The sequence below is a fragment of the Anticarsia gemmatalis genome, chromosome 6, assembly GCF_050436995.1.
Source record: "Anticarsia gemmatalis isolate Benzon Research Colony breed Stoneville strain chromosome 6, ilAntGemm2 primary, whole genome shotgun sequence".
Classification (NCBI taxonomy): Eukaryota; Metazoa; Arthropoda; class Insecta; order Lepidoptera; family Erebidae; genus Anticarsia; species Anticarsia gemmatalis.
The window spans coordinates 10,826,457-10,951,775 of record NC_134750.1 but is presented as its reverse complement, the minus strand read 5'-3'; the positions used below and the strand labels follow the sequence as shown (position 1 = coordinate 10,951,775).

The following is a 125,319-nucleotide window of genomic DNA, read 5'->3' as shown; positions in this document are numbered from 1 at the left end:
TGGTAACACCGATCTTATAAATTATTCACTGAAGTTTATTTTCTCTGCCTAACTCTATGAGAAAAAGGCGTGATTTTATATATAAATACATATATATGTACGTTCATTTTTGAATAGAATACAATACAATTTCACATTCAAATCAAATACTACATAAACGCGCATTTTATGCACGTCTCTTCTAAAATTTTATTAAAATTCCCAATTTTAACGTGCGATCCAATATACCAAAATAGCGATATGCTTTTAAATCTGCCCTCAACATAACCTACAAATTGTATCAACAATTTGACCCAAGTGAAAAATTCAATTAAAATTTTGTAGTGTCATACAGTCAGTATGTAAAGGCTTTACGTTAAACATATATGCGCGTCTGACGTTCGACAGTAGCACGATTCTCTACAATTGAAATTATCGAGTCTCGAGAGCTTGACATTTAAAATGTACTGCAAAAAGAGTTTCTACGACGTCCGCTAGAGGCGCTGAACTGATTGTCATACAATTTTTATTCGGTAGCTAGCCGTTTGTCGGCAATCGATATTGGTAGAGAATCGAGCTACTGCAGCCAATATCGATTGCCGCCAACCGAACTGTGATCGAGAAATTTTGTAGGAAAATCTGATCATCGCCTCTGACGGGTGTCGTAGGAAACATTTTGGCAGTACATTCTAAAAGCCAAAATTTCGATAGCTAGCCGGTTGTCGGTAGTCGATAGTGGTAGAGAATCGAGGTACAGGTATATTCATACTATGAAAACTTTAAATGTCACGTATTAAATTCGAAAGTTAAAAGATTGTATACAAATTAATTGTTTACTATTGAGGAACATACTGATTGTCGCTAATTATCTACAATATAATATTTTTTATTTGTGAATTTTTGTATCTATTTTGATTCTATTTGGCTAACACTATTAAAAAACTAATAAACAAAGTATTTGACTAGTTTCTGAGAGAATGGCTTTTAGCCTTTTACTACACTGGGTTAATATAATTCGATTCATCTACAAACATAAATTCTAGTGAGATCCTTTAAACACATTTTATTCTAGAAGTAACATAATACTCTTAAAATATTTGAGATATGACCTAAAAATAAACCACTTTGGTACACTGACTGTAGTAAATAGAAAAATAGTACTAATACTGTAGTAATATAAAAAATTGAACCTAATACATAAATATATATACATATAATAATATCTTTTCACATAAGTAATCCTAAAAGGTTTACATTTAAATACACTTCGATGTCAAACACTGAATGTGTTTGAATATTCGTTGAGATTATTTTTATAGTCTTCAAAATTTCGTAATAAATATATTTCTATCTAATATGTAGACACATTTACAGATCTAAGTATAAAAAAGGTTTTGAAATAATATTTGGTGACCGCTTACTGGCTGAGACAAACTTGTGAAATGTCCAGTACATTATGATTTAAATCTATACTAATATTATAAAGCTGAAGAGTTTGTTTGTTTGTTTGTTTGTTTGAACGCGCTAATCTCAGGAACTACTGGTCCGATTTGAAATATTCTTTCAGTGTTAGATAGTCCATTTATCGAGGAAGGTTATAGGCTATATTTCATCACGCTACGACCAATAGGAGCTGAGTAGCAACGAAAAATGTTACAAAAACCCATTCTCTCTGTGACGCAAGCGAAGTTGCGCGGGTCAGCTAGTAACCAATAAAAGTTGTAGACATAAAGTTCAAAATGGGACCTTGGCTACTTATATTACTAGTTATCTACTTTAAGTCAATATTATTTTTGAGGGTTCAAATTAACTATTCCGTATTTTTCCTAGTGATGAATTAAAAATGTATTAATGCAATTTGATGAACAAATAGTTTATAACCTAGATTAACACAGGATTATATTTACCACGAGAAAATTTCATTTCATTGGAAGCTAGTGTATACATATTGAACAGATCCTTTATAATAAACAACTGTCAGCAATATCATTATTATTTCATAACATATTTATTCAAAGACATTTAAAGTTGACGTAATTGCCGAATAGTGTATACATTATTTTAACATCACTATAACTCTCGTTCTATGCCAGTTATAATTATCAGCGCGAGGATTTTTACCGCGTCATTTTGCGACTGACGTCCCTATTTCAATTTACGAAACCGATAACAGTTTTCCTCCGCAGTGTATTCGCCTTGTTCGGTTTCGCTAGCGGAAAAAAAAACTGTAGCGCTGGCTCAGTCTTCATCACTGTTCTTGTCATATAAATAAGGTATTGATTCCGACCTTTCCAAGTCACCCTTTTCACCTTTATTTATAAGAATGTTGATAAACTTCGGTCCAGTAAAGATTTATTCAAACCCTTCTCTAAGCTTTTCCATTCATAGCGTCTGTAGGGAAATATAGTGGCTGCTGAGTTAATATACGACATAGGCCGCAGTGAGTCATCAAAATATGCCCGATACTATAGACTTCAGAATTTGAAAAATGTTTTCTTTTATCTTGAGTTTGCAACAAAACAATTTAAGCTTCTCGAAACTTGTGCAATGTGCATACATGTTAACATTAGCTGTCTGTAGCTCAATTCTCTATTACTATCGACTACCGACAACCGACCTGTCATCGATTTTTGTATGAAAATCTGATCAGCGCCTCTGACGGGCGTCGTAGAAACTTTTTTGGCAGTACATTCTAAATGTCAAAATGTCGATAGCTAGCCGGTTATCGGTAGTCGATAGTGGTAGAGAATCGAGATACTGAAGTAGTCCATCTAGAGCACCCGTTCGAGTAGCTCCTAGCCTAGTTCACGAAGAGAACCTGTCAAATATATGTAAGGCTAGGTGCTATTCGAACTTGTGCTCTAGGTGAACTACCTCGCTGACTTACTAATAACCATCGCTGTGTTGTAAGTTTCAATAAATTTGAAACCTGAATGGACTGGAGTATGAGTGTAAATGGCATTATATTGTGGAAGTACTCAGAGCTTGCACGATATGATTCAATAGTAGAATAATGACGTAAAAACAAAAGAGCCTAAGTGACGTAACTTGTGAAGCTATATAATGATAAATTAATTATAAACATCATAGTATACATAAATATGATGTTTTAAAAATAGATATTCAAAGGTCATTTTAAAGGTAGTTTATTACAAGGTAGTAAAATATTACAGAATCTTACAAAATTATCTTCGAATAATTCTTATATAATATCGCTCGAAGCGTACCTAATTCTCTTAGCAACAATTTATTATAAGATTAACTTTGGTTCAAAGGTTACATACCTGAAAGCTAATTAAGTAAAATAATTAAGTTGTACAGTAATTACTCAATGTATTTACATTGCTTGTAAAATATATAATAAGGAGCAAATAATAGTGAATTTTACGACAATTTGAACGAATTTTAGATGTGTGCATATGTGTTTCATAATATTTTGAACATTTGAGGCGATTTTCTCATAACATACTAGAATAAAAGCCAGTTTAAAGTTTCTAGATAAGTATTGGATAGTCTAACAGAAAGATAAAGTGGCTAATATTATATTAAAGCAAGTATCGAAACAACACGCGGTTATCTGTCTTAATATGTGTTGAATGGGTGAATTTATTTGTACCAGTCAAAATAATTTTTAAATGTTAACTTAACACGTAAAAATTATGCTTCTTTTACTAAAGCCAAGGTCCCACTAAAATAAATAAATTCAATACTTATATTGTGATTACAAAAATTATGAAAATAAAATAACATTATTACCTGAAGTTATAAATCATCACTTGCCCGGATGGGTCCAAATTTATTCCAATCTTGGGTAAAAAATACCCATTTTAAGACATCAATATTAAGAATTATACTTTTATTAATACCACATAGCTAGAAATACAAATCCTTTACTTACCTATTAGATATTTATTATACACTGAACGTTGACTTACACTCATAATTAAAATATATTTTACACTGATATTATAAAATACTTCACCAGAAGTCATAGCGAGCACTGTTTTGTTCAAATTTACACTTTCCACCCGTGAATGTGTGCTGTAACAAAGAAAACACAATATTAACAATATTATTCTATGACAGGTTAAAGTAGTAACGATCCTCTGAGCTACCACTGCGTTAAGAGGTCGTATGTGCTTTACCCGAATAGAACAAATAATATTTTGTGCAATTTACAAATAGTTCAGGTCTAAGTATGTTGTGACCGATCTTTGTATGTTTGTTAAGTTGTCTCCGCGATATATGATGAGCATGTCTTAAAACGGGAGTTGTCTTTGCGATAAAAAATACATTTTATCATTATTTGAACACTGTTTGGTATACAAAATAGGTGCCACAAACGATCTAAAATATAGTTCATATTTTCAAGAAAGTGGACTACGTAGTAGGTACTCATAGTACATTTAATTTTATATTATCTCATTTGTTACAACTACTTTTTGATATAATATTTATAAATATTACTACGACCGTGTGCCTACTTAAGAAAATTAATTAAGCCCATTTTTTAAACTATACCATACGAAATAAATAGCCCAAATCATCTAACAAGGTTAATCTAAAAACAAACTTTTTCTTTTCCCTTTTTTAGAATCGTAAGATGTATAATTATACACACAGTACAATGATACTGTATTGTTCGTAGAAACTAATTAATAGGTACATAATAATGTCAATTGGCTGTTATTAGCTGTTAATTACAGGTCGCTCGGTAACTGTGATTAATTCAGGGAAGCATCATTACAATAATTAGCTAGAAATTAATAAAATTATGAAGACATACATTTTATTACGTACAGCATGTTTATACTTTCAAAATTTCTTAATAAGGTGATCCAATAATTTGTCGTTTGATGGTAGAGCGGAAAACTATTCGACAAAGACCGATAGTATCTGCACGGTCGGGCCAATCAAGGATCGATCAGAACCATTCAATGGTATTGATCAGTAGATTTGCACTAATAAGATTATATTCTTTCGATTTAAGGAAATACGATTATATTCCTCTTGTACTATGTCGCGACTAACGTAACTGTCGAAGATGCAGCTATAAAAGACTACTTAGCTTTTCATCCTTTACTTTTGTAACTTTATAAACAAAATTCTACTTACAAGCAGACTTATTGCTTGAGGCATTTTCAACGAATCAACCTAAACATACTCACAAGATTTTTTTATATATATATATTTTTTTATTGTAAATATTTTGTTTTTTGTTAGTTACTCACAGTTTAGTCAAGTATACCTAATACCATATTATTATAAATATAAAGTTGTGTAGTCTACTGAATAAATCATTTACATAACTTACAAGATTTACTACGACTTCAACATTAAACCAAATTAATGCACGTGCCTTCAGCACGTGCCGTTACGTGTACTTTCTCTTGTCATCAAAAATGCATTAGTGCTAAACTGCTACTGCTGTATTTTATTTATATTATGAAGAAAGTCTCAATTTAAAACGTTCATGTTACGTGACCAAAGTGAAAAAGGCGACCATATATGTATGTATAGACATGACCCTTTAGGATGTGTTTTGAAATATATTTTGACTTTCAATCACAGGTACTGGAATATTGTATGATATTTTATTTGAGGTCAAAATGTTTGCAACATAATTATTTTGTGTGTTAGTGTTCTTTCACAAATTAATAATATACTGACTCCCTACTACATATTGAAAATATAATTTTCGTCCTCTAAAAACGCAACCCTGAACGTAAGTTCTTTATAATGGACTAATAACCAAATATGAGTAAACATAATATTATGATTCAGTCATATGAAGAACTCGATATCGTATTGCAAACTTAGTTGTATATTCTGTTTCAAGATTCTTGTTTCACATGCATCGGAACTTCTATTTGCAATAAATCAACATGACAGCTGTTTGCGTCAAACTTGTTTACAGTTTGTTTCATAAATAGAGAGTAGCAAGGTAGCAAGAGTTTCTGCAAACTTGTTGTCTTACTAATAAACGTTGTATTAGCCCTGATTATTTATACTGCATTTTGACAATGTCAATCAGTGAAATATACAAAACACTGTTGTTGTAGTTATAATCAGAGCTTAAATTTTAAGCCATTGCTGTACCACTGCTGGGCACGGGTGGGTATCCTCGCGTAATGAGGGACAGGTTAGGACTTTGCATACCTTCAAGAACTGGAGCAAAGAACTGTCACGATGTTTTCCTCCACCTTTGAAACTAGTGATAATTATTTTAATTAATACACATAACTCCTAAAAGTAATTTATGTAATGCGTCAAATTTTAAACCATCGACCACTTCGGTGGGAGGTGCATTTGTAGGACAGTAAGGATAATCAACGGTAAAAATCTTTCAAACATTTTTCTATTAAAAAAGCAGCACAATATGAATGCATATAATATATGCGAATGTATGTATGCACAATAAAGCACAAATATTTTTTGTGCAGTTACATCAAAGTAATTTACGCCACCCAACACACATTTTAGCAAATTGCAGATTGCTTTTATAATTTAAAAAATTGTAGCTGAGTTTTATTTCTATAGTTAAGACAGATACATTAGTTCTCAACTTTAATATTACACAGCAGACATTTATCTAACTACTAATCGCACAAAAAACATAATCGTAAGCTCTTATGTTTAATAGAGATTCATTTTAACTAAAAAAAATTTGCATAAATTCTAAAGAAAACCTATTTTTTCTTCTCTCCAGCAAATAGCATATTACTTTCGTTATTCAATTTGCATACACGTTTTTCATTCAAAAATTAAATGACATGTCGCAAGAATAGTAGGTACAGTATATTGCAAATACCTAGATACCCACATATTTCGTGAAGTTCAGTCTATCAGAAACACACACATTCAGACAGCTTACTGAAGCGTAGTCTAAAGCCTTCTAGCCATTTTGTGACAATACTCTTGCATACGCTACGTCTATAGATGAGATGCAAATCTAATAAACATCGGGATCGTAGCAGATAAACTACAGTTCGTAGGCTAGAGCTACGGCGTAGCATTGTAAAAGTGGGTTCAGGGAAAAGCCAGTATGATGGAATCAGTAAATGCGATCGTGACGTCACGGTTTTTTTACAAACAAAACTTATACGTAAAAAGTTATAAGAAACTATGTGTGCTACTCGTGATATAGATCGTAGCAAAACGGTCATAGCTCGTAGCGACTAGCTACGGCGTAGATAGATTGCTCTACGTAACAGAATAACGATGCAATATTGGTTAACAAATTACTGTACAGTTGAACAGATTGACAGTGATATCTGAATCTATACTAATATTATAAAGCTGAAGAGTTTGTTTGTTTGTTTGTTTGAACGCGCTAATCTTAGGAACTACTGGTCCGATTTGAAAAATTCTTTCAGTATTAGATAGTCCACTTTTTGAGAAAGGCTATAGGCTATATATCATCACGCTACGACTAATAGGAGCAGAGTAGTAATAAAAAATGTGACAAAACGGGGAAAATTTTGACCCGTTCTATCTTATGCGACGCAAGCGAAGTTGCGCGGGTCAGCTAGTGTAACATAAAGTACCTATTTGTGTTAAATTTAAAATCTTACGAATATTATCGATAATATTATTATGGTAGTCTAGTGATTAAAATTTTTGTTGCGTTTTGTTATTGAATAATCTATTTTACGTTTTTTTTAAATACTATAAAGTACTACAAAAATATTGCAATATTTATATTAGAATGTTGTTTATAATAATGTTCTACCTCTTACTCAAGAATACTTATAATCTGGCCAAAAATTATAACATGAAAAAAATACGAAGCACTTTAATACTTCACAACGAAATACTAAGGTACTACTATAAAAGTGACTCAAGACCTGAATACTAAAGGCCAAAAAATATAATTTCAGGTTCAAACAATATTTAACAAAGTGTCCAAAGTGTTATACAATTATCTTACTTTCTAAATGCCGAGAGACCTAGTACCTTAAATGGTTAGGCTCTAGAGTTTTACTCGAAGAAAATGTTAAATGTCTTTGCCTGATAAGAAGTCTTACGTGAACATTTATGATGAAATATTTTTGTTTAAACTTTTATTATGATATTTAGCTGTAAGTATAAAATTGGTACTTCTCGGTTTCCAAAATATGTAACACTTAGGTACTATATTTACGGCTGAGCATAATAGTGGGCAAAAGTAGCTTTTTACAATATCTGTTACTTTTTTGCACGTAATAAAATTTTGTATTCAAAGTTATGTAATAATAATTTGACTCATTTGTCAAGAACTAGCCCTAAATGTACAGTAAGCACAAATTATTTTTTTAATTAAAGTCTGCGTACAATAATAAAAAAAAGTTATTATTCTTTACGACAAGGTACGTCTTACTTAAGCTCTGCTGTCCCGCAGGTCGACAACCTCAATGAGTAGGCTTTACAGAGTATTACGATACTCTACTCGCGCACACAATTTACGAGAGAAAGTATTTTACTTGTCAGAATTTTACACCTTTACTAAGACGAGCCGGCGAACAGCGAAATTTCTTCATAACAAGCCTTAAAACACTTCGTTACTAAGTTTTGACCGCTAAAATATGATCATTCTTAAATTAATTTATTACGCTCTTTACTAAACTGCTTTTTGGAAATTTTCTGCTACAAATAGTTGTTTTTTGCATGAAAAATGAGCTCATTTCCGTATGACCTTTTCAGTTGAAATTACTCGTGGGAAAAATCTTTTTAAAAGTTGAGTGTGTTTATTAATGGAATGATACTATTTTTATTTAGGACTCTTGATAATAGATCCCGTTTATATCATAGTTTTTTCGTTCATTTCATTAATGTATGTTTTGACTAGGCCCTGGAATACTTGAACAAAATTCTAGAATAATTAAGAATATGTCATGAACATCTGATTGTTTTTACATTTTTAAAGTTGAAAGAAAAAGATTTTTTTTGTGACACTTACTTATTTCAGAAAACGGGTATGACATTTATGTATTAACTGGAGTATTTTATTCAAAGAAAGCACAAACTACAGGATTTGACTCTTTTTTCCTAAGAATCTTCAAAGTTCTGCGTACTGCAAAGTTTGTAAACTTGTCTTAGGTCAAACTCAGCAACAAGTTGTTAATTATTCATTTGCTAAGTTCTCAGCGACTGAATTTTTAGTAAAAACATTCTGTTTTATTAGCAGAATTCGTTCTTTAAGACCTGACTAAAAATACTTTGTGCTACCAAGAATTAGCTGAATATGGCTGATTTACTGACTGTAACACTGTAACATAAATAACACAGAATTTGATGATTATATTCTCAGAAAACCTACTTTTAGTTACGTTGATTGAAGTGAATTGAAGTGTTGGTGTAAGCGTGCAAGTAAAATACTTTTCGATTTGGCTGATATGAACAAAATGTTATTTCATCATCATCATCTCAGCCGGGAATCGTCCACTGCTGGACAAAGGCCTCCCCCATCGTGCGCCAATAGGATTAAATGTTATTTAATTATATTATAATCAACCTTTGTCGGGAGTGTAAAAATATGAAACATCTCATTTTAAAATATTTTTGAATTAAAATAACTTTGAAAACCTCCATTAAAACTACACTCTTTGAAGACATTTCGTAGAAAGTTATCTTAGCGAGCGGAATCTGCGATCTCAGCATATAAACGCAAAAATAATACCTACTTGCATTATATTATTATGCTATGCACATGCATTAATTTGCATGAGATAAAGATGGTAAAATATAATTTAAATAATATTCAAATTGGAACGAGATTTTACTAATAGAAATAGTAATTGAAATTCTTTACCGTCTTTTCTCTCTACTACAATGTAAGATTTAATTAAGACTTTCATTACTGATAGCACTTAGCTGGCAAGGCATAATAAGGCAAGGAATTTAGCAAATATCGGATTTATAAATGACACAATTATACTAATTAGCATTTTAGTTTTGCTTTCTTAGCTAAAGTAAAAAAAATTAAACTTTTAGATAAATCGGAAATCTTTGAGAGTCAAAGATTGTCAAAGTTTGATAATTTTTATTTGTTTTGATATTATTTTATCACATATTCAAATCATCATCCACAATGCGATTACGTTACTTTTATTAAGTTCGTAAGCTATTATTAAGTTAGTTAAGCGTTGAGAAAGATCGACTCTTTATCAAGACAATCTAATTCATTCAAATCAACCTAAAAATTTTACTCTACTTATATAAACATGTAATACCGGTATTACCCTTAAGTTATCAATGTGAACTTAAATCACCGGACAATATCGTACTTAAGCCAAAATACTTCATCAACATGATTTATTACAAACCGATGCATCATACGGAGTAATTTACTTGAAAATATTTATCGATGAAATGGTGATTTGTACACAACACTGCCATTGGAATTTCAACAGTCTTACTTGAAAATAAGGTGTATTTTCGCATGGTACTGTTTTATCACCAATTCCATTACTTTGATGACTATACGATGACAAACGACTCTTGTAAGTTCAGATGTCAAAGGTTACAGTTTTATTTCTTTTATTATGTTCTTCGGTTCTCTTTGTGTTATTTTTGGTATTCAATAAGGGTTATTTCTTTTGGCGAGTGAGGTTTACATTGGTGTAACTTTGGTTTAATGGAATGTACTTTGATAATAAATACAAGAAGATAGGTAATTATGAAACTACTGCTATAATAACTGATTTATCGCTAGAGACTTTACAAACATACAAACATTTGTTTGATAGAAAATCCTAGAAAAATCACCGTATAGTCACCTTGCCATCAGGCTACACCTTTGCAAAACGGTCATGGCAAGGTTGGATACCTTGCCATGACCGCTTTGTCACCTAAGTCACCCAAAGAAAATACACATTGAAAATAAAAAATATATCCATTTTCAACACGATAAAATTACATATACAAAAAATCACAATTACGTTTAATGGAAACATACCTTCTGCCTGCTTGTCGTTTCGATCAGATTGACAGATGCAGTCAGCCTGTGAACACGGCCGGTGTAACCTGGTTAAACAAAAATGTATGAACACGTGAATAATTTAATTACTTTTACGATTTCACCGAGTGAGTTGCGGAGCGCAGTTATTTAACTATAAAACTAATACATAGAAGCCAGATTTTTTAAAATTATAATGGTTTGAGCTGAGACCTTAGAGAGCCTGTTTTACCAACGAATCCAAAATGCACCAAGACTCAAGAAAAGCCTTTTTCTCGAAGATATATTATGCTATTATTGTTCTTGTAAGAAGATAAGAAGAAGAATTGTTTTTGTGGCTGGTTTTTTTGTATGTCAACAAGTGTACTTGTACCGCTTAGCCATTATATAAACATTCCAATAAATATTTTCAACAAAGGATTTATGATGACATATAACATATAATGGTATAAGTTGACACCTCCCACGCAAGTGGTCGCAGGTTCGAACCCGAGGCAACACACCAATGACTTTTCGAATTTATATGTGTATTAGAAATAATTATCACATGCTCCAACGGTGAAGGAAAACATCGTGAGGAAACCTTGCATGCCTAAAATTTGTTTAGAGCATTTATTGAGGGCATGCAAAGTCCCCAACCCGCACTTGGCCAGCGTGGTGGACTCAAGGCCTAATCCCTCCCTCATTACGGGAGGAGACCCTTGCCCAGCAGTGGGACATTAATGGGTTAAATTTATTTTATTATTATTATTATAACCTGTTTGCGTTATGTCTAAACAATATTAAGACAATATCGGCAAAATATGAGAAAATGTGGTTCAAAACTTAAACAACCTTATCAAAAACAATATTAAGACAATACAGCTACAAAGCATATTTTAATTAATATGCAAACAAACTGGAAAGACTTGAAAGCTGACCAAGTGTATGCAATCTCGGTTTGCAAGTTCGTTATCGGTTTAAACAAATGTTGTTTAGAAACTTTTGTTTATTCAAGACTTGTTGCGAATTCAAAAGGTTTCGATGCTGATATCATCATGTTATTTTGAAAGTTTCAAACAGTAATATATTGTATTTTATGAATGCCTAGTCATGAAGTGAAATCTACTGAATAATGATGTTAGTATTATAAATAATAATAAATTTAACCCATTTATGTCCCACTGCTGGGCAAGGGTCTCCTCCCGTAATGAGGGAGGGGTTAGGCCTTGAGTCCACCACGCTGACCAAGTGCGGGTTGGGGACTTTGCATGCCCTCAATAAATGTATTAAACAAGTTTTAGGCATGCAAGGTTTCCTCACGATGTTTTCCTTCACCGTTGGAGCATGTGATAATTATTTCTAATACACACATAACTTCGAAAAGTCATTGGTGTGTTGCCTCGGCTTCGAACCTCCGACCACTTGTGTGGGAGGTGTCAATTGAAACCACTCGGCTATCACTGCTCTTGTTGTTGTAAATTTCAATAAATAAATATCACCTCTCAGCCTAAATGTTTTGGTCAACACTACTCTTCTAACAGTCTTTTTCTATACAGCAAACTGATTATACAGGTGGAACGATTCAATAACGAGGATCAAATCGACTTTTTATTGGTCTGTATAAACGGCACTAGACCGAGGGTGGAAGCCATGCCTATACTAAAATATATATAGGAGAAATAAAATGGCATGTTGAGGTACCAGTAGGTAAGCTAATTAACACCAGATGTACAACTAAGATTTTAAATCCCACGCATTAATTAACTTACCTATATTTAGCGCAAACCTTTGAGTTCAGAGTTAAGCGCCTCTAAACCGCTAGCTTTATACAGGGCACAATACATATTAATATTGAAAACAAACGATTTTAATGTTCTTTGACTTCTGTCTACCTCTACAGAAACGTTCTATTTTATATATGTATGTATGTATGTATGAGAGCAGTGCTAGTCGAGTAGTTTAAGTTGTGGCTTCCATGCAAGTGGTCGAGAATTAGTACCCTAGGCAACTCATCAATCACTTTTCAAAGTTATGTGTGTATTAGGAATAATTATAATTATCACTGGTTCTAACGATGAAGGAAAACATCGTGGTGCAACCATGCATGCCTGATCATGTTCTTTATAACATTTTTTGAAGGTTTGCAAAGCCCCAACCCAGCTTGGCCAGCGTGGAGGACTCAATGCCTAACCCCTCCCTCATGACGGGAGGAGACTGGGTGGTCCTATACTACTCCACAAATGGTAGTCCATAATAGTCTCCTCCATACTATCCTACAATGGGAAAAATATTTATTTATTTATGTGTATGATGTAGATTTGGAAATACGATCTTACCATCATAATATGTCCGTTGCGGACATCTAGGGCAGCTAGCAAGCGAAAGCGGTCTCTGCGACAGGTTGTCGGTGTGCGTCCGACACGACGAGCGCTGCCATTCTACTACTGCACTTCCTCTTGAATTTCTGAGTTCCTCGATACCTGTAGAGACGTATACTTCGCGGGGATTATTTTGATAGTTCTTTTACAAAAAAAATTACTACAGAACATCATGGCAAGTCGGTTTTTACACAGTAAAATTTTTGTTTCCGAAAAGAGGTATTTTCATGTCGCCCTTTGAGGACACCCACTCTTACTCCTAAAAAAATCTCGAAATAACGGTATTTTTATTCAATAGAACCTTAAATTGCGTCCAACCTAATATTAGGGCTTAGGTCATAGGCACGATTGCTATCAGACTAGAAATAGTAGGTATTTTCGCGGATATCACACAATGCTGCCGTGATTGATTACGACCGAGTCCTGCGTTGAGTGCAAGTGTTGTGAAAACAATATTTTAGTTGAATGGCAGGCACAGATATTTTTTTATTTTTAGAGCTCAATATTATAGTAACTTCGATAGGGAATATAATAAGGATAGCTTATTGGTTTGCTACAGATCACACTGTTAAAATTGTGTTTAGCTGAATCCTAATTAATTCACTGTCCTCAACAAAAAGAGGAGGTTCTCAATTCGACTGTATTTTTTCATGTATAAAAAAATAGAAGGAAATAAAGTAATAAAATCGATTTTTAAGTATTATATAGATATTAACATTCTGTAACAAACTACCTGAGTATAAATAAATAAAGTAACTATTCAGTTCATCAGCTAATCAGTTTAACATCCGTGTACATAGTAGTGTTGGTACTTTGTATGCAGTGACAACTCTCGTAAGCGTTGTGAGTGGAATCGCAAATGGTCGGTAGCATGAGGTGCGTTAGTAATTAATAAAAGTGATTATTGAGTACATATAATAGCTAAAACTTGGTTCAAAAGAGTGTTATACATTTTTTTATAAAAAGAATATCGTACGGTCATTTTCATGCATTTTCAGTTGCATAAAATTTGATATCGTACAGACCTCAATTTATGGCTATTTTGCTCATAAATACTGTAAGTTCTGAACATATATTATTGAAAGGATATTGTAGCATGCATTGTTAAAAGCGCGACGCGGGTGTATTTTATATACTTTTAGCTATACCTTTGGATATAATAGGCGTGATATTATGAATTAAGATAATATAAAAAATATTTTTGCTCATCGAAAAACCATGATATCGTAAATATAAAAAGTATCAAAATATAGATCTAGAAAATTCAAGCGCCCAGATTTAAATTTTAGATTAAGGTAAACAAACTCATTTTAAATTTTACAGACAGTCACTAGAAATGATATTTACCATCTGCGTTCCTTTTTAGGCTAAAATTTAAATAAGTAACGCTATTTTAATCTAAAGAAAATGTTCTAAGCTACGATCTATTTCAACTTTGTGACATCTCATCGGAAATAGAGTGTAATAAATAGACCTTATCTAAAAACCTGGCGTTTTTGTCTCAAAAATATCGTAAGATACCTATTTAATAGATAAATTATGTTTGGAATTAATAATATATTATGTATATTGCTCTTAAAAGTCATTTTAAAAGCTGAAGTTCAATAATGTAATTTTTAATACTCTAACTTTTGTTTCATTATGGTTCCTTAACAGTCGAAGTAATGTGACCTAAAATATTTTATTATTACTGTGTTATTGGCGGAATAAAACTTAAAAGTAGGATCGCCATAGAACAATAACATAACAGTGATAGCCTACAACTCTAATTTTAATAATAATAGTCAGGCGAGCACAAAATTATATTAACAAAAAACATAAAGGAAAATTATCACGTAAATCTTTGATCCCACCTATAAATTAGATTCAGAAATAACCACTCAAATATCAAGGGACATGAAAGGTGCGTATCATATTTAAGCTCAAAAATAAATCAACTGGACTACCCGAACAAATCCTTAAGGGTTTAACCTTTTTTTATTAAAAGATTATAAGTAAACCGGATCGTAAAACTGTTGTGAAGTTATTTTTAGAACTATATTTTTTATTGATCCGATTTTTCAGAAGGGCAAGAAATTGTGTTTCATTTTTAGATCTAAAGGAAATATGGTGTCGTAAAAAATAACAAGATTTTCTGACAGCAAGTTGAGTTTAAACAAAATATGTTGTCGTCTGAAGATGAACTTATTAATTTATATGCAAATAATATTCGTACAACTTAAAAATATGTTTTTTTCACCTACAAGAATAAAAAAAATATTAATAATATTCGTACAACTTAAAAATATGTTTCTTTCACCTTCGAGAGTATAAAAAATATGAAATTAATTTGAGTACTGTTAATTTGGCTTTTCCAAGGTCGAGCTCTAAAATTACATATTGGTTTTAAATTAATTGATTGCAGTATGAAATACTGATGAATAAGAAGGAACTTAAATAAATCAATAATTTATTCTCAACACTTTTTCTTCCGAATTCTTTATAGATATAAAACCTATATTTCACCGGCACGGAGATAAGATTGGTGTAAAAAAATACTTGAAGGAAAGTAACTCATAACCCCGTAGTATATGAGCGCGATACTTTACTGAAAGGGAAAAGCAATTTGCTGAGTTTTACGTGATACGATGTAATACGTCAAAATGTATGCCGTTTTAGTAACGAGTTTAAGAAATAAGAATTTGAATGATTCTGTGTGGACTGCCGTGACTTTGGAAGCCAATCTTTTCAATTGTGCTTTTGGGCGTTCGAAAACTACAAAAAATCTAGATTGTATTTGTTTTTTGTTATGTGATACTTACTGATTATATTATTTACATTCGGGCAAAAGCGTAATTGTTTACCTATTTTTCATTTACATGAGTTGATTTGAATATAATGTGGTTATTCTAGGAAAGAACACGCTATTTTCGGTCTTTATAAAATGCTTACATGGAACCGGAGCCATTGACAAAGTACTTGAATATTTTATGTTGTCCCCAGTTCATAAAGAAAGCAAGTCACATCAAAAGTTTCAATTTCTTGTAACAGTATCTAAGCCGTTATTATTCTGAAACGTTATGAAATAACTTTTTATGTTTCAAGACGTGATACACGTGGCTACAATTAGACCTTGGCCAGAAGATTTTTTTCATTTATTGCGATTTTTTTTCGTTGTATATCTATCTGTTTATAACAGATTCATTTTTTTAATTTATTGTAACGTGAAAACTTAATGATGTTAATACTAATTTATTATTTAAATTGTACTAAAGCCAAGTAATCCTAATCAAACTTTATAGGAAAGAACAGTAATAAAACTAACTGTGATTTAAAACAATTATTTTCAAAAGCTTTTTTTCGTGCTAACGCCATTTGTCATATAAAAGAAACTCAGCTTTGTTTTAGGTTTCAGTCAAAGGTTTTTTTTTTTATAATGATGACCTCTTTTAGCTAAGTCACAGGTCAGTAAATAAAAACATTAGCACGTTTATTCCTTTTTATTTTATGAGTATATTTTGACTCGTCCGAGCCCTGTGTTATTCAAGAACAGATTACTTTTTTGACGGGTCAGGTGGTCTGATTATGTCCGGAAAAGTATCAGACTGGTTTTAAGTAAAAACGTATATATTTTCATGCGATAAAGTTATGTAAATTGGCTATAGACTTAATTTTTGGAATTTTTTGTGTATCCGTTGTTCTCAACAACATAAAAGATATCTGTTATTGTAAAGCATAGATTTTTCATATTTAAGTATTCGTAAGCAATATTACAGTTTATGAAATAGAAACCTAATTCAGTTTGTACATAGTTTTATAGCCCGCATTTGTTTCGAGTTAACTGTCTTTAAAATGCCAATAAAGTTTTATTCAAATTATCCTTAATGAGACGTGATGAATCTACTCCACAATTATTCGTAAATAATTAAAGCAAAAGGTTTATCAAAGATTTTAAATAAACACGTTTAAATAAGAAATTAGAATAAGATATACAATGAGGAACTTTAAATGCTTAAGTTTCAACTTTAATTGAACTAATAATGAGTGCGTTTGTACAAACGTGTGTAAATGGCGAATGCAATTTAATAAAAAAACTATGAGACTGTTTGTTTTAAATTTGTAAGCACAAGCATCGTGTAAGGGGGTGTTCGAAGCTCAACTATTCAAAACTTTGCCGTTTTCTGTTTATGTTTTTCTTGTTGTTAGAACACTCTGTATACAGACATGTTGTGCGGCAACACTCTGTATATACGTGCGTTTATATACAGTGAGGTAGAAGATAATAGTTGGTAAATTATAGTTCGAAAGCCTAGTCGTGATAGTTAGAATGCGGTTGCCAAAATGTTTCCCAAACAGTGAGGCAACATAAATAGATAACTTTGCCTTTATAGTGCTTATAATATAGTCCTCTATAAAGAAGCTGCACCGTTGCTTCATTCAACAGCCTTGAAACTCATAGCCATGGATGACCGATAGCGGTGATTGCTAATATGATACCAAAGATCACTTTTAATAATTACGTTAACGAGTAAAAACCTGATCGGGATCGACTGCCCGACTGCGAGACGCAGTCAGGCGGTGATTCGGGCAGCGGCCTCTTGCGCCTGCGCAGAGCGTCTCGCCAGCGGCACAGGATTGCTGTGCGGAAGTATGTCCTGAACCTGTTAAAAGAAAAATAACTTGTTAGACACTATAAAAATGTTGTGTTAATAGCGCAGTACTGTAAAGTCGGTACTTTTGAGAATCGAGAGTTTGACATTTAAAATGTACTGCAAAAATAAGCTTTGCGACGCCCGCTAGTGACGCTGAACCGATTGTCATACAACATTTTTCGATGACTAGCCGGTTGTTGATGAGCAGCAGAGGTAGAGAATTGTGCTTCAGGCCTCAAGAGATAATATTATACCGGTACCAACTTTTTACGTGCCCTCCGAAGCACAGAGCGCCCAGTTCAAATTCCACTATACGGTCACCCATCTATGGAAAGACCGCGCCAAGATTTGCTTAACCTACAGATCGTTCATTCACCGGTGAACACAACTAGCTCTATTATAGAGGTAATATTTGCTACTTAATTACTAAAGAACCTCTGATAATACTAGATTTGATAAAAGTTCAAAATTAAGCGTGGGATTGTACAAACAAGCCCTAGTAAGTCAAAGTCAATTACTAATACCTACATATTCGTAATACATTCGTTTGATGTTTGAAACATATGAAACTTTAACAGGTATACAGGTAAAACCCACACAGAATTAAATATTTATACCCAAGTTTACATGACAACATACCCTCAGTACGCCTACAGTCAGCTTGTTTTGTTAGGTCATGATAAAAGCCAATTAGAGTTATATACATATTAACTTCGTAGTAAATGAATGTTAATTACTTCATATACATTAAACTTTACATGTGTTTTGATCTCTACCTACACCTGTGGGAAAAAGGCGTGATAATAAGTATGTATTTATGTTTATCAGTTATTTGGTAAGCTCAGCTTACTTGATGTCAAATGACCGTTGTGAGTTGTCCAATTATTTTTATTTATTTTCAAACAATGAATTTTGAAAGAAAATGAAGCAATTTTATGTAATTATGACATAAAAAAGAATAGAAAATAAACGTCAGTGTCATTTATTTACGGAAAGACGTATGATTAATAAATATTTCCGTTTAGAATATTTTAATGTCTATCAGCTGACAAATGTAAGGAAATTGCTTTGTCATTAAAGATAACGTGGTGTCGTCAATAAGTTTCGGAAACGTTAACAACACTAAAAATACCAAGTCATTCTTGTAACTTTTAGTATATCTAACTAATTAATGTATACAATGTAATAATGTATAAAAAATATGTTAACTCATACCAGATTTTTTTCTAATTTCTGATACCAATAAGAAGAAAATGCTAAAAAATATTATAAGCAAAAATATGATACCAAAATTGACGTTCAAACTTCCTATATAAAGCCTTTATTGTAATTAAAGGACATATTTCCCTAAAGATTTGACCCTTCACCGGGAATTTTTAATGCTCATAATTTGTGAAAACGCCACTTAATGGTACACTCAACATAAAATGGTATTTGATAAAGGATCGCGGACGGTAAAATAACGCAAGGTACGAGTAATTATGTACTCCTACTCATGCTATAAGGAAAAATGGTCGTCTTACAATGGATTCTTATTCCATAGAGAGAAAAAAACAAAAAAGACAACCGATTTACAATATATTTCATGACGTATTTAATTTGATTAAAAATAAACTTTCATCCCCAAACCAGCTCGGTATAGGATCTGAGACTATTACCAGTTCTACTTTGATTTTAATTTATCTTACATGTATAGTTGACTGTTAGATACTGTTTGCTGTTGTTTAAATAACTAAATAAAATAATTTGAAAGATCTTTCTGTACGAATTTGAGATTTGTAGTTTTATTTTATTCCATTTGTATGGTGTTACTCACTAATATAATATTATGGCTTTGACATTATGCCAACGCGAGTGTATCGCAACGCTAGGCACGTTGATCGTAATTTTGTAAATACTTAAATATGCAATAATTATAATGTAACAAGGCACGGAAACTTATTGCAAATGTGTATCCTAACAAATAAACAAACAGAAGGATTTTCTTATAATTATAAACGTCGACTCTCATGGTTGATAACGAATACAACTGAGGATATGCTCTTCTGATATCTTGAAACGTAACTAATCAAATAGAAACGATACATGAACAAAACAAACAAGACTTCGAGAGACAAATAACCAAATGAGACCAACTTCACATCTATTATGTAAATTCATCGTTCATTCCTTTATCTTTCCACGCTAATTGTTTTCAAAACAAAACCATTAATATTCTACACAGACCCAATCAACTACTCGTATTCAATTTCCTACAATACATTTGCTAATACATATCTAAATTCCGCTTCAGTTATTTTAATTATAATTAAATACATTGTAATATAATATTTCAAAATAGATATTATATGTTTTGAAAACGAATAAACCTGGTAATTACAAAATAACCTATTTTGAAGATTTTTATCAATTTATTGAAAAGAAGTCCTATCAAAAACTCATGACAGCGAAACTTCAAACGACGGGCCTGAATATCAGGTAGATAATATGTATATTTACCACAACTAGATTACTCAGGTTATATTAAAGCCTATAGTTTGACAAGACTTAGTGACGATTTTAGAATGATAGTATCTAAATAACCGTTTGATATAGAAATGGACATGTTAGTCTTGCAAGTTTTTAACTGCATGTTTGGCGCAGTGGCTTAAGTGGTCACCTCGCCGCATTAACCGTAGCGCCGCGTGTGGCGGGTTCGAATCCCACCCGGGACAAATATTTGTGTGAAGAGCACGTGTATTTGTTCTGAGCCTGGATGTTAATTTATCTATATAAGTATGTATTTATAAATATATAAGTATGTTTATCAGTTGTCTGGTTACCATAGTACAAGCTCTGCTTAGTTTGGAATCAGAATAAAGATGACAGTGTGTGAGTTGTCCAAAAATATTAGAAATATTAGAATTATAAGTCTCAATAGCAAATGTAATGTGAAATGTTGAGTTAAAAAAGGGTAAAAAATGGTTTCATACTCGTAAATACAGAGTGTGAGTACTACGCTATAACAAGATTGATATAAAGCAGCCCGATCGACAGTTTTAACTTAAAAAAACATTTTTTCAATAGCAAAAGGTGTTTAGAGAAAACAAAGGTACTATTGAATAAATTTCCAATAAACCTCGGTCTTTACTTACATTGAGGAGTAAAACTAGTTTCAATTCAATTAAAACTAGCAATGAATAGCTTAAAGGCATTAAAATCTAGTTTCAATACTTTAAACTGAACTGTTGAGGTAAAGTAAAAGTCTAGTAACTTTATTAATCGTTTCTACGAATAGTTAGAAACAATTATATACAACAAAACCAGGAAACGATAAACTAGCTCGGCGACAAAACACGTAATTTTGAAATACATAGACTAAAAACCATTGACCATTGGATTCAATAACTATTTATTAAAACCAGACAACAATTTCAACCCAATCCTGACTGAAAATATATTTTTCCACGAAAACTGATTTAGAGTACTTTTTCCACTAAACCTTTTAAACGTTTGATTGGTAGAAATGGTTTGATAGAGTCAATAAAACGCTTGTCGCTTCAAAAGTAAACGTTATCGGAAAAGCTATTTTATTATTTTAGTTTGTTTCAGTTGTTCATGTATTCAGTTTCGATAATTACGTAGCAATTGTCCGCATTTTTATTGCTGCATAAAAATGTTCTTTACTTTATATAGTGGCTTATTTTTAAGCTGAATTATCAAAATATTTTGTTTTGTATTGCATTACTTTTAACTAAAGATTACTTGTACTATCTTAATAATAAACGTTGTGAATTCTGAATACTTGCTGTAGGACTTTATAGTTCTTGTATGAGATTGTTACACTGTGTAATATATTATTATAATTATATATCACATCCTGCTATTGTTGTTCTCATTGTTACTATAGACTAAAAGCCGTTCTCAGAAGCAATTAGTAAACTTACTTGGCGTTCATCCAGTAGTAGATAATAGGGTTGACCATTGCATTCGCCATGGCTAACCAATAGAAGCCGAGGTACATGTGTTGTACATACTTCATGTACAGTATCGACGGGTTGAAATGTGTGTAAATGAAGTAAGAGTGATATGGAAGCCAGCAGATGCCGAATATCACGATCACTAAGATGAACATTTTCACAACCTGCGGAAGAAAAATATTGGTTAGCTGTTTAAAAAACTTGATTGTATGAGATGGCGTATTAAAAGAGAGGTATAAATCGTAGTTAAAATTGTAAACTGGCATGATTCTTTAACACTATCTCTCTGTCTGGTTGTCCCTCTCAACATCAGAGCTATTCTGAGTGCGGTAGTTGTATTTAAAAATAAAAATTAAAAACAACAACAACAAGAAACTGGTTAGCTATCGAGAAACTGTGTGAAAATTTGATCAGTGTCTCTAGCGGCCGCCGTAGAAGCTATTTTTCCAGTCAGTCAGACTCATTCATTTAATTCATTATTTTTTAAAAAATACTTGAGTAGAAATAGAAAAAGGCAATACAAAAGCTTTTACGTTACCGCATTAAATATTTTGTATATTGCGCTCTAAATATTATGTAATATACATAATGTTTAATGCACTAAATAATACGGTTAATCCGATTTTAATAATCCCGATTTTGACGTAGTAATTGTATTTGACAACGCAAAATAACTGAAAAGCGTATAACATTTTAGTAACGAGATGCGTTACGATAATCCGTTCAATCTAAATGGATTATAATAAATATTCAATACAAAGTATTCAAGCCTTTAAGCTTTATTATATACGTTTGGATTTAAAATAATATCATTGTATTTTATTATTGTACAGTTGGCATCAGAAATACCTATGTTCTCACTATCACATTTTAAGAAACATTTTTATTAATGAAATTCCTACTAAATACAGGGTTGAATGTAAACACCCAAAATCCCGTATCACTAAATAGTCACTTTTATTTTACGACTTTTCAAAATTTTATTTAATTCAAAAAATAAATAGTGCCGGAGTATAGCATGAAGCAATTTTATGTTAACCATTATATGTTGACATTTACATTATACATTATTACATTATACGTTGATATTTTCATACAAAAAGTACCATTCAGAATATAATATTGTATACATATTTCTGACGCTGACTATATGATTATAGGACCTACATATTCAAAATAACTCGCTTATTTTGAAAAGTATCTTTCAACAGCAAGATATTCTAGTCTATCAAAAACTAGTGTCTCATAATATAGCCATTTGGCACTACGTGTTCCGAATTTCAAAATCTTGGCTGCATTCCAAGTCTAACCTCCATTGTCTTCGAAGACCAAGCGAAGTATACAAACAACCGGAGCGACCGATATTGAATAGAACTTTGTATTTCAAGTATATTTCTCTTAGACCGACTATTGAATTGAAATATAACTGTAACATGCAAAGTATCAAGAAATATTACCTAATCTGAGAGTTATTTTACATTCTACCAATTTTGTAGGGCTAAAACTACTTGATATATATTTTTTTATTAGTTAATCATTGAAGTAAAAGTCTGGCTTCGAAGATTGAGCTCTGTTTTTTTAATCTATTACGTTCAAAGGTGTTCGTAAACGGTGACATAATTGAAATAGCGGATTTATGTTTCAAAAGAACACACAACTTATTTGATGAAATACCAAATAGCACTTTACAAAGCCGGTATTTTCACTTATAAGGGTCTTTTGTCTACACGTGGCAAGGAATAGTTTAATTTGTTTTGGTATGAGTTTTATGTAACGCTTATTTAAGCCCTTACGTAAAACCTCTTTTGAGGTTTATGTCGACAAAATGATTATAGTAGTTTAGGTTTTGTACGGAAATTGAGCTTTAACGGAACACGTGATAAAATTTTCTTACTGTACGTCGAGTCGTACAAGAGGTGAAAATCTAAATAAAGTGTGGTTCTAAATGTTACGTGAATGCAATGCTTTAGAAAGGAAAAGAATTGATCTTTTGGGATACAACCTAAAGTAGAAAATTATGGACTGCTAACGATGGGCACTAATGGGCAGCATAGCAAAACTTATAAGTTTTGCGCTGCCCAGCTTTTGAAGAAGCAAAGGATGGAGTGACACAAAAAATCAACAGTAATCATCAAGTGTCAGCGGTCTACTATCATAAAACGAGATAAGATGGTTCGTAAACTTAACAGTTGGAAACAAAAGCCATATAAATTATCTACTCCGACGCTGAACTCCGAAAATAATCATCAAATAGACTCACAAATTTGTTTTGTTGTAATTACAGTAATAAAATTAAATTATACAAACCTTTCGTTTCGATCTTATCGAGTCCACCTGTCGTTGAGTCATTTCTCCTATTGATCTTGAGCCCCACAACACCTTGCCCATCGCTGAGTAGAAGAATGTCATGCCTAGCATCGGCACTGCATATGTTACTACGAAGAAAAGCACTTGATACCTGTAGAAGAAATGTTCTATTAGATCAAAATATATGAAAAGATTGATGTATGAGATCGAAGTAACAATAGAAATTAGGTCCCACGGCTCCCACTAGAGGCGCTGATTCAATTTTAATATTTTTTTGCAATAGCTGCTCTTTGTCGATAGTAGAAATTCGCCCTTCTGCAGCCAAGATCCATGTACTAATAAATCACAAACATTTTGTAAAATGTATAAGCTCAAGAATATTGGCACAAAAATATAAAAAAACCGTTGGTACACTTTCGTCTCAGGATTTTTTCTTTTGGCATGGCTGTATAAAAGTCAGTCAAGTGAAAAATCTGCTACATTGAGAGACGCTAAACGAAATATTATCAGCGTTTTACTTCAAACACCAGCCGTGCTTGATATCAGATTAATATAAAATTCATTCAGTGTGCCAATGAGAAATTATACAGAATATTAAATCCGTTGGCTACGTTTTTTGCACAATCTACTTACTTAATTTAATGAATTGGAATAAGACAAAAACATTTTCATTCGTGATTTCAAACGCCTTCATTATCGCTTATATTAAAGTCATTATTCATTCTTTCAACAACTGCTTATTCTATTCGGGAATTAATTTAATTAAAAAGAGAAACTTAGAAGTATTGAAAAGGAAAATGTAAACATTTTTCCTCAATTATTTTGCTAACTCCTTAACTTCTTTTTTTATTATTATTAGATGGCTTGTGGCCTATCTAGTACCAGCCATTCAAGCCACCCATAACCATTGCCATGACTTCTCTTCAGTTCAGGTAGATTTTTAACCGCCTTCGAAAGAAGGAGGTTTTCTTTTTGACCGTTTTTTTTGGTTGAAAGTCAAGTCAATAGGTTCCATGTCGTAAAGCCACCTAATGGTCACTGACATAGACTACCTTTGTTTTACATTGTTTAAGTAAATTGATCATTTAAAATGTATGTTGTAACTCAGCAACAGTATGGTAGCTGTATCACTAATTCATTAAGAAAAGATCCCGCACAGAATTATCTTAGAAAACACAACTAAAGTTTCGTTCTGTATATTTGTACACGGACTCTAGGAAACTTTTCTCGGTTCATTGGCTTTGGCGAAATATCAGGCGATGAATTATGGAGTAACGTCGCCTCCACCTCTTTGCTTTGCTTTTATAAGTTTGCTAAAAATAAGTTAAAATACTGTTTCTTTTAAAGACGAAGTTGAAAAATTTTAGTTTTATCAACATAATACTATCTATTTCCAAATGGCCCTTTAATGGAATGACTTTAAATTTTTGACAGAATATGCATTAATTACATAGGTTGGGTATAAAAATATTATTGGAATGAAATATAAATTATAAACTTTCGCGTTGCCTATTAATTACTGTCTGCGTCCACGGTGAGTGTTACCTGCGTCGAAACCTTAGGCATTCTATTCTCTTTACAAATCATTTGTTAGTACCAATATCATTCTGACCAAATACAACTGAGGGATACATTAATAAAATGCTATACAGTCAAACTAAGATTTTATTCGCAGACATAAAACATATCAACTACCAAATTTTCACCAAAAGTATTCCCACAGAAAATAAAACTACAATTTTCACCTGTGTTTAACACATTTGAAACACCACAACCAAAATGCCTTAAAATATAACACGAAAATAGTTTCCAGTTCACGTCTGCAACGATTCAGTATATAAATTCAATTTTACACGGCACAAAATAGATCTATGCATGTCCTCTAGTATAACTTGGCCAATATTTTTAGGTGACCTAACGTGAAAACTGCGGTCAGTCACGAATTTTAGTCTATAAATATTTCACCTGTGCATTTAGAATGTTTTTGTATTAAAATATTCAGGCTATTGTTGTTTGAAATTTCAGACGGTTTTAGAATAGAATAGAATTTTATTTTTAGAGCTCCACGAATGATCGTATTCACTACTTTTTTTTTGATTGCATATACAGATTTATTCTAATTCCGATGCTACGAAAGCATATTGATAGAAAAAAGCCCGAGAAAATTAAGTCAGAAAACGTATTTTATTACCCAAGGGAGCAATGGTTTACATAAGCCTGGGTCGCGAGTGGACTCAAGTCACCGGGTGGGCGAATATTACCAGGCCGGAACATCACAAAAGTTTCAAACAAACAAAATATGATTCAATATAAACAGTGATAATATAGCAATTACACATTAATACACATAATACTCTTCAGAAACGCTTATTCATACTAAAACACAAACATTATACTGTCTCAGCAAATGCTTTAACTTAACAGGCGTGTAAAGTAAATTAGAGATAGCGGCAACGCGTTAATAGGTACAAAGACATACGTTGCCATGGTAACGCCACTAATAGGGCTTGTAACACATTACCACCTATTACGTTGTAGGAAATCCGAGTAAGCTACTTTAGAATATAGTTCGACTGCCTGTGTGGCATGGACGGTAGTGTATATGAATGCTGCAAAGAGGTCTCAAACTCAATTCCAGGCTCGGGTCAAAAATTTTCAGTGGTAGCCCGGAATTTAAGAATTTAAAATCGTATACCTCTGCAACATCTGTCGTATCAGTTATTCCATCTTACGGGCTATTACGAGAGTGACAGAATAGTGTACCTATGTATTGTCCTCAAACTTCAATACTATAAAAATAGTATAAAATCCTGTGCAGATGGCTTGTTTTAATGAAACTGACCGCTATGGCCGAATATCAGTTAAGAAGACCAGGTTAGTATAGCGAAGAACTTAAGTGAGACGTAAAATAAATTGCAAAGACGATCTAGAATTCTAGGTAGAACATTTCAAGTGAGTTTATGAATATCTTCGCGTTTATTACTACCGTTTTGGTACAGTTTCTTGTAAGTGCAAGATTTTCGTGGCGTAAATGTTAGTACTGGTTGTAAAATACTTAACGCTGCACCGAAAGATCTTGCACTTTTCTACTTGAAATCTAATTAGAGCAGTGCCTCGATTCTCTACTACTATCGACTACCGACAACCGAACTGTCATCGAGAAATTTTGTATGAAAATCTGATCAGCGCCTCTGACGGGTGTCGTAGGAAACATTTTGGCAGTACATTCTAAATGTCAAAATTCGATAGCTAGCCGGTTGTCGGTAGTCGATAGTGGTAGAGAATCGAGGTACTGAACACTTATATTTTCCTTAGCCGAGGTAAACGCTACACGATTGTAAGAGCATTGTCTACAAAAAAACTTTTTACATAAGAGTATACAAAATACTACGGCGACAAAAAATGTGTAGAAACTTGGAGTTAAAGATTTGTATGTTTACAATCAAGTCCAAAAATGTATTTTCTTTTCTTGTTCTCAAATGATTCCGCACTCTATAAACACACTTTAATCGCCAAAATATATGCCTAAATAGACGAATATTATTATCAACTACAACTTAACAAGAAATATTTATTTGTTTAATGAACCGAACAGATTACATAACAATAAACAACCCGCACGAATTGTTGATAAAATTTATTACAAAAGCCATCATCAGACTCCAATACATTATAATATATTGTTAGTTTCAAAGATTATTACACGAATAGGATTACATAATTTTGATAAAGGTAGGGACTATTGACAGTTTTATCAGAAATAAGTCAAGTATGAAAGCTTTGTATACGCAAAGGATAGGAAACAATAGGAATTTAAGATAGGTTTCCTAGAAATTCATTAGTTATACTATCCTTTATATTGACAAGGGTAAAACTAAATCTTTGTTTGTAGGAAAATGATACTGTGATTACATATTTGAGTAATGAATTGAAATCTGAGAGGTGATAACACACTACTAGACAGCTGAAAATGTATAGTTATATTTTACCAGTAATCCAATTAATGAAAAGACATCATATATTATTGTCTACCGCAAGCTTATAACGGATCTATCATTTTTTTTCTATTAGCCCGGTTGTTTGAAGACTGCTGGAGAAGGGAGGAATGAAGAGTCTTTGGTTTCCATCTTAGAACATTTTCTGGAAGCTTTTTCGTTTTTTCCGATATCGAGCACAAATATTATAAACCCAACACAATTATAACTTAAGGAACTTGTACGTAGATTTTTTTCCCATTTATACTCACTGTAGAGATACAAGAAAAAGTGCAGGCAAAACATTTAAATATTCAATGATATTGAAATGCCAATGGCTCTTCTCTTAACTGCTGTTTGTTACGTGATCCTCATATTTTAAACAAGAACTCAACGTGATCGAATTCACTACTTGAATTTCAAACGACATTTTATTAAATGCATTTCAGCAAAGGATTCTTACAACTATTCAAGTTTCTGCATTTGCATTTTAATGTTGAGAAGGTATCAAATTTTTATAATATTGAAATACCTTTGAAATCTGGTAAAGAATATTGGAAACGACAAAGCTCTCGTCTGCGCTTCAAATCGCAACCCATCGATATAATTTAATAGTTGATGACATTTAGAATTTTCATATTGCTATTTTATGCTTCAAATCCGCTAAAATGCAGCATATGTTTCAGATTCTACAGCAATACACAAAACTTAAATAGAAGATAGAAAGCAAGGGGAGATGCTAACATCTCAGCGAAGTAGTATTACAGTAAATAAGAAATATTTAAAACTAATACTTACACAAAATCCATGTAGGAGACATCTGGTAATCCATCAGGCCAGGACAGAAGGCATGCAGTTTTCAAAGTTCCTTTAGACCTGATAAAGAGAAAATCCACGTGAAATTAATTAAAATGTCTATCCACAAAGCTTAGCTTGACACCAAACTTTCAAAACTTTTACGTTCTATTGAACGCTCATAAAGGCGAAATTTGAACGACGCCACAGAGAGAACGCAATGAACTGTAAAACGGGATTTTGAACAGAATTTCACTGCAACGTGGTAAAAGCGAATCTCATTCCGGTTTGCTTGCGGTTTAATGTTGAAGATTAAGCTTTTGATCAAAGGAAATGAACTGGCTGGTCAAAAATGAAAAATTATTGCATAAATTGTATGGAGCTGCAGCGTAAAATTGCATTTTAAAATATTTTGTATAAAGTTATGCAGTATGTAGAACACAGATTATTTAATAGTAGCAACATTTTATATTCCTATTGAAGTCTATACAAGTATTTATATTTGTACCATAATTTTGTTCAAAACTCTAATAAAAGTTGAAAGACACTATCGCAGTTATATTTGACTTGTAAACTCACAGATTTATCATTCTGAGCTAATCTAGTTGGAACTTTGGCAATTCTGTAAACTATTCACGAGAATAGTTTGATGCCATCAAAAACATTCTGTAAAAACCTCAAGTCTCGCCGTAAAAAGTTGTGAGATCGATATAATACCAAGTCGATTAATCTATTTAGTCTCTACTTAAAGGACCTTCTGTCTTAAGTTATTACGTATGTTATTATCATGCCTATTTAAAAAAAAATACCTTTAAAACAAATAGACCGACCTGGCCATCGCATGATTTAATTATTAGTATGTATCACACTACACAGCACGACGAGAAATTAATGCTCCTGAAATGTTAATGGCGAATTTGTGTTTTCTTGCGATGACCAAGTCGATCTAATTGTTTTAAAGGTATTTTTTTTAAATTGGCATGATAATAACATACGTAATAACTTAAGACAGAAGGTCCTTTAAGTAGAGACTAAATAGATTAATCGACTTGGTATTATATCGATCTCACAACTTTTTACGGCGAGACTTGAGGTTTTTACAGAATGTTTTTGATGGCATCTCACTTCTTTTTGTAGAGCGAACATAAGTCCAATTTGTATGGAAAGACGTTTTTTTTCATAATTCAACATATTTTCCTATGGGAATGTTGTTCAGTTTCATGGGCTAAACACCCTTATCCACCCTATACCCCCTCCCCCGTTATGTCTCATATAGTAGGTACCTATTTACACCTATTTATTTTATTTTCTACTGTAATAATAATTCATTAACTGCAAATGTAACCTTGTAATCTTATACATTTATATGGGATTACAAAGTTATTGTTGCAGTTGGTGTATTTAGAAAACTGGACTGAAATTAGAAAATATTAAATTTTTCCCATGATTAAGACACTAAACCCTATTTGTATTCTAAATTTTAAGCTTCTAAGTCTGCTAGAAGTACCTTAGACTTTTGATGATCGGTGAGTCAGTGAGTCAGTGAGTCAGTGAATCAGTGAATCAGTGAATCAGTGAGTGACAAAATTCAAAATTTTAACAAGTTGTCATTCCTAAACTACTGGTTCAAATTGACTGAAATTTTAAATATACCGTGTTTATACAATGACTAATTAGTTGGCCTACTTAATCCAGGCTTCTTGTTTCATCCACAACGAAATTATAGGGGTGTCAAAAATAGCCCGAATTGCTTCGAGAAAAGGATGTTACGGCCGTGCCGCTTTTTTTTGCTCGACTTGCGGGGGCACTTCCGTGCCCCCAGATTACTTTGAAGTTTTGACCTAAAGTATTTATGGCATCTAATATTGGATGTGCATGTGCAAATTTGTGGAAGATATTATTAATGGCCTGGCTAATAGTCAAATGGTCCGTAATTCGCGATCTGAGATCGTGAATCATGGATCGTGGATAGCTCTTGTTTTAACATTGCTCTTTGGATGTCAGCAGGTGTCCTGTTGCGTGTGATACAGAGCGATCAACCGCGTCTAAGAGTAATTCAGCTCCTACCTACTTATATAATGTTTTGGTGAAATTTATATATTATACATAGGCTTTGAACCATCTGTCACTTTTATCAATGATTAATGATAACTTTTTCACTTTAATGTTTTAAATTCAGTTTTTAGTAAGACCTTTTACACTTTTAGGTGAAGTATAAAATATTTCTGAAGTTTCAGCAAGTCAAATTGAAAATCTTAATTTCGGTTTTTGGTTACTATAAAATACGATTCTACAATAAAAATCGTATAAAAATAAATTCTGCAAGATTTAACACATTGGGCACTGCGATGCGTATCAAGATTTATGTAGCTTTGTAAAGGTGAGATTCACCTTTTATCACCTTTTGGGTTCAACTGCACTCGATTTTGCATGCACTCAGAAGCTTAGCGCTTCGAAAAGGTTTGGTATTTTTAAGTCCGTCCAACGAAATGGATAAAAATAGAAGTACCAAGTATCGAACAGATATAAAAACTGATGCATAGTTAAGAATATCATAAACAACTTTGTCTGTTCGTCTGTCTGTTTGTCTGTTTGTATGTATGTTATTCTTTAATGGCTAAACAGCTGTATCCAATAACATGAAATTTGACTACACTCTAGGAATTATTACATTATACTTAGTTTCGTACATTCCTTTTCAAATGATTGTGTGAGTGTGAATAGTCGCTTGAAAGAAATAGAATTCTATGAGTGAATCCTTTGAAATTATCGTTGAATAAATTAATTTGATGTAGTAGGTACAAACTGCGTCGTTGTCTTAAAGCAAACTTGCAGAGGTAAAGACAATCTAAGTTAGTCCTTTAGTTCTGTTATGCCAGTGATCTAAACTTCAACAAAGCAACGACGACAAACAGTTTAACTCGTAATTCCTGGGCTATTTTAAGTAAAATTGCAGTTCTGGAACTAGAGACCATGTAAAACTGAGTACAAAATGAGGGCAGCTAACAATTAAGTAGCGCATTGTAAAAGAAAAAACAACTTTTCTAAATTTTTCAATAAAATCTCCTGTGAGGAAGTTCACTGAGTGATAAACTTTCTGAAACTTAAATTATAGCACATAAAAATAATGAAAACTATTTAAATAGTAGTCATTATTTTTATGTGCTATAATTTCTTTACATAATATTTTACTTACATTTTTTTTATGTTTTCCTGTACACTTTCAGCCTAAATGCAAACTTAACTCATTTATCAGGGATAAATGGGCATTTTATTTTGTACTTTGCGTTTACATACATATATTAAATCACGACTTGTATAATTTACTATTCCTATCGCTTGTTTTAAAGCAGCATACACCACTTTTGTTATTCAAAACATTCTTTAAATGTATACAAACGTTAAACCCTATTTCTTTAGTACTTTAGGTCTCACAAAACATTTTGCGAGGTCTAGGTCAGCTCAGTGTTTATTCATGACCTATGTTTCGAAATCTATCTTATTACTTTGAAACTAGGATTTGGGTTCTAGGGTCAATAAACCTTTTAGGTCAGGATTTTGGTGGATTATGTTAAGTGTTTGAATATGGTCTGAATTTTAAAGTAAATTTAATTATTGCGTATTTTGCTTACAAAAGATTAATTTTATGTATTGTAAACATTGTGAATAAAATAAAATAAAGTAGAGAGCTAAAAGAACAACGAACTGCATTATTCTCAAGTTAAGGAAAGCATCGTATTTGTTTAGTTTGGAAATATATTTTGAAAAGCTCTTTTAAAATACATGGATATTTGATTTGAACTGTCGTAACACACGGCCAGGAAAAAGACGAGGTCACATGAACTTTCACGCCATAGTTTAAATTAACAACCTAATTATTATATGTAAGCGACATAGGTATTCATTTATTCCTATATTCATTTCTTAGTTCCTTGAAAAGACAAAAACAAATGAATCTAGTAATTATACACTTAAGACATTGCAGTACCGCTTTGATTATAATCTTTATTAATGATTGTAATTAAGCGTCTCCATTCAAAATATCATTGTCATTCAAAACAACGGTATTTATAAAGATTTATTGTTGAGTTATTACCTACTTTTGTGTTGATATTTTATTGAATGAACACGAAAAGATACTTATCGATATTGTGTTTAATTGGTTATCGCTTTAATTAATTGTATTATCGTGAAACTGAAGTTTAGGGTACGTATTTCTATTTGAAATACAGAATTTCCTTTTAAAATACTTGGGTTGATACTTATATATATTTTACTCACTTTATATTTAGAGGACCAGTAAAGTGAGTAAAACAATTTTATCCGTACGGAAAATAGAAGTTGCGTGGAATGGTACGGTAAGGTCTAACACCTACTCTACCTTTCATGAGTTCTTATACCATATAGTAAGTTTGACAGACATTGTAAGACAAAGATTTTTGTTTCGATATGATATCGTCTTCAATTCCTTCTAATGCTTACTACTTACAAATATTCACCTATAAAAACAAAATTGTTTTTTCTACTTACCTATATTCCTTAGTAGTAGAATACAACAGGCAAGGTATAGCCAGCAGCATCCCGCTGACCCAGATGCAAGCGATCATGATTAACGAGCAAGTCTTTGACATCCGCGGTCGCATCGGACGCACAATGGCTTGGTACCTGCGGATGAATAAAAAATATAGCTACCGTCGTTAGTGGTCTAAAGTATAAATGATAAAATGGAGCAAAATTTTCCACAAGCCACGTTTATTTGTGACTAAAAAAATAATATTCCTTGAACTGACTAAAGACTGCTACGTTCCGGATTAAAATAGCATGTTACATAATAATAGCTAAGTACTTTTATAAAAACTTCTGCACTCGCGTCGAAACTAACCCTAAATACAGATTTTGAAGCTAGTTTCTGTTTTAATTTTGGCCAATTTCCATATTTTCATATGTATGTTTTCAGCACTAGAAATTTTAAAAACTAGAACCTACTGTTTTACTGTTGGACAAGAAACTTTTCCGGAATGCCAAAAAGATACGCCTTAATACTACTTCACTGGCCAAGTAAGTACCAAAGGATAGAACGTCTTGAGATATATTCATTCAAAAAATAAGGATTGGAAACGTCTTAAGATAATAATATTATATTCATAAAGTAAATTAAGGGCATATTATATTCCCACAACAAGTGTTAACAAAAATAAGTAGATTACGTCAGTTAGCAACAGGTCAACGTCAATATAATGACGTCATTGTAATATAATTGGTACTTAACCCTCGTACGTGCTATTCATAAACCTCTTCGATTAGAAAGGGCTTTATTTATATAACAGCCTTTTATATCATCTTAGTATTTTGTGTACAAGAATATTTTTACTACGACGATAGCTAAATTTAAGTGGAGTAAGGCACGAAAATGCGCCGATTTTAGAAGCTTCAGGTAGAATTTTATGCAAAATTTGGTATTAGGTCTTGTATAATTCCAGTCTATTTTTATCTGCAACTTTATAATACTAATAATAGGTTTGTGTGTTATTGAAGAGCTCTTCGGAAGTTACAAAGGCTTATATGTACAGCGATTCTTTCAATCAAATTACAATTATTTTATTAGGTCTACGGAATACGTATGATAAATTTTATAATATTTATGTACAAACATTAATGACACAAAATCGAGATTAGTGTCTTTCTGTTAGTAATCAGTCGCTAAAGTTTACTATATATTTAGCAACAATTAATCAACAATTGGATTGTAGCAAGTAGCTTTCTTTGGTCTTTGCCTACTCCCTTGGGAAATAGGTGTGATTTTTTATGTGCAATAAACGAAACAAATTACATTCTGATTTTAATAACGCCTTTCAAATCTAACGAAAGTCTAAATGCGGAACACACTCTCGTATATTGTGTGTCAGTCAAAATGAAGACTTGACTTTGTTACTAACAAGTAACATGACAAGGCCCGACACGCATCTTTTTATGCATGAAATAATCTTTTGAAGTGAATAAAGCTGATTTTTTACGTATTTTAGTATCAAAATTCACAACAGTCAGAAATGTACTGCAATATTTTTCATCGTCGTATCATATTGCGAGACTATTATTTGAATTGACATACTAATTTACAAAATGCGCTCCGTTTGATAAAAAATATCGTCGCATTTTTTTCAACTGGTATAAAACTTAGTAATTTACTCAAAATTATACCAATTTCACAGACATAATTTTGTGTACACAAAATATGGTTATAAAATCACGCGAAGACACGATATTCACATGAATTGCGTGCTGTCTAGTCTTATTACCGTTTACTTAAAGTATGACTTACTAACTAACTTTGATAAAACAATGATTATCTTATGCGAAATTCCTTGATTTTCGTAACTTTGTGACTCCAATTTACCGAATTTTGAACTCTCCGCGGTCACTAGAATTTCATCACCAAACGTTTCCACGCGAAACTTTCTTTCTATTCCTATAATAAGCTAACTTTCGACACGTTTCACGCATATAAAAACAGTTACCAACTCAACCGAGATACAAGAAGGAATAACCAAAGAAATCTACAGAATCCTTAATAAAGCCCAGCTGACGATTTAATACATTTTCCGTATCGTTTCGCTAGAATAAACCTCAATAAAATAAGGGTAATTCTTTGGATTTGGCACAGAAATGTCGATAAACTGTGTTTCATAGATAAAGTTTTTATACTTATCTGGTATTCGGAGGAAAAATTCATGTTCCTAACATCTGTTGGGTAACTTTTGAGCATTATTTTTGGTATTTCACAGAAACCAATATTACATATTTATTGCCTCTTCGTACCATTTTCTGGCAATTTTCTGATACTATAAACTTTTGAATATTTCAATAGTGAGTGGTTGGAAATAAGATCGTAGTGAAAAGCAAATTATTTTCAGGAAACCTAAAGTATCTGGCTTCCTAAGAATTTTCTATTTTTGCTAGCAACTCGGTTTTTTCCATTAAACTAATCCACTATCTTATTCAAAGATAACGATCACTAACGGTGAAATATTTTGTAGATTGACTTTATATTAACACTGAACAAGAAACAATAAACTACAATTTTCTTTTTTTTCTTTTAGCTTCCTCTTTTTGATATTCCACTACCGCTTGATTGTCTAATCAAGCCGAGTAATTCCCAGTTTGGTAAATATTTGACGAATACTAATGAACGTTTCGAATATTAAATAACACTCGATTACTTTGCCAGTGTCATAAGAATGAAGGAAAGGCGTGGGCAAACTTTATACGAGAAGAATTTTGATTCGTATGGGGACGTCACAACTATTTATTTCTGGACCAAAGTTAGGGTTGGTGACGTCATTTGATATGTATCTCCTTTTATTATTCATGAACTCAGGCCCGATTTAATCATGTTTGATTCTGTGCTAGAGTAAATATGTACGTTGACTGTTGCAAAGAAGTGAAATAGTATCAATAACTACGTATTTATATTTGATTATAAATATATTTGGCTTTGGTGATTAGAGCAAATGTGTTCTCACTTTGGAATGACCGCGGAAAGTATCACTACAAATATAAAGATTCCTTTCCCTTCAAACTACTATAATTTTAAATACTATAAATTAAGTTTCACATTTTGATTTTATCAAAGACGTACTTAAATTTTATGATGCAAATAAAAACAATGCACAGTACCGTTACAATGTCTCAAAATACCATTTTAAAAGATAAAACATCTAGTTAAACTGTTACTTTTATCTTTTACAAAACGACAGTATTCGCTGTAAAATAGAGTAATTTTAGTTGCAGTGCTATTAAAAGTATGATAATATCAACTGCTGTTGCGTTTTCTTTTTGATGTCTCGCTTCACTACAAATTAAGTGCATTTTATGATTAAACTGTGTTGTTAAATAAAAAGTAGACACAGAGAAGTGTATCTTTAACTCTTTTAGGGGCCAGTTACACAATTTCTAAATAAGTGTTGGATAACTTATCTACAAAATTAAGTAACAGCAAAAATGTACGAAAAGTACCATAAAATTGTATCTGATATATAACCAGTAGCGCTATTCTCTACAGTCATTACAGTCGTGAAATAAAAGTTTGAGATTTGAAATGTTATGGAAATGTAGTGCCTACGGCGTAAAGTAGAGGCGCTGATCCGATTTTCCTAAATAGTTTCGCGATAGCTAGACGGTTGTCGATAGTCGGCAGTAGTAGGAAATCTTTTCTCTGATAGATATCCAAACGTATCTAGCCCGTACTAAATCTTTAAGACTGCATTGAAATATTCAAAAGAACAAATTATGGGATAGTTACAAAACAAAGGGCTATCTCTTAAAATGAACATAAACGATCAAAGTCCACTGCGCTAAGTGCTTGTAAAATAAAAGCTTGTGAAAAGGTCTCAGAGAAAAGTAAAATAAATTATCCTCTCAAATCTCTGCTATAATATTATAGTTGTAATAAAAGGCATAAACGTAACTTTCCCAATTTGCTAGTCCAGAAAAAAGCCTAAAGGCTTAGGGCGCACTAGTTCTTTACTAGGCATATTTTATTACGTGAATGTTTTCTGTACAACACATATGTTTTCTTTCAATAACCTACTTTTATCATTCTTTTAGATATATTGAAATGGAAAGGTATTTTGTCACTCAATTACAGGGAAACGGCTGAACTGCCAATAAGATTTGTCTCTTATTATGTCTCAATAAGTAGGTAAATTAATAGGATAGCAATTTTATAAGGGTAATTAAGTGAACTAACAAACCTTCGTATGACGAGGTAAATAAAAAATAAGATTATAATAAAAACTATGTTTCAATCATTACTAGACAGGGCCTTGTCCTAAAATCGGAAGAGGTTAGACCTAAAACCACCAGACTAAGAAAATGGAGGTATATAATGGAGGATACAAAAGTATCTCTAGTGAGTATAAAACCTAACCAATCCCAGCTGTTGAGTCGAAAGATAAATGACAGCATTAATACAAATGCGGCCGTTTCAACATAACATTACTCTGGATTTATGTCAAGCCTAGTTCACCGGACTGTACTGAAGCAAACATAAAACAACGTGAATGTTGTTGGTTATTCAAAGCTTAATACTAGAATAGCCTTTCGTTATAGCTACAAATGCATTCAACTAAAGCCGATCCGACAATATTCTGAAGCGCGATTTTCACTATTGACTGTTGACAATCGGCTAAGTATCGATAAATTTTGAATGATAATCAGCGCCTTTGGCGGGGTCTATGTCAAACATTCGATACTCGATAGTACAGACAGTGGAAAATCACGGTTATATAATATGCAGTGACTAATTTATTCATACACAGATAAAATCAGACCTCTTCCCCATAGGATTAGATACAGTCAGAAAAATCACTTGCTACGAAACTTACCAACTCGTCGGTCCATTTATTCAATATAAAGTGATTTTATGGCTTTTCTTTTATCAAAATATGTAAAGAATTAATACAAGAATAGCACTTTAAGCTGTTATAATATATCATTACTTTAGACAAAAATATATACGTATCCGATTTTTTACACATGTTAAATATTTTTTTATTATTTTACTTTTGTTTGACACGTGTTACAGACCCAATAAACTTCTTATGACAATAACTATTAAGCTTAAATATTGTTGGTGGAAGCTTTCCTCAATATATCGAAGCCAAAAAATAGCAAAATAGAGAAGCTCTCAGCAACCAAACAGCCACGTGTAACGGATTTCGCAAGTTACTTAGGAACAGGAAATAGAATATTTTTACTTATTTTTTTGTGGTTAATGGTCAAACTTATGGTTAAGTTGCTACAATTACATGTCAGATCCTATAAAAACGTATACTTAAGTGTATATAAAATTTTAAACGATTTTATTATACGTATTAATAATCACCAAGTTAAATATTATTATGTAAGAATTACATGCTAATATTAGTCGCCTTGGCACATGCAAGGGACGTCGATAAAAATGTAGAATATTTCAATAAATTCTCAATAGTACGACGTAAGCGCCTTTATACCGAATAAAATTGTAACTTAGACATGTGTAAATAAAATTTCGATTTAAAGTTCGTATTACCTAAAGCCCTTCAGGCTTTTAAGTCCAGTTGTATGAGTTATTTACCTGTCAAACGATATACCGGTGAGTGTGAACACGCTGGCGGCGACGGTCACGTTCGCAATAAAGTTGCTGAGCTGGCAGTATCGCACGCCGAACACCCAGTCACTGGAACAAACATAAGTATTAGGACCTACTGGGAGTTATATTTTATTAGCTGATTTATACTACGAGTTAGATACCTTAGTATATGATATGAAGTACATTTGGGATTTAAAAAATATAAGCCTCAAAAAGCCAAATTATCATTTCGCATTCGTTTATGCATAGCATATTAGTAAATGAATGGAGTATTTTTTTTATTATATCGAATGGCGAGCGTAACTGGCTATGAGCGCCATTTCTTGGAACACCAATATGGCCAAATGGCAAGATGAATGGAGATTATGGACAGAGGCTATCGACAAGACCAAGCAGCAATAAAAACAGTATAGTTTTCGTTATTTCATTCTTTTTTGTTTGAATGTTCTATCTTAGCTACAGCCCAAATAAACTTTATAAAGACTGTTAACATTAAACTTAAACAAACAACAACGAAAGTAAACCACGCAAATTCGTCACAAAGTAATTTAGTCGTACAATCATGACAAAACACTACATCAGGGAATAATGAAACAGAAATAAACCGTCAAACATTCCTTATTTACATGATTTACACAAATGTTTAAATGTCAACATAGTCCGACAGCTTAGTGAAGAACCATTGTGGTGGGAGGGTTAGTCAGCCTAGGTTTTGTGTTACCGAACCTAGTTGCTTCCACATTGGTACTCTCAAACATTAGGCAATATCCAGCCCTACCTCAAGATACCAATGACTCATCACAGTAAAGAGCCTTGGCATGTATAATTTATTTAGAACTACGAGTAGCTATTACCTGCGACTTCGTCCGCCACCTAAATTTTCCCATGGAAATGGGTCATTTTCCCGGGGTAAAAAATAGCCTATGTCGCTTCCCGGGTATCAAAATATGTCCATACCAAATTTCATGCAAATTGGTTCAGTAGTTTAGGCGTGATAGAGTATCAGACAGACAGATAGACAGAGTTGCTTTCGCATTTATAATATTAGTAAGTAAGTAAGTAAGTATGGATATAAATTCCTACTTTTGTATAATATATGTATGACCGAAAAAAGTAGCCGTAGCAAATAGAAAATCGTCTGAAGCTTATGTGATTAACTTAAGTGATTAACGTTATAATCGATGAATTTTGTATACCTCAGCCATTCGCGTACCTTGCATTTAAGATTCTATCCTAAGGTTGACCTTACCTAAGGCATGCGCGTTGGGGAGGCCTAAGTTGTCGGACTATATGTAATTTGTACCATTAAAATAATCTAGAATTCTAGTTCCACGTGTTGCAAACTAGTTTAGTAACAATATTGAGACCTAAAACAATAGCCGCAGCTGTGCCTAGAATTAATTTAATTTAAAATTAGTATTCTAGTCTGTTCTGCATTTAATTTCTTTTGAAATTGCTTGGGAAATGAAGGTAGTTTATTAGAATGGATACTAGTGTAAAACTGTTTTAGTTTTATGAGATAGCTAAATGAAGATCTACTTTATAGAAATTATGTTTTATTCGTAATTGCAAGAAACAGACATCTATACATGACTTCGTCTGTCTAAATGGTAGTAAAAGACTGCTAAACCGAGGTTCCGGGTTTGAATCCAAAATTTAAATAAGTGCTATTAGTTTAGTCAAATAATTTATATTTACATATTTATTTACGAGTATGGTAACGTGCTCGGTATAATAATATGGCAATAGGCTCGCTCCCTATTAGCGGGACTAAGGTTGTACACGGCGACACGTGAATGTAACTACTTCATACTCTTCCTCTGTCAACCTAAACAAATTTAGAGCTAACCAAGTTTACAATTAAGCATTTTTGAACCCATGCACAAATTGTTCAGTCTGTAATTGCCTGGGCACTTAGCATAAAATGTTTTAAACTTCTTTTATTCTTAGCTATTTGATAAAGTGTTGCACCAGTATTAAAGTCTTAAGTGGGACGTTAATCTTTTCTTACATAGAGACTCTCGTTTACTCCTTTATGGTTCTCTCAGTATCTAAGTTCCGTAAAGAAATCAATATCGTGACGCTCAGGTGCACTTTATTGTTGAAAGATGTCCACTTAAACTGCGCCACATGCAGCCATCAGTAATATTTTATTATTTTCCGACGAAGCTCATTACTTTATTTTATGACTAAAAGTATGCTATCTTCAAAGTATAACAAAGTAAGACAAGATTGTTTATACAGATTGCGAGATCACCTCAGGGATACTATCACGTATTTTAGTTAACTTACTCGAATGCCTCTATGCTCTACATTGCTTTTTCCCTTTGATTAAAATGATTATTAAGTTATGTCAAAGTAGCAATGTACTGAATAGTGACCATGAATTTGACGCACACTAGTTGTCAACTCAGATACGTGATAAGCCCGCAGATTTGATTCCCGAGCCGGGAGAAGTGCTATTGTTTTTTTTTACATTAGAACTTTCTCAATAGTAGCCGGGAGTTTGGTATCATTTTTAGTGCTAATATATATGCAATTTTGTTTTTTTTTATAAACATTTGCAAGACAATTTTATGTCAGTTAAGAGACTCTCGGTTCCAAATGCATAGGTATGTGAGATGCTGTAAAAAATAAGTTGTTAAAAACTTATGTATGTTGAGATGGTGGATGCCATAAAAAAAATCACATATACAAATTGTATATAGATTTGCAGACAAATAAGTAGACATCTTTATATTCGTACGTAAGCAAAGATTATTTACATCTAGGCTTTACGCCTGTCTAGCTTTTGACGGATCAACAAACAAGATCTAACGGATACATTTCTGTGAATCGTCTGTAAACAAATTGAGATAAAAAGAAACATGTATGAATTATATTAAATCTCTATAAAATATTTACCCACGTATTTTTGACACGTGCGTAAACAAAATAATCTGATTGATAGCGGTCCTGTATGAGAAGATGTGGATGGATGAATAGATGTGAATGAAGCAAAGGAAGTTTGTAATATCAAGTGGCGTTCTCTGGTCTCTTCGACTAGTTAAGTTAATCAGTTAGTCTAAGACTCGTTCAATTGTACTTTTTAATCAAACTATCCAAAATATGAAAAGACATGTAAACGTATTAATGTCTATATTTGCAGGCTATCAAATATGCGAAGAGTTTTCATAAACTTTACAGTTGGGCTGAATTTTTTTGATCAATCAGGCGACCGTAAATTAATAGTATAATATACTTATAAATATAAACGTATTCTATTTCATTTAATCAATAAATAGGTACAATTACAAACATAAAACTAACCCAGTCTCTTTGACACTTCATAGTGTGGCGTGCACCATTCCCAGAATTGGATACAGGCTACCTTTTTTCCAAAAAATATTTCACACTAGCGAGGTTTCAGGCGAAAGGTAAAACTATACTAAGGTGAAAGTATATTCGTGGAAAACATTTGTAAACCTAAAAACAGATTCACAGAAAAACCAATGAATTTAATAGAAAACCACTATATGAAGAACAGCCATAATCTTTTTATCTTGCAAGCATTGTAGTGCCAATCCGATTCTATCAAATCTTTAAGCTGGTTCGGTCGAAATGGCTAGAACCTTTCATTATTCCTAGAACTCCCAGGACTACGTCAACCTACGCACTACAAACAGCAAGCATTAAGTAATACTTACTAATACCACAATTGATTTTAGACCTAATTTCTAAGGCCTCAAGGTTGAAAATAATATTAGAAGTTTTAGTTGTAAAAAATATCACTTCAGCTCAAGCATTTATCATAACGTACACGGTACTCTGCTTGCAAATGTTTGTTTTCGATAAGTTATACTTAAATGTAAATTGATAGTTTTGTATTTTCACTGAAAGAACGAAAAGAGTGAAGATTGGAGATTAAGAGGGAAACTGACGCGTCAGAATTATTTCCAATGGAAAAAAATATTTGAATTTAAATGTCAAACGACAGATTTGACATGATATAAGAAAGTTCAAAATTGCACTACCTGTCACGTCTGGATGGATATTAGCTATCCAAAATGTTCATGATCCTTCGAAATTTTTATCTACGTGCAATTGTTGATGTTAAAAAATATTCAAAAATGGTCAATATATCAAGGAATTTATAAAAGTCAATATACTAAAGTATTAAAAAAAAAAAGTAATGTTTTTTCTTGATACTCTCCTTTTCGTATACTTTGAAAGCATTTTGATTTCGCCTGAGACTGAGTCGTACTGAATAAATCTAAAAATAAAGTCTCAACTCTTCATCTTTGGGGATTTACGACCTATTCCACTAACTAAGTTTCATAGCTATCTTAATACTAAACTAGAAATATTCCAAACTGACCTTTAAGTAAATTCTATTTTTGCTGAAGAAATGGTTACCTCTGCATAAATTTTAATCTTTTTCGTTGCAAGTTTATTATACATGCCAAATGATCTGCTCACAAATAATATAAGAACCAGTTTAATCAGAAAAATGCTTATTGAATTAGGCTGTTCATCATTTTATTACGTAAAGGAAGATCTGCAACTTGTATAAAAATAAGATACGTTTAATGATTTTATTTTTTTTGAATTGTTTGCCCTTCAAAAACGGCGTTTTATTACTAGGAGCGGAAAGTTTGGTATATTGCCGCCATTTAACACAAGACGTATATTATATATTTATTTACATAACTACATATGTATATCGATATGTATATCTAAGGTTCACTTCGTCAGATTAATGTTCACGGAATCAGAAACTTCCCTTTGTTCTCACCTTCACGACGCTATTCAATTCAAATGATGTGTAACACAATACATCGGGTGCAATGGTGCAATAATGGAACGTTACCCGTAAAAGGGTTTTGTTCCAATCCACAAAACCACTGTAATGGTCCAGCATTCCAGGCGATTGACTGTTTTGTGATAACAAAAAATATACAAAATATGTATTTCGAAAAAAGGATACAAAAATACTGATAGATGAGAAGTAAATAAACTATACTATAGTGTTAGCATATTTATTTTTTTGTTCTCATTAATTCAATTAAAAACAATTCTGTATGTTTGTTAAGGAGTTTTCTCTTTTAATTTGGTATAATATGTGTTAGATATTAATATCCGCCGAAAATATAATATACACTTATTTTAGCACCCGTAAATATACCACGTAACACCATTTTCTATTTCAATGTCTTATCTAATAAAATTCATACGTAAGAACTATTGATAGATTACACAAGAGATGTAAAAATACCCAACTATCACCCGATCAAAGCATCAAAAAACTAAAAGTATTATTCAATACTACTTCAATAAAAGATTCCTCAGACCGAATATAATCTAATGTACTTAAAACCTTCTAAAACGTAGGCTTCATGAAGCCCAATGACATTGTACACGATATCAAAAGGGTACTAAAATAATACCTTTATGAAACTTGCGAACATTTGCAAAATTCTTTATGAAACTATTTTCGTAATATTTGCGTGTTTGTAATTCATCTGACTTTGTTTCTTGAGTTACAATAGGTTATTGTTCTGTTTAAAGTTAGGTAACGTTTTGGTCGCGACAGGGTTACGCAAGGTTGTATATTGGCACCACATTTCGCAATTTTTTTATGTTCTTTATGATACATCTCATATATTTACAATGCGAAGTTCAAATTGTGTAAGTATTTTTTTTATATTTCTCATCCTTATCCCGTATTATGTGGGGTCTGATATAACAAGTTTCAAGTCAAAAACATGTTGTCAAGGTAATTTGGTTGATGTTTTACAACCGGCCGCCTGCCTGACATCAACCCTCCGTGAGAAATGTACCTAATCTACTCAAAAAAATTACAAATATGGTGGTATGGTAAAGTAAGATCGATAGGACAAAGGTTAGGTAGATGAGAACCAAAGCTAGTTCGATAATCATCACGCAATCCAAAACTTAAAATATTTATCACTGCTAACGATATTTATTCTCTACGACGCGGCAACTACCACCATTTTATTTATTTAACCTTTAGAAAAGTGTTAATTTACAAAAGAATAAAACTTTCAACGAGTTTATTTTGAAACGGTGAATTTCTGTAACTTCTCTCACTAGGTCACTTCTAATTGAGGACTTGTTGTTTATTCAGCTACTCCGACGCGAACTTTATCTTCAGAACAAAAAATCTTGGAGTGACAGGCGCCTGAAGTAGACGTTGTGAAATTTCCACTAACGTTTCTTTTTTACTCTAGGTATTGTGACAGTTTTATCTAGTTCACACTTTGAGCCTTTCAATTTCATTGTTTTTAAATGAAATAAAATATTTTCCTCGTATTAAATATTAATTTTACCGGTTAAAGAAAAACGCCATGATGACAGCCCCCGTGGCGCAATGGGTTAGATATTCACTACGACAGTACTATTGCGTTGTGAGGTCTTAGGTTCGTTTTTCACACGGAACAAATATTTGTGCCATCCGCAAATACTTTGTGCTCGTTGTTTGTATGTTTATAAAAGTCCGCGCGATGTAAGAGCAATTCTTAGTAGGAGTAGGAGTTGTATTTATAAAAATAAAATATTTTATGCAAACTCCCCAACCCGCATTTGGGCAGAGTAATAGGCATCCCGAGTAGACTCAGAGTTGAGACAGCAATGGGGTAAATTTTAATTTTTAATATCTAAAGAATAGTAATAGCTAGACGGCACGACCATAGTTCTCCCTCGAGGGAGGTTTTAAATTCAAGGCACATACTCAGCCTATTCTAAGCACGTGTGCTTGAAAAATTAATAGTCACCTGCCGTAATTGAAAACGCTGTGAGATTTGAATTGAAAAACGAAACTGAAAAAAAAATTCTTAACGGATTTTCTGATTAAAAAATCCTTTTACCATTATAAGCTCGAACCTAAAATTTTGACCTAAATAAATAAACGATTTGACTTTAAGATTTGCGTTAGTTGTTTTAAGCAGATCACTTAGCTTACACCAACGACTAGACTTTAAAGTGGTGTCTTAATTACACCATTTACTCGTTATTAGATTCGTCAAGGCTGCTTACCTACTCATGTATCAACCAATTGTAGCTAGCGAATGTTTGTATCATGTAGTGTGATCTAATTACCTATGTGCCTAATTGACGACACAAAATAACATCAAACTTTATAAACCAACTGCGTTTTAAAACATTTATGACCAACATTTCAATAAATATCGGTAGCCCTTCTCTATAGTCGTAAGTCAGGTATAGGATTCTGACATTTCAAATGTATTGCTAAAATAGTTCTTACGGAGCCCAGTAGAGGCGCTAAAAAAGATTTTCGAATATAATTTTCGATAGCTAGCCGGTTGCCATTGTATTAGAGAATCGAGCTACAGAACTTAGCATATAATAAATACGCAGATCCTCACTCCAATGTTTTAATACTATTGCAATTCTAAATCCCGTCTCTAAACTGACCTTATATTTAATACCAAAGAGACACAGCTGTCTAGATTAGGGCACGAGCTTCTGCTTCGTACTACTTACTTATTTCAATACTAAATCGGTTTTCTTAATCCTTTGAATACTATCCAGACTGAATTTAGTACCTAGTTGTGGATTTAGAATGTATGTGTAACGTAAAAATATATTATAATGAATTCTGTGGACTTATGGAAAGTTAATACTAGAATCCGTGCTAGATTTATTTGATAAAACGGAAATGGTTCCTTCAAAGTCTTAATTGAATTGATTCTTCATAATGTATGTAATGTAGTTAAAGGTTTTTTTTAGTAAGTTAGGCCTGTATGTGTGCGTTAGTACAAATAAATTGTATTGGTAGTTCTTAAAATTTATTGGGTTAGAACAATGCAAGCCGAAATAATCTAAAAAACCAGTTGTTATAAAAATCATGATAGATGATTTTAAATTTTAACTTGATTTGTTAATTTATCTTTTAATACAACTAAGTCATTAATCAAGTATTATAGCTTTTTTAAATTTATTAAATGATTATCGCACGCACCCAAAAAATAACATTTTTACTCGACCCCAAACCAATTTCGCAACAAACTTTAACCTTTTCCAATCTTTCAAAAAGTCAGCTGGTACGACTAAAATCGCATCCATTAAAAACCTGTCATTATATTTCTATGACATATTTCGTGACTCACGAATACGAAACAATAATGATGCATGCATTAATCATTGTTTTAGCAAAGTCGAAAGGTCATTGAACTCTAATTTGCGTTATGCAAAACGGGGCTTTAGCGTGATATCACTTTCTAATGACTACAATTAAATAAAGAAAGCTTGTGCAACAAATGAATGGTGTAATTTACACTAATGACGAGGTTTTTGTTTTCTTCTGTTTGACTTTTATTTGGACAGGTCAATGACACGGATTTATTGTTCTTATATTGTTTTGGTGTGCGATTCCGACATTTTAATACTTACTATCTGTAGCGGGATTCTGTACAGGCGGTACTGTCGAGTACCTATCGGAACTTTGATACAAAATATATTATTTTTATTAAATATATTATTTTCATACAACATTTTGCAGGTCGGTTGTCAGTAGTCGATAGTTGTAGAGAATCGAGCTACTGGACACTTTCATATCAAGCGTTTGTCTGTAACTTTACTTGACAGATTGAGTTGTACCACTATAAACTATTAAACTATATAATACATAAACTATTGATAGCTAGTCATCTAATCCACAATAGAAATCGTGTCAATTTGTATTAAAGAATTGTCGCGTGTGCGAGAAGGTTTTTGAAAAAACTACGAGGAAATGCTGAGTCTATATTCATTACAATTTTTGGTGCTTGTTTAAGAAACTAATAATACACATCTATTAACATTAACATTATTAACACAATATTAGATATAATTATTTAGATAAGATTAATTCTGCGTATCGAAAGTTCACGATCACATTAACTATCATCAAGGCAAAGTTTGCACCACATTAACACTTCCTAACGATCAAACATGAACTTGAATAACTACATGGAACCGAACTATATGGCAAGTTATCAATGCCTTGAGGCAAGGGTTGACATACTACGAGTAGTACTGAACCCTAAAATACGTGTATTGTGGTATTATTAGGTAATGTTATATCCTCTTAAAACTTCAGATTTGCAGTTCATCAACCCTATAGTTTCGAGTTTGAGGTTTCTCAAGTCATACTTGTAAATCATAATTATATACATATGTAACGTAACGTTTGTTATACCTATAGGGGTATAAAATACCCAAGCGTTTCGCCATTAACAATGTCTATATATTCTGTTATAAATTGTAAAAGACCAATATTACTTTACCCGACTCGGAAATCGAATCCGTTCCTATGATCAGCAATATGACACACTGCTGACCGCGCCACAGAGGCATTCGGCTACTTATCATGAAATGTCAAAAACGGTTTTTTTATAAACATACTGGCAAGTGTCGTCATGCTTGCTACATACTTATTCAGTTCGGCATCAATCCTAAGGCTTAGCCGGGCGGCAAAACTGAATATGTGTAGTTGAACCCGATCGGCAAAAGCCGAAAGTCGAGTCGGTTTTGTTGTACGATAAATATTGGCGAAACGAACGGGCCGAACTGTATAATTATATATATGTGTATAGCAAGACTCACGAACATCATATTTCGGTCAATGTCTGTATAAATTCAGAATAATATTAAATCCTTAAGCATTCTGAATGTATATTTTTTCGGTATAAGTTTTTAATTTTAGTTAATCCAGCTGCGATAAACTAAAGCCACTCTTTTGTCTCGCAAAGTAGCTTTATATTGCCTTCACAGACTGCCGCGTCGTTAATTAAGTAGCTGTAAAGTAGTAATTAAGTTTATGGTCTCCAGGCTTTAAAGTGCACGTAAAAATATGTTTTTATTCCGAATTATTTTAAAAACTTTATGTTTATTATGCACAGCGCAGTCTACAACGCTCGTAGAACTATAATGCTGGTTTGTATACAACCAAGTGCATAAATAACTAAAAATAAAAATACATAAATACTTATTAATATCCCACGGGGCAATAGCCCGCAAGAAAAGGGTAATAGGCTAATGACTGCGAGTTGGCCATAATTTCAAGAACATTGGCAATAATCTCGTGCAAAAAGTTTCGTCACGAATTCACGATACTTTCCTATACCGTAAGATAGAGTGATAAAACATAATATTTCTAATACACATACCTATAACTTTGTAAAATTGTTATCACCGTGTTTTCTTAAGTTCTAACCACATACTGAACTACGTAGTTTCGACTAACACTATGCTATGTAAAACAAAACGATGAACTCAAAACTAGAATTCATTTCTTTTATTACATGCAGTAAATTGTCTCCCTTCACTGCCCAATAAAGAAATACACTTCATAAAAGCTATTTCACAAATATTTCATTTCGTCCAGAAGTTTTCAACTACAAAATTGGATGCGGGAGGCTAACTCGGTTTTTCGCTCGTTTCATACAAAAAGTAAACTGCACTTGGCATTCGTTCATATTTCGAGTTCTAAGTAATTGCATATTTGTAGAGCGATGCAGCATCGTTAGATTTTGTTGCAATTTGTAAATATTTTAACATATAATTGCCAGTTCCAAATTGTATTTCATTTTGCGAATGCATTGCTTTATATACAGAGCATTTTATTTTGCAGTAAATATGACTGGAACAAATTGACAACAAAATCTTTTATTTGCAATTGTAATCAAAGGAGATCATTCACGCTCAATACATTTTTAGGCCGCATTTTAAAGGGCCGGCCAACAAAAAAAAAAGGCATATATCGATAGAGCCATGTGAAGCAATAGTTTGTATGGCACAAAACCTGTAGGATCGCTTTGAAGCGAGCCATAAAGTTTGAAGAATCATCATTTTCAAACATTTTCTGTATCAAAAACTATGAAATTATTAATTGGTATACTCCCAGTAGTTTCTTTTAACACTGTCCCTGAGGTGACAACTGGAAATTTACCTATTAATAGCTCATGTAAAAACAAATATAAACTTAATAACTACGTTACCTCTCCATTGTGCAATCGGATATAAATTATGTGGTGATGAAAGTAGCAACCTTATTTATTATTAGCTAAATCTATATGGTAATTAAATTATTATTTACTAATTAGATATGTCAAGGACTATGTAAGCAAACATGCAGAAAATTACCTATTTCCAAGAACTCCAAATTTGCAATCGTAAATTACAACAAAACACGATTTTGTAAACAAGTTCCGCGTATTCCCATTACCGAGTTGAATCGGTATTTGGGTTATTAATTTGATTTATTAATAACCGCAATGCTGTAATGATCTTACATTTAAAATTAAAACGGCCGGTTCTAATACTAAAGGGTAGATATATAAGCATAAGCTTTGTGCTAAGTGTACATATAAGTTCTGGGGGCACGGAAGTGCCCCCGCAAGTCGAGCAAAAAAAAAGCGGCACGGCCGTAACATCCTTTTCTCGAAGCAATTCGGGCTATTTTTGACACCCCTATAATTTCGTTGTGGATAAAACAAGAAGCCTGGATTTTCAGCAACTAATCAGTCATTGTATAAACACGGTATATTTAAAATTTCAGTCAATTTGAACCAGTAGTTTAAGAATGACAACTTGTTAAAATTTTGAATTTTGTCACTCACTGATTCACTGACTCACTGACTCACTGACTCACCGATCATCAAAAGTCTAAGGTACTTCTAGCAGACTTAGAAGCTTAAAATTTAGAATACAAATAGGGTTTAGTGTCTTAATCATGGGAAAATTTTAATATTTTCTAATTTCGGTCCAGTTTTCTAAATACACCGACTGCAACAATAACTTTGTAATCCCATATAAATGTATAAGATTACAAGGTTACATTTGCAGTTAATGAATTGTTATTACTGTAGAAAATACAATAATAAATAGGTGTAAATAGGTACCTACTATATGAGGCATAACGGGAGGGGGTAAAGGGTGGGTAAGGGTGTTTAGCCCATGAAACTGAACAACATTCCCATAAGAAAATATGTTGAATTATGAAAAAAAAAACGTCTTTCCATACAAATTGGACTTATGTTCGCTCTACAAAAAGAAGTGAGATGCCATCAAAAACATTCTGTAAAAACCTCAAGTCTCGCCGTTAAAAGTTGTGAGATCTATATGTCGGCGTTGCGGGTTCATAATTGATATGATAAGACGGAGGTGTGTGGGTTCTCTGGGTTTTCTTCCTCCATCATCATAGGTACTCATTGTGATAAACCTATTCATCGACTGTGGGCGTCGTGGGGTAGTGTCAGATAGATAATAAGTCACACTCGTACAATTGAACACGTTATATTTACAAGTAGGTACAGTAAACAATAGTTATCACGTTATTATTCGTAATACAGAATGCGCGATGGTTCAGTGTCGCCCACGCGCCATTCCCGTCCAAACAGAAGAAAGTCATATCTGTCAAATTCGAACAACGCGCGTCACTAACTCCATCGAACGCCATTAGATGACGTTGGCTTCCTGCATACGACCTCATTCCGACCAAAGAGTCGTAATACTCTTTCAATATTCCGACACGGCCATCCTGCGTGCACACGTCCTCGTGTGATGGTCACTCTGTGAACAAAATATCTCACGACAGAACAATGTCACACTCGCTCGGTCACTCCTGACCAAACTCTACCAATTACTGGGTCCATCTCAATAACTCTACTGAGACCTTTACTTAGATTTTAATTAAATCTCTCAGATTTTTAATTAAATTCTTGCAACAAACATTGGGAAACTGAATTTAAAATAGTTTCACTAACAACAATCACTCTGAGTCATGTACCAAAGCCGTTCGAATCAACTTTTACAGCTACTGTACAAATACTTAGTTGACAGTTATCTCCGAGTAAAGTTTCTAACACCACAGCTCTCCAGCCGACGAGCAATCACATTGCTCACACGTGCATCACTCTTGGATTACACTACGGTCTCCATAGACCACGACTTTCTCCAAAGTCGAACCACTCAATACGGTCTCTCAAGACCACGACTTTCTCCCAAGTCGAACCACTCAATACAGTCTCTCTAGACCACGACCTCCGTCAGTTTTAAACGCTCACCGCGCACCCACGGACTACTTGAGTTGCCTCAAGAGATACCGATTTCCACCGGGCTACGAATACGTATTAACAACTGATACGGTCGAACACAATACGGCCGAAAGAAACCTTCACTCGTTTGAATACCTTCACCACAAATTCATCAATCTCATTATCATCAAAATCTATATCGACTGGTACATGACCTCTGACCACTCAAGTGGAATAAATGTCTAGTGTATCATTTCAATAATTTTATTTCAAACCCTAATTTTACTATGCCATTTAAGAAATTACACAAACAAACAACTGACGCTGCCATAACTCATTTCTGGACTATAATGTACACCGTAACTAAGTCATTTCTGTGACCATAAAATGCGTCACATTCGCAAGCACATTCAAGTCAACTTTGTGACCACAAGTGCCTTGTAGCAGTCATCCCTGTGACTTAGAAATCAACAGACAGTCATCCCTGTGACTTAGAAATCAATAGCTAGTCATCCCTGTGACTGAAGCGCACCACATACGCACACATACATCAACCATGTGTTTCACAAATTTACAGTCATCCCTGTGACTATAAAATCTACTGACAGTCATCCCTGTGACCATGAAATTACAGTGATACAGTCATCCCTGTGACTGAAGCGCACCACATACGCACACATACATCAACCATGTGTTTCACAAATTTACAGTCATCCCTGTGACTATAAAATCTACTGACAGTCATCCCTGTGACCATGAAATTACAGTGATACAGTCATCCCTGTGACCATGAAATTACAGTTATACAGTCATCCCTGTGACCATGAAATAAGAAAGATACAGTCATCCCTGTGACCATGAAATAACACAATAATACAGTCATCCCTGTGACTATCAGATAACACAATGATACAGTCATCCCTGTGACCATGAAATAACACAATGATAGTCATCCCTGTGACTATGAAAATACACAATGATACAGTCATCCCTGTGACTGAGACTTAACACAATGATACAGTCATCCCTGTGACTGAGACTTAACCAAAAATAAACATTGATCGATCCAGAACACTCACGGCAGTGTCAACTGATGGCTCTAAAGCTTTTTCAGTGTTACCGGTAGGTAAATCACAATTCTCCTTTACTTTAGCTTCTGCCATTTTTCTAACCCCATCATGCGGAGACTTTAAAACTTTCAGTAAGTAACAATATTCATCCAAAATCTCAATAATTTCAAAAAGGCTCTTTGAATTTGTTGTCTAATACTTTTCTAATATTACCGCGCATAATTCTATATTCAACTTAATCAACATAATCTTTAGTTCATCTGTGGTCAAACATGTCGTTAACCCGTAACGAAAAACACAAAATGCTGAGCGCATTTGTTAAAGTCTAGTCCTGTACTTTCCACTACTTTTCAGTTATATCAGTCACAATAGAAGTTAAATTAAAGTGAACTCATTGAAGTGCATCACTACAAACTATGTCTGACCGAAAAACACGTCATAAGACTTTTGTTTAATTACTACACAGTTCACGACATAAAATCTGTTCTGTACTGAACACTCGTCTAACGTCTTTGACCAATACCAGTCATTGCAACAACATTATTAGAACGTTTACCACTAAACGTAGGAAAACTTTATATTACCAACAAGCGTTCAGCACAAGAATCTTAAGCAAAGCGTAACGATTCACCTTTATGATCATATATACTCGATGGTGGTTGCACGACTCATACATCGATGCAGTGCTCGCTCGGCTCCCAGTCGTCACCTGGCCTGCCACCGCCGCTACAGCCGCTACCACCGCCGCTCGTTCCGCCTCCCGTCGTCACCCGACCACCACCTTCGCCGTCGCCACCGCTACCACCGCTGGCGTTGCTACCGCCGTCGCCGTTGCCGTCACCAAAGTTGCCACCGCAGCCCCCATCACACCGCTAGCGCAGCCGCCACCGCAGCCGCCAGCGCAGCCGCCAGCGCAGCCGCCACCGCAGCCGCCAGCGCAGCCGCCAGCGCAGCCGCCACTGTAGCTGCCAGCGCAGCCGCCAGCGCTGCCGACACCGCATCCGCAGCCACCGCCGACGCCACTGCCACCATGCACCGGACAGCTATGTGGCCAGCACATTTGTAGCACACCATGGCCGCTGGTTGTTGCGGTGCTTGCTCCAACGATGATGTACATCGTCTCACTCGCTGTTAGTTCATAGGTTTACTTGATCAAGCGTCTGTTTCTTGCTTCTCCAAGTCAATCGTAGGCAGATCTTCATTTGTTTTTGAGGTTATTGTTGTTTTTCGTCATAATTTGCAGCTCAAACATAGCTCACCAGACGTCCGTTTCTTTTCTCTTACTATCTGACACTGAATCCCACTTCTGATGTCGGCGTTGCGGGTTCATAATTGATATGATAAGACGGAGGTGTGTGGGTTCTCTGGGTTTTCTTCCTCCATCATCATAGGTACTCATTGTGATAAACCTATTCATCGACTGTGGGCGTCGTGGGGTAGTGTCAGATAGATAATAAGTCACACTCGTACAATTGAACACGTTATATTTACAAGTAGGTACAGTAAACAATAGTTATCACGTTATTATTCGTAATACAGAATGCGCGATGGTTCAGTGTCGCCCACGCGCCATTCCCGTCCAAACAGAAGAAAGTCATATCTGTCAAATTCGAACAACGCGCGTCACTAACTCCATCGAACGCCATTAGATGACGTTGGCTTCCTGCATACGACCTCATTCCGACCAAAGAGTCGTAGGTAATACTCTTTCAATATTCCGACATATATAATACCAAGTCGATTAATCTATTTAGTCTCTACTTAAAGGACCTTCTGTCTTAAGTTAATTCGGTTGTTATTATCATGCCAATTTAAAAAAAAATACCTTTAAAACAAATAGATCGACTTGGTCATCGCAAGAAAACACAAATTCGTCAATATTAACATTTCAGGAGCATTAACTTCTTGTCGTGCTGTGTAGTGTGATATATACTAATAATCAAATCATGCGATGGCCAGGTCGATCTATTTGTTTTAGAGGTATTTTTTTAAAATTAGCATGATAATAACATACGAATTAACTTAAGACAGAAGGTCCTTTAAGTAGAGACTAAATAGATTAATCGACTTGGTATTATATAGATCTCACAACTTTTAACGGCGAGACTTGAGGTTTTTACAGAATGTTTTTGATGGCATTATCTTTTTAGCAACATCTTTATGGGCCATCCGCAGTTTTGATTTATAAGTAACTATTTGTACTTTGAAATATTTTTACATTGCAGTTAATTATAGTATCATTATTCTTTGGTTTCTGCCAACCCTTATGGAAAAAAAACGTGATTTTATCTATGTATGTACACACATAAAATCACACTGTAAATACACATTTACAGTTTAATAATAAGATTGTTTGCTAAATGTTAAAATTACTAATTAGATACAAAAATGTTGGAGTCGGCTTCCATTCTCACCGGAAATTAGTCAATACCAATATTTCACATAAAGCGACTCCTTGTCGAACCACAAAATATAATTTGAAACATAGAGGAACTCTATGTGTAGATTAGTAAAAGGTCAAGTCGTAATCCACCAAATTAACAACTATAGATAGATTTAAGATCTATCCTAAGTTTCTTAATAGGTCCGATTAAGTCGTATCGAAGCTAAATCTACGTAACTAAGTGAATGTGGTTTATAGCCTACAATTAATGGAGGATTTAATAATAAAGCCGTACTTAGACACGTCTGTTAGCCTAACGAGATATAAATACGGATAGAGCCGTAAAACTGATCTAGATAGACCGAAATTAGTGGGAATGGAATAGTCGATACGATTTGGTCAGGTGTTGTTTTATAACTTCGTAAAAGATAATGTTTATTTAAATGATTTTGTGAATGCGTCTATACTAATATCATAAAGCTGAAGAGTTTGTTTGTTTGTTTGTTTGAACACGCTAATCTCAGGAACTACTGGTCCGATTTCAAAAATTCTTTCACTGTTACGCTACGACCATTAGGAGCGGAGTAGTAACGAAAAATGTTACAAAAACGGGGAAAATTATGACCCATTCTCTCTTACGTGACGCAAGCGAAGTTGCGCGAGTCAGCTAGTTATGGATAAATGCCCACCGATGATAAATTTCTTTTGAGTCTTATTTATTATAGTAAAACTTGGCGATTTTCGTGTTTTGTTGATCAATGTAACCAAAAACAAACAAACCCATAAGTTTTAAAAAGTGCTTAAGTTTTCTTCAGAGTTTAATCATAATTATGCACAGTGTTCATAAAGCTTATTTAATTTACAACTGATAACGAGGCTCAGTATAACTATTAAATTTACTATAAAAAGATTCACAGAAAATAAGAAATAATAATGAGTTAACTTTCATTAGTGATAGAAGAAAATTGGGGTGATTCCAAGCCTATCAACTAATAAACTGTTTTTGAACGTGATCGGAGTAAGTCGGAGTAATGAACACGTTTAAAAAACAATAGTTCATCAAATTTGAAAGAAAATAATACTTATTTGAGTCATTTATAGCCTTTAGTAATAGAGTTTACACGCTTCGTTACTTATTCAGTCGAATGTAAATCACTTAGTTAACTTAATTAGTTGTAGTTATTTTAGTAACTCGAATTTTGTAAATTGTTAGTATTTTTGTGTAAACAATTAATATACTCCAAGTATATTGATAAAAATAATAAAAACATAACCTACATTCTAGTCGTCTCTTCAAATGAACTGATTAAGTTTTAAATTATTGTATACCCAATCCCATGACTTCCACGTACATTCCTACTTGCCTGATTTAGCTCAAAGTAAACCAAAGACTTGAGTAAAAATAAAGGAATGTTCAATTGTATATGAAACAAATGTAGTTAACGGTTCGCCGAATTCGCATTGTCTTTAAAAAGCGAGTTTGGTTATTTATAAATGTTACGTGCTGACCTAATTCTTAAAGTGTTTGAAATGCAAATGAAGACTTATTTGATTCTATTTATAGTATAATTGGTTTATAAAGCTATTTTTAGGAGAAGTAAGTATATTTATTGCTTTCTGTCTTCCAATTTACTTTTAATTTAATTAAGTTACGACAAAGACAACGAAAATGCGAGAGTAAATTAAGGCTTTCCTTTGCTTTCGCTAAGCATCGTGGGTCAAAATTTTAGCATATCATTGTCTAACTGTCTTGTAGCCGGTGTAGATATGATGGTTGAGTTTTGCAAAGAATATTTGCATAACATACTACTGGGAAAGAACTACTGGTTAAGGCGGTCGGCTTCGTGAAACCGAATAATGATTGAAGCAGTAGAGGACAGCTGAGTTCTAACGTTTGTTTATTGTATGGTTATTGCGTGAACTGTTGCTGCAATTAATAAGCTAGCATGTTCTTTTACATATCAGGAAACAAATGAACATCGAGTAAATCACTTTAAAGATATTGACTGACGCATAACTCCCTTCATACTAATATGCACGGGTCAAACAGTCTGTAACTACTCTAATAATCATTCAAACTATTGTAATATCGATTTGACCTTTCAAAACTACTCTAACCACTTTAACTAGACGTATAACTATTGGTCTCCCACGACTGAAACCACTGACATTATGAAGTTACGCTCCGTTCATATACATATTATACATGTAAGCTTTACCCAAGCATGGTATAGTAAGAAAAATAAAGAATTTTATTTCACTGCTACTCTTTGAAAAGTTGCAACAAATGATTGTACTTGTTATTTGTCTCAGTAATATGATGTTTGAATAACATCCAACAAGTGACAACAAGTGGTTGCAAAAGAACTTGGTCGTTGTTGAAATATTTATGCCAACGATGATGCACAGTAACATACGATTTTGTATACCTTTTATAAACATGCTAGGTTATTTTTTGGGAGCCCGATACTCTAAAGTCGTTATTATCGCGAATCTAAAGAATAACATTTATACCTCAAAAATAGTTACGACGGTGCCCGCTAGAGGCGCTAATCCAAATTTCATCAAAAATTTTTCGACAGCTATACTGTTGCCCATAATGGTAAAGAATCGAGCAAAATACGTGTTATAAAATATGAACAGGGCCTTATACATTCAGTGACTAGCATTAACTCTTAGTATCAAACTCTCAGCTCAATATATTCCTATACCAAGTGAAATACCACATATCTCCCTTATTGAAGTAAACACACAGTAATTACATTTTATCATACAAAATCTCAGCAGTAGTAGAACCAACTTGAATACACGTGTTTCTAAATTATGAACATTTCGAAAGTATGCCTTCGGATTAAGGAACGTAATGATATTAATGAGGATCAAGTTAATTAAGAGAAAATATCATTATAAAGTATTAAATGTACGTATAATTTAAATTAAAGTCCTTTGGTTGTGCGAATGGTTTAAAGTGTGTTTTAACATGTGGTCTGGTAAATATTTAATGTTTTATGTCCGGTAAATAAAACCCAGGTTTTTAAATTATTTTAATGTAAGATTTTTTCTTTCTTAAAGAAATTTCTTAATCCTCTCTTCATCTTTGTCCTATCGTCCTGTTTCTCTCTCATTCATATTTCTCATTTATTCTTCTTCAATCCTCCATCCGATCATTCTGATACTCTGCTTTCTCATCCCACAAACACTTTGTACCATCTTTCTTTAAAATTTTAATAAAAATACGTACTCGTAATAGCAAAATTGTTTTAAGCTTGCAATGGTTAATATTATTTTACACAATAACTACTAAAACTATTTTGATTAACCTTAGCTTAAACGTAGCTTAGAATAAAAAATTACAAGTAAATTACTTGTGTCCCAGAAAAAGTTTCAATGCGGAGGAAGTCAATCGCAAAAGTAAAAAAAACTGTTTTGGTAGACATCATTGTTATTCCCGTTTTGACGTACCAATTTGTTTTTCATGAACGTTAAGTATAATATTAAGCGTTAATGGTATGTAGTTTGGATATTATTGGTCTATTTTCTTGAACAACAGGTCGATAATTTTAATTTCCTGGTAATATTTTATTCATCACATAATGTTTACGTTTATTGTGTTCAACAATTTCCGTGGATACTATATTCATGATAACATTTGTTGGGTCAACGACTAGAAAAATACCTTTGTAAAAACACAAACAAGGGCAAGTATTAACTTTCTTTAAATTCTTTAAAGCAGTAGTTGTGAAAACTACAAATGAAAAACACAATGGTTCAATATATCATGACAATTTTATCCCATCTACTCTCAAAGTCATAAAAATACTTTATAGATAAACTTTTGTAATAATAATAAATAAACACTAACGGCAACTACAGACATTCACAATCAATTTCTGTGACGTCCGCCATGACAATTACGCAAAGAACATTTTTGACGCAGCTCTTTAGTAATTATAACTATCACTTGACAGTCAACTGCATAAATTGTTACATTTATTTTTAAGGCGTAAACTATGTTTATATTTACTTACCTGTGCAGCATGTAGATGAAGTTGAAAAGACAGTTGAGAGAAGCCATCATGAGGTCAGCAAATGACAGGTTCACTAAGAAGTAGTTCGTCACTGTCCTCATACGCCTGTGAGCTGTGGACAAGGAAATTATTAAGTAACTTCTATTATATAACTATATAATATATATGTATATTATTATTATACATAATATTAAGTTAGTTACAGATAATAGCATGATCGAACATACTTATAACTGTTATATAAAAGTATGATTTATGTTGTTAACAGAGACAGACAAAGATATATAAACTATAACCCCGTTTTGCCTTTTACTCTGTTAGTCCCGTATAACAGCGTGTAAACATCGTCAAGAGCATTCATACCCTGCCACTGACACCACATATACTAGACTTATAACTAATATTACACGTGGAGCATCGTTACAAAATTTCGGCGCTAGTTACATTAGCTGTGGGTGTCAGATCATTTAATTTGCGACCACGGTCAGTGCAACCTACGCCTGAATTATCAAGGTAATAATGTAAAACGTAACTTTAATGTATAGTATTAAGAGTAATCATCATTCAAAGAAGTTTCTCAACAGCTCGCAACAAGCTGTGTAGCTTGGCGAGGAGAATACATGCAAAACAAAATTTTGTATTTTATATGAATAAATGACTTAAAAAAAAAAAAAAAAACCAAATATAAAGCCCAAATTAATAAAAGTACTTAAAATACAGTTCAGATAAGATGTTTTAGATAACAGATCATCTGATTTGCAAACAATAACTGTTTCAGCATTTATAAAACACTAGCTGACCCGTGCAACTTAACTTGCGTCACATAAGAAAGAATGGGTCAAGATTTTCCCCGTTTTTTAAACTTTTTTTATTGCTACTCTGCTCCTATTGGTCGTAGCGTGATGATATATAGTCTATAACCTTCCTCGATAAATTGACTATCTAACACTGAAATTTTTTTTCAAATCGGCTCAGTAGTTCCAGAGATTAGCGTGTTTAAACAAACAAACAAACAAACTCTTCAGCTTTATAATATTAGTATAGATTCAGAGATGAATTTTAAACAGAATTCTATATCAAAAGCTTTTAAAATGAATCAACAATCGTCAATCCTAATAGTCCATTCCAAGAATTTTGTCTGTTGCAATTTACCAGTATATTTTTGCAAATATTGAATTACAACGAAACCTTCAACCCACGGTACAAACATAAAGAGAATCAAAAGTGTTCGTAGAAATATGGAAAGAGATTGACACCCGATCAAAATTTACTTATTCCATGAATCACCCAAGGGCATTTTGACGTGTTATTCAATCATCATTTTAAATATTTTATCCTTTTGCAATGAAAATGGTAGCGGATTAAGGTAAAATCTGGAATGAACGTTACGCCGAGTCAATATTTTTATTGGTTTAAAAAGTACCGATAAGACTGTGCCGTGTTACAGGTGATGATGTTAATTTGTCAGAACACATTATAAACTAAAGTCACCTTGCCGCGTATGTATTTCTGTCTGTTCGCGATAAAATTGAAACGGAATAAACAGATTTTATGCGATTATTTATTTTTTACCACCACATAGAGCGATTCCATAGAACGTTTTAAGTTAAGTCACAGCATCTAAGTGCGTCATGAAAATATGGGACACTTACGACGTTTACTACTTTATAAAATGAAGCATTAAAACATTTACGGCTGTTGTTTAATGTCTTTAAAACATTAATAACAAGACTCAGCATCGGTTATTCTTTTTTAATATCGCATTTTATTTTATATATTTATTTATTATACTCATACTTTTAAATAGAGGAATTATTATTATGTTTGATTCTTAGTTTTAACTAACTACGTGATAAATTTAATTTTAAATCGATTCAGCTGATAAGCTCTGACTATAAGAATTCAGTCTAACATACAGACTTTCGAATTTATAATATAAGTTTCGATTTAAGCAAATTCAAGCTATCCAATATAAACCTTTTACACAAATTAACTTAAGCATAGGCTAATAAATTCTAATATCGCCAAATTCAGTAACCTGAAATCATCTCATTTCACCCTCCACAATCTAATATTCAAGATCATAGCTTTACCACTCAAGTCAATAGCCCGTGACAGCTGATACGACGCCGCTACGACAAGAGCTGATATTCCACGGTAGCCCTCTTTACTACTGCGTAGCATTCGTAGACGCCTACGAGTTGTAGAGCATCTACGGTGGCGTAGCATTCACACAACTATCACTTTTAACAATTTCAAGCATTTATTATTTATCTGATCTGATTATATATCTGACCCATTGAAATCATATGTTTAATAAGAAGATACGAACTATCTTTTGTAATTGAGAATATCTCCAACATTGTAAAGTGCGTGGAAGTTAAAGATCACTGTCGGTGGGCTTCGAATTCATGATACTAAAATAGATTTAAACAATAAAAGTAATATCAAAATCATTTCATTGCACTCTCCATAATCTGTTATTCAAGATCTTAGCCTTAACATTCAAGTCAATAGCCTGTAACGGCTGATACGACGCCACAGCGACTAGAGCTGATATTCCACCATTACTCTCAATTATCCTTGCATCACTAGTCAAATGATTGTTATTTATTTGAATTGACCTTGCTGTCTATTGCAAATAATATAAAAGGATTTAGTATTGATGGTGGTACATTTGAAATATAAATTGTAAATATCTTTGTAGCATTTGGAATATAAAAATAAATATATATAAATATAATGAATATAATAATGTTTATAATCGAATACTAGCATTGACCCACGCACTAGGTCACTTTCTGGTCTTGCGGGGGCCATTTAAATTTCATTTTCTGAAAATATGAAATTTGCTGAATATTTTTTTTCTATTTTTAAATACTGGCACCTCTCGCCCTCGGGTCTCATTGAAATAATTTATGATATTTTTCTTAAATTAATTAAAATGTAAAGAAGAAACATTTCAACGGTGTCGGCTTCATAGTACGTTCTACTCATAAATAAAATCTCCCCGTTTAACCAAAGGCATACGAACTATCTTGAAGGAGCCGCAGCATTAATTAATTCATTTGTAAACCACTCACGACGGCTTTCAGTTACACGTGCCAGCATTAGTAATATGCTACTGCGTAGCATTCGTAGACGCCTACGAGCCGTAGAGCCTCTACGACGGCGTAGCAATGTTGTTGATAACCGACTGACACTAACAATTTTAGGTATTGGAATGTCTTTGACTTACTATTAACGAACATTTAACATGTCCGTGGCAAATATATAATTTATTATTTACTATATTAAAAGCAATAAGTGAAATAATTTTGCGGTCAAGTGTTCAGCTATTTCATACAGTACAGCTATTTGGATAAAGACGTGACACCCATTACTCGTCTATAGAAGTAAGTCTTGAAGGTTGCAATGTCACCTATTGCAATATTGACACTAACACACGGCTGACGTAAGCCTTTGAGCTTAAGGTTAAGCCCGTTAAGCTACTAATATAGCGTGATACTTAACGCGGCACAATTTTCTTAATAGAAGACTGCGTTTGAGGTTTCAGGGAAAGATGATACGATTTTAGAAGCTTTCTTTTTTCCAAGTTTTACTGGTAATAAGACAAACAGTGCACTAATTCTACTTAATCTACATGAACAAATTAGACCAATGACTAATAAATAATAATATAAGTCAATGACCTGATGTTAAAATACAAATGTGACACACATATTGATACAAAGGGTTATTGCAAGTTAACACCTTTAAGCTATATTAAGCTTCAATATGATACGGGGTGAAATTCTAATAGGTATAATTTATGAAACCACAATATAATGGGCAAAGAAACTCAACACTGTTAAACTAAGAAAGTATTTAGATAATCTTTACTAATATTATTGAACTCACGATATATTTATTAGAAACATATTATGACGATTCCATTTTTTCGAATTTTCAGCTGCCAGAATTTTCCGAAACATATTTTTTTATTTACGCGCGAGTAACAGTATCCTAATTTAATTTTTATTTATTAGTACAATTTTAGTTTTTATAGACTCAAAACACAATCCAATTAGTTGAAGATAAATAAAAATATCGACTAAACTTTACACAAATTTGCATTTTTATTTAAATTAAATAGGATTTATTAAAAATATTTTGGTTAGAGACTCAAGATTGATTTTTTGTGCTAGAGATTATTTTCTTGAAACCTATTCCCTAGACGTATTTATTTTCAGTCACAGAAATATTCCAAACAGAAAAAAGCAATGATTAAAAATGCTTATAAAAATACCAATCTGAAGTCTGACAAATTTTAGTTTGCAGTAATAGCAAAACCTTTTAAAGGTAAAATAAATAATTTAAATAAGATTGGTCGTGCATTTCTAAACCTCATTTGAAAAGAAATCTATTCAAATAAACTTATTTTCAAAGCATTAGTTTGCAATAGTGCAAATAAACTTGCTTAGTATTTTGTGTCAATCAAGTTGGCTGAATTGGCATTTGAGTGCTCAAAACTTTTTGTGAATTTTAAAATAAACAATAAATGAACTTATTTTTGGGCTAAGTGCATCACGTAGCTTTTCTTTCAATTGCCATAACATTTTCTTTTATGATGAAAACATCATAACTAATGTCCAATTACCACATATGAATTAATAAAATTATTTCACTGCGTATGTCTGTTTCCGTCCAACTCCGAATCTGCAGAACGGGTTCACATTTTCACCGATAAAAAGGTTTACTCTTGAGGTAGGTTTACGTGTAATATTTGTTATGATAAACCCAGTAAACTGGGCGAAATCTTTACCTAACTTGCCTTGGCCATATATCATTGCAAATGTTACTTGCACAAAGTTACGACATCTCGAATCGAATTCATTAAGTATTCTATTCAATTTCAAGTGTGAGTTACAGTAAACTTGTGCAAAGGCTGCCCAAGGGTATATTCCTTGATTAAGCAACTAAATATCACTTTTGGTTGTCATAAATCCAGTAGCTCAATTCTCTATTACTATCGACTACCGACAACCGAACTGTCATCGAGAAATTTTGTATGAAAATCTGATCAGCGCCTCTGACGGGTGTCGTAGGAAACATTTTGGCAGTACATTCTAAATGTCAAATGTCGATAGCTAGCCGGTGGTCGGTAGCCGATAGTTGTACAGAATTGCGGTACAGTTCACCTCTTTTATAAATAATACTTTTTGCTTTTAACTTTGCAAATCTTAGTAATTACAATAAATCGCAAACCTATCTTCTCTTTAGTAAGTCCTAGATTTGACATTAACCCCCGGTTTCTGACGTACATTTAGCGCTATTTTATTTCTTCAATAGCGATAAAACTCATATAAAAAACGCTATTGCGCTCATAGATAAACTACCGCTAAATGTAGTCAGAAACCAGGGGTTATACATTCATATGGCAAACCAAATAACATTACTAATATCATACAGTTATTAACACAACCAAAGTCTGATAACATTGACCGCAGCAGGCGAAAGCTGGCAAGACCACCACCAAGGCCATGCTACATTGAAGCCCTAAATCAAATTGGTGTAAATTTACTGTTATTCTCATGTATCATATACAAAAGTGTTTTTACCTGTAACTATCCATATAACGATGACATTCCCTCCTATAGCGACGGCCAACATGGCTGCGAAGAGGCACACCCAGGAGTTGTGAGCCCAGGTCGGCATGGTGCTTGAAGACGGTGCTGACGTGGTCTTGGGCACCAGGAGCGTGGCCGCGCCCAACATGCTACGGTTGAAGTCCATCTTCCACGTGTACACCACCTAGACGAAAACATTTCATTTTAATAACTCGTTAATGTCTTTCTATTTGGCAAGGGTTTTCCCTGAATGAAAGAACTTGAAACCATAACGCTGACGAAATGTACGCTTGCATCGATTTAGAAGCTGTCTATAACTGTTGGGTAGCCACTATTCTGTACATTGCTTCCTTTCTAAAATAATTGTGGGTGTGGAGTTGTGTCAAAGCTTTAATGCACTACATAGTAGTTGTCTTTACGTACGCTAGTTGTGTTTGTTGTTCTTAAGCATTTTCCAATCTCCACCACAAACCATGTAAAACACACACACGAAATTTAATTTCAAAAACGTTGTGAACAACAAACTAACACGATGAAAGCTACCGCAAATTAAATTTAGATCGCGTATAATAGAAGTAAACAATATATCTTCTTTGACACCCAATATTATCACGTACGTTAATAATAGTTCAGTATTGTAGTCGCAAAACGTGTGAAAGACGGGTTTATAACTAGACTGTGAGGCTAACACTAATTGGAAATTTGAGGTTGGCCGAATATCTCCGGACCTATCCCGGGTCCTTAATCACGTACATGACGTGGCGTCAGGTGCCCAATTTCGAAAGTCCCCGTTTTCGATATTCTCTTGCTTCAAACTTTCGAACGACTGCAATTTGTGTGAGGGTTGAATAATGTGTTCTTGCGTTTTTTCTATTTGGAATTGTGGTTAAGGATTTTTAGATTAAAAATTTGAAGGAATTCTAAAAATCTGTTTTGTAATATGTTATATTGTCTGTATATATTTTGGAAATAAATAGCATATAGAACGAAATTGTTCGTCATAGTGACGTGATTAACATTCAGTGATTTGTATTTAGATTTATGATGTTTCGTCCCCTCCCCTTTTTTTGTAAACTTACAGATACCTTTATTTAAGTATTTTGTCACGTACGTCTTTTACGTATTTCATGAGGTTGTTTTCTTCAAAAGAAAGAAAAATATTTTCAGTTAAATATGAGCAAAAAGAGGTCTTTATCAGGCTTTTAGAAATCCTAAGAGAATAAAACACGTCATAGTTTTGTCATCCCTGGAATAAATTAGGTCACAGTCGTAAAACAAAGCCGTAAAGCCTAAGATAAGATATTCGTCAACATAATGTTAAGAGACACAAAAGATTACTTTGCTAAAGTCCTGAATAAATTAACAGGAAGGAATATTTTAAGGATCCTTTCAACAAAATATTGAAAGTGTTTTAGCTGTAGCGCGATTTTCTACAGTCGGTACTATCGACTAGCGAGTTATACATTTCAAATGACTCCAGGAAATAGCTCTTGATAAAAAATACAACAACAAAAAGACAATGTTATTCTTATAAATAAATCTATATTAAATCTATCTTCTATCTATCTATCTATAAATAAAACTCAAAGGTGAGTGACTGACATAGTGATCTATCAACGCACATCTCAAACCTTTGTAACTCACTTAACTATACAAGGTTTCTTATCTAGATATGACGATATCTGGCGATTCATCGCCAAGCTGTCATCCTTTACTACGATCAATAACTTTGAGATTTTTGTTCAATCCATACCTACAACTATGCGCAATCAGTGAACTTATTATTATGCGACCCATATCAATGTCTGTCAGAAAGACTTCAGTCATATGAAATTTAACCTTGAGAAATGAACAGTTTTTGATCAGAACTACTTATCGATATAAATAACCATCTCGATGGCACAGTAATACATAGTAAATGGAATAGCAACGTAGAGGTCTCTGTTTTAGTTCTCTAGTTGAACTAAACGAATAAGTATGGTCCAAAGATTTTGAATAAAGACATATTTTTTCAGTATTTACATGTCATTCTTTTATGTCAAGATGTTTAAATGAGAATAGAGCAATGGAAGTTTATAAGGATGGTACCAAGTTCTTTGGTTTATGCCTGCCCTTATGAGAACAAGACGTGATTTTATGTTTGTTTACTAATACCGCCAAAAATCTACCCTGGTCGAGATTGGGTTTGTCTTAGTAAACAAACTTTTAACTTACTTTTATATTATTCTTAAAATAGCAACAGGTATCATTTTCTGATAAGTTATACAATGTAGTCGAAGTTCAGTAAGACGAGAATAAGTTTAGTTCGAATCAGATCCTAAGAATTGCAAATATAGCATTAGACTTTTCAAGTGGGCGTCTCAATTCTGATTTGCAAGATTCTTCAATATCACAGAGAGAACGCAAATAAGAAACTTAACATAATTCAAAAAATAACTCTACAGAAAGTAGCTATTCTTAAAAATTATTTCGAAAGTTTGACTTTTGTCAGAATTACAACAATATTCTTTATATCGAATTTTATAATAATTTTACCACGCGCAGCCGCGCTTCATTAACTAAAAAAGTTTATGTACCTATCATATGTCAATTTTTGGAACATTTTTTTTTATTTTTGCTACCTTCGCAGCTATTTTTTGGTATATTTTTTATCTCTTTAAAATCAATACAATTGTTATTTTCTATAGCATCACGCGTTACAAAATTAAACTTAGTAAAGTTACGAATAGCCAATTATTTTCAATATTATCACCCGATTTGAACATCAAATAACTTTGCGTAACCAATCACCGAGAGCCTCACCAAATTAATACTTACAAACTAAACTAAAATCCTTGGGGACTTTAAAACAAAACTTAGCATATTTCCCTAATTTGTAGTCAAATAACATCATCTTTGTATTTTCCCTAGTGAAGAGCAAAGACCCATTTCACTATTTACGGTAACCAGTTACCTAATGTTGACGTTCTATCAAAAATTTCAAAGCTATTAATACCATTGTATCGAAAATGTCCCATTGCGCAACAGTAGGCACCTAAAATATTTGATATAGACGAATAAAACAAAATTTTGAATCCAACTCGATAGTATCTCGACAATAAATATCGAATCTCGACAATAATTTGCCCCGTTTGTATGTTCTTAAAAAAATCTTACAATATTAACGGTTTCCGGTTAACTTAGACTTGTCTTTAATAAGTAGTTAATTAGTCAGACTTTTCAGTAACCAGCTAATCAAAAGTAAATAAACACATACCATAGAGCCGAATAACAATCGCAACAACCCAGAAATGAGACATTTTACCAGTCCAGCAATTACATCCAAAATTACTCAAGAGATTTACTTCGAAGCAGGTCATCAAAACAAACGTCTTTATTTAAGTGCATTCACTTTGTGTGATTGTACGAAAACGAGGATTTCACTCTTAAACAGCTACTTAAAATGGAAATGTCGGTAATATGAGGATATATAAACGGTCTTAAGAGTGCTTACGATTCAAAGACTCAAAGATGCAAGGATACGTTTCTTTGTATTCTACTGCATGACGCAAAGGAGGGTAATGTGTTTTAGTTTTGTATTATACAGCGGAACTGAAGTGTATCTGTGGCGGGGTTTTAAAATCTTTGAACGATGTTTTGATGTTTCAACTTTTAGTGCGCAGTTTTGTTCTACATCTCTCGCATTACGAATAATCTTGTCACACGGATATTCTACAAAATAAATATTGTGGAAAGCTGGAATTGTGCCCGTGGGCGACTATATAACTTTGAGTTCAAAATAACGTCCAATAAAATCGTCCACCTATTCTACCTGCCACACATAATAATAAATGTTCTCGCAATAAATAATACTATTCCATAATTTGCCAAAAGCGCGACCATTAAACGTATTCCTTTGAAACATTATTTCATTGCACCGCCAGCAAAATTATGCAGTAAACCATTCCAAAAATGTCCCAAACACCCTTTTGATACGGTCAAACGAAATGAACGCTCAAATCGACAAACGCGAACTTTGCTAGTACAGTGACATTTTCATCCGAGGGAAAATTGGTTTCGTACACAATAAGCCTTTCAAAGGCATTGACGCGCCCGTAATAATAACGTAACACTTTCTTTTGATCGAATTATGTGTGAGAGAGGAGACTCAGTGACTTTTCACTGAACTTCCGACCTTCGTAGAAGTCCATTCATAGTGATGTAGTTTTTGTAGGTAGCTGACGTTGATTGAGTAAACTAGTAACTGTAGTGTATTGGTATGGATTTCCATCAAAAGGTGAAAACTTTACCTATTCGATCAAGCACACGTTAAGAAATAAATTTGCTTTGAAATTAAAAGCGAACGAACGAAGGAAAGAAAATAAAGAAGGATATGTGCATTGAGACTAACATAAATGCTTTACACCATTAGCAAGCAGAAATATTTCGAGAAGTTGTCTAAATAAAATGGTGTAAAATTGCTTATACAATTCGATGAGATTTTCCGTACAGTTTGAGGCGTCTCTTAGGCTAGCAACTTTGTTGTTGCAAGAACAATCGTGTTAGTGACATGTGACATCAATGAAAAGTCATGCAAGGCGAGCATCTAAAACTTTAAAGCTCCAACTGGACTTCAACATTAGCCCTTTCACTATGAATCAATCACAACTTTATCCAACTTTGAAAGATGTTCACAAATCCAGAGACTTGTACAAACTTTTCTAAAGTCGAACAAACAAGTCACTGCACTATATATCTAAAATCCTACTAATAATATAAATGAAAGTTTATCAACTATCCTAAATTTTGTAACACAATTTGAGTAAACCCGATTAATAGATTTGGATAAAATTATGCGCGTAACTGGATTAAATCTAGGATTAAATTTTGTCTCTGGGGGCCAATAGAGACTATTAAACAATCTAATCCTAGGAGACTTGAGTTTGAATATTAAAAGTTTGTAAATCTAATTGAATATAATGAAGTAATTGGCAGCATTCCCTGTAGAAGAATTGTCACAAAAAAATATTCACTCAAATCCAATATAAAAAAATACACTGTAGATATACCCACGTATTTATCGGCACAGTTAATACATTGCATCTTATATTTTGATATTATCTATACTAATATTATAAAGCTGAAGAGTTTGTTTGTTTGTTTGATTGTTTGTTTGTTTGTTTGTTTGTTTGTTTGTTTGTTTGTTTGAACGCGCAAATCTCAGGAACTACTGGTCCGATTTAAAAAATTCTTTCAGTGTGAGATAGTCCATTTATCGAGGAAGGTTATAGGCTATATATCATCACGCTACTACCAATTTGAAAAGAGTACCAGTGAAAAATGTTACAAAAACGGGGGAAATTTTGACCCATTCTCTCTTATGTGACGCAAGCGAAGTTGCGCGGGTCAGCTAGTCAAGTATAAAAAACAGACTAATGTAATCCATACATTTTTTAAATACGTTCAAAATCTGTTTACTTTCAAATCTCGTTATTTATACAGACATTTTTCAAAACACTCAGAAACCAACAAAAGAAAAGCGAGCGAAACCATAAGTATGCTTACAATTAAATTGTTGTTCACTCGATCGTTCTAGAATATTCCTGGAATATTTCTATTGTAAAAAGGCTGCACGTTCTTTGAACGCGGAAACTACAAAAGGAGATGTAGACCTTTTTCTTTCATTCGATGTTTGTAGGAAAATATCCAAGGAAATTCGCCGAGTGCTATTTTTATGGAAAAATAAGACGATGCATAAAGGTTAAGTATTTTTCTTAAAGACTTTAGTATAATTTGTGTTGGATAATTCTTGGAATGTTTTAAATAAATTTTGTAGGCTTTGATGAAATCTGTTTACGGTAAATTGAATTGAATGGAATGGAATCAGTCTTAGAGATCTGACGAAAACATTTTTTAAATAAAATGATAAATACGATTTTTTTTTATGCTTGTTACAATAACTGCATCTTGGGCATACAAGGCATTATCCCTGAAAGTAAGCCAATTTAAGTTTTACTTATTGCAACTTTAACAACAAATACTAAAAACCAGAATAAACCTAATATTCAAAGTTTTAAAAAATGATACGGAACATTTCAGCTGCATGTCCAACTCGCATATGCCCATTTTTAACAGTATCGTGCCTCTTTATATTTATGGCATAATGCCTCAACCAAATAAATTATTCAACCACAGCTATCACTGTCCAATAAAGTTTTACCTGAGTACTAGTGACTCGACTTCTAAGTTTAGGAAAACGAATAATGTAGAACAACAATCACGAATTCCCAAACAAACTCTTATCTACTTTTACGAAGCGCGTTGCGGACCACTTTGCTTAACTTTTTATTACTACAGAACTACTTACGCTAATTGCTTCGGAGATTTGACCGTCTTGAACACGATAATAGAAGAAAATAATCCTTATTATAATAACTTTACTAGACAACATTGAAGAGATTGTAATAGATATCTATTTTCGTAAATCTCGGTGATATAATATTTTAGTAGACAATATTGTTTGAGACAGTTTGTTTCACAAACAATCAACAGTTATAATACAAGTGCTGCTGAAATATTAGAAATAAATAATAATTGTGTTTCTTAATAGAAATAAAATAATATTATATATTTTGATATAAATTTCTTCCACCCACGTGAGAAAATAGAACGTCCAGTAAAAAAGTAGCTAATAATCATCTCTGTATAAAATGATTTAGATTAATTAGTCAAAAATAAATTATTCGCTCATGATTTTAATGTTACTTTTTCTGCGTAAATTAGTGTTTCCGTCCCGATTGATATAACAATTTGACACTTATTTCGGGAACTGCAAAACCCAGTATGATGACAAAGGATTCAAGGATTATAGTCAAGTCAAGCTATGTTTTTCATTATTAAAAAGTCACTGTGTATGCCCAAATCGCTTTGTATACTTTATTAAGTTATCTTTTATCTATCCCAATTCATTGAATTACATATTTTATACTTCTCAACATCAAAAAAATCGCGATTCACAATCACAGCAATTTTTACACGACAAAAACTATTTTTAGAATTTCAAACAAAACTATTATTTAAACCACGAGTCTACTAGAAAAAGGTAAACAAAAAACCAACTTTAATTGAGAAAATCCTCCATATCTGTAGCATAGAAACATACAATATTTAATACGCCGCGTATGTGCGCGTGTAGGCACTAAGCTCCTTACCTAAAATAAACGGCTTAGTGCAATTTATGAGATTATGTTTGGAGATAAGAACAGTAATGTTCTTTAAGTTAAAGATATATCGTGCGTTGACTTGTGGGACTTTAAGTTTGTTGGACTTTATTTGTTTAAGAGAAAAACACTACTTTGGTCGCAAAGCAAATTAATAAGTAACTATAATAAATGTAATATTCAATCTTGTGTTTCTATTGGAACGAGGTATATTGTGTTTCCATGTTGAAACATGGAAAAATAATGAGTTGTAGTAAGTTTTGGCGCAGTAAGCTCTTCACTAGTTTTAACCAATTTTTTTTTTCTTTTTTAATAACCCATATCTGTCCCACTGCAGGGCAAGGGTCTCCTCCCAAACGAGGGGGAGGGGTTAGGCCTTGAGTCCACCACGCTGGCCAAGTGCGGGTTGGGGACTTTGCATGCCCTCAATAAATGTATTAAACAAATTTTAGGCACGCAAGGTTTCCTCACGATGTTTTCCTTCACCGTTAGAGCAAGTGATAATTATTTCTATTACACACATAACTTCGAAAAGTCATTGGTGTGTTGCCTCGGGTTCGAACCTGCAACCACTTGCGTGGGAGGTGCCAACTTAAACCACTCGGCTATCACTGCTTTAACCAATAATATGAAGAATTAAAAATAAATCTGCGCGTCACAAGCATGTGAGTTGTTTCCTAGGGAAAGGATTACGCAAAAACTGTAAACACAGTCATCATATTTCTGACTCTTTTACCCAGAATAGTATTATTATATTAGCAAAATGGGGGCTTACTCTGTTGAAAGACGCATTGTTTAAAAACTTGCCAAAACATAAACAATTGCTAATTTTGAACAAAATATGTGTTAAATAATACCTAGTTTATACTTAAAAGCCTGCAACTTCAACAACAAACTAACCGTCTAGTTGCTTACCACTGAATAAACTACTTAAGCAGTATTAAGTAAATAGAAATATTATTATAAATCTGTTTGCCTAAACTATAATCGCTTTAAAGATTGACTGCTTAATATTTTAGAATATTAAGTTGCTTACGGTATTATATTCCTTAAAGGCTTAAAAGTAAACTGTTTTGTAAAATATTAACAGAAGAGAAATATAATAGATATTATTTTCTAAAACAATTAGAGCTAATTTTCATCATTTTAAAACCAGCTTCAATATGTTATTCCATACTAATCATAAATTGTTTTGTACTAGCAATTTTTTTTCCATACAAATTTCAAGCATATTTGGAATAAGTATATGTATGTATAGTCAAAACTAACGTTAATCTGATTATTATAAATCCCTTAACCTCTCGAGCGCCCCAACGTCAAAATTCAAATATACCGTTAAGCGTCCGGGCCAAAAATGGCGCGCGAAATTGAATTGGCGGTTGGCGTTTAAGCGTCGATTCCGTCATATTTTAATACCAACACCCTAGTCATACCTTATATATTTGAAATCTACATTAAATTTGCTATAGATTTAAAAAATAAACCACAAATAATATTTGATAGTGGTAGTACAATAGTCGGTTTAATCTGAATATTTTGTGCTTTAGGCATGTGTTTGAAGAAAGTCTAAAAAATATTTTTAGGCAAAAAAAATAATATGACGAAAGGTCTTATCGTGTAGTTAATGAATAATGACATTAAAATCCAACTGTAAAATATACTCAAATCTTTAAAATTAGTTAAAAAAAGGATTTACAATATTGGTCATAAAGGAACATGTCGTTGGGTCAGATGTTGTTTAAGGTGCTCTCTGGCCTGTATCAACCACTTATTCAAGTGTGTGCATTAGATCGTCGTCTCGTTTCATCAGCTTCAATGTCAAATATGTTTGAAAGGGATAAACATAGTTTTAGCATTTCTTTTTTACGTTTTTTAAATGCAAGATCGTTTTGCCGTACCACGGTGGCGGGACGCTTGACGGGGGTAGAACATTCAACCGTGACACGGTGGCCGGGCGCTTGAGAGGTTAAGGGGTTAAAAACAGTAATAAAAATATCACCACTACTCTACCCATTGCATCAAATCGCTTCTATTCATTATCATGAACTTTTTGACTCAAAAATAATAGATTTCTTTCTTTTATTTTGTCCAAATGTTATCTTTACAATTATATACACTATAAGTAGCTTAAACAACATTATCCGATACCTATTCGCGATATATCAAACCCAAAGATAATAAATACACCTCAATAATTAAACATACCTATGATTTACGCGTACTTGCTGTACTTACAAAGGTATCCGAGTAACCAGTTATTACGGTAGCCTCTCTCAATTATAAATGTTGAGTCTGAATTTTGGCTTTATAGAGGAAGAGCACAATTTAAAACAGACCTCGTTTCATATTAAAATTTTGGGTGGAGAAAAAACGTTTGTGGACTGAGCTCACTGTAACCTTGTAAAGGAGAATTTCAGCTTTAATTTCGGTCTAGAATACGTGTAGTTTTCAGGAATTATAAATTGTACAGGAATTTTAAATATAAAATTTGTTATCATCTGTTAAGTATCGTGTAACTGTGCTGTGTTGCAAGTAAGTGTGGCTAAGTCTGTTTGATAAGCTTTCACGGCTTAATTCTGGCCCCACTTGAGATAAAATTTAGACCACGGAAGTCTATTGTCTGAAACATTCGTAAAACCAAAATCTTACTCTACTGTTTAAAAGTTTGTATGTAGATTTAATAGTCTACTTCGTAAATACCTGTTATGATACTTAAAAAACACACATTTGTTATTATAAACATAAACATAAGGCATCCAATTTCCATAACTCGAGGCATACAAGATAACAAATTACGTAAAATTTGCAAGAACACAAACGCGCGCGTAAACGTTAACATTGCCTTTTATTTGCGGAATAAATTCGAAACGAACGCAACCTTTCAAGTCATGGGTAATAAATAAACCGCGATCAACGGTATAGATAACATGTCTTATGGTTGCAAGAATGCCATACAATGCTTTATGTAATGTAAACAAACCATAACATTACCATGAATTTCCTCAAGGGGTGATAAAATCTACACCTTTGTGCCGCAAAAGATACCATAATTCATAAATAACAGTGCATCATAAATAAGTACTCCAAAGTTAAAATTAAGCAATTATTACATTGTATCTTGTTTCTATGGATATTATTTTATACTAGCTGACCCGCGCAACTTCGCTTGCCCCGCTTGCCTTTCCCCGTTTTTGTAACATTTTTTCCTGGTACTCTGCTCCTTTTGGTTGTAGCGTGATGATATATAGCCTATAGCCTTCCTCGATAAATGGGCTATCTAACATTGAAAGAATTTTTCAAATCGGACCAGTGGTTCTTGGGATTAGCGCGTTCAAACAAACAAACAAACAAACAATCAAACAAACAAACTCTTCAGATTTATAATATTAGTATAGATATTAAGCAACTGCGGCGCGCAGCCCCGCTCAAATACGTACCCTATTCGCTCTTATAAAAAAGTAGTCTATGTTTAGTCCTGAATATTTTGTTTCACTTCTTAGAAAAAAGACAACAATTTGAATGATCCCGTCGTATATTTCAGTATCTTAATGAACACTCTATAATTTAAAGTAATAAGTAGATGCGGCAATCTAGATAATATTTACAACTGTGTATTTTTAATTAAAAACTTATCAATTTGTAGACTGTACTAACTATTATTAAACAAAAATTACAGAATATAAAAATTGCAAGCAATTTAAACTAGGAATGTTTTAAATTATCTTTTTAAACCTTATTTCCAATCCGTTCCAATATAAAAAAGCACTCACAACCGGTGAATTGAATACGTTTAGAAACGTTTCCTGTCCCTATTTTTTTCTCTACCTGTTTTTAGTTTCCAATGTACTTTTCTTTCATTTATTTTCTAGATACGTGGCTCAAAAATTTACTAATCAATCTTCAGGAACAATTATTTAAAATATTGTTCCTTGCTGCGAAAATAAAAGTGCACTAAAAAAATTATATAAATATAAATTACTTAGTTCATATTTCACTACTTATTAATGGGTCTCGGTTAGCCTATCAGATGGAATTTTGGCATCTATCTTCATACATTTGCTGCCACTTTATCTAAGGAATAGAATTTGCGGCACATAAGTATTAGCTATAAAACTGGAAACCCTTAGAGTCTCTAAAGTGTTAAACTGTCTTTATAAAATTCAGGTGGCCAATATTACGCTTCCATTAAGGTAGGTAACCCAAGACACAAAGGGATTATTTTGGTAAGTGCGGCGTAATATAATACCTTTGAGAACTAGTCAAGTCTAACTGCGTAGGTTTCCTCGGCTCGGTCATTAAAGTGATTGATAATTAATATCTAATACGGAACTTCAAAGAGCACTGATAAGTGATAGCCGAGTGATTTAAGTTACGCCTCCCACGCAAGTGGTTGAAGGTTCGTACCCAAGGCAACACGTATGAGACAAAAATATCACTTTTTCCAACGATGAAAGGAAATATCGTGATGCAAACGTGCATGCCTGGGCTTTTTTAGAGCAGTTCTTGAGGACAAAGTAATAATTTTTGTATTCATTGAGTGCAAAAAATAGTCACTGGTTTGAATGTTATGTTAGAAACATTAATCGGCCTTTAGTCGATACAGTCTGTTCAAGTTATGAAACAAACTATAAAATATGCATTATTTATTATCTATGTACGTATGTTTATTACAATTTTGGTGCCATGGAAAATGTTCAGATGAATACATAAAATCAAACTTACTTCTCATGGGTCATCACAGTTCGTCACAAAGATCAAAGAACGATCTTTTATTTTTATTGCTACGATCGCTACAGCATATTTTGCTCATAGAAAAAGGGAATTTCTTAACATTCTTCTCGATATAAATAGTAAACTGGACAAATTGTTCTTCAACAACGTTTAAATATTTTTTTTATTTTTTTTATAACTTGTGGCGTAGTTTTAAAGATCAAAGCATACATACATTATGTCTATATGTATGTATATATAGGGACAGACGAAGGAAGCGATTTTGCTTTGTACTATGTAGTGATATCAGTAAAAAACTTTACAATCACATTCCAATCAAACGATTGGAAAGAATAGAGTTCAAGTAAGCACTATAGAGGCGTATTATAAAACATTCTTTATCTAAAGCGTTCATACAACTTCGAAGTGCTTAAATACTTGGGAACACTGAAGGCGATTTTCGACAGCAATAATGCTTGAAAGTTGGTAAATATCTAGTAGATGCCCGTAGAAGTTTCAAATTGACTAAACTTAGAGCATTATTAAATGTTTAACTTTGGAATATTCCACAATATGGGTTGAGTTTTCAAGTTTTGTCATTTCCTTTAGCTAAAATGCTTCGACGGTTTTCTTTGGAAGGCTTTAGAGGTGACAAAATAGTAGGCGGTACATAGACAGACGCTCTGAAGAATAGGCTTGTTCTTCTATAGTTTAGTCATACAATAATTGAAATATGTACCTTTAACTTGAATCTTAATGAATAGAGAAAACAATTTGTTCTACAGTACGTCGAAAGCCTTTATGCTATTGGAATTTTAATATACTCATATTATAATGTTCACTTAGTTTGTTTAAGCGTTTAAATCTAAAGCATATTAAAACCAAACCACTCAAGTGCTTTCACATAATCATACTCGAACCGTAAAGTCTATGTCGTCAATTTGGATTTAAATTTTGTAATAAATCATAGTTTATGGATGTTTTATCAAAAACATCAATATAACCAATATAAAACTGAAACTAAACTCAGATCAGATCATCGCCCATCTTTACAAAATCAAAACAATCTACAACCTGTTTACCATACCTCTACACTTAAAAGATAAAACTTAAATAAGAAAACTTACATCCACGTTATCCGTGCTCTCTAAGTTCTTGAAGTCGTGTGTCGCGTAGAACTTCTGCCTCTCTAATGTGATATTATGCATGACATCCATTGTTACGCCTCGTTGACTCCATATTAAATAACTTGAGAACCACACACTACGGTACACTTTATTTCACTTTGTCAATGTCATTGTAGTCACGTATCACTTTGAGTTGTTAAGGATTTACCTGTAACAAAAGAAAATTATGTTAAATGACTAAAGTCAGTGGCAGAAAACGACTGAGCGGACTTAAAATTTAGAGAGGCTTTTGCTCAACGGTAAGAGTCGGGTGTAGGCTATTAAAAACAACAATTGGTGGAGGTTTTTAAAGAAATTCGAACCCACCACACGCGGCGCTACCGTTGTTGCGACGAGGTGATCGCCAAACGTGCAATTAGGAATGGGATGAACGTCGTCGAGTATCGAGAGTTTGACAATTAGAATGTACTGCCAAAATGTTTCCTACGACACCCGTCAGAGGCGCTGATCAGATTTTCGTACAAAATTCCTCGATGACAAGCCGGTTGTCGGTAGTCGATAGTAGTAGAGAATCGAGATACGGTAGCGCGATTCTGTACAGTCGGTACTGTCGAGTATCGAAATTTTGACATTTAGAATGTATTGCCAAAATATTTCCTACGACGCCCGCTAGAGGCGCTGATTAGATTTTCATACAAAATTTCTCGATGACAGTTCGGTTGTCGGTAGTCGATAGTAGCAGAGAATCGAGGCACTGTAGCTCAATTCTTTATTACTATCGACTACCGACAACCGAACTGTCATCGAGAAATTTTGTAAAACAATTTTGTGAAACATTTTGGCAGTACATTCTAAATGTCAAAATTTCGATAGCTAGCCGGTTGTCGGTAGTCGATAGTAGTAGAGAATCGAGGTACAGTATACAATGTATAATCACAATCGACTGAACTTCCAAATACATAGCAGATTTCATCAAACGCCATTCAAAAACTACAAAAAAACATACCTGTAGAAAAGAATTTCATTTAAAAAAGGGAAAAAGGCTACATAGCACTAAACCATTGAGTATCACGTAGCAATGCAATGAATGCAAGCATGAATCGTTTGTTTCAAAGCGGGCAACAGATGATCGGATACATGCGGCTCAACCAACTCGCTGAGAATCGTCGTTTTATAGAGAAATACGCGTTGGAATGGACGGAGCAAATAGTTTTGTGTCCGTTTTAAATATTGAGCAATCGATATAGTATTCCACTAGAATAATTAAAAAAAATGTGTAGGTGTGTCTCTTTTTGAGGCACAACTCTGAATTAATGAAGATACAATTTGGTTAGTAGTTAGATAATATTGTAGACTACATGACCTTTTTTTAATACCTTCTTTATTTTTTTCGTATATTTACTGATCAACCTGGTGTCAAAGGTGTTCAAGCCGCCCGAAGGCTTTTGACGTGTCTTTCAACTAAAAGTATAGCCATCATGCCTTAAACTATAATATTATTATGTAACATCACGTCTTGTTCTCTACGGATAGGGAGAGGTTAAAAAACTCCACTTGACAACAAAATTCCTTTATTCATTCTCTTTCATAGACAATGTCCAAAACATAACTTAAATGCAATTATAAGTGCAAAGCTGCCCAGCTTCCCCATAATAATTATTCGACTTCCTAGAACGCGAAATGCTTCCATAAATATTCATGCCTACTCCCCCAAAATGTTAGTAGGTTGTAATAATAGTGGCTAGAATTGTAGGAACATTAGTATGCAGCACATCTCCTCATTACCTAGACTCTAGGTGCCCTAGGTTACGTCATTACTGTTTGTTGCACGTTAGACAGGCTACGTTGAAATGCGACCGCCGGCTTAACAATGGCGTAATGAGTTCTGCTCCATTGATCCTGAATTGTAGGCTTTGGTCGTTTATATGGTTAACCTGTATTTCCTACACTCGAAAAACATTTAGCTATAACTTTATTTTATACTTGCTTTTCCCTGCGACGTCAGCGTGGTGTGTGGCTTAGAACAGAATTTTCATACAAACTTTCATCTTCTTTTTTATCCCCTTGGGGGTAGATTTGATCAAAATCCTTGCTTAGCGGATGCCTACGTCAGAAACATCTATCTTCATGACTAATTTCAGCCCGATCCGTCCAGTGGTCTGGGCTGTGCGTTGATAGATCACTATGTCAGTCAGTCAGTCCTTTGAAGCTTTGAGTTATATACATATAGTTATTGAGATAATATTATCCCAAGACTGTGCAAGGATCTCCTCCCGGGATGAGAGAGGAGATAGTTGTATGTCTTATGCTGATTGAAGTTTTTGTAATCCATCAAGAATTGTTTAAAAATCTCATACACTTATCGTAGTATCCTACATTACGTGCCTTCAACGTAATTTGTATCTATTTCTTATACGTAGTTACCCTTAGTTTAGATCCCTCGACCACTTGTTGGGTATGCGTGACCATTCAGCTGTAACTAATTCTTTTACCAAACAACAGGTGACAACTTGGACAAAAAAATATTTATTGTGTTAACAAAAAGCTTAGAAATCTATCCGAAGTTTCTGTAACTTTGCGATAAGTAACGTTATGTTTGCATAAGTCTTTAAAAGTTTTCAGTATTCAAGAAATAGTCTCTATTTTCCTTTTATTTGTAAATCAATTCTTCATAACTGATTCATAAGTAACTTACAGTTTCCAAACAATATTCTAGAAAAATCATTGTATAAAACAAACAATTATAATCTTGTAAGCGGCTTATTCAATTTCCAGTTTTTGGAGAAAATGAAAGTTTTATGAAAGATTACTTGTTTTTATAAAAGGAAGAATAGAAAAACTAATTCTGGGAAAACAAAATTAGGCAAATAAGCATGTGAAATACTTATTTCGGACAACTACGTCAAAATAACTAAAAAACTGATATTTATTAAAAAGAAAGAGATAAATCATTTTAAGTTTGCGTTTATAAATAAAATAATGAGGTAAAGAAATTTGAAAAACATCGTATAAAACGTGTGTTATACTAGAATGCAATAGGCTACGTAATACATAATATAATGTGTAATTGACCAAAGCAGAGAAGGGTCACAAATCACGAATAACTTGTCACTTCGCATAGTAATCCAGACGCATGCCAACTTGGCGTCAAAGGGACTAATTAACCATGGTCATTCCATACGTCCTCGCACTTGAGATTTGAAGGAGAAGCGCTCAATAGCGTGATTTTCTACCACCATCGACTATCGAAAGCCGGCTAGCTGTCGATAAATTTTTGTCTTAAAATCTTATCAGCGTATCTAGCGGACGCCGTTGGAACTATTTTTCTTTTGGGTAAATTTTAACCGATAATTCAAACTCTCGATACTCGATGGTACCGACTGCACATAATCGCGCTACCGTATTGTGATGTGACTTTAAAACAATGTTCTTCAGGACACGTTACAGGTACAAACAGTTTTTTTATACGTTTTTTAACAATTATTCCGACTCAGTGGTTGACAGTTATTGAAAAACGCTTAACAAAAGGACATAGGACATATTATGTATATTATGTGCAATGTGTTTGTACTTACATGCTTGGCGAGGCAGAAATAATTTTAATCGAAGATGTCTGTCAACTTAGCGGACGTCAAAGGAACTAATTAACCATGGACATTGCACGTGCTTCCACACTTGACATTTGAACGAGAGACGGTTTGTAGCGTGATTGCCTGACCTCAGTACTATTAATATAATATAATTGTGAAGTTAAATAATAAAAGTAGATATTTAAAAACAGCTCGCTGACATTTTTTTTAAACCGACTTTATAGACGGATTCATATCTTACAGACCGACATCTTAGAAGAGAGTTCTAGCATGTACGATTTATATCTATATTTTAATTCATAGTTCTGGATGTTTCCAAAATAAATTAGCTGTATCAAATAGGCTACCGTCCGTTGCATAAGGCACTTATGTTCTAAATACTGAATTCTATCTAGCACTCGAGGCTTCCTACTAAGTTGTTAGATTATAACTCATTAGCGAGTAATATTTTTTACGGCTACTTCGACTTTTTTGAGTAGGAAATTCCTAAGTCGTCTCTAAGTTCCATCTATACTATTGTTAAGCTACAGTTTATGATCGTACTACAGACATAACAGACATAGCTATTGTTCCGCTTGTTTGCTCTGAAATCGTTCGATTAATTCACTTTATTGGCGTGTCGGCACAGTCGTTGGTTTTGTACGGATCACTGTGGATGTTTGATAGACACGATGCGGCACGTTTTAACAGTAAATAAACGGCAGATTTTCATGATTTTAAATACAAACGAATTTATTTGTCAAGAGTGGTAGGTCAGATTTGATTCTAATTAATATTTGGTTAAATGATTAGACCTTTGATCTAAATCTGTACTGGTTTAAAATTTGTGTTTTTATAATCGCATCTCCGAACACATTTTAAATATATTATATGTTATCACAATCTTTTAGGTAGAGTTGTGATCCTGTGTAGCTTGCTGATATCTGGACTTTGTTGCATCACGTCTTTACTGTTACTTCCAATATACGTTTCGAAGCCTCTCACTTGTAGCTTGTGAAAGCAAACTGAATAAACAACAAACTATGCTTTAAAACCGAGAAGATTATAGGTTATCCTTCTGCTAAGTAACAAGGCTATCCTGATAAGTGTATAACAAATAAGGGCGGTTCCTGTACCCGTTGTAAAGCTCTGTGTGGTATTTCAACTCGATTTTCAAAAACATCATCTCAGTCAGTTTATAAATAGGAACATATAAACGCCAAATTCTTCCACATTAAATATTGCTGTCACGAAAACCCCTTGTGCAAATTCCAAAGTCATTGATCAGGACGCAGACGCCTCACGTGTAACTTGATATATTTAAATGTACAACGATTCTTCATGTTTATTAAAATTATATTTGATCTTTATAATTATAACGTTCATAATGTTCATATTACGTTAAATATATTCATCACGAACGTGTTTCGAGTGTGTGTTTATGAAATTGAATTTTTGAAGTGTTTCGTGATTGATTTTTACTCTACAAAATATTTTAGATGCATATGATTTGGAGTTATATTGATTTCAGACGAAAAAAAAGTGTCAACAACCTTTCAAACAAACAGACCTGCCAACAAAATTTCGAAATATTGCTCAATTTCTCGGAACATAGTCGAAATTGATTACAAATAACTAATTAAAGATAAACTTTAGGTATATTGCCCACCGTATTGCCTACACCTTTAGGTACAACAGGTGTGATATTATTTATCATCTATGTAGCAGTAGACATTTAAATAAGACATAGGTTCCATAAGTGAAGTTACATCGTCTGGGGCTAACAAACTAGCTTAATTTTGCAACCTTTGAACATAACAAAACAAAGAATTAGGCACCTTTACGCCAAGGCACAGAGTAGAGGAAGGACAAAACAACTAACTTGAATATAAGACTAACTGAATTACTTTACTTAGATATAAGGCCTCATAGACATTAGTGAAATGAAAAAAAAACAGACAGTTTAAAAAACCTTTGCTTACACTAAACTGTAATTTTATAACGTTTCGTTGCAATATTGATAGCCAATGGCTCTTTTTGCGGTAAAACCTTCAGTCAACCATCCGGGCCATAACCATTTATAAGTTGGAAACTTAACAATAACTCAAAGATTTTTATTCAAAACAACCTAAGCGATGTACCTTCTATTCGTGATATTTTCCTTTATAAAAATATATTAACTGACAGTTTTGCAACGTATGCAGCTCCGTTTACATTTATCACCACGTAGGGTGTCAAGCACGTGACAAGGAAGACATAAAAATAACGTAAAACAACATTTTAATAGACGTACGTGTATTTATATTGTGTGAGAAGAACATTTCTTAAGCTTCGAAAAACGTACGGAAACGCAAAATCGTTCATCGACACGCGTGTCAGTAAATAAAAGCTTATAAGCAATGAGACTAATACGTCCAATGGGTTATCTTTAACATGTTTTTTTTTATTTTACGGTATAGTTAGTGGTCAACCTAGTGACAAAGTTACACAAACCACCAGAAATGTCTTCGACATGGCTCAACGACTGTTACGTGTTCCTTAATTGACAACAACCTGGATCGACTTTGTACGTGTTCTCTGAAGCACGGAGTCGCTCCATTCTGATAGCACAAACTACCACCCGTGACCGCAACCATACGTACCACATAGATACCTATACACATACCAATACCTTCTAAGTATACTGAGTCATCTAACAAATTGAGGTATTATATTATTTTTATATAAGCGTACATAACAAACCATTAATCTTAATGTTAGTGTTATTTTTTTTTATAATAGAATAATAATTACCGAGTAATAATAAGAAAAATCAAATCATTTTATACCAAGGAAGAGGAACAATTTGCCTTCAAATCGCTCTCCTGTCAAATTACTATAATGTCAGTTGACTCATTATACTTAAGAGGAATCGATACATATTATGTTCTCCCATAAGGGTAGGCAGAGGCCAAGCAAATATAAACATTGTAAATATAAACCAATTTATCAAATTAGTATACAACCTTTATCATAAAAAACTGTAAACGTGCGTACCTACTAACAAATTGTAAAAGTTAAGAACAAGAATATTATTCTAGAACCATTTTTTATTTTCTTGAATAAAATAAATTCACAAACTTGCTCACAAGTTTTATTAAACTAGTTACTTAAAGTAAATTAAAAAGAAATAAGAAAAAGCAAAGAAGTTGAGACTATAATTTAAATTGATGAAAAGACTAAATAAAACATATCTCATTATCAAATGGATTTTGTTCACTTTATAAAGACTCACAATTAAATTAAAATTCTAGAATATAGAGATATAAAGCAAACAACACATTTTATACAAAAAATATACTTACTCATTACTGTATTATTCTCAGAATCTATATATCTACAGATAAGAAAACACAGGTCTTGATATTTGTCTATTTAAAACTTCATATATACACAAAGCAGTATAAAACCGAACTCAATTTGTAGATTTTCATGCTTATTTTCGATACTATTCATGTTTAAATCCCAATTCACACAAACTTGTGCGTACGTATGAAAACAATTTCCGTTTAAAATAAAATCAAAAGCAAAATTTTAATCAATCCCCAAACCAATAAACAATACTTCTAACACTATACTCTTAAAACAAAATTTGTTGGTAGGTCCCGGTTGTTATCAATAAGATAACAGTCGTTAAGCCATGTCAAAGGCCTTCGGGCGGCTTAAACATCTTTGACACTAGGTTGACTACTGACCATACGACAAATAAATAGTAAATAATAAACAAAATGAATAGAAAATCAGTTATAGCTGTTTTAAGTACAGCACTAAGACCTTGGCCGTGAAAATCCCGTTATAAATTAACGTCAGTAAAATATAGGCACTTGTATACCAAGGAAGGACCGTCAGTCGAGAGCACGCGGCTCGTAAATATTAGAAAGATAGATTGCCGGTTCCGTTTACAAGGAAATGCAGACATTAAAAAGGTTGGCCGATAAGCTGTAAATAAAGTGAACTGTTATACTTGGACATTGTAAAATGTTTTATTATATTGTATACAATGTATGGATAAATACATACATACCCGTTTTACACGTAGGCACAGTCTAAAATGTATAAAGTACACCGACATTCGCCATTAACAATATAAGTCCCGTGTAAAAAGGGGTCAGCCTATTGCCTATTACCGGACACGCTACCAAACTCCAGATTGCAATTGAAAACAATCTAATATGAATAAGAAAGACACTAAAAATATCGTCCTTGAGGTCAGCATTCGGTTTTGAGCGTCTCGAATGGAAATGAAATAATAACTAGTGACGAAAGTGTTAATCACTTTCACGTTTCAGGAATATCTGAATGATGTAAATGTCAGCACAATACTGAGAATATGTAATAATATAGAATACGCAATACAAATACAATACAAAAAACGATATAAATCTCACTTTCTAACTTGTTCGTCACGTTCGTGAACAGAAAGAAAAGAAAGAAAAAATCTAGATATTTTATTATGAGACAATTTCTTTGAACAAAACTCGTGCAAACTAAGTACGTGATAATGATTCTGTGATTTCATTCGCCTCAAAGTTTTATTCTTTAAGTAAAAATGTAATAGAAATGATTAAACTACTGCAGATAAAGAAATGGGTATCTTTTTATTAACAAACGTACGTGAGATGAAAAATTGCTACGAGTTCTAAGAGCTATGTGAGCCTTGCACTTGCTATCTATCTATCGTATGATTAGTGGTCAACCTAGAGTCAAAACTATACAAGCCGCCCGAAAGGCCTTTGACATGGCTTAACGACTGTTATATTAATTGACAACAACCGGGACCGACTTTTTACGTGCCCTCTGAAGCACGGAGACGCTCTATTCAAATACCACTATGCGGTCACCCATCATACAATTGCACTTGCTATAAACCAAAATAACCTTTGTCATGGTCATTGAATAGTAATCTGAGTGGCGATCTCAACACAAAACCATTTTTAGAGCTCTCTTTTACAGTTGTTCAACCTGTTGACTATAATTGCAGATATTTTGATGAATCAGCAATTTTTCCGCCACTACAGCAATCACCATCATGCTTTGCAAATTTATATAAATGGCTCTAAATTGTTTACATTTCATAAATAGCAAATTCGCACAAATACACTGAAATAATTTCCTATATAATATTTCTATTGACATTGTTGTATAAGAAAATATTTACATTTAAAAGAGCAAGCCGTGAGTTTCTTTTCACGAGCAACAGCTTTTCCGAAACGGTGGTAGATAAAAAATGACGATTTCAAATACTTGTTTAAGTTTATAAAATAAAGCATATTTGACTTTGACTATATTTTTATCTCACAGTAACTCCTAACAAAGTTTGGCAACGGACTCGACCGAAACAAGGCCCTCTGCTCCCAATTAAAGGCCCGAGTCATGTTCTAACAGTAGGTAACCCTTGATCTGTTACACATGTTTGTATGTACCTACTACATTTTAACACGATTTACCGGGTCCCTTAGCCGGTGTCTAATTCTTGGAAGTTGTTCATCCGCGTTACCTTGAAAGGTTTTGAAGGTCGTCATGATTGAATATACTACTACGGCAATAGCGGGATGATTTTAGAATATTACTTAGAAAATAATTGGGTTATACATGCCGTAGTTTACACATTTTTTTGGTGGCATAGGTACAAGTAGGGATGCCCACAGTCGCAAGCTGTTTTAAAAGTAATATGAGATATAAGTCACGTTAAGCGAGATTTAAAAGCTTATAGTTTCTAACGAAAATTTTAAAATAAAAAATATTATCTGTTTGACAAAGATCCAATTAAAGATAATAAAATACTATTACTAGCTTTATTACCTATTCCTCAGTAATATGCGACAAAGCAAAAGCTGTGTATTTTCTTTTCATTCCGCCTCTAGTAATGTGATTTAATTAACTCAGAAACGGATCTTAGCTCAGACGTTCATAAGGAGCTGTAGTTCAACTAATTTTATGAAATTTTCACTTGAGCTCGCTCGTGTAGTTTTATCAGATTGTTTCTTGACCCAGCCCATTTTTTTTTTGATGTCATAATGATACCGTCACGAATTTATTACAACTACATAAAGAAATAATATACAATTTTTGCTTTTCGATTAGTTACATTACATAAATCTATTTTTTTATCCTGTGCGGCATTGATATTTACTTAGAAAAAAAGAGACTACTTATTCAGGGTGCATTGTTACTTTATTGGGATTGAAGTCCGCCTAAAATGAATAATCTTTAATTTTGAGACTAGACTACACTTTTATTATTCAAAAATTTCTTCAGTAGTTTGTTTCTTTGTCGAACAATATTTATGAAGACTTATTTACCAAACTACTTTTGACATAGCAGCCTAATCTAATTTTGTAACATGATATAAGAACATATTTCTACAAAGGCCTTTTGATAACCCTAAAATTCCGAACGAATCTAGCATCAAAAGCCTATAAAACTGCCAAATCTGATACCCATATAATATTCATTCGACAGAATAGATCGTAGTGAAGGCCGAGATTCTTACACAAAGAATTTTATATTAGGACCCTAATTAAAGGATCTGACCTTATAAATTGACGTGCTATGAGACAAGGCCAATTCTGACTTCATTACGTGATTTTACTGTATGAATAGGAAAGAAGAAACCTTTATATGAAAAAACAAAATATAATAATATATTTTAGAATTATTTGTTTTGTTTGTCGAATGGTTAGTGGTCAACCTAGTGTCAAAGTTGTTCAAGCCGCCCGAGAAGCCTTTGACGTGGCTTAACGACTGTTATCTTAGCAGACAACAACCGGGACCGACTTATAACGTGCCCTCCGAAGCACGGAGACGCCCAGTTCAAATACCACTATGTGGTCACCCATCTATGGAATGACCGCGCCAATCGTTGCTTAACCCACAGATCGTTTACCAACCGGTGAGCGCAACTGGGTATGGGCGCCTCTAATATTATAGTGATTTTTTACAAAAATAAATTGAAACTAAATATGTACTATTTACTGTTTAAATTCCCGAAAGTGGTTTAAACAGCTCTTAAACAAACGTAGCGTCCAAAAACACATTAAAAGAAACAGACGCACTAAAAGAAAATACTGGTTAGGCCTTTATCTTAGGACCAGTGTCATAAAAAAATTGTTTGAGCAAAGCTTAAAATATACATGGAAGATGTGGTACAATGTTTTGAAAACAACTCGTTCAATTCAACACATCACAAAATAAACAAGTCTTTATATTTGTTCTGCATAATTAAGCTACGCAACTAAGCTTCAATATAAGCTCCCACTAAGCTCTTCACTATGCTTTCCACTAAGCTTTACTTCTTCATTATTTGAAAATAAATATTGTAATTAACTTGAGTGATATACCAATATTTCAGTAATTTAATGTAGGTTAATTTTCACTCAACCAATAAAAAAATAATTTCGTGCTGTAATCATGAATCACTCTATAAAGTGATCGATTTCTTAAAAAAAGAGTGCAAATATTTTTCGAAGTATTCAACTAAAACTTTCAATTCAATACGCACTCAATAGGTATTATAACATCAAAAGTTTGAGATTAAGCGAGTTTTACTTAATTTAATTATTTATTTTATACAATATTTATTATAACAATCATTTGAAGAATTTTGTTTATTTAACAGTTCAACACTATAAATTATAACAGTTAAATTAAAACTGTTTATAGAATAAACCAAAGCTACGTTTGACCGCAAGGGTTATAGCTAGACCATCAAATCAAATATTGGTGACCAAACAAAAGAAAATCCAAATTTATAGTCCCGGAGCGTCTCCTAAAACCGGACAGTAATGAATTATGCGGCGAGATCCTTGAACCACCTTAATTAATTGGAACTGATGAATATTGAATCTGAAAGGAGCTTAGCAAGTTATATCAGGACCTTGAAACCGAATCACAGTGAATACGAAGTAAATAAATAAATTGTATGCCATATGAGCATCGGACTTCGCAGTTTTCCGCGTTTACTTAGAACTGCTTACTCTTATCATGTAAAAACACTGCTTATGACGTTACAATTTATATCTGTTATGTCACTAAGATACAACTAAATCCACATTTGATATCGTAAATGTGAATCTGCAGGTCTATATTTTTTTTAAGCTAAATTAGCCGTCAACCATCAAACTAATTGTAATAAAATATAATAAGTAGATAGTTAAATACCCGAACTCCGAAGTATTTTTGTTTTCTATCTATTACTATTTCATCCAAATGACACGAATAATATTCAACTCGAGTCTTCTTAGAGTAATATTGCATAGCCTTCTATTCTACGTCATATCTGTCATCTGCCCTTCGAAGCTCCGAGTTACCGAGTTGATATTCCCTGGCTTAATCTAGTTGTCAGGATGTTGGAGATTTATTCCATAAGTTATTTAAAGTTGTACGTTCCACTATATTGCTTATACATAAAGTTTTAGACACAATTTATTTGCGGTAAATTTGAGTTTATATAATAGCGATATAATTTAAGTTTATTTTAGATAATGATTTACTGTTTAAAAGATTTCATAGTTGAACAATTCTAAAGAATATATACTTTGTCCACGACGTCGCTTGGAATGTGAATTGAATAAGTTCATATATGTAGCGTTATTTTATAAAAGTACTTTTTCTTGTTCTTGTTTCCAATTTTGTTCATAAATTCGTGTATAATTTCAAGATCTTAAATCCAGCAAAGTCCGCTAATGCACTGAGTTTAGATGAAAGTAGTTTTTTCTATGTTACCTAATTATATTATTGTACCTTACAGCATATTCTATTTTGATATGAATACTAATAAAAATACGTTCTTTACAGTAAACTATGTAAACGATTTCATAAAACTTCTTTACCTCCCGTGTGAATAAATTCGAATAATACTGCTGAACACAATCGAATAGCGACTCCATTAAAGTGCCACTCTTAATCCAACTCATATCATATACTAGTATGTTGAATGATGAATAAATCCGTACTTTTGTTTTATCTATATCAAAGATATAAAGTATTATTTATTTGTGCTTCTTTGATAGATTGGTAGTGCTATTGCTGCCATTACATTCTCATTTGACTGCCTCCGTGGCGCAGTGGTTTAGGTCGCCACGCCGTTACCATTGCGTCGGGACATCGATTCCCACACTGAACAATTATTATTTGTGCGATCCACAAGTAACTGTTTCGGGTCTGGTTGCACGTTGTGTCCATTATTTGTATGTTTGTAAAAGACCCCACGACACAAGAGAAATTCTTAATGCGGGAGTCTTAAAAAAAAGGATAAATCCATTGTTTTGTTTTATCTATATCAAAGATATAAAATATTATTTATTTGTCCTTCTTTGATAAACTGGTAGTGTTTTTGATGGCCCTAGATACTTATGTAAAGGCTAGATCTTTGTAGGCATAGTTAGGTTTTACGCACTCGATAGTTCGATCAGTAAACATGGTGTAGGGATAATGTATGCTGGAACATGTCACGTACGAATTATGCCACGTCCAAAACATGATCAAAATTGGTATGAATATTTTAGCTTTGTTTGTGGTGTCGCGTTTTGTACCAACTAACTAATTTAGGTGCGTCAAACTGCTACGAAGAAGGACGATCAAGAAAAATATTTTATTCTGTTTTTAATTTGTAACGTTAATAAACTTTAATACCAAAAAATTGTAAGTGCTAACAGTACAAAAATAACCGATTGTATAGAGAACCTCTTCCTTTTTTAATTCAATCGATTTTAACGAATACTTTGATATTCACATTTTCAATGTTTATTGAAACCTTACTTGGTATTGCAGTTTTTGTAAGAAAGCAATATCATTTTACTTTTTATAGGAGGGCAGTAATTTAAATATCATCGTCCTCTTACAAAACATACTTGAAATGGTGTCAGCTATCTACGAAATTCTTAGCGACACCAACCAAGAGTTCGTTGCTCTTTCAAAGACAAATTAGGGCTTAATAAACTAAGTTTTTTGCAATTCACATTTCAATTTGACAGCGTCGTGACCCTTGAAGTAGTCAAGGTCAAATTTAAACGACAATATCTTCAAGGATCTGTTTCTGGAATCCATAAACTTACGAAATTTCTCAAATTTGTTTGTGTAATTAATTTATACGATCTTCTGAGAATCTTGTAAGCGATTTGCTAGAGTGTGAACATGATTACTGAATTAGTTTAACGAGTAGAAAATATAGGTTAGGTAAAATATATTAGATATCAATTATGTTAAAAGATATGCATTTTTTTTAAAAATATATGTATTATAATATGGCCGGGAATGCGGCAATGGAAATTTGTTAGGATTGTACCAAGTTGCGTTCATTGTTCTCTGCCTACTAAATGGCAATAAGGAGAGGCTTGATATTATGTTTCACGTATATGCATTATTTTATACGATTCAAAACTATAAAATATCACAATATCTCGATAAAACAAACACGCGGTATAAATATTTCTCCATAATACATATCGATATCAAAAGCAAGTTATGATTGTTCTACTTTTAGATGCATACCCGTAGTCACTGGCACTCTTGAAATATAATAGAGGCGTTTATATTTTAAAAGCTTTTCTTTATATTGTAACGAGAATATAAACTTTGCTTTTCAACTGCATGTTTGGCGCAGTGGTTAATACATGTGGTGGGTTTGATTCCCACCCGGGACAAATATTCTTGTCTGAGCGTCATTGTTAATTATAATTATTTGTATAAGTATATATATTTTGAATTATATAAGTATGTTTATCAGTTATTTGGTGTCCATAGTACAAACTCTGCTTAGTTTGAAATCAAATGACCGTGTGTGAGTTGTCTAATGATATAATATCCTATGATATTTATTTTTTTATCTATTTTTAGTAAAATTTATTTCACTTCACATTGTTAAAAACAAAAACATTATATTATATCAAGCCAAACAATAAATACAAACATTTTATATAAGTTATCTAACGTACGGAGGGTCTAAGATGAGCTGAAGCCTATAAAATACCCACTCCGAACCTGAAATAAATTACGCTCCGAGAATTTATGGATATAACATTTATGATTGGAATGGCTACGGAAATATGACCCCACTTCAATTACTTTCTATCCAGAAAACTCGTAAGAATGTTATGCGAGGAATTCATGAATTTGTGAGCTAGAATTTTTTTATTTTATATTTCGTTTCTTGACTTCTTGCTGCATATAAACCTTATGTTGGACACATCTCAATAATCTAGTGTCACTTATGTATTCTTATAATTATATAAAGAATGTACTTTGCATTCCACCTACTAGACTAGTATTACTCAGATATTATAACAATAAAGTTGTGTTCTAAAGTAATTGTAGTAAGAAAGCCTATACAATGAGGCATCGCTAAAGATAATGTGTATGTTGCATATGCGATTGAAAATTACCGTGAGATAATAATGTATTTAGTCACATTTGTCTACGAAACATCTCGTTTTGTTTACATTAAAAGCACACCTTCCTCTCATAATAAATCCGAGAGGTAAAAACATACAGGTTTTAAATATTAAAGTACATACAGCAAAGAAATCTGCAATTTTAATAAGAATACTTTTAATGACACTCTAACTTTATAACAGTCAAGAAACGTAATACAACATGCAACAAGCAAGGAACGAGATGCAAACAAAGTTTAATTGCAACCACAGACTAAAGTCTCGTTGAACCTTTGTAATTTTCTTCCAAGTTTCAACTACAATTCCGAGAATTGAACGACAATATGTTCATTTAATTTTTACGGACCAAATACGACTTGTTAATTTGCATTTTCTTCATAACTGAAATAAGAAATATATTTATCTTCTTACTGTCCCACTGCTGGGTAAGAGTTTCCTCTCGGAATGAGAGAGGGATCAGGCCTTAAAAAAAAAGGCCTTGAGTTGACCACTTGAATAGGAGTTGCATATTTTAACCACTCGGCTAGATTTGCTAATTGTCTGAACTGAACAGCAAATTTTTGTGCTTACGATATCTTTTCAAATATTTAGAACTATTTCATGAGATGCAGGTATCTAATTCAAACGTTAAAAGGCAAAGGGTTAATTTATTTTATCTCACTTTATCAATGAAAACACTCTCGTAAGTCTCAATGCACCCCTATCTTACCATCCGATTCGAAAGCGTAAAATGCGTAAATCATTTTTAATAATTTTTCAGTTGCGAGAACAATGCTTGCTTGTTGACAAATCTTTTCACCGGATCTCTTAACTTTGATTACGCCGAATTCTTTCAAGTATTGTAATACACAGCCTCAGCCTCGTACTTTTATTGAAGTGTAAATTGTTTACTGACGACAAAATGATCACAAAAAAGCGAAAAAATAAGGCAAGATCCGTATCACTTCCGTGCGAAAATTTCCCCAAGCAAGCGTGACCTTAGCTATCCTATAAATATATTTACAAAAGGTTACCGTAATCTGCTGCATCGATCTCTTTTGTTAGTCTTGTAAATATAGGCCGCATTGGAAAGAGACCGGCCTTACATGGTTGGAAAAATGCCAAGCGATAATAATGAGAGACCCTTTCATAATTCAATACGTTCAACGACTACTGGAGTTAGTTTCGAGAGTAGGTTTTAGTAAAACGATGCTCGTAAGTTAGTGCCTGAATATAAATGCGGCTAGTGGGTTGATTGATGATTGAATTGTTGAAATCTGTTCGATATAATGTAAGGCAAAGAACATTTTGTTAGAAGGATATGGGCCAGTTTCACAGGCAATAGTTAAGAAACAAATAAACTTTCTGCTGTGGCAGCAAAAGTATAAAAATAACTTTCAAAATTCTATCTGATAAACTGCATGATATGTATTTTAATATGGCGGAACCGAGCCTTATTATCGAAATAATGTTATGGTTAAAATTGTTTATTGTTAGTATACCTTCTGCAATTGCTAAAAGAGATTTCTTTACCGTTCTTACTGACCAAGAAAACAACAGATGATTTGAAAAAAAATTGGCGAGTCACTAAAACTTGCAAAAGTCGCATTGCACGAGCGAAACAATAAATACACAAGTTTACGTCAACTAAAACTACACGTGCCACAAAAAGATAATACTATTGGCCTTTTATTAACCTGCCTTAACAGTATACAATTTTCTCCCGATCAATAACAAGCGACACTTGACAGTACTATAATTTGATAAGCCCGTTATTACAATCAAAGTGTTTCATAACAGACATTGATATTTGGATTATTTATTAATGAAATACTTAGCTTCAGTTCGTGTTTGAAGATAACTTGACATTGACAGGTGTTATTGAATAACGGGTGGGCTTAATACAGTTAATACCTGTCAGCATTACTGTGATATTAGCTTTCGAAATAATATAAACTTTTAATTCAATGTATAAAGTTGTGTATATTTTGGGTGTCCACTCCATTGCACAAAAGCTAGAAATAAAGTCATGAGGAGAAGCCAATGATGGATTAAGTTATACGTAAAAATATAACCCATAGAAGATAAATAAATTTTTTTGCGCTTAGTCGAAGGTTTAATAAGTTTTACAAGCGCATGTGAAACAAATATTTAGTTGTTATAACGATAAAAAAAACGCTCCGAATTTGAACTCGAGTCCACCAATACCATACAATCAGTATCATCACTGCGCTACACATTTTCCCGCCCATAGTAAGAAGATGAAAAAGACCTTAAAACAATATTAAAATACTATCAAAAGTTGTTAATCGCGCTACAATTTACAAAATACGGTCGATGATCGAGCAATTTGTAAAGAAACTTCTAATCTTGATATTTATTGGGTCGATTTTAATTAAAGTCCTCGAAAACCGGGAAATAGGTTGTCTATATAATAGCTTTGATAAGCCGTTTAGCCTAGTTGTCAATTAACTTTGTGAAATCCTTTGCGAAGGTCAAAGGGTTCATTGGGGGTTACGAATACATTATTTTACTTTCTGAAGTGATGTTTTGTGTTTAAATGTAGGTACTTTTCTGCTTTTGTTTTTAAACTAAAGTTTATGTAATTGTGATTTCTCTCATTTTTCTCTTGAGAATTGTTTTCAAGTTTAGTTGCCAGTTAATATGTCACGGTCAAAAAATCCAAACCGTTTTTTACTCAAAAATCTCGCAATAAAAATAAAGTTTTGTCATGGGTACCTAAACAAAGGAAGAAACTGTCTCGAAACCGTATAAACAAAATACAGCTATTGGGTCACACCAAATATGTATCATCTCCAGGATATCGGCAATGATTTTAATGACATTTCGATGTAAAATATATAATTAGTAATTATCTCGGAATAAAAGTAAGTTGCTGTACACTTGAAGTTCCTAGGTAAAACAAGTTTTATAAATCCAACCCATAAGTTCATCATCATCATCGTTAAGCTCAAATAACCAAATAATTATCACCTCAAATCAACTCGAAACAATAAAATAAATGATTGAAATCACAATTGCCTAATTACGAATTCGACTATTTTCCGCATGACAAAAACACATAAAAAGAGTAAATTAACGAAAGTCGAACTTAATAATTTATAGTCCATTATGAGCGCAAATTGCTCGTGAACAATTTCAACTGTATACGTGCTTTAAAACTTTTTCTTTTATTACCTAAAGCAATAAACCTTTCGACATTCCGAACAAATAATACTTTTGGATTGATGAAGGATAACTTACAGGAGCGTTGTGTATAAACTGGTATGTATTTTGTGGTCAAAAGGTTTCAGGTACGATTTCTGATTCGCCTTTGATATTTTTTAACCAGTACCATGAAAAGATACAGCTATGTGATTACTAGGCTTGCAATAAAATTGCACAATAATTTTAATGAACATTGATATATAATCCCTATTCTGTCCATAATATAATGTCCTATTCTATCTTCTAGGGCTACCCTAACCAAATTAAGAATAAACTAATATAAAACCTTAATCAAAAATAAGATACATTATTTTCCCATCTAATTAATGCTCTTAATACAAATTTCGTTAATTAATTATTAAGATTTCTATTCAAACTTCTAAAAGCTTTTTAATTATTAAATCCCAAACATGCAACTTATTAACTTATTAATAAACAACAAAGATATTTAATTCATATTTCTACACAAAAGAAAACTAGAAGCCAAAGATTCTTGGACATTGCAATGATAAGAGTTCAGTGACCTAAGAAAAGATATCTGAGAACGTTTATTGGAAGTCAGTTACTTAGAAAACTAACACTAGCGATGATATTTATTGCTTTCAAAACAAGAAAGGATTACGTAAAGATTGTTTTGAAACTAATTTTCCGCTATGTATCGTAATAAAGAGCTAAAACTGTTTAGTAGAAGTATTTTTCTTTTTCAATTACGGATTTAATACATACATTCTTTTTCTCTTGATAAAAACTAATTATTTAAAACGATGAACTGCATATGCAAAAACCGTGTAACAATTATTATATGTTGCTTGGATTCATTAGCATTCGGTAAAACATGAATAAATAAAATAACTTGTACACCACAACTCTCTAACAAAGTAACTTCCGTAAATATGAAATTTCTAAATATAGATATTTGCAATTCGAAATGTCAAGTGCAGCAGGTGCCAAAATATTGTTCATCCAATTTGTTTGTTCACGGTTCCGAAAATAACCTGCATTAACTTCTGCTAAAACCTAACCATTAATCTGACGCAACGATGACGAACAACAATGTTATGACATAATGCATTCTTTGACTGTAAAGAAATAATATAGGTACGTCAATTATCCGTGGTGACTGTGACTAATATGAATAGTTTAACTTGAATTTCAGAGTTTTAAGTTAATTGTAAGCTGTACTGTCTTATTTCCAAACTAATTTTCATTTAGTATTTATCTTTAAGCGAATGACCGTATACATGCAACTTTCTTTTGCGACCAATGTGCTTATAATAGTTAAATTAAGAAATCATCTACTTGTTTTATTGATGAATTCAACACACATAATATAGTGACTTAATACTTATCGCCTCAATGTTCAAACTCACTATTTTGTGGTGCAAGCCAAAAATATGCCTTAAAGATCCTTTACATGAAAAAGCAAGCTTATTCTTGACATCTATACGTGCTACAAATAACTATTTCCGTAGGTAGGTCTGACGTAGAGTCGTTTTGTAATACATATTTACTTTTTGCTGTCATATTAAAATAGACGGCGATACGGAAATACTATTATGGTGGGTTTGTTGCTTCCGGGGACAGTTTATTAAGTTAGGGTGGGTGTGAAACTCGGTGATACTCACTGTATCGTGACAGCATTTCGTGCACGAGTAGTTTTATAGTAACTAAAATTAAATTGTTTGCAGCGTGGTTAAATTCTACGTTTATTGGCTATGATAAATTTTATTTTTCCTTTTTTGTTGCTCTGTATAAAAAGTATAACTTATAAAAAAATGATAAAATAATACAATTCAGTTGACATAATTCAGAGATAAGAAATAAGTTGATAGTAAACGTTTTAAGTCTACTCGAGTTCAGTACGTAATACTACTTTCCCGGATTTCAAACGTAGGTACATAGGTTCAGCGGTATTTCTTGGGTTAAACGGCCTTGGCCGAGAAGGCGGGTACAACTAAATTTCTCCAAGAATTGTCCTTAAAGATTTCTAATCGCAGTAGACTTAAAAGTACAAAAAATAAATCACAAACCAAATGGTGAAATATATAGCGCGACAAAAACACTTCGAGCCATTGTTTTATTCATACTGCTTAAGTGAGGCGAGGGAGAATGACAAAAGGTAATTATCTACTACAAGGAAATCGATTCAAATTGAATGTTCTGAAGTTAACAGAATATCGGTGGAGACGTGAAATACACGTTTATTAATATACTAATCGATTGTAGTTGCAAAATCGAAATGAAAATGTCGAAATATCACAAATGTCAGTGTTGATGCAATTCATGGGAATATTAACACATTAAAAAAGTATCAAAATTTTAGACAGAAATCTTTCTTTACTCTCAGTAAGCTAGAAAAGGTTTGACTTGACAAGACTTTTCTTGTAAGCCAGTCTAATTCAGCGATTTAAAACTTCGTAAATACATTAAACTTTCGAACTGAAACTACAAAACTTTTAGATTATCTCAATAAGTTTCTTGTTCAATAAAATGTAGCGGAGGATTTGATTTTTGAGACGGTTTTAACGCTATAGTTTTTAAATTCAAATAAATAATAAACGATTAAAGAAAAAAGACAACTTTTGCACTGGAGTTACTACTATTATTGTGCCATGAGAACTTATTATACGTAGATTTCACAATTAAATTCCTGCCTTAGTTGTAAAATCCTTACAATCTATCAATATAAATAAATAATAACCACTGAAATGTACCTACCTACGCGCATAAGTTTTAAACAACTAAATCCATTACTAAATAGAACTATTCTTATTTCATAATGTTTGTTACTGTCGGTTGTTAAACGGTTTTTGTGGTATTGGCGGTATCAACATTCCCACAGAGGTCAACGGGATAAAATTATAGTATACCTGGATGAAGTCGAGCCGGACAGCTATTTTATTAATAAATTTGAACTCAAACTTTATATCGACTAAAACTGACCACGTTAAGAACTATCGTCACTTCAGAGAAACGACACCGCATCCTAACAACAAATATTCTCAATCATTATTATATTTCAAGCTTGAAGAAGCTAGGCTATTTGACAGAGAAATTAAATCAAGTCTAGACGATTTGTACAGACCAACGATATTGAACTTGTGATAAAGGGTGCTAGAATCTAATTAACTTGACAGATACAACGATATTTGATTTAGAGATTATTTGTTTTATGTAAAACGAGGTTTGTATGAAGAAACTACTACTATTATATCTCCCTATTTAACTTTGAATATGTTTTAAGCCTCTTACTCTGAATGAGAGGAAAGTAGACTACTTTAAGTTTGGTAATGCACTAGTAAAAGAAGTAAGTTTTATATTAGTGTAGCTAGAATATTTTTAAGTGACAAAATGTTCGGAAATGTTTAATTTAGGGGAGACCTTTACCCAACAACAGGACAGCATAGTAAGAACAACATATTAGGGCATAACTTGAAGTTACAGAATCAATGACCGACATAAACCATAGTATTAGCTGCATAATAAAAAAATCATAAATCCCGCAAAAGATAAAAATTATAATATCCAAATCAGAATTAATCCCAATTCACAAACATTATTTGAAATATTAGCATCCAAAAAGCAACTAACTGAAAACAATAGTACATTGTACCCAACACACGTACATTTTCAACACGGAACAGACGTGCTTCGGATTCAAAATCGACCAAAATAGAATCCTTTAGGAAACAATACACCACAAGACTTTACTTCAATCGCATTCATTGTCAAAAGTAACAAGACACCACAAAACATATACGTTACACTTCAGAAACAAACAATCTCTCGTATTAGAACCTTCAAATGTTTCAATCAACGCCTTAACATTGAATTATACGCACGACAATACTTCACTTTGATCATAAGACTGCATTGTTAGCCGAATAAGTAAATGATGTTACAATAGAGGTCGACATAAGTGAGAAAATAAAACGATTTTAAGCTCTCGCGACTTGTACATTCATATATAATATAACTGCCGATGTAATTCAATCGAAATGTCGGACAAATAAATAAAGTATCGTATTTTTTGTGTCAGCAACTATTAAGTATTTATGCATATTAGAATGTCTGTTAAAACAACGATATGTTGTTGAGGCTAATAAATAAAGCGTCAGACTTGCGAACAAGGTTCGTTAGTTTGAATCTATTTCTATCAAAAACTTACAAGTTTACTTTATGTAAAGGAGCCTAAAATGAATACCCCGTAATTTCCTCACTGATGCGCTAAGGCCTCTTCCAAAACGAGTGAGGAATAGAAATAACAAATTCATTAAAAATGGAGTCAGTCATCATATCAACGATCTGCCTAAAGCACATATATTATTATTTCAGAAATTATTAACTCAACAATCACTATTACAAAGCAAAATTGTACAAGTAAAGTAACCGACAACTAGCGTATATCCGTAGCGACGTGATCTACGCAATCCATTTAGCTCCAATAACAATGTTAGCCCGTGAAACGTTAACGCTTGAATATATTGCCACTTTTACCTTTTCTCCTTACTCTACTATAAGAACTAAGAGTAGAGATAAAAACTGTGTACATTTGTAATGAATAGTGGGTCTAAAAAACCAAGAGTTAATTAATAGTCCTTTTAAGAGAAATGTTTCCGGAGAATACGACTACTTTAGACGGCATTGTGACGCTAATCTGAGGCAATGGAATATTAATTAATGGATTGCTATACTTTCTCGAAGAAATTTTTATTTTGAATGCAATGCAGTAAAACGGATACATTTTCGATAAGTACAAACGTTATCTATACTAATATTATAAAGCTGAAGAGTTTGTTTGTTTGAACGCGCTAATCTCAGTATCTACTGGTCCGATTTGAAAAATTCTTTCAGTGTTAGATAGCCCATTTATCGAGGAAGGCTATAGGCTATATAACATCACGCTAGGGCTATTAGGAGCGGAGTAAAAATGAGAAATACTACAAAAACGGGGAAAATTATGACCCATTCTCTCTTAGGTGACGCAAGCGAAGTTGCGCGGGTCAGCTAGTTGGTAATAAAAATTGTATCATTTTTTTTTGTTTGCATTGGATAATCGTGACTATAATTAAATAAATGTATAACTATTAAAAAAAAAAGTAGTTAATTGATAAGGTAGATAAAAGTAGATCCTTTGCATTCGTTTATTAAAAATGTATGGAATGCATACACAGAATAAATTACAAGAGTTAGATAAAATTAAGTTTGTTAGTTTGTGCCTCATCCGTTGGGAAAAAGACGCAATAATCACGTCTGACAATCCTGTTTATGAATTCTACTTTAGAAAATAAACGTACAGTACATTTAAAAATTCACGAATACATGCATTCCATAGTTCTAAAAAGTTTCGTATCAACTTATCTGGAGGTTCATCACCCGCATATTGTGAGGCTAACACATGCTTCGTTTAACACCAAAGTGGGTCTAAAAGGAACTTACACTTAAAAGCGAACCAGAGGGTTAAACCAGAATTTAGTTTTTATACCAATTAAATCTGTTGTTGACATTTTTTATGTTGAATAAGTAATTTGTAATGTTATTTTACTTTGTTATTTTATACACACCCGTTATTGATACCAGAAGGTGGCAGAGGTTATGTGATATGCACCCATGTTTCGCCAATTACAATGTTAACCAATGAAAGAAAGGGCGAGTATATTGCCATTTACCGGGAACGTTACCAAACTCCGGGATACTATTGAGAAGATATTTACAAAAGACCAATAGGACTCATCAGGAATATCCAGGAATCAAACCCGAGTCATCGTGATTAGCATTCGTATAGACCACACCACAGCGGCACTAATATCTACAGTGTAAATTTTGATGCCAATTAAATCTATGGTACGCAATTTCTACCCCAGATAATATTTTTTTCGATAAATATTTGACTCTGTACAAAAATAGACGCAATATAAAATATAATTGTGGAGAAAAAAATCTAGAGAGTATTAAGGAAAGCTTTATGGTGCGGCGTTCAAGCATATTTCTTTGTAATTACTCCGACTTTGTATTTTGTAATTTAAAAGTGCATTGTTATTGAAGTCTTTACGGAAATTATTATAAAAATGCTGGCTTTATTCCGGAGTATAAGTACGTGTGTACGTGAAAAGCGTCATTTTAATTTGTAAAATTAGACAGATATAAGCTGCCACATACCTACACAAAATAAAAATGACTTTCGAAAATAACTTAAAAATAACGTTATCGTTAATACTAGCTACATATTAAAAGAATTTAGGAGCGGAATTTCTATAGTATTACTTAAAAAATCCTATAAATATATCATTTTTGAACAAAGCAATATAGGATCTCAAAGAATGAGGAAATTAGGAAATTACTAAAAAAAACTCAATTTCTTAAGATCATCTAAATATCGAAGGTAAACAGGTAAAACTCATATCTACCACAAAACCACCTTTCAAACCTATAAGGAAATATTTATCTAATGATCACGTTAATGCACAAACACAGTACTAAAAAGGCGAAAATATACCACTTCGTTGCGTCTCTTAAGATCTTTTTATAGTAGCGAGTGCTTAATATCTCTTATCTAACTATTACTCTTCCTTAGGGCTGCGTTTATCGCTAAAGATGAAAAAGCGAGCGATATATCTGAATCATATCTGATGCTTCCGTCATCATTTAACGTCGAAAATCCACAGAATTTTACTTGTATCATTTTATAACCATTTTTTTTTGTATATCTGTATGTACGTAGTTGCAACTAAATACGTTTTGCAACGTTAGTTTTTTTTGGGAGGTAAAAATCCCATAATTTAAAGTTCCGAACTCAGTTTTGATAAAAGATAAAAATAAATATACTCCCGATAGATTTGATCTGAGATTTGCGTAAACTTAACATAATAAACTGCGGCTGCAAAATTGAAATTATTGTGAACGATATTTTTTAAGTTTCAGGGATGTGTATCAAGAATATTATTAAGTTAAAACAAACTGCAGGTCTTTCAAGGATTCGTCTTTTAATACTGAAAGACTTCTACCGAATAGAACAAAAAACACACAATATGCAGAAAATGGTAACGAATTTTAGTTCAAAAAAATATTGTAACTTTTGTCACGAAGTAATATGGGTTGACAATATGTGCCAAAGTTTTTGCTTCGAAAATTCTTTGAAATATCAAAAGTTTTTTGCGTATTGCACACGAGTAAGAGCAAGCTGCTATTGCTTGATGTTTTGTACAGGCATTTCAGACAGATATGTGCTGTTTATTCTTTAAGAACCTTCGGCATTTATTGAGGCGAAGGAATTAATATATTTTGAAAAATTGATCCCGATTCCTAAGATTTATAAATGTACATAACACTGATATCCAACACTTTAAATTGTACAGTAAATAATGTTATACTTCAATTTATCCCAAATATTTTTAGGTAGACTTCCATATTAAATATTCCATTAACAGGATAAAATAACTTAAGATTTAATTTACTAAATGTGAATTTTCGTTTCTTATACTTTATTTTAATATGCTTTTTATTTTAATTTCTTGTTATCTTTAAATGAAAAAGAAACAAACTAGAATAATAAGTTTCGGTACTTACTTTGAAAACTTTCACCAAACTTTAAAACGTCAAACAAAAAAAAAACAAATCAGTTTAAATTATCAAACAATTCACGCACAATCACAAAATATGAACTGCACAATTCATTTATTGTAAATTCGAATCTTTACAACAGTGAAACTTATCGAGAGTACTGTGTGAGCTTCGCGTGGAGACGTCCGTCTCCGACCCGGTCTGTGCACAGACTGGCTGGATACACAACCTTCCCTGACAAGCCTTTGGCGTTCCTTTGAAAAAAAGCAAACAGGCTAACGGCCAGTGATCAATTTTCCAAATTAACTGGATTATTCTGCACCTGATACGCGAAGGCCTTTTACAAGTAGATTTTTACTCATTGCTCAATTGGACTATTGAAAATGTTTTTTTACGATTTGCGAAATTTATTTTAGACGAGCTTTTTTTACTACTTAGTCTATCTGATATTGCTTAGGTTATCTTATATTGTTTAGTATATAGGAATGTTCGTTAAGATAGTAAAGTATTATAATAATAATAAATTTAACCCTTTATTGTCCCACCTTTTGGCAAGGGTTTTACCGGAATGAAGGAGGGGTTACGTTTTGAGTCCAAGCATAATGTAGCAAAAAATATTTTTACTTTGATTGTGCTTTAGTTTCGACGGCCTCCTCGGCACAGTGGTTAAGATGGTGTGACTATGGCGTCGGGAGGTCGAGGGTTCGATTCCCACACGGTGCAACTATTTGTGGGATCCATAAATAGTTGTGTCCGTTACTAGTATGTTTGCATAAGTCCCCGCGATACAAGAGCTACTCTTAGTGGAGGAGTTGGCTTTTTTTTAAAAAAGATTGTATTTTAGCACCTACTCTTACGGAATTTGCTCTTTTCGTTCGGAATTCAGGCCTTAATTGCTGGATATTAGAGCATCCTAAGCTCTTGTACACGCTCGCTCTACACACGTAATTATAATTACTTGTGTCGTGAAGTCTTTGCCTTGTACTACGATCTTGAATCTTGCTACTTTCATGTCGTATTTGTGTTGAATAATAAACATTAGGATTGAAGGAAATTAACCCTTTTGAGATACTTTTCTGTTAGTTTCGCGTAGTGACTACACGTTTGCGCGTGGGTGGGTTTAAATCCCAGGACAAATAGATATTTATGTAATAAGCAGAAATATCAGTTCCGAGAAGTACCTATGTGAATTATTGTAGAACAAGTTCTATCACTAAGCTGATCTTATTCTAATCAAAGCGTTTGAATTAAGGTAACCGTGTTTAAAGTATACGAAACAGGAGATAGATAACAAATTACGGTAACTTTTTTTTGTGGTATCTAGTTCCTAGGCTGACTTTACTAACCCCCGGTTTCTGAGGTACATTTAATGGTAGTTTATCTATTCAATAGTCTTTAAACTCATGTGAAAAAAACGCTATGGAATAGATAAACTACCGCTAAACGTACTCAGAAACCGGGCATAAGTAATTTATCTTTGTCGCAATAAAAATGGCAATCTAAAAATCAAATAAAAAGTTTCAAGTCATTAAGCGTTTACCATAACTTTGACATGAACCGACGGAGTGAGAAATTAACAGACAGGATTCAAAGCGTTAATTAAACAAGGTCGACGACCTTTAATGCAATGGTAATAAAGTGGACGTTTTCTTAGAACTTAACGACTGATAATAAGATGATATTTATCTGTTTAAGCTTACTGCTGTGATTGTTTTTTAAAGAGAAAATTAGATGAATAATAATATAATTGGTAAAAATGTATTATTGATATTGATATTTTTGATAATGTACCTCTATTGTCTATGTGGGCATACGGAGTCTATAGTGAGATATAGGAAGCAGATGTCCATGTAACAATTGCTAATAGAGATTTAATGATATCGAAAATGTGAATACTGACACCACAAGTAGACGATAATTAGCAGCTGTAACAATCCGCCCGTGGCATAGACCAATGCTCCCGTTCGAAAAGTCGGGAAATAAAATGTTTAAGTTGCGTTTAACACCTGTTACATAATAAGATGTGTTTTTGACGAGTTTAGTCCCGTTGATGTAGCATTTTCAAATATTTTCCGATTTGAGCATAATATAAATAGATAGATCAGGGTATTTCAAAACTGTAAATTGTTTGTGAAATAATGCATCTCATATTATGAGATTCGCAATGAATATTTATTTACATTGGAATTTTAATTAAATTGTTTACATTACTTTTATGGTTGAATTTTTCATTACATAGTTGGTTAAACGCTCTACACTCTTGCATTGCATTTTAGGCAATCCTTGTTTTAACATTTTTTTAAACGTTATATTTAAGTAGCTTTAGCCATTAGGTTTAAAAAAGTTAATTATATTTTTTTTTTCTTGATCTTTACTGACTTGTGACTTGCGGCTTTCAAACCAAAAGATTTGTCAGTGTATTTGGATTAGTGTTTTAGCTAGGCTAGGCTTCTAAGTTCAATGCACTTATAACCTATGGGTGTTAGTAGCTTTTCAGTGAGTGGCGTGAAAAATTTAAATTATTGTTTGTTTGTTTGTTCATATAATAAATAGTCGAATGATTTATAGATTGTTGCTTATGAGTTGACAATACATTTTATTCTCAAGTATGTAGGTATATTACATACATCAATAAAAATGTGACTTTTTAAACTTTTTATACAGTATATAAACCTTATAAAATCCTTTTTTACGAAGTGTTAAAAACTAAATCAATAACTTTTATAGCCATGGGTGTACACTTGTAAGCATGTATTTTACTGAATGATTACTATAGGGTGTTTCTTAAATGTTTAATCACTTACACAAAGTTACAAAACGTAGCACATAGTGAGTAAATAAATCTTAAAGACTCAACAACATTATCTCAAATACGTAACACTAAAGTCAAACAGTTTGTAGGAATTCTTCTCCAGGTTAACGACCCGACTGTTTACTTTGTATTCCGGGAATTTATTCTGCGGCGAGGTTCTACCGCGGTTTGCGCGACCCAGATTATGAAGGATTTGATGTCCCAAAACTTTACTATTGTCCCACATTCTAATATTAATTTTTGATTTATATACATACATAACATGGCACTTGTTATACCCGAATGTAAAAGCAGAGATGTATGAAATATCAAAATCCATATTTAGCCACTTACAATGTTTGTCCCGTTTAAAAGAAGGCGAATCTATTGCCATACACCGGGTACGTTACTGAACTCCGGACAACTATTGAGAATATTCTCATTTAAAATAAATAGCAACCCACAGTACTTCGTCCGACCAAAACATCGAACCCGAGATGTCGGAGTACACTAACCACCGCGCCACAGGAGCAGCATTTAATTTACGTACATTGTTATTTCTCATAATATCGTTTCCCTAATAGGAAAAAGGCGTGATTCTATGTATGAATGCAAGCGTTACTAATTATTTTTTCATGAGTTGATGAATCATTACTGTGTATTCCTTTTTTTTAAGTCGTTAAAGGGTTAGTTCATAAAACGTAAATTACTTTACTGTGGACTCGTAAAATCAATATTTATTATATTTTTACACGTACGAGCGACAAACAACAGCCTTAAATAATAAATATCTAAAATGAACAAACATACTCTGAAATATTTTAAATTATTACCTCGACGTAATTGATTTTAAATTTTAATAGGTATATTGAACGACAAAATTTTCATAGAAATTTCCCACAAATTAAAATAATGGTATATATTAAATTAAATGTGCCTCGAGTTTTGTATGACTTTCAATAAACTTGTACATATTGTTTTATTACAAAATAATATCGTATGGCTTCGTAACTATTTCAATAGTTGTAACCTCGAAACCAAGGTTGCTTAAATATTCCTTTATTAATATTGAAGGTAAATTACATTAATTACTTGTTTGTAGCTATTGACAACCAAACTTGCATTTACAGAGGAAAATAATTTCGAATTTTAGGATCAACGTTCCTGCAAGAATATTGTTTGCCAATCACACAGATATTTACTTTCTCTTTATGAAAATTAGACCTTCGATTGTGGTCGTAAATATATCTAAATCTATTATAATATATAGAAATTAGAAAAAGATAATTTTGAACATTTGGAATTTGCATAAAATTATTGACGTAATGTAAACATTTATAATTTTAAGATTGATTTTTTCATCATATATGTAGTTGATTAAATAATTTACATGATCGCATAGAAGGAGAGCAACTACTGAACTAATTTAAATAAATATATTTACCTTTAACTTAAAATACTTTTACTAAAAGGTACATTACTAAAGATAAACCGAATACAAACAAATCCAATATCCGTAAAACCACTTCCTTATTTCAACTGTCACAAACATACAAACGATTTGCATCTTCTATTACGTTGAGTGGTCATAAATTTATAACGTCCCCAAAACGGGACGACTTCATAATTCACAATTTCCTTTGAAACAAGGACGGTGACTGAGGAAAACAAAACGCAAGTGCTTGTTTTGAAATAAAACAGCTTGTAGGAAAATGCATAATATTTTTTATAATACTCGTAATGTCGTGTCAGCAAGAATTTTGATGATATAGAAGCCATTTTGCTCTCTAATCTTGAAAAAAAAAATTGCGTCGAAAATATCTTTAAAAATATAGGGCACAGATTAGGCCCAAACTTTAATCAAAAGATTATTGCTATTATTATTTTGTCCTTTAATTTAACAATATTTTACTATATTATTTGACGCTTATCCTCATGATTTTTGTGATGACAACAAATGCCAGTGCGTCACTATTGGCTTATTGAAGAAGCTATGACGTAAAACTTGCTAAATTGGTTCGATGCAAAAAAATATCGAAACACTTATTTAACTGTACCATACATAGCGTCACGTTTCGTTAAAAGCATTTGATTCAACGAAATTCCAATCACGGCATTGAAATCGTATGAACTATCGACTCGATTGAAAATTTCACAAAACTTCATACGAAGTATTGTGTGCGTCTGAGCAGTTATAAAGTACTAATCAAAAGGTTAGCGTTATATTTCTAGTAGATTTTACTAAAATAATTATTCTGGGAATCATAAAATTGAGGTGATTTTATAGTCGTTTACCAAAATTTAAATAGTAGGTACTAACCTTCTAAAAATATTTATTTCAGCAAAAAATATTTCATGACCTTTAAACTCTGCCCACACTACACGACAAACAATGGTTTGTCGTTACTTTGTATCTATGCTAAAACTATGTTTAATATAATATTCGGTAAACATATCACTTTGTTGATATAAATCCTACGCCCACAAACAATAAGAACACAGGCTGCTACAAAAACCGTACTTCTGTTAATGTCAAAATTAAAAAAAAATACAGTCATTGCACTTGTAAGCAAAAAAATCTCAAAAAAATTGTTCAAAATTTTACGTGAAATACGCTACCAAAATGTCGAATGTGAGACGTCGCAAATCATTGGATCAGAGCGAAATCAACCGGACTGTGAATCGACTACCAACGAAATATAAACAAGAGATGAAATCCTCGTAAGAAATATTGTTTATATAAACACTAAAATTATTGTATATTTCTGACTAAAATCTTCTTTATCATTTATATTTTTTAGGTTGACTATCAGGCTACAGTAGTAAATATTTATACCTACCTGTATTCACAATCATTGTCTCTGAACTTCACATTGCAAACGTAGGCTTGGAATTTTTAATTTGGTGTCCACAGTTCTGACTGTCGAGCAATGGTATGCAAGGAAACCGGACAAATGAGTGATCTGTATTTAACTTAGAATACTCCAGCACTTATTGCATCTATCCCTCGTAATATTTGAAAAACACTGCTAAGTACTGGTTTCGTCTCATAATGAGAGAGGGTTTGGGTTAAATCTACCGCCACTGGCCAAGTGCATTGTTGTTATTTTAATAGTAAGATTATAATTTTTCTTCTTTCAGGCATTCCTTACAAGATAAACTTAAGAAAACGAACAAGAATACAATAGTTACGCCATCATCTAGAACATCTAATACAAGGGCAAAGGCTTCAAAGAGCTCGCCAAAGTTGAAGATCATTGCCGAGTACGAGCAAGAAGTATCACCTGTAAACCCTTTTGCGACTGCAGACGTAGGTGTTGAAGCAACTTCTAGAGATATAGACGTATTCTTCGTTCGGCCAAAACTAGACAGGTCCGTAGGAGACCATTCACAAGAAGCTGAATCTCAAAAAATTAAAGTCGTTTCGAAGACAAAAGAACAAACTCCACTGAATAGAAGTAATAGGTTTGTAAGAAATACAGCCAGTGTGAAGAGTCCAGACAAACCTAAATCTAGAGTGAACAGTTTTAGGCGATGATAACTATGTCTTTTTTTGGTTGTGTAATAAACATGTGTCTTTATACTTAATGTTTTCATTTACTGACTAAAATATACGATGTGGTGTTAACACCAGCGCTTGAATTGATTTGTGGGCGTAACTTCAGCTAAGCTCATATAGCATTAAAACACACGATTTCCGTTTTTACAGTACTTATTTAATTTTTTCAAATAAATTATTTTTTCAAATAAAAATATTTTGCTATTTCACAAATACAACTCACACACGGTCGTAGCCTAACTTAACAGAGCCTATATTAAAACCAGGTAAAGGTCAAGTATCAAAATAGCCTTTTAGACTATTTCAAAATCCACCCCTCTGTAACTGAGATGGGTATATGAATATAAAACTTTTTGCAATATGTCACATATGTCTTATTATTGGAATAGTTTAGTACCTGCTCCTGATAACGTTTTATTAAATTCCTGAGTATCCGTTTAAGCGATAGCATTTATATCGTTCTTTGAAGCTGGTTAGAGTGTGTGAACAAATGCCTTTGCTTGTGGTATAACTTTTGTTTTATGAGATTCGAGTAAATACACATGTAGTCAATGAAGCACATTTTCGGTGAAAAATATTTTTACCTCAAACATTCAACGCTAAATATAACGGTTTCAAAATCATACATACATTTTAGATGAATTAAGTATACTTCAACTTTTTGGAGAAATCACAATACTCCATATCTTCTCATTTTCAAAAAACCTATATACCATATATCCCCAAAAAAGAAAATCACATGCGTAAAATTAGCACTTGTCAAAAATGAACTGTCAAAAAATATTTTATAAGAAAAATTAGAAATTTAAAAAAATAAGAAACCAAATAAAATTTTAGTGAAATGCCCAACACAAGACGCAGGAAGTTTTCTGTACAAAACGAGATTGCCGGAAGACAATCTTCAAAAATTCAAAATGACTCCAGGTTTGTATAATCAGAAAACTTGATATGACTATAAATACCTAAATATATATGGACAACTCACACATAGTCATGTTTTTCTAAACGATTACTTTTCGTTTAACTCATTTTTATATTTTAAGACCGCGATGTTGGTAATAGAAAACCTTATATTTAATTTACTCGTCAATTAAAATAAACTAAACTCGACCACAGCACAGTACATAAGCTTAAAGGCAGTTTGCAAACTAACAAGCGCTTAAAACCACACACTTGGTCAATTGCAAGCATCATCAAAAGTCGGTCGCAAGTTTGTTCCGAGCTCTTGTCGATCGGCATCTGTGTGTGACGTTTTGAACGTTTGTTCGTAGTTTTCATACTGCTTATGAGCCTATACTGTACTCTGACCACAGTTTGTTACAGAAATGTTCTCTATCGATTTGCTATTTCTATGCTCCATATATATAAAGAAAGACTATATAGAAAGATCTGTCAAAACGTCAAAATTATTCCTTGAACAAGTTAAGTATATAACCGTACAAAAATCATGATCAAGTAAATTCGTAACTTTTCAGCCACAACCCCGACGCCGAACTTAAAATCACAGGTCACGGTACACCAAAAAAATCGAAAAACAAAATGTACGCCAACAGCTCTCGAGGTCCTCCCGTATTAGAGATAGTAGCTGAATGTGAAAGTACAACATCCACAAAAACACCAGAAGAAAATTCTACAACAACACTTGACAAAGACATCACAGCAAGTTCAACTAACATAGACCAGGAAAGTTCAGCACTTGCGAGAGAAAATGCTTCTGCAGATCAGTTGAAAGAACCAGATGTCTCAATTGAATCGCAAAAAAGGAGAGATCCTCGACAAGTGAACAGAGAAAGAACGCCTTTAAGAAGAGACAAGCACCCACGTCAGCACAGAATTAAAGTTCGAAGTCCTAAACGTAGAATGGTGTTGCTTGAACAGAGCAAACCTACTGAGTTGGTCAATCATTTTTGTACTAAACGGGAAAGTGGAACAATAGCTATAAACTGGGAGGAAGAATATGTAGTAGAAAATGTTGAGAGCTTGGTTGAGCCTGTAGATGATGATGAAAGGCCAAGTACACATTCGTTAGATGATATGTGTCGTATATGCCATGGTGGGGATAGTTTGACGTCAGAACTTGGACGGTTGATATCGGCGTGTTCGTGTCGTGGGACGGTCGGGAGGGTCCATGTCAAATGTCTGGAGCGATGGTTGACGGAGTCTGGGAAGTCGAGATGCGAGTTGTGTGGGACAAGGTACGCGACGAGACGGGTGCATCGGTATGGAGTACCGAGAGCGCTGGTCATGTGGATATTGAGTCAAAATGCTAAACAGGTAAGTATGTTAATTTTATAAAATAATCACATCTGTAGAAATCGAAAAAATCTAGTGGTATTCACTGGCGTCTTATAATAGAGGATTTTTTTCTGCGATAAATCTGTATTAAATCCTAACAAGTAAGGGCTTAAGTTTTCTACCAATGCTACTCGTTAATTAGAACATAATTTAACAATTTGTCATAGTTTCTAATTGGCAACGATTACCATAAATATTCCTTAATAATCAAATACACGATAAAAAACGTAACTTATCATGCTTTTCAACGTTAAAATTATGAATTTGTGTTAACTACGGGTGGGGATACAGTTACAGGGTCACAGTTTTTATAGGCCACTAATTATAATTGCGCTCCCAAACTAGGACTACTGTTTATGTTCAAAGACCACGCAATCTTGTTTACATTCATACTTATTAAAGAAACTATGAGTATTTCATTGAGTGAAATATTTGAAAGAACTTCTGAATCCTCAAAGGACTAAAAACACTAGGGTTTGTTTCAGTAACTAACCAAGCTACAGAGCTGATTAAGTTTTGAACCAACTATTTTATTAGCTACTATCTATTGCTCGCACCTTCGTCTTTGTGGTCTTTAGCTATATGTCTTATGTAATGAACAAAACCACGGGTAAAAGCTAGTATTTCTATAACATTTGCGTTATTCTGATACATAAACTACAACACTATCAAGTTTTATCAAAATTCGTTAGTAGTTTTGCTGTGATTGATTTACAAAACATTTATCCAATCTTGCAATCTTTCGCATTCATGGTATTAGTAAGATAGATTTTCGTTGGTCATATTAAATTTAAACATAATATCATTATAACTTTATCAAACACATGCTATCTGTGATTCGAGAGGTCTGATTCAAGGAACAAACTAAATTATTTGAATCTCTATGATAATGATTCTCAGAGTATCTACATTATCTCTTTCAATATTCATATGAACTTGCCACTGCGGTTTTTGATCGACTTTCAGTCTGATGCTCACTTTGAGATTGCACCTTAGTTTCAATTCGTAGTATTTACTAGTAATTATAGTTTGAAATTTTGCAAGAATTTATATTGAAAGACTAGCTGACCCGCGCAACTTCGCTTGAGTCACATAAGAGAGAATGGGTCAAAATTTTCCCCGTTTTTGTAACATTTTTTATTGCTACTCTGCTCCTATTGGTTGTATAGTGATAATATACCTATAGCTTATAGCCTTCCTCGATAAATGGGCTATCTAACATTTAAAAAAAATTTCAAATCGGACCAGTAGTTCCTGAGATTAGCGCGTTCAAACAAACAAACAAACAAACTCTTCAGCTTTATAGTATTAGTATAGATATCAAACGAATGCGAAACCAACTAGTGGTTAGGAGTTATTAAATCCGATATCCAGAAATAGCAATAGCAAACTGAATTAAACTGAGTGCTATCGTCAGCTTTGTACAGATGCTTAATCAATTCTGGCAGTATTAACGAGGCACGACTGTTCGGCATTTGGAGTATTATTCAATTTGATACACAGCCATCTAGTTCGAAGTTTGAGACGGTATTATTAGATGTTTCGTAAACTTTTTCGTTGTATTCTATTTGGTACTGTCGTCGAATGGTAGGTTAAACTGTTTTAATTTATAATTGCGATAAAAATACATTAAAATTTTGCAATAAGATCGTTATAAAAATCTAGGTAGATATTCGATGTTAATATAAAAAATCAACATTAATAATCTAAATATAATATTAGCAATTTTGATTTTGTTCAAAGCTCAAATTAACTGCTTTATGGAAAAAATATAAGACATTTTATACCTCAGAATATTATTTTTGAATATAAATAACTCAGTTTAATTAAGCGATAAGGCTGCCTTTCTTCATAAATAAAGGTTTCGTATTATATGAAAGCAAATTCTAAATTGGTGTACAATAAAAATATTTTAACGACAGACTATAGAAATATAGCTTGGCAGTGTATTATTTAGGTGCTAATGTGCTATTGAGAATTTTATAGACACATGTATAAGATTTGCGATAGTTGAATAGTTTAATAAAAATAAAATCGCTAAATGGTTACAAAAACTTAGTTATGCTGAAACAGAAAATCTGTTAAAAGTTGCTATATAAAACATGTTTTGTAAATGTTATTTTTATATTAATATAGCTCGCTGATACTTAAACTGCAACATAGTTATAAATATATTAGTCAATCGGAGGAATCACGAACGACTCCTAAGATACAGGTTTCCCACCTAGTTTAGGAGTCGGTTGTTTTGACCTCAATTTATTGTTCCTAAAGTACAACTAATGTAAAGTTTATGAAATCATTGTAATTATGTTTGACTGTACTGAATAAAGATATATCTAACTATTGACGGTTTAAGTAGCATTAACCTCTATTCTAGAGCCACAGTACGTTTATCAGACTTAAAATCCACTATTTCTTCCGAATAATTATGCTGAAAAACAGTTGTTCAGCAGTTAAGTAAAGTATAGAGTGGACATAACTGCACAGTTAGCTTAAACGTTTTCGATCAATCTCCTTTCCTCCTGTTTTCTTAAATACTGAGAAACGCGTTACTACAGCACAAGCACTAGGTATCTCTAAAAGACTTTCTTCTAGTTACTCGAGTTTTCTGTAAAAACTAAAACTATATTAATTTAAATCTTATTAGTAAAACTTCCTTGCCTGTAATGGGTATTTTACCAGACATTATATATATAATAGAGATCTCGCGACAACAAATACAGCTGCATTTATGGGTTTTATGTAGCACGTGGAAATCGATATTGATTATAATTTTATTTACAGGGTCTTATAAAATACCATCTATTAGTCTTTGCCTTAAAAATGGATCGAATGGTATTCTTTACACATATTTTTTTCACAGCTAATGGTAGACAGTCTGGGTATAATGTTGATGTCGCCGCTGGCGGTACTGGCAGCTTGGCTGTCAGGGCGGACGTTGGCCGGCCTCATGACACAGGAGAGCCACGTCACACCCTGGCCACTGGCTTCCACCTTCGTACTAGCTTGCATGACACTTGTAAGTATTTAACAAGATCTTTTATATGTTTTCTTTGTTAACATAAGATTTTTTTTAATTAATAACCAAACGTTGTTCTTCTTTTAACCTATTGCTGCCCGCTGCAAGGCAAGGGTTTCCTAAACGAGGGAAGGGGTTTTGCCTTGAGCCCACCACGCTGGCCAAGTGCGGGTTGGGGACTTTGCATGGCATTAATAAATACATAAAAGAAATTAATAAAAACCTAAAAAAAACAAATTATTAACCCTACTAGTTATTATAGATTATTAAAAAAAAAGATGAAATGATACAAATTCCTAAAAATCACATAAGCTGAAAATCGAATGAAAAGAGTATTTCAAAACTAGTTAATCTTCTTGAAAAGCAATTTCCGCGAAAAGTACCCATTTGCTATTAAAATCTAAGAACTAATTAATGGAAAGCTAAAGTGCGAAGAGCTGGAGAAATGACTTTTATTACAATTTAGTGCTGTGCCAATACAGTTATAACTATGCGTATTGCAGATAGTATTATAATCGAATCCGGTAGAAAGATTGTTTATTGAGATAAATATGACAGTTATTTTTATGCTGACAATGCAGGATCATAATTTTAGATAAAGATTTTTCGACATCTTATTAATTCAGCTATCCACTTAACTAACACGCGTGCTCTTTACTATTACAATAAATACCGTTCGTCACATGGTACAAAAAATAGTCTGATGTCTTAGTATAGCACCTTGGTAGGCACGATTTAATTAGATTATCAGACCGGCCACAGCATAGGTTTGTGGGTCACTGATGCACTAAATTCAAAACTTCGTTTGTTATATCAGCTGCGTATGCTGAGAATACAAGGCTATCTGTCGAGTTACCACAGACAAAGTGGATTATTGGTTTTGTGGGACTTAAATTAAGTTCATGATTTATAAATATACTAATGATTTTAATAAAAAAGCAGTCGGACTATAAATTATTCAATACTGCCTTCTCAGTATTTTTAAACCATTACTGTCCCACGGCAAGGGTCTCCTCCCAAACTAGGGAGGGCTAGACCTTAAGTTCGCCACGCTGGCCAAGCGAGGGGACTTTGCATAACCTCAATAAATGTATTAAACAAATTTAGGGCATGTAAGTTTTCATTACGATGTTTTTCTTCACCCATTAAATAAGATCATGAACAAACTTCAAGTGGTAAAGGCCAGTGCTATTTTATATTCAGTCGTTTTTCCTTCAGGTCTGCTACTACTGCTGGATAGTGTCTGCAGCGACCCGCCACGCGCTCGGCTGGTGGATATGGTATCGCTCACAATACGAAGTGAGACTACAATTACAAGAGAACGATGAGTAATATCTAAGCAACACAGTACTAAATTATTTAACACAGTCAATATACGTATTTTGGACGGCGTTTTACTATTTATTTTTGTGTTTTTCTTTGACTATTGCTCTTCCCAAACACCGTAAGATTTGTGGATGAAGGTTAAGTTCTCGATCTCTCAAGTACAGATTTTGTTACATTTATTGTAAGACATGATATTACAATCAGTAGCGCGATTCCTTACAGTTTAGTTATCAAATATCTCGACACTCAATAGTTTGTCATCCATACTAATATTATAAATGCGAAAGTAACTCTGTCTGTCTGTCTGTCTGTCTGTCTGTCTGTCTGTCTGCTACTCAATCACGCCTAAACTACTGAACCGATTTGCATGAAATTTGGTATGGAGATATTTTGATACCCGAGAAAGGACATTGGCTACTTTTTACCCCGGGAAAATGACGCATTTCCCGGGAAAATTCAGATGGCGAACGAAGTCGCGAATATTCAATATTATAATGACACTGAATTAACAAAATTCCGTTGTCATGGCAACTGTTTTAATGGCCGATACGCCTTAGCGCGATTTCGTTATATTAAGAGATATAAATAATTTTGAGAATATTTTTCGTGAAAAAAAAGCATATTTTATATCATCACGCTACGACCAATAGGAGCAGATTAACAGTAAAAAGTGTTACAAAAACGTGGAAAATTCTGACCCATTCTCTCCTATGTGACGCAAGCGAAGTTGCGCGGGTCAGCTAGTGTGTAAAATATACTGCATAAACAGTTACCTCGGTGCCCGCTGGATACGCTGGTTAGATTATTATTACAAAGTCACTAAATAGCTGGTTGTTGATAGTGGTACTCGTACATAATTGCGCTTCAGTATACTTAAAAAAAATGTTCAGTTACGAGATTGTGAACCTATTCTGACCCTTGTCACAGACTTCAAATATTAATTAATCTAGGGTTGGTGCCCAGACAGTTTGATGAATAATAATTGTACCTATGCATGTCTCTATGACTATTATTTCTAGAAAATGAATGTGTGGGTATCAGCCCACGTTTGCGACTGTCATTCACTTTTGTAGCAAAATTCGAAGCTTGGTTTAATTTAAATTCAATGGTATCAGCGCCTTATAGAAATGTTATAGCAGCATTTCACTTGATGCATTTTGAACCCACACAATTTTGAAAGGCGTTCTAAAACTAGTCGATTTTAAAATTGAGCAGGTGAATACTTACGAACCTTTTAACAGTATTATTGAAGGGTTTTACACCCAATACACTTGCTGAAATAAAAGAGACAATAGTCCTAACATTTTCTTTTAAAACGTTATTGAACTGAAATGAAAACGACAAGATATTTTCGTATTAGATAAGAGATAGACGTTGTTATTGAAATTGTCTAGACATTTTATATTTCACTCCGAGCTACTTTATAATGCAAGAAAAATTCTGGCTGGTATCGGAAACTTGTAAGGAATTTTCCTCTTTGTAAAATTTTAGGAGGCAAATATTAGTATCTTAATTTAACGTTCAAACTATATTTTGGTTCGTTAAATACTTTAAGCAATCAAATATACGTAATTGATGGAATTTCAGGTTAAATTTGAACGTCATTATTTGTATATATCTGTAGTACCGAAAGAAAAACTGCCTGCCACAAAAACAAAATAATTTAAATTGCTTTTAACCAGTAAAATAAGTAAGTAGAGGTATAAAACTGTTGAGCTGATCCCGGAACTTGGTTGCCATTACTTATTTTAGGTTTGCAAGGTTTAACACGTTGATGCTTTTACCAAATTGTTTTTGTTACAGTGAGACTATTCTTAATTATTCTTAATACCTTTCAGAGCCCTTGTTAAACAGAAATTGTACAACATTTTAACTTTGCCCTAATATTGAAATGAGCGCAAGATAGCAAAATATCCAATTATCTTTTATTACTTCCACCCTTACGCCTAAAGCATACGCTCTTAGCAAAACGAGATTATGTAATAATACCCCGCCTGTTGGACGTTAATTTTTATTTTATGTAATTTGAGCTGTTCCTCGTCTCATAATAAAGAGTGGGATAGAATTCCTTATGTCTCTGTTTGTATGAAATAAATATTTGCAGCTTTGAGAACTTTGAAAGGGTTATCGATCGTAAACGATAAGTACAAAACTCTAGGCATCATAAAAACAGATAGCTTAAAAGGTGAGTTTTCCACATGAATTGTATTAAAATATATAAGTTTTGATCATAAAATTTTTGAATGTAATTGGTAGGTACTTTTTACGTATCAGTTTTCTTAACAATATTTAATAACAAACAAGGAGGAGATCTTAACCAATAAACAATCACCATGTCCATATAAAAATTAATTACAGCTTGTAATTAAAATCTTTGCAAGCAAGATTCATTGCGTTTTATGACATCCACATCATATGGATCTAATTCATAATATATTGAGAGTAGACACGTGTTCAGATACAACCAGCAAAGTACGAGCTTTAAAGTGGCAGTCCCATTCATTTTTCCTGCTAATTAGCACGTACAAGAGCCATTAGCGGAACATATCATATAAAAAGTTAATGAACTTTGTGTTTGATCGAAACTAATTACGACTATGTCAACGACGTGTAATTAGTTACCATGAAAGCATACACCCCGGGGTGAAATTATACAGTGTAACCATCAACAAACTTGAATTATTATACATATAAATTAATTTTAGTTTTCGTTCTTGGATTTCATTTGAACGCTGAAGGCGTTGAACGAAAATGGTCGGAACTTGTTGATTATAGTAGATTTTTAATTTTGTCGGACAGTATTTTTTGCGTAGGTTAGGTACGTACGCAAAAATATTATTAAATGATTATAGAAAATATTTTTAATTTTAACAGATAATAAGTTTTGCGTATATTGTAAATGACTCGTAGATTTCCATCTCACAATTGATACGGATGTAATTTTAATAACTATATAGTAATAACTTCGACAAATTAAAAACTCAAGTTATATAATATCTAATATTTTCTTATTATACCTATCTAATATTATTTCAATGCTATGTTGTCGACATCAAATAAAAAATTTCAATTAATCCGAGTTAATGAACAATAGGAGAGAACAAAGAAAATTGTACATACTTTTATTGATAAGGAATAAAACATATTTCACGTTCATTACATAATCATAACTAACATACATGAGTATTCAAATTGCATCACTTGAAAGATCCATATTTATTCTCTTTAGTTCTTAATCGACCTGACATTTTCCAACCACTGGGGCCATCTCCTGATCTCATTGTAGAGCTTTCTGCCGGGACTCTCGGTGGCTATGAGCTGTCTGTGAGCGACCACGTGGTAGTTGGGACTTAGATGACCGTTCTCAACACCACAGCGAAGTAGAGCCTTCACTGCTTCTAGAGATTGGGTTGCTGGGGTGTGACAAAGAAATACAACTGGGCGATGTTGGATAGAGTTTTTCAATCATCCGAAGTAAATAAAAAATAGGAGACAAAGAAAATTATATATACTTTTATTGATAAGAAATTACACATAATTTGACGTTCACATTACAAAATCAAAACTAACATACATGAGTATTTAAAATAAGGAACAAGCTTTGGAAAACGCAACACTTAAAAAGATCCATATTCATTCTTTAGTTCTTAATCGCCCTGACATTTTCCAGCCACTGGGGCCATCTCCTGATCTCATTGTAGAGTTTTCTGCCGGGACTCTCGGTGGCTATGAGCTGTCTGTGAGCGACCACGTGGTAGTTGGGACTTAGATGACCGTTCTCAACACCACAACGAAGTAGAGCCTTCACTGCTTCTAGTGATTGAGTTGCTGGGGTGTCATCTGTAAGTAATTTGACAAATTTTAGTTTGTTTGTTGTAATAAAAGTCTTAGGTATACAATACTAGCCCAACCCCACGGCTTCATCCGTGCAGTCGTTGCAGTTATTTTCATTGAAAACCATTGTTTTTTTTATACATTCAATGGTCAGAATTGACTTCTATACAGATTTATTATTATGTAGAATATGTAGATGTAACCTATGCTTAATACTGCATCTTCAACTATTTGCAAGAAAAATCGGTTCTGTAGTTTATGCGTTTATGCAAACAAACTTTCGCATTTATAATATGGGTATCAAATGGTGATGTTGAAGATAGTAAGATCTTGAATAAGAAGGTTTAATCCTAGTCGTGGATATAAAATAGACATAAATATCTAATTTTAGCAAAGTCAATGTTCATGAATAGTTTAATTAATTTGAAGTCATTTACGAAAAGCAAGATAGAATAATATGCAATCCTATGAATACACTGAATAATATCTGCACATTCTAAAACACTCATCTAATTAATAACGCTTATAAGACAGAAGTTAATTAATGTTTACTGACATCAAAATATAAAATAGAATAGCACATTCAAAGATACCGCTTTACAAAGTTGTGTAAAACCTTACGCGAAAACAAGCTTCAAAAGCCTTTGTGTGTTCTATTGTAACGATCCTTTATGAACGCGTACGGAGTTTCGCAAGGTACGACACTGGCGCCCCGTCACAATGCAGGAAATTTAACCGAACGTATCGCATTAAATTTATACGAAGTGAATACGTGTGTGCTGTTAAAATTTTCAGTTTTCATTAAAGCATGCATCCACTGGAAAGTAGAATGCATGGTTTTATTTTATTTTGTTGGAGCTGAGAGTATTACCTATGTATAATTAAACCTTAAAAGTTTATGACTATGAACTAAGGATATATTATTTTGGCCAGTTTCAGTGTTTATGAAATCTATTAACTATAATATATTCTGAATCGAAAATGTTTTGGGGACTTTTGCTAACATTTTCCTATGAATAACTTATCCCTTGAAAATGTAGATTGTTCAAAACTTCTTGTCCGTACAGTGTCCCACTGCTGGACAAAATCCTTCCAAAATGAGAGAATGGTAGAAGTTCATGTTTTAATAAAATTAATTTTATACTTACTGTTATAATTGCCAATGAATGTAATGCCGATGGAGCGACTGTTGTATCCATAGGTATGAGCTCCGACATGCAACCAGCCAGTACCCTCATATACCTTTCCGTTGCCTCCAACGATAAAACTGTAAATAATAAATCATTATTTTGATGAGTTTATCTTTCTCAAATGTCAATATAGAACCAATGTTCCGCGTAAGCACGGCCAAGTATACGAATATAGAGTCAACTCTGCTGTATGCTACAGCCCAGATGGGTTGTAACATATAGCAGAATTGAAAAATTATTCGGTGATAACGTTTATCGAAAGAAATAAATGATTTATTGCAACTACATATTATTATGCGAAAGTAAAAACTAATTACTTTTATTTTAAGAACAAAACTATCTAACCGCCCTATACGACGGTTTCAATATCGTACCTTTAGATAAACATTTGTTTTTGTTTTTTGACCATCTCCCATCAAGATCACCCTATTTCTATCCAGAGATATATTATTTCAATCCACCATAAAATTTCATAATTCTACTTACTTAGAAGCAATATCCCAATAGCCCAAGTTCTCCATGTGGTTACTCTGGATGCTTCTCACGATCTCTGTACATCTCACATCGGTGGTGCATTTGGAAGTCACGGTATGCTGAATGATGACCAAGTCTACTGGGCGAGGTAGATAGTCCACGTGAACTGGGGTTAGACCGTCCCAGTCTCGCTTGGAGACTACCCCACAGTCTGCAAATTATGAAAAAGATGTTAGTAATAATGCCTGCAAGTGTGATTCTGTGATTAACTGACTCTACGTATATTATTTTTTCATGAGGCACCGTCATCTCTTTTCCTACAAGGTATACCTTTTTATTTGATCACCTGATATTTGTTTTGATTCTGGTAGTGCAGAAAATGTCACTATAGAAAACAAAGGCGATAATGAGACGCATATAATGAACATCCAATTTTAAACCCGAAGTTCAATTACTGGCTAACTAAATGTTTTACAGCTTGATTTCCATTTGCTAATATAATAAGAGCGGGTATATTTAAATGATAATGTCCATCATAACTTATATTATAATTTTGTCAAACAATTCTCGACATCTTGTAATTTAGGTCGCTTGCACATCATCTGGAACCGGACTGATAACCTTCCAGTGCAAGATGCATCTCAACAAACTGTTGACCTGCGTTTATTACTTGCACGTTCTTAATAAACAAGTCAACATACTTTAATATAAATAAGTAAATTTCCTTTTTACCTTTAAAAGCTTTTAACGTGTTCTACTAGTAAGTTTATTAAAGTAAGAACTTGCAGTTATGGACAAATATTACCTATTTAAAATTTACTATACGATATAATTTCTGGAATAAAATTACCTGAGGGTGGTAAACTTGATCGAAAATGGGATAACTCATAAATAAAGATGAAAAAAGTGATGTGAAAAATATGTTATGAGTCGTAAAGATAAGTAAAATATTATAAAAAAGCAACAAAACTAACTTACCTCCATTAACGGAGACGAACAAAACAAACACTGCGAACAATTTGCAGACAAACATTTTGCATGCAACTACACACACTGACTCCTAGATACCAACTGTGTGCTAAAGATATAGCCAATGAACTTGTATGACCTAAGAAGAATCCTCAAGCCGTCTCTTTCGTTACATATTGTGCAAAAAAGAGATAGAAAAATTAACTTGGTGTTAACAACCTGATGAAATAATGATGTTGAGGTTCCGTATTTGTGAATTACTTTTTTTGTCAAACTTGTTCAACCATATTTGCCAGCCAGAGCATCTTAATGCACTATTATTCCACTTCATCTCACGATAATAAACAAATGTCATTTTATTATTCTTATGTAGGCAACCGAATGAACCAGTAGGAAAACCGTTAGGGCTACCATATACAGGGCTAGTTTTAACTCCAACAATCAACAAAAATATGTCCAACAATGTCAAAATATTAATAAAGTCATGTTCGTTTACTGTATTAATATTATACTAACCAACATTTTCAATGTATTTCATAAACATTCAGGTATAACAAGCGTGACATTATGTAAGTATATGTAATTGGATGATAAATTCTGAGTCAAAACATAATTGTAAACACTTGAAGTAACCATAGAACCATTAAAACCAGTTAAGTATATAGCAAAGTTTTTAACTGTAGCAATAACTCGGACGAAAAGAATTTACTCATAAAAAAATTCAAAGAACTCTTACAAACCTTTTTACAGTATTTTGTACAGTTAAAGTTGAAGATCCGATTATTTATTTTATTACAGACCTCTAATTCTTACGAATTAACACATTTGTTTATACGGAGTCGGGGATTCCTCTTCAAACGTAAACATGTTTTATTTTTGCTGCGATAGCCTTGATGCCTCCAATTGAATGATACGCGATAGGAGTTAAGTCCTTAGTCCCGTTGTGACGTCAACAGATAGATTGGTCTAATTATCTTATGATTTGAATAGGTGTATTCCATTGTAATCGTGTATTGGGTATCGGTTACAATCAATAATAAGCATGCCCTTACACTATCAGTGGAGCATAGGTTTGTAAAGTTAATTGGCTGTCATAACGACAAGTACATTTACCAGTGCCTCGATTCTCTACTACTATCGACTACCGACAACCGAACTGTCATCGAGAAATTTTGTATGAAAATCTGATCAGCGCCTCTGACGGGTGTCGTAGGAAACATTTTGGCAGTACATTCTAAATGTCAAATGTCGATACCTAGACGGTTGTCGGTAGTCGATAGTGGTAGAGAATCGAGGTACAGTTCATCTCACAGGTTTATTGACCCTACGTTCTAAACATACAAAGATGCAAACATACATAAAATCACGCCTTTTTCCATAGGGGTAGGCATAGACCGCCACTTGGTACGATTCTGAAAAACATGGCTAATTTAGAGCCAATAGTTCACTTTGAACATTTTCTAATCTAGAGTTTTAGATTATGAGCAAATACCTGCTACACATTACTTGCTGTTTAGGTTTGAGCCTTTAGCGCCTATAGCTATAATTATAGCCATTATTTGCATCAATACGTGTAGTCGTACTTTTTATCCAATCTGCAAATGTTTATGTTCTTTGTAAAGTCCCCACAACACGATATTAGTAGTAATGCTTTGGCTGGATAGTCTGTTTTCGTCGTCTTTATACGGGAAAAGAAGCTCATTATTTAGATTGCAATAGCCAGTCAAAGGAATAAGTAGTTGTTTTGTTTTTACTTGCAAGGAAATGAAACCGAGCAGAGGCCCTTTATATTAGCCAACACTCTTTTACACCCATTTTTGTGATATACATATATTTTATTAATATTACTGCGGATATAACCATC

The 125,319-nt window shown here is 33.0% G+C and overlaps 3 protein-coding genes across 3 annotated transcripts; 1 reads left to right on the top strand and 2 right to left on the bottom strand.

Annotated features, from left to right (window-relative positions):
- Positions 1-3,692: 3,692 nt before the first annotated feature.
- Positions 3,693-78,345, bottom strand: LOC142973911 (tachykinin-like peptides receptor 86C). Its single transcript, XM_076115946.1, has 12 exons — positions 78,234-78,345; positions 65,189-65,381; positions 59,589-59,700; positions 39,056-39,157; positions 33,472-33,606; positions 28,945-29,022; positions 24,173-24,323; positions 21,833-22,029; positions 17,791-17,915; positions 13,234-13,377; positions 10,916-10,983; positions 3,693-4,020 (listed from the first exon to the last, which is right to left on the bottom strand). The coding sequence occupies exons 1-12, from the start codon at positions 78,321-78,323 to the stop codon at positions 3,958-3,960; spliced, it is 1,458 nt and encodes a 485-aa protein (XP_075972061.1). The 5' UTR covers positions 78,324-78,345; the 3' UTR covers positions 3,693-3,957.
- Positions 78,346-111,099: 32,754 nt separating this feature from the next.
- Positions 111,100-117,054, top strand: LOC142973906 (uncharacterized). The gene is made up of 4 exons (XM_076115939.1): positions 111,100-111,272; positions 111,824-112,622; positions 115,507-115,662; positions 116,881-117,054. The coding sequence occupies exons 1-4, from the start codon at positions 111,190-111,192 to the stop codon at positions 116,992-116,994; spliced, it is 1,152 nt and encodes a 383-aa protein (XP_075972054.1). The 5' UTR covers positions 111,100-111,189; the 3' UTR covers positions 116,995-117,054.
- Positions 117,055-120,485: 3,431 nt separating this feature from the next.
- LOC142973738 (peptidoglycan recognition protein-like) lies at positions 120,486-123,585 on the bottom strand. The gene is made up of 4 exons (XM_076115723.1): positions 123,465-123,585; positions 122,499-122,697; positions 121,971-122,089; positions 120,486-120,828 (listed from the first exon to the last, which is right to left on the bottom strand). Exons 1-4 carry the CDS (start codon positions 123,517-123,519, stop codon positions 120,629-120,631), a joined length of 573 nt encoding a protein of 190 aa, XP_075971838.1. The 5' UTR covers positions 123,520-123,585; the 3' UTR covers positions 120,486-120,628.
- Between the last annotated feature and the right edge of the window lie 1,734 nt (positions 123,586-125,319).

Excerpts from the sequence above, each read along its gene's own strand:
- LOC142973738 (XM_076115723.1), bottom strand. The coding sequence starts at position 123,519 with ATGTTTGTCTGCAAATTGTTCGCAGTGTTTGTTTTGTTCGTCTCCGTT. Across the intron at positions 122,698-123,464 it reads GTTCGTCTCCGTTAATGGAG|ACTGTGGGGTAGTCTCCAAG; the intron begins GTAAGTTAGTTT and ends CATAATTTGCAG. Across the intron at positions 120,829-121,970 it reads ATTCATTGGCAATTATAACA|ATGACACCCCAGCAACTCAA; the intron begins GTAAGTATAAAA and ends AATTACTTACAG.
- LOC142973911 (XM_076115946.1), bottom strand. The coding sequence starts at position 78,323 with ATGGATGTCATGCATAATATCACATTAGAGAGGCAGAAGTTCTACGCG. Across the intron at positions 29,023-33,471 it reads TCTACTACTAAGGAATATAG|GTCTAAAGGAACTTTGAAAA; the intron begins GTAAGTAGAAAA and ends TCTCTTTATCAG. Across the intron at positions 10,984-13,233 it reads GCAACGGACATATTATGATG|GTTACACCGGCCGTGTTCAC; the intron begins GTAAGATCGTAT and ends TTGTTTAACCAG.
- LOC142973906 (XM_076115939.1), top strand. The coding sequence starts at position 111,190 with ATGCCCAACACAAGACGCAGGAAGTTTTCTGTACAAAACGAGATTGCC. Across the intron at positions 112,623-115,506 it reads TGAGTCAAAATGCTAAACAG|CTAATGGTAGACAGTCTGGG; the intron begins GTAAGTATGTTA and ends TTTTTTTCACAG. Across the intron at positions 115,663-116,880 it reads TACTAGCTTGCATGACACTT|GTCTGCTACTACTGCTGGAT; the intron begins GTAAGTATTTAA and ends TTTTTCCTTCAG.